The following is a 144,179-nucleotide window of genomic DNA, read 5'->3' on the forward strand; positions in this document are numbered from 1 at the left end:
AGGGCTTGTCAAAAGTTCTCAAAGGAAAGAGCACACCCATATCCATCCTTCTAGTGCTGGGAATACTAAAGCCTATGTTGAAGTGAGTGTTGTTGATTTTTTCCTTTGCATTTATTTTAATTATTTTTAGGCATGTCTACCCTTCAGGTGTAGAGGCTACTAAGGTCAATATTTAGGTGTGAGTGCTACAATTTTGTCAGTTGCATAAAAGGCAATGATTTTTATCAGTGAGTATAACAAGACCCACTATAGCACATAATGAGAGTTTCCAACAACATTACCCATTACCAGGGGGAAACTTTCTTTTGATTGACCATAACCTCATATCATCCTTTCATCACTAAGAATACCATTGGGATGTTCCAAACTAACTAAAATAGTTTTTTTAGAGACATTCTAAGGTTTCCTGATGTTGAGCTTCTCAGACTTGGGGTTTAAACAAAAATCTGCACTTATTAGATGGCTATTTTCTTTATGTTGCATGTAAGGTCTGCACTGGCCATAGAATGTAAAATGTGTTATTTTAGTGACCTGAGGCATGCTCAGCTCACAGACTCTAAAGCAGATGAATGGTAGAAGTCCATTAACTCACTTTTGCATGTCTTCAAGCCTCAGTTCCAAGATAGGGAGTCTATGTTGCAATTCTTAATCTACTTGAATCCTTGTTGCTATATATCTCCTTTCTCCACCAATCTAGGGCCTTCATGCCTCTTATTTCATATATTGTTGCTTCCTCCTTAATTCATACATTTTATCTCCTAATATTCAGTCTTGTGGGAAATGTTTGAACTTAATGCATCTTTTATATTAATTCTTAATTTAAATGGATGGACTAACAATATTCTTTCTATCTTTTAACAGATAGAGAAAGTAAAGCAAGATGACTATTTATCAGATCTAAGTAATATTTTGGACCAGCTGAAGGATATGGCTATTGACATGGGCTAGGAGATAGGAAGGTTTGTGCAAGTCTGTCTAATCTCTTTGCTTGTCAAAAAATCTAAGATGACTCGGTAGTTTGATTCTTCAGGAGTGTCCACATTAGAAGTCATATTGAAAACCAATGTTTCAAATCAGTAACAAGATTCATGTTCAGGACACCAAGTCAATGATAAGGAATGATGATCTGCACAACAAAAACTAAAGTTGTAGGATAAGGTTAATATTAAACATGTTGGCTGAATTTGAAACCCTATACAAATATGCCTTTCCTTTGTTTTTCATTTTTAGGGTTTCATATTTAGCCCTTTCCTCTTTGATACTTCATGAATTCTAACAATATTTTTTCATTGATCTCTCACTCCCTTTATATCATCTTGAAATATGTGCCCTCCTAGATTACAGATATAGCCTCAGAACCTAATTCAACCTTCTGTCATGATTTCTGATGCCTTTACATTAGAGCTCAGTTCCTGGGGAGTTTCTTGGAACCTTAACCTTCCTTGTTCCATCCTGGAAATATCATTTTCCTCGTATACTTCACATGCCTAAATCTATGTCCCCATAGCTTCATGGTGATGTTGCTACATCACATGTGCTTGAGATTCATAATGTTCATCATTGTAAGGTTGGTTGGCTTGTGTGGGTGGTTGGCTTGTGTTAGGTTGCATGGCAAATGGTAATTTTTGAATCATTTAAATATGTACTTTTGGTTGAATTTTCTTTTTTATTATCTTTTTTATTGTGTAGATGGTCATCTTAGTTATTATTCAACTACATGTTTCAAGTTTGACTTTACTGATGAAGTTGCAACTTTACATGTAAGTATATCTTTAAGTTTTTATCTCATGTTTCAGTTTAAAGGTGGAACTCTTTGGGATCAAGTATCACTTAGATTATTTATGCATATATCTTTCAAGATTGATACTGTAAACTAAAATTTGAAACATGGAGCTGGGTTTTCATTTGCAAGATACTTCAACATTAGGAGTTTTTATTCTTAAACATTGTGGCTACACAACAATGGGGAAAGTTTTTGGTCATACAAAAATTGAACTAGAATCTTCACCCCTCGACATTGACACTAAGGATCAGCCTTCCCCCTTGTGTATTGCGTTGGAAACTCAGTGCTACGTAGAGAATTTTGGCAGCATTATCCTGTTACAGAATGTTGTAGGGAAACTATTTATGTACAATAGTTACACTTACTGCTTCAAATTGTCTGTGCTGTGAAATAATATCCTAACAAATGCCTCCACCAGGTGATGTAATATACAACAAAATATAGAATGCACCCTCTTTCTTTGATTGAAACAGGAATTATATTAAAAATGTTGTCAAGAAAAAAATTTACAAGATCATACATGGAAGTGCAGGTCCACTTAGGGTGCACACCGCCCTATTGGAATCTATTGTCTAATCATCTAGACTTGAGAGACAACATGTTATTACATATGAATCTAACTGAAAATAGAGTAGCATATTTCTTAGGCTCTAGAGCTTTTAGAACTCTAATTGATTACAAAGGAAGATAAGGCGCCAAGAAAAGCAAAGGGGAATTTCAAGGCTCTAAAAATTTAGGACAATAATAGAAAACAAAAGGTTGGGAAAGCACCAAGAAAAGAAACATAGACTCACATCTTTTAAGTACATTCTTTCCCATCAGTGCCAGAATCAACCATCCAACACATAATTTATTGGTAGTGTATTAACATTGTTATTCACAATAAAATTTTTCATGAGTTCTGTCTTTGTTTTTATTTTGATTACGTAGGGTACACTGTTGATTAGAGATCCTTGATATTTAGTATGGTGTTTTCTATCAGGTTTTCTAAAATTGGATTTAGAACCAAGGTAGATGGACTTCTATTATGAGTGATTTTTTCCATTGAAGGATGACTCAATTGTTTTCCTTACGATGTCATTGCCTCATGGCCATATGATTCTTCTCATCTAATTAAGGTTTTCGTCTCACTAGCTAGGGGATGAGTCTAATCACCATATCCTATAGATGTGGAGGGTTTGTTAGTTGTATCATTTGTAAGAGGTGCGCTTCATCTTCATATTCATATATCCCATATATTATGAGATCTAAGGGAGATATGAACATCTATACTGGACTTATAGAGGGACCCTTGCAACCTTATTTAGGTATTCTATTCAGAATAATTTGGCTCTCTACACATATTAGGTGATTTCTCAGATCACAAATAGTATGGGGTATATCTAGTCCTTGCCTCACTAGGTTGATCACCTTGTTTTTATAGTCTAGTGTAGTAACTAGATGCACTAAGTGCCATGTGGATTTTGTAGCCTTGGATGTAGTTGATATGAGGTCAGTGAGATGATGTGCATTTGCATTCTAGCATGTTGCTAGACAACGCACTTTCATGAGGCCACAAAGATGTACCTTCTTCCAACATGAAGTTGACATTTAATCCAGATTGAGAAACTAGATACCCATCACTAGATTTCGGCCTCAAATATTAGGAGATTTACAAGTGACTGCTAGTGGAATCCTCCCATGATCCCCCAACCATGCCCTCTCAACATCAGACATTCATTAGAGGGAAATATCAGAGATTTCACTGACTTTCACAAAGATTGATGATGATGGAGATGTCCCTTTTCTACATCAACTTTTATATCTAATGATGAGTAGTGCTTCTCCAATTTATAGGTTTTACCCTATTGGATCACCCTTTATTACTCTCTTTCTTTTTCTTTTCAGTTGTATTTCCTTAGTTTGAAGCTTTCAGGAGCTGCTTACCACTCCTACATTATGTTTGTTGCTGTATTTTGTAATCTCATTGACCTTTTCTTTTGGTCATCTGTGGACATTAATAAAATCACATCTTAATTCAATAGTTATCAGTATGGCCTACATAAGGACTTATAACCTGCACTAAATTGAAGCCGACATTGATGCATTGAACATAAGGTAAACATGCATTTGATGCAACACTTGGCCTATTATAACTAAGCCAACCTAGAGGAGATGTGGATTCCAACACTATAAGTAGGGATGATCTAAAATGGATCCAGCTGCTAGATCTAGTTTCACCCCAAACAATAGGTTGAGTTTAACATGGAGAAGTACTAGGTTTCTGGATTTGTTGGCCTTAAAGCCTTCTTAAAAACCTTAGTAGATAGCTGATTTTGATCCCTTAATGAAAATATTACTATTAACTTTTGGAAAGCAGGAAAATGGCAGATTGGTTATGTGGAGGAAAGACTATGAGTTTGATTTAAATGTAGCTCTAGATTCCACATGCTATAGTTAATGAAAAAGAAAGGTATGTGGAGTTGTGAGTGAGCACAGGAAGGACTAGGAGTTGAAGGGGGCACATCATCCAATTCACACTCTGCATAGAGTTACACAAGCCACATGGAGGAGATTGCATCCAATGGAGAGGAGGAGTTGGAGAGGACCCTAACTCTTCACTTTGCATCCCTTACTTCGCACTAGTGAAGGAAAGCAAGGGCATAAGGAAACATGAAGCCTACGCTGTAGAAGCTATCTATGAATATCATAACAAGAGAAGGTTGTATGCTGCAGAAGAGAACAACAACTGCAAAGAGAATGAAAGCTCCAAAACACCATAAACTGTCAATGAGTGTATACTATTACAAATCACCTGCTATGGCATTTGCTAGCTAGATTTTTTTTACAACAATCATCAAGGATGATTTGGGAAATTGTTGAGTCTGGGAAACTCTTCCAAAGGCTAGGAGGAAGAAATTCATACACAAGATTGTCCCTACTAGAATGAAGATTGTTAGCGCATTAACAGATTACTTGAAGAATGAAAAAATAGAGTATAAACCGTCAGAAAGATTGTGGTTGCTATGATCCTATACTAATAAAGAGCTGAAGAAGGCATCAATTTGTTGTGTTTTCCATTCGGGTTTCCAAGGTAGAATCTGTGTTATTTGTGATTATGATTGATGTCATTAGTACTATTTTCTGCATTTTAGTTACAGTCCTCTGAGTTTTATAGAAATCAATTTCTAAGCATAGTGAATAAGCAAACAAAAATAAACAAAAGTTATTTTTGCATTACTTAAGGTCCATGTTGGTGAATTGACTCATCCATAGGCTAAGTGATTGTAGATCAAGGGATAGTGGAAACAACTTTCTCCATGTTGAATTAAACAATATTTATTATAATCAATGTACACTTCTAATCTCAATAATTTCCATTTTGAATAATAAATTTAATTTGGGAATTTGGTATTTTTGGCATCTAACCATATTAACTTCTCATCAACTGTAAATATTATATTTAGGATCTATGATACCAAAATCCCCATGGGATAGACGCATACACATGATATGTTTTTAACCCTTTTTATTTTCCTCTTTCACTTGTCACTGATTACAACATAAGCTAAGTTGGTGGAGCTATAACTTAGAGAGCCATGACTATGTGCATTTTATTTGAATGGAGGCTTTTGTGAGTAGAGTTATTCATAAATCTGCCTTCCGAATGTTGATTTATGGTAGCATCGGATGTGCTCTAAGCCTCAAAATTTGCAGGGAGGCTTGGAGACATGTATTCCACAATACCCAGAAATTTTTTTCGGAAATTCCAACCAGAGAAAATTTTATTAAAATAATTAATTATTTTTAAGGGAGGCTTAATTCTAAACTTAGGGAATTAAAATAATTAAAGGATATTAATCTAATTGTGGGTGAAAATTCTAGAAGAAGACGAGGATCGAGCCAATATGAGCTGAGCCATTAATTAGAATATAATCTAGGCCGTTGGTTCTCAACAAAAGGATTATAAGAGGAGGCTTGATGGGCATCTGGAAAACACATTGAGCGGGAGATCATAGATTGAATTTTTGAAGAGAGTTGTGCATCATTTGTTGGAGAGAAGTTTGAAGTCATTTCTTGCAATGAGGGGCAAGGATAGTTCCGGTCGGAGATTTTTCCTAATTCAGTAATACTCAACAAAGGAGGTAGAGAGAGATCGGGGAGAGGTAGCATAGAGGCTACGTTGGGCAGTGTAGGCTGACACAAAGCCTTGAGGAGATCCTTATTTTTGTTGGAGATGTCGATTTTTGAAGCCAAAAGCCAGGGTGTGAGACCAGGAGGACAAAATCAAAGTCTTAGAGGCAAATCGATCAACATAAGGGGTGACACTGGGCCTACATAGTGATTGCACAGAGGCAACAAGGGAGTAGCCATTCTGTGGCTGATCAGTAGGGATCGTTAGAGATAGTGTGAGGTATTTCTCACTAATCATCTATCAAACATATTCTCTATACTGGATAGCAAGAAACGCATCCAAAGATTGTATTTAGAAAACTACCGCTTAATAATACAAACCCTCAGCTGTTGCACCGGTTTTCCCACACTAGGTTTTTCCGGGGACATTTGTCCAAAAATAACTATGTGGATATTTGTGATGATTATTTATCTCCTGTGCTATATTTAGTTTTTGTAGTTTTTATTTTTGTGGGCTGCAGTGTATTTAATTTGATATTTTCCATAACACAGAACAAATAAATTGTTTAATTGAATTAACAATTAGAACAATTAACATCAGTTGCTACAGTAGGAATTAGGTAACTAATTTTGCACATGGTATCTGAGCATAGAGTGTGAGAAGAAGAGCTCAGAAGCAGAAAGGAAGAGGAGTTTGAAATTATTGCAGAGGCAACAATTCGAATCCCCAACAGGAAGTGTAATCCTTGGGCCAGAAGGTCAAAGTTTTGAGGAGAAATCGATTTCTCTAAGTTAGTCGACAAAGAGCTTCAATATCTAGATCGAAGCTTTTGAGAGGCATAAGGGAGCAACATGTTTTTCCTTTCAGAGAAGATATTCAGCTGGGACGTAGATATTTTGTAGCAGCTGCTGGCAGAATAATGTCAATGGGGGAGAAGAAGACACACTTGAGGGAATTTCTTCCTCAGAGAATTCGTTGCCAGAGAACTCGATTTCTCATTTGTTGAGAAACAGAAGGGAGAAGTAGATATACTAACTCTAGCTGGGGTGCGTAGGCTAGCCTGGTACTGTGCAGAGGAGAGAGGAGGTAGTTGTTGAAGAATCTAAGGCAATTAGATTAATAAGATTCTTCTTGCCATGATAACTATTTGAGAGGTGTTTTAATTTTTCTTATTAGCACAATATTTAATATTAGAGCATGTCTTCTTTAGTGCATCAAATAGCTACCAAAACAAAGAGACAAGAACACAATATGTTGGCTTTCTTCCAGGGCCAAAACACCTCAATCTTTGAGAGGAAAACCTGTACAAAATTATTCCTATATAGATTCCAATTTATGAATACCAAGACCATGACCCTTGACCTATTAGTCCAGTCCAAGACCAAGATCCCGCACATTACAGGTTTGCAGATTTGTCCTAACTAAAAAGGGAGAATTATGTAATGTCTCCATTACCACCATTCCAAAAGAAGCGCGTGATGATTTTCTCTAATTTGTTTAGAACCATACTAGGGGCAATATTTGAAAAGAAATGATAAATTGGCGAGGAGGGGAGGACATACTTGGAAAGAATCATATCATTATTTATCAAGAAGCAATTATACAATGAATCAGAGGTGTTAGAGAGCATACAAATTGATGGTAGAAAGTACACATAAAAGAAATGAGTACATAATGTTACCAAATTGTTCTGGTAATAAGATGAAAACTTTACATGAGTAAGGGACATGATCCAAAAAAATGATGGAAAAACTTGGATGCAAACATTCTGCAACAAACTACCTAACTACTTGTGATAATTAAATTTGCCTCCATATTCTATATCATGGCTTTGACATTATGTGTTTGTAACTTTGTTTTAGACGTTCAAGGCATCGGGACCTAAATTAATTTTTTACTCCTTTTATATATTCTTGCTATGTACCTTTCCTTAGGATTCTTTTCATTGATGCACGTTGCTTCTTGTGAAAGTACTTTAATGGTTAATTATGTTTCTTTTGTTTTCATAAGATTACAACAATATTGTAATGTAGATTTGGGAAATTGGAAAAATAAGAGCTTTATAGGTACTCTTACCAGGTAGGAGAATCTAATTGGTTTAGAAGATAAACATTTGCTCCACATTTATTTTCTTTAATATTGCCATAGTACTAAGATTGGTTGCAAAAATTCTTGCACTCTGTAGGTATGTTGTAGTTGGAAATGAGCCTTTCCTAAGGACATATAATGACACATCTGAATTTTACTCTTCGTATGCTTCAACATGTTCAGTAAGCTCTCAATAAGGCAAGTTTAGGATACCAAATAAAAGCAATTGTGCCCCTCAATGCAGATGTGTAAAAATCCTCAGAAACTAAGTCATTGCCATCAATTGGGGATTTCAGGCTAGAAGTTCGTGATCTCATGATACATATTATTCAGTTTCTAAATGGAAATGAAGCACATTTTACTGTCAATATCTACTCATTTCTGAGTTTATATGATACCGAATACTTCCCTTTAGACTTTTCCTTCTTTGATGGTACCAACCAACCAGTAATTGATGGGATAATGAAATATTACAATGTGTTTGATGCAAATCTTGATACTTTGATTTGGGCCCTGATGAAAGAAGGCTTCCCTAATATGCCCATTATTGTGGGAGAAGTGGGTTAGTCCATTGATGGTGATAAAAATGTGAATCTCATGTATGCACAAATGTTCAATCAGATCCTTCTAGAACAAGTGATGAGTGGAAAAGGAACTCCAATGTAGAGTGGAGCTATCTAAGTATATTTGTTTAGCCTTCTTGATGAAGGTGCTAAGAGCATAACACCCAATAACTTTGAAAGGCAACAAAATTTTTATCTGTTTCCATATTAGGAACTCCATAAATCATCAAACCTCCAATTCGATCAACACATTCATAAACAGTGACAGAGTGCCCAACTTTATTAAGTTGATCAGCAACAACCAAACCAGCTGGCCCACTACCCACTATAGAAACTTTCTTCCTGCACCCAATGACCAATCCATATCAAGATCTAGTTCACCACATCATAGACAACAGACAATTTATTTTCAAAATGATAAGCATCATAAGAATGGAATTAAGAATTATAAATGAAAGACACATACCCTGTCCTCTTCTCAGGTGGACATGGAACCATCCAACCTTCTTCAAAAGCTTTATCAATGATGGAACATTCAATAATTTTAATAGATACTAGATTTTCAATGATTCCTAGTACACATGCACCTTCACAAGGGGCAGTGCATACACATCCAATGAATTCAGGAAAAATTATTTGTTTCCAACAGCGAGTCAAATGGTTCTTGCTAATGCCCTTAGTGCACTAATTCATTCCACTCATGTATTTTGTTCCAAAGATGACATTTATTGTTATCTTGCATGGAGGAAAAGGTTTCACACGTTCATAATATAAACAAGTGTACAATCTAGCAAAACAAAAAAGACATAGGGTAAAATACGGGTGCCATGTCAAGAAAAAGGACTAGGAAACCACATTTGCACTCCAATGGCATGATTATGAATTTCAAACATCAACGCCATAGCCAATGTACATATGAAGAAAATGGGATATAAATGAAAAGGATGAAATGTCTCCTGGGACTAAAATGTATCATATTTACTCTTTTTCCATCACAAAGGCCTTGGACCAAGCAGTTGATGCTTCCAAAAGACCCTCCTTTTTAGTATTAATAAAAAGAAATGTGAGACACTCAAAGCATAACACTCACCCTTTGATTCCTTTCACAACTCCAATAACAAGGCATTTGAGTGGCATGTTTGGCATGTTGTTGCCATTTTTCCTAGGACTATGACTTTCTACAACAAGTTTCCCATGGGGCACTCTGGTGCAGTTAGAAGAGTCGGGGGGAATTTCAAAGAAAGGATGTGAGTGCTTTGGGGCCTTGATGTTGTTTTGAATTGTTTTTCTATTCTAAAAGTGAGTATGGATATCTTCCCTTGATAACAACCTTTGAGAAAAGCCAAGTAATTTGTCTTAGATTGTTGCATGTCTCATTTTATATGTTTTCTTGTCAATTTTGTAGTGCTTTAGAGCTCATTTATTTCTACTCCAATTTTCATCCATCCAAGCCTTATCACTTTATCTATTTGTTCATTTTTATTAAATTATTGTTTGCTGTATTGTACTTCAACTCATTGTATTTTTACAAAACTAAGCTATTTATCTCGGTGGCCTGGTGTTTACGTGTGACTTTTGTCTACTTGGTGAGATCCTTCAAGGAAAAATTTATGCATAGAATTCTCATTAATATGAAATAAAATGTAAGAATATTGTTTACAGATTCTATGTTTATTTAATAGCATTGGATTCTACATTACATGTTTTTGAACTAATGTTTAACTTTTTTCCTGGATACCATGATGGAGGTTTTTAATGGATAAGTTGAGATGATCAGGCGTATAAAACATTTTCAATTTATAAAATCCCTACCAATGTTTGTGTTCAAGAGGCTCTGGAGGACTGAGGCTCAAATGTTGTTCTCAAATCATCCATAACAACTAAAATGGCTGAGAGTGTGTAGTTTTTACTTAAGTGCATGAAGGTGATGGAAAATGCTACTTTCTTAAGTGAGAATAATTAGGTAATTTTTATTTATGAGTGTGGTGTAATGAGATTTTCTTGTTAAAATGGAGCCAATGTCTTTCATTGAAGTTAATAGCTTAAGTAAATATTCAAGAACTAGTGCAATTCAAGCTAATTTACTTATTCTATATGATAGTTTATGTTCTTTCTTATTAACATAAACACTTGTTGGAGATGAATTTAAAGTTAAAATGTGAAGGACTAGAACTCTCCTTTATTTCCCTTGTGATTAAGGTTATCAAGACTCTCGACTCTCTCTAGTAAGTGGGGATTTTCTCTGCATTGCTTTTGTGAATAGTGTCAATAAAATGTCCTGAAAAGTTCTGCTATATGAGTAATTCTTTTGTTTTGAAGACTTCAACCTTGTATTGAAATAGTTTCTTGTTTTAAAATTTTTGTTATGAAAACTTCTTAAGACCTTGAGAGTGATTGCTTTTGTCAGGAATTCTTTTGAGGCACAACTCAAATGGTTCAAATTATGGGAGACATGAAAAGGTTGCTTGAAGTTGGAGCCCTTGATGAACATCTACAACCTGTTACTAAAGAATTGTTAGAAGAGGAAGAAATAATAAATTCATAAGGGAAACATAGTACCAATGCAAGTATAGTTTTACTCAAGCATCAAATTAAGAATTTTTCCAGTTTACTTTCAATGTATCAGACACATGAAAATTCCATTACCAAATCATTGTAGATTAAAGCTAGTGTGAAATGAGATTCTTATTTACAACTAGTATGGTAAAGTAATTCCATTGCAATCAAATTTCAATGCCTCATGCAAAACTTCACAAGAATTTAATGACACTATATATATTCACACAAACTATCCAAACTAGAAAAATCCAAAACAAGAGTAACCAATGTTTTCATCATCCACATTTTCTTTCTCTGAGTCACTTATATCTATTAGTTTAGAATCCTTTTGAAGTTCAAAACAAATATGCTTGGAAGTATTTGTTGAAAGGGAGAGTCAAAACCTGACATATTTATTTGTTGAAAAGTTGAGGTTGATACTTGGATCTTCCACATCTCTATTTGTATCAGTCACACTATGGATGTAGGATGACACAAATTTTAATAAGCTCATGTGCCTTTTCTACTATGTAATGATTCCTCCCTATGGTATCTACTTTTTGATTACTTGCCCCAATGTACCCGTAGTATATATCCTCTCCATGGACCTTATCATCAACATGCCTGGAAACATTTTTTTCATCTTTGTATGGGCACTGACTTCCTATTGGTTTTCCTGTCCAACTAGAACTTGATCCTCCATAAGTGTAAGATTTTGTGTGTAAACACCAACAAAGTTATTTTTCATTGTTTAATTCAAACTACCAGCAACTGAGGAGCTACAAGAATCAACACCATCTTTGATTTGAACCTAAATAGTCTTATTATCTTCAAGTATTTCCCTAATCACAATGACCAGTAGATGCTACTCATGAATTATTTCTCTCATTCTATCTATTAGTAAAATTTTCATAATGTATCCATACATTTGAATCTTGGGAAAAAACATATGATTGTTATCATTTAAATTATCCACATCTCTTGGAACCCAAAATCCATTTGCTTTGGATAAGCTTTATCTATATCCTCAAAAGCAACCATACTATAAGTTGAAGGACCATTATGTCCTCTTGAGTCTTGAAAATGTATGATGGAATGAAATTGGATTAGGAGAAAATCCAGGTTTACCATGTCATAACCTAGGTTCATTAAGATGATGACATTGGTTTGAAGATATCCACCATACAAACTAGGACCACCCATACATATCGTTTCCATTTCTCTTTCATCATCAAGACTAAAATACTGCGGCCTGTAATCCATGGAGGCCCATGGTAGTCATTGCAATACAATTTATTAGAATACACACCATGTCCACAAGTTTTTATATTTAATCTCTGCATCTGATGTGGCCATTTCTTATTATGAGATTTACCACATCTGAAAATGGCATCATTCATATCATTTTGGAGAAGTTTACAAAGGCCAACATAATTTTTTTCACATTTACAACTTCCCTCACATTTGTTGGTTCCTGAAGCACGAGTACTTTCATAGCAAAAATACGCAAATTCAAGCAACAAAGATGGTCCATTGTTCTCTTTTCATCTGAGATATTAGAATGAAGTTTTATTAGAGGCACTATTTGTTTACTTTTTTGGTTATAGAAGGGTTTGCTCTTGGTTTTATGTAACTTTCAATTTATCATATGTAGCATGTTGAGTAATGGGAAAGAATAATGTGTGACATTTATCTTGCAAAAATTGATATTGAATGGAAGGATACAAAGCTTAACCAAGCTATAGTTCGCTTTGGTAAAGGTGGAGGAACATCTTAAAAAGTTGCCTAAGAATACACCATATACAAAGTTTGAACATAAGTAATATATGGATTTTTCTTTTGAAGATATGTTCTTTTTTCTACCCAAGATATAACAGCAAGAAAAATATTGATATTGTAGAAATTGTTTGAGGATCTCATTGAAGTTGATTTCTATGATTTCCTACTTGATTGCTACCTTCTCATATGTCAGGAAGGATTTAACTATGAATTAATATGTTCCTACAACAAATCAGATTCAAATTATATATATATATATATATATATATATATATATATATATATAGATATATATATATATAAGATAAAAACAAATGTCAATGCCTTCATTTGATCGTTACTTGAATCTGCTATGGGCAGGTTATAGGAAATGTGATTGGAAAAAGGACGGGGAGACAATGCAGAGCATGTCTTGGATATGATTCATTTGTTGTTAGATATCCTTCAAACACCTGAGCCATCGACTTTGGAAATGTTTCTAGTGGGGATTCCTATGGTTTTTAATGTTGTGATTTTTTCACCTCATAGTTATTTTGGGCAAGCAAATGTTTTAGGAATTCTAGACAAGACATCGGTCGACATGTAAACATATTTTTTATAATTGCAATGCTCATTCCATGATATCCTCTCTTTATTTTTTGATTGTATCTTGAACGTTTCTTTTGACATTGTTTTGTCTTTTAACTATGAAATTGAAAATACTTAGTATCATGTCCATTTAAACAACCAAATCTTGAAGATGAAATTAGTATTACACGATATTGATTGGAATCCTTATAACTATTTTGTGTTAAAATATTTTCATGACTATTAGAAAGTTTACTTTCATGTTGTTATTTGAGCACATGTTGTTTATATACTTGACCAAGTTCATGCATTAAAAAATGAAATGTTGTTGTGAATGAAACAAGGATTAAACATCACACCTCAGATTATTTGTTTTCACAAGTTATTTACAGCTTGATCTTTTTAGCATGTAATTTAGTTGGTATGATTATGCCTAAGCTTTCCCTAAAGATTGAATACTAAGTTACCAAGGTGTTATTTTCTATAGTGACATTTTATTTGATTTGTTTATAGAGGTCATCTGGCCACATAGTGGCCGCCATCATCCAACTGAAGAAAAATTGTCGAGTTTCTTTCTTTTATGGGGAAACATGGCTTTGACATTGTTGATGTTGAGGTATATGTCGTATACATTTTTATTTTTTTCTGAATCAGGCTAATCTATTATATTACAAAAAGTCAAAAATTACATCAGTATTACAACAGGGTCTTAGCCCTGTAATTCCTGTCGAGTGATTGACAGTTTGCCCAAGTTTAGACATATCCAAAATTGAACAGGTACAAAAATTGGGACGATAACAGATGAACAATACGACACATGACATTGCTTATGGCCGACACATAGAACATATGGATAGCTAACACATAGATTTTGAAATCTGGACTGAAACCACACACATATAGATAACGATGAGTGAAAACAGAGATAAGCTTTCCCTTCCCGGCCACTGAGAGCGAACTATTGGTGGAATTATTCATCGTCGGTGGTATATGGCTCGTCCTCCGCTTTGCCCCTGAAGTGCTTGGGGTCGTCCGAATCAGAGAGCCGGATCCTCTGAGCCAATTCGCTTGGGCCCGCAAGGGCAGCCTGAGAGTCTGGGGAAGAGCTTTCCTTAATTGGGCATTGCAGGTCGATAGTAGGCATCTGCATTTCAATTGTGGGAGCAATCCCTGGAACCGGAGGAGGGTTTCTCTGCGGAGCTTCCACTTGACCTCTAGAATTACCACAATGTTCAATAGAAACCGAGACGATGAATGTAGAATTTGCCAGAGTGCAGGGAATTCTATACCTGACAGCGGGATGCGCTGTGTGACCACATTCCATAATTTCGCCATACCCAGGTGCCCTGCCATGGCCTGCTGCCCGACCTGAGGAGCGGTGATGATCCGAAGTGACCTCAACTGATGAAGAGGGAGAAATTGCCGACCTCTGAGCAGAAACTCGACCCCTTGAGCTTCCACGACGGCTGCTCATTCTCAGACGCTCGCGTTGCATTATCAAATTTGCCAAAGAGCAGGAAAGTCCTTGCGCAGTCCCCCACAGAACCAGAGGATTTTCCAGAGCTGCCGCTGAGTGCCCAAACTCTATGAAAGAATGCGGGAAAATGACAAAGGTTTCTGGCCTTTGAAGCGCCATCTCACCAATTTGCAGGAGAACCATTAAGACTAAAAGGACTGGAATTAAATTTCGCTGAGGATCGACCGCCGTCACCCTTAAGAAACCGTCTGCCAGGTACTGCGTGGCTCGTCCGGGCTGACACTTGCCCATGTGACGAGCCATTGGGCTGCTACGCGTAAGAGGCACCCGCATCTGGGATATGTCGTATACATTATTTATAGTCTACTATAGTTTATATTATAATGTTCATTATCTTTCATGTCTTACACTATGTATTGTATCTTCTTTGGTTTTCAAAAAATGAACTCAGTATTGATGGTAAGAAGCAGGAATTGAAGAAAGATGAGAGCAATAACATTGGAGTGACAAATGAAAAAAAAAAGAGAGAGAAGAGAACTGGTTTAGTGATACCCTTGGATCTAGTATCCCACATAAGACACACACATAGAGACTGATGGTCAAGTATTCAGAGTTAGTGAATTCACCTACAATGCCTTGGCAACACAACAATAATGTTTTGAAGTGATGAAACATCATTTCATGTGTAAATTGTAGTCCAACAAATATTATGTTGGAAACTCATATTGTAATACTTTAACATTTCATATAATACAATTTATGTGGTTGAAATTATTTATAGTTGCACTTGATATTGTTTAGTATTGTAATTAACATATGCAAATTTGTGTTTTCATATTAGAAAAACATGCACATTGTATGACATTTTTTAAATTTAGTCAAAATCATACTAATTAATTTATGTTGATTAATAAAGAACCTATAAATCAATCTAAAACTACTAAATTATTAGTTTATATTGATTAATGATGAACACAACTAAAATGAATATACGACTATGTGCACTGCCCAAATTAGTCATTTATAATGATTATTAATGAAAGTAAATGAAATGAATATAAAATACTAATCTAGTCATTTATATAATGAATATGAAACTACCAAAAAAAGATAAATGACTATTGCAGATGATAAATTAGTGATTACAAATGACGACTAAATTTTGCATATATACGTCTATTAGTAGCTAATTTACAGTATCTTATAACACAACCAAAATTTAGTCATATTTCTTTGGTCATTAATTGGTTTCAAACAATGACTAAAATTCACATATATATGACTATTAGTAGCCAATTTACAATATTTTATAACATGACTAACATTTTGGTCATATTTCTTTGGTCATTAATTGGTTTTATTGGATGATCATATAGTAATATATTTTGTTCTATATTTGGTTATTAATTATGGCGATTAATGACTAAATCAATGACTAAATTAATAACCAAATTAATGACTAAATATACTAGTAGATGATAAAATTGAGACAACCAATTAATGACCAAGCTAAAAAGGACTAAAAGTTGGTCGCGTTATAAGATATTGTAAATTAGCTACCACTGGTCACCAACTAAAAAATGGTCATTTATATGCAAAGTTTAGTAACTTTTTTAGTAACTAATTAACCATTGTGTACTAGTGTAGACTTTCAAATTTCCACATGCCACATTCTCAATATAAACCAATCTCTTTATTTCTTTATCCTAGAAACCAAGACTACTTTAGTGTTAATTAACATGGACACTTGAATGAGACATTTTAGACTTGCAAAGGTTTTTTCATGAAAGTGTTCATAAATTTTTTCCACTAGGATTCGGGGCCTCCATTGGACATTCATAGTCAACACCCAACTTAAAAATATTTACAAAGACCAAAACTTATCCCAATAGTGCTTGATCAATACCTATCTATTCTAGTTTTGGAGTCAATGTTAGACCTTATGAAGCAGATATGAAATCTAAGGCTTCAATACGAAATTTACCATATTGATTCATGCAATATTCCACACAACTCTTAAACAACAACTTTAAGTCATACATAATAGTTTTATTCAAATTTTATTGTTTATATTCCTCTAAAATGACAAAAATAAAACCCCAAAGCAACAACATTATGAATGCCCACCATCCTACAAAGTCTATTAGACCTAGACAAGGATGAACATGTAATATTAGACTTTGGTGATTTTACATAATTTAAAGTATTATTAGATCTTCGAATATTTATTTTATGTAGGAAAGAGGCAAAGAGATATTTATATGCCAAGAAATACCCATTGATAAAAGAATACCTTAATTCTTGACAATTATTTTTTTATTCGTAGATACCAACTCAAAAAAGATTCTTAGTGTAGTTAGGAACATATTACTTTAACTTTTCCAAACATGCAGAAAACTATCTTATATATTCCATTGAAGGGTAAGGTTGAATTGTACTTTACTATCTAAACTTACATAGGCATTCAATTGATACTAATTTTAGTTTTAGGAACAAATTCATACAATGCTAAGAATTCGTTGGAGTTAGGGCCATTTCAGTAACTGACATAGGATATGATAGATAAAGAAATAACCAAGTGAAAGGTCGACAATATATACTTTGGGTATCTAACATAATAATGAAAAATCCATTTTGAAATGTGATCTTGTTGATGGTATACTTGTCAATGCCAATGTCCAAATTTCTTGAGGATATTTTTATGATTTTACATCATGTTCATACAATGGTTTCCATAATTAAAGACATGATTACCTATTTATTAAGCCAAGAGTAGACTATAAATGTGTTATGAAGCACAAAATAAACATCTTAGTCATATGCAAATTCATTATGAAATAACAATCACAATCCACTACTAGGAAAAATGAGTTGTTTTCCTTTCCCAAAAACTATCATCAACGTAAGGTCTTGGATGGCTAATTTGATGATTAAATTTACCTCAAACAATTTCCATAGTTCCACCTAATAAAGGTTTTCAAATAGTAATAACTGGGTTGATTTTATTTATTCTTCAATACACTATTTTCAAAGACAAAATGGGAGGAAAATATTTAAGACCTGTTATCTCTACAAAATAACTACAAGAAACTAGCCTAATATAACTAGTCTTCCCTTTGAACTGGTGCCTTCACAGTCACGAGGGTGTGTCCTTAGTGATGGTATGCTATCAAAAACTTAAGAAAATTTTGTAAAAACACAAATTGATTAGCACATGAAATATTTGTAATTGAGATGCATCCAAGGAACCAAGGGAACAGGAAAAACCAGTCAAATAATATGAGGGAGATTCAACTTCATTAATGAACTACAACTATGGATGATGAAAATGAAACCAAAATGCACCTTAAATGAATGTAGAATAAAAAAAGGAATTATGGGTGTTATCACTTGGATTGACCTCAGGCTGAAGGGAGGCAATGCTAGGGTAACCACAAACCAAGCTCAGCCAAGTAGCTAGCTCTACTAGGTCGGGAGAGGGCTCTCTTCGTAAGGATCTCAATGAAGATGACTGGATCAGGTAAATAATTTTAGGCTAGGTATAGTAGCTCGAAGGTTTTGATTGAATTTTGTTGGTTTTTTGCCGGATCAGCAGGAGCTGGGTAGTTTAGGTATGGAAAATTAGGTTAGAAATGCAAGGTGTTTTACGGGGCAAGGTAGGCATAGGCTTTAGCACTTTAGGCTTGATGATGTGAGGTGTTTAAGACTGATGAGGAGCTAATAAGGGCATCTGATAATCATGGATCCTTCTTAAACAATAGAAAACATGAAATGTTGAATGATTTCCCAAGGTAGAGCACTGATACAATGGATTCTACCTATCAAACTTGAAAACATTCAACTAGAAGCAATGAAATGAATGATGGCATACATAAAACATGTAAACAAATGATCACAAAAGAAGAAACTGTACTAAAACTCCATACCATAGGGATCCCATAAAAATAGCTACAAATCTTATTAATCTCCTTGCCAAACTGCTTACAATGATGTACAATCAAGCTCTTAGCATCCAACTGAGTCCAGCCTTTACAAATGACTAAGAAAACACATGATATAGGCATCAAAACAACTCATCCTAGCCTCAGGGGTCAAATCCATGAGAAGAGGAGTTGATCTAACTAATACTAAATAAGGAACAAGAATATAGGCATTATCAACAACTTTCCTCCAAAAGTGAAAAACTGATTCATTTGACTTCAAACTAACTCCTAAGCAATGAATCTACCCTCTATAACATTTTTGTTGGCATTATGATTCAGGTGTTGTCCTTGATGGCAAACTCATTCAGGTGATAAATCAAGAAGGACGCAGAAAATATGTTCATAAAGTGCGTCCCCGCAGGTAGACCATGCAGAACCCGCGTCCAGAGACGCAGGCCAGCCGTTCAGGAGGTGCGTCCGCCCAGCGCACACATTTCAAGGCAGAGAAAAGCACGTGGGGGTTTCTTGTGTGGTATCTAGCCGACGGTTTTGTGTTTCTATGGTGTCGGCTCGTGGTATTGTTCCACGCTTTGGGGAGAAGCTTGCCTATATAAAGCAAAGGAGTTCATTTGGATTGAGCATCATCTTGGTTGAACATCTCTTGGTGAGATCTAGTCCAAATCTATAAGGGCGAATCTTCTAATGGACTACGATCTATATGGCGCATGATCAGATCTGTGGATCTGAGTGTTTGGGTTGGTTCTGAAGTCCTCTTATCTTCTATATCTGAAGGGACGCAGATTCAGTGAAGGGAAAGTGCGCCGGGACGCAGTACAGTAAAGGCTCAGGTGCGTCTCTGAGGCAAAGGACGCGGCGCGACTGTGGTATTGGGTGCGTCTCTGAAGCGAAAGACGCGGCGCAATAGTGTTTCTGGGTGCGTCGGTCGCAGAAAAGCAAAGAGGAACAGTGCGTCTGCACGCAGAACAGCATAAGATATACTGCGTCCAGTCGCAGGCCACAGAAAGAAAATATGCGTCCCTGTCTTAAGATGATCTGTTGACTGTATATTTCTGTTCATAAGGTGTTCTGGGTTGTTTCTGTAATTACTAATCTGATATCTGTAGTAGACTGTATCTGTTGTATACTTGTTGATCATTTGATTCTTCATGAAAAGAAGTAGGGGGTTGTAGCTCCCTTCCAAGAGAGACTGGAAAACGAGAGAGAGTTGTAGCTCTCTGCAGGTTGCAGCCTGCGTGCTGGTAAAGGACTGCACCAGTACAAAATCATTGTAAAAAGAATTTCTTGAAAGAAGATAGAGACATATTGCAGCAGGTGGTTTTTCTCCCGCATTGGGTTTCCACCTTACATCTTGTGTTCTTTGGTGTGACTGTCTATTTTCTTTATTCATGCTCATTGTTTTATGGTACTGATATGCAAGAATATTTCAAAAAGATCAAATAAGGAAGATTTGGTAAATTGCTAGATAATACTGATTCACCCCCCCCTCTCAGTATTATTTCCAACAATTGGTATCAGAGCAGGTCCTTCAGAAAAGCTTGATCGCTTGAAGGTAGATCGTTCATCATGAGCAACTACGAGAGAGAAGCATCAATCAGGCCACCCGTCTTCGATGGGACAAACTTCAATTATTGGAAGGTAAGAGTTACTGCATATCTTCAATCTCTTGGTACAGAAGTTTGGAACATTGTAGAATTAGGCTATGCCTTTCCTTCAGCTACTCCTACAGATCCAGCTGAGAAAAAGCAGTATGAAACAAATGCAAAAGCAGTCAGTACTCTATTAGGAAGTATATCTCAAACAGAGTTCATGAAGGTCATGCACTTCAAATTAGCAAAAGAGATATGGGACAAAATGATCACTAGCTATGAAGGAGATGAACAAGTAAAAGAAGCTAAACTTCAAACTCTCAGGATTCAATATGAGACTCTCAAGATGTATAATGATGAAAGTGTGGCTAATTATTTTCTTCGGGTAGATGAGATTGTTAATTGTATGAAAAATTTGGGTGAAGAAATAAAAGAGACTATAGTAGTTCAAAAGATTCTAAGATCTTTATCCCCCAAGTTTGAATCTAAAGTATCTGCAGTAGAAGAAAAGGAAAATCTCCGTGTTCTCACTATGTCTCAGCTGCATGGAATTCTAACTGCTTATGAAATGAGAAAGGGAGGTCCATCAGATAGAAGGGAAGCTGCTTTTAAAGCATCAGGCAAAGAAGATCACTATGAAGCAAGTCATGTTCCAGAAGAAGAGGAAGAAGAATCAAATTTTGTCAGAAATCTTCAAAGGGGTTCTGGAAGGTTCAGAGGTAAGCTACCTTTCAAATGTTTTGCTTGTGGAAGAGTAGGTCATTATGCTGCAAAATGCTCTTATAAGGATAAAGGAAAGGAACCAGTTAGATGGAACAAGAAACAGAGTGCAAATAAGAAAAGCTACTACACCCATGAAGATAGTGATGGCTTATCAAACAGTGATGAAGATGAACAAGGTAACAAATATAGATTGTTAATGGCATTTGAAGATGATGATTATGAGGATGCTGTAGATGTGGATAACCTTTATGATGAAATTACTAGACTCAAGAGATGTATAGAAGAAAAGAACATGATTATTGATACTCTACAATTTCAAATTGATGAAAAGGAAAAACATCTTGAAAAATTAGAAGGTGAAATTGTTGGTCTTAGAAAAGAAATTGAGAAAACAAAAACTATTAATCTCAAGTTTGTCAAAGGATCTGAAACTTTGAATGAGATTATCAGTGTGCAGCAGTCTCCACTAAATAAAACAGGCCTGGGCTATAATGGAGAAACTTCTCAAGCATCCACTTCAAAAAGTTATCTTGATGCAGCAAGAAGAAATGAGCAAGAGCACAAGGAAGATCATCAGGTAAAGCAGGGACAAACGTCAAACAGAAACTATCAGGGGCAATCCAGCTTAAGGGTGAACAAAAGCCACAACCAGCCACAGGTAAAATCTTCCCAATTTGGTTCAAGAATAGATGAAAATAGAAATTATAATCAGTTGGCTGGTAGATTCAATAATCGCAGAAACTTCTTCAATGGACAATGCTTTTCTTGCCATAACTTTGGTCACAAAGCAGCTCAATGTGTTGCGTATAAAACAATCATGACTAGGGAAGCTCAAAAACAAAGAAGTATGACAGGGATTACAAAAAGGACCTATAACAACTTTTCAGCTCTTGAAAATGAAGTTGAATGCTCTATTTGCAATAATTTTGGACATGAAGATTTTGAATGCAGAAGCAGGTTTCCGGAAAGAAAGGTACAAGAACAAAAAAAGGAACAAGCCTCAGGCACCAAAACATGGAAAATAAAGGAACCTCAAACAGAAAGATGTGGGATAGCATTCTATGCAGAAGGACAAGAAAATCTATGGTACATTGACAGTGGATGTTCAAAGCATATGACAGGTGATAAAGAAAAACTTGAATCTTATTCTAATTTAGAAAAGGGAAAGAAAGTCTCTTTTGGAAATGATACTCCTGCAACTATAAAAGGAAAAGGTATTGCTCCTTTAAAAGAAGATGTTAAGGCTGGAAATGTTTTGTTTGTTGATGGACTAAAGCATAATCTTCTAAGTGTAAGCCAGATGTGTGATCAAAGAACCGAGGTTATATTCAGATCAAATGGATGTCTTGTTCGTGATCTTGATACAGGTAAAACAGTTCTCAAAGGAAAAAGAACTCCAAATAATCTATACATATTTGATGAAGGACAACAACAATGCTATCTAAGCAAGGATGAAGAGCACTGGTTATGGCATCGAAGGTTGGGACATCTAAGCTTCTCACAAATAAGGAAAGCTTGCAAATATCAGGCAGTTCGCGATCTTCCAGATATCAAAATTCCTGACAACACCATATGCAGATCATGTCAGTTTGGAAAACAGACCAGAACTAACTTTCCAGAGAAAGAAGGATCAGCCAGCATGCCTCTTGAGCTAGTACATACAGATGTATGTGGACCATTCAGAAAAAGAACACCTAGAGGAGAGGAATACTTGATATTATTTATTGACGATTTCTCCAGGTTTGTTTGGTTAGGACTTATGAAGCACAAAGATGAAGCTTTCGAAAAATTCAAATCCTTCAAAGCTTTGGTTGAAAATGAATCAGGTCACAAAATTAAATGCCTCAGATCCGACAGAGGTGGAGAATTTACTTCAAATGAATTTTTCGATTTCTGTGATGAACATGGGATAAGGAGAGAATTTTCTACAGCTAGAACTCCTCAGCAAAATGGAGTAGTGGAAAGAATGAACAGAACAATCCAGCAAATGGCTCGTGCTATGCTTGATGAATCAGGAACTCCTGCAACCTTCTGGGGTGAAGCTGCACATGCGGCAGTTATTATTCTCAACAAGACAAATGTCCGAGTGAACAGCACTCAAACTCCTCATGAGCTCTGGAGTGGTAAAACTCCTTCGGTAAAGCACTTCAAAATCTTTGGGAGCAAATGCTATATCAAGAATACTGAGGAGCAGCTTGGCAAACTTGATCCTAGAGCAGATGAAGGAATTCTTCTTGGTTACTCTCCACATAGCAAAGCATACAAATGCTACAATAAAAGACTTGGCAGAATTGTTGACAGCATTGATGTAGTGGTTGATGAGAAGGGATACCTTCCTAGGCAAATACATCGTGAAGACATTGAAGAAGATGAAAGCTACCCTCAAAGACAGAATGATGAAGAAGAAGAACCGCAAGAACAATCTCAAGAAGGACCTCACGAAGAAGCAGAAGAAAGAACAAGAATAGAAGAAAAGACTCCATCCAGATATGTTCAAAAGAACCATCCAGAATCTCAGATCATGGGACAAAAAGAAGCAGGTATACAAACTAGAAGAACAGTTGCAGAAGCTTCAAGTTATTTGGCATTACTCTCCTCTACTGAACCACAAAATGTGAAAGAGGCATGCAAAGATGAATGTTGGGTGAAAGCAATGGATGAAGAACTTGAGCAAATCGAAAAGAACAACACTTGGGAGCTGGTTCCTAGACCAAAGGATAAGAATGTTATCGGAACAAAATGGGTTTTCAAAAATAAATTGAATGAAAATGGAGAAGTAATTAGAAACAAAGCCAGACTTGTTTGTAAAGGGTATGCACAGCAAGAAGGAATAGACTTTGAAGAAACTTTTGCTCCTGTTGCAAGACTTGAGGCCATCCGAATGTTTCTTTCTCTCTCAAGTTGTCAGAACTTCAAAGTATTTCAAATGGATGTGAAATCAGCCTTTCTGAATGGAGACTTGGATGAAGAAGTGTACATTGAACAGCCAGATGGTTTCATTCTTGGAAACGATCCAAATCTTGTATGCCGATTAAAAAAGGCTCTCTATGGTCTCAAACAAGCTCCAAGGGCTTGGTACTACCGGTTGGACAAATATCTTCATCAACAAGGTTTTTCAAAAGGTTCAGCAGATAGCAATCTTTATATAAAAGTTGAAAATGACAAATTACTAATACTTGTTGTGTATGTAGATGACATTATTTTTGGCAGTAATGAAGAAGCTATGAGTCAAAGCTTTGCCTCGGTCATGCAGAAAGAATTTGAGATGTCCTTGCTAGGAGAACTGACATACTTCCTTGGTTTGCAAATCCAACAAAAGAAAGGAGGAATCTTTTTATCTCAAACCAAGTATCTCAAGCAGATTTTGAAGAAATATGGCATGGAAGATGCAAAACCAGTATGTACACCCATGGTCACAGGATGTAGTCTCAGTGCAAATGATGAATCTGCAGCAGTACATCAACCAACCTACAGATCTATGATTGGAAGTTTACTATATTTGACAGGTACCCGACCAGACATCATGCATGCAGTTGGAATAGTTGGAAGGTTTCAGGCAAATCCAAAGGAGACTCATCTTCAAGCAGTGAAGAGAATCTTCAAATATCTTCAAGGGACTCAAAATTATGGCCTATGGTATCCTAGAGATACAGATCTCACTCTTCATGCTTATACAGATGCAGATTGGGCCGGAAGCGTGGATGACAGGAAAAGCACAAGTGGTGGTGCATTCTTTATGGGTCCCAGACTGGTATCTTGGTTCAGCAAGAAACAGAGTTCAATTGCCTTGTCTACAGCTGAAGCGGAATATGTTGCTGCTGCATCTTGTTGCACCCAACTTCTTTGGATGATGCAGACTTTGCAGGATTATCAAATCACTTGTACACCTCCTATTCCTATCTTATGTGACAACACAAGTGCAATCAGCATCTCAAAGAATCCGGTTATGCATTCAAAAACCAAGCACATACCAATCAAGTACCATTTTCTCCGGGAACAAGTACTTGAACAGAAGGTCAAGTTGGAGTATGTTCCTTCTAAGGAACAAGTTGCTGATATTTTCACCAAACCGTTGCCCAGGGACACTTTTGAATACCTCAGGCAAAAGCTGGGGGTTGTTGATGCATCATCTCACTATTGATCCTCTTCCTATTGATGGTATAGGCTCAGGGGGAGCACATAATGCATTGTTGGCATTATGGAGAAGGAGATCTTGGAAATAGCTGCAATATGTCTCTGTCTCCTTCATGATGGATTTCTGGTTACAGATCTGAAGAAGCATGAGCATAGGGGGAGCATACCCTTTGCCCTTGATGTCAAAGGGGGAGAATGATGAAGCTGAAGATTATATGGTTGCCATCAAGTCCAAAGGGGGAGTTTGTTGGCATTATGATTCAGGTGTTGTCCTTGATGGCAAACTCATTCAGGTGATAAATCAAGAAGGACGCAGAAAATATGTTCATAAAGTGCGTCCCCGCAGGTAGACCATGCAGAACCCGCGTCCAGAGACGCAGGCCAGCCGTTCAGGAGGTGCGTCCGCCCAGCGCACACATTTCAAGGCAGAGAAAAGCACGTGGGGGTTTCTTGTGTGGTATCTAGCCGACGGTTTTGTGTTTCTATGGTGTCGGCTCGTGGTATTGTTCCACGCTTTGGGGAGAAGCTTGCCTATATAAAGCAAAGGAGTTCATTTGGATTGAGCATCATCTTGGTTGAACATCTCTTGGTGAGATCTAGTCCAAATCTATAAGGGCGAATCTTCTAATGGACTACGATCTATATGGCGCATGATCAGATCTGTGGATCTGAGTGTTTGGGTTGGTTCTGAAGTCCTCTTATCTTCTATATCTGAAGGGACGCAGATTCAGTGAAGGGAAAGTGCGCCGGGACGCAGTACAGTAAAGGCTCAGGTGCGTCTCTGAGGCAAAGGACGCGGCGCGACTGTGGTATTGGGTGCGTCTCTGAAGCGAAAGACGCGGCGCGATAGTGTTTCTGGGTGCGTCGGTCGCAGAAAAGCAAAGAGGAACAGTGCGTCTGCACGCAGAACAACATAAGATATACTGCGTCCAGTCGCAGGCCACAGAAAGAAAATATGCGTCCCTGTCTTAAGATGATCTGTTGACTGTATATTTCTGTTCATAAGGTGTTCTGGGTTGTTTCTGTAATTACTAATCTGATATCTGTAGTAGACTGTATCTGTTGTATACTTGTTGATCATTTGATTCTTCATGAAAAGAAGTAGGGGGTTGTAGCTCCCTTCCAGGAGAGACTGGAAAACGAGAGAGAGTTGTAGCTCTCTGCAGGTTGCAGCCTGCGTGCTGGTAAAGGACTGCACCAGTACAAAATCATTGTAAAAAGAATTTCTTGAAAGAAGATAGAGACATATTGCAGCAGGTGGTTTTTCTCCCGCATTGGGTTTCCACCTTACATCTTGTGTTCTTTGGTGTGACTGTCTATTTTCTTTATTCATGCTCATTGTTTTATGGTACTGATATGCAAGAATATTTCAAAAAGATCAAATAAGGAAGATTTGGTAAATTGCTAGATAATACTGATTCACCCCCCCCTCTCAGTATTATTTCCAACAATTTTAACCATCATATTTACAAGCCATAACATCATTTACAATAGTAAATCATCCACCATGAGAGAGAATCCATGATCATAGTCAAAAACTGGAGAAATAGGCATCCTGAGCAAAATTTGTTCTATGCGCAGTGCCATTGGCTCAACGCGTAGCACCACTTTCAGTTCCCTTTTGAAGACCTTCCTGGCATCCAAATTGAGCCCATGATAGCTCAGTGGAAAGGTATTTAAGTCTACTTTCTAGAACACCTAGAATTGCTGAATTTGGAGCTCATTTGACCCCCCAAAACTTGATTCTCCCAAGACTGTTTCTGTGTGTCCAAAAAGTGGCAGAAAGGTCATTTTTAGGGTGTTTTTGGACCTTTTGGTGGACCAGTTCTGCTATGTTAAAATTTGCTCAAAATTTCCCCAAAATGTGTGTGAAGCATCACCATCATATGCTTTGATGAGCCAAGGAAGCCTTGGCCAACATTCTAAGCCTATCCTCCTCCTTTTTGCTTCTAAAAGCCCGCCTTAGCCTAGCTTTATCTACTGAGGTGTCACTACCTGTGTTTTCCTCCTCCTCATATTCTCAGTCCTCTTGGTCCATGTTTGCAAAGTTGAGGTTATATGGAGGGAATGAATGAAAGTGTTTCTAAGAATGGGGGAAAGGGAGATGAGCTTGTGGCTAGAATATGAATGAAGGAGTAGGAGATGAGAGGGAGACTTGTCTTGAGAAATTTCCCTTGGAGAAGAGAGATAAACGGGAGGGAAAATATGAAATAGGGATAAAGGGACAAAGGGATAGGGGATAGGGAAATGGGGGTAGGTTTTAGAGTTGTAGTGAGTGATAGGAGGAACAATGATAGTCTAGGGTTTTTAGGCATACAAGGGGGATTTTAGGGTTTCATGTTTCCCAAATAAATTGATGCTTATGATATGGCTATGCAGACACAAACCAATGTTAGGGATGTCAACTTACTTGTAGGAAAGTGAGAGAAAGAAACTTTGGAGTTTGATGGAAGATTTGAGGCTTTTCTAGCCTTCTTTCTCAATGCACAATGTCAATGCCCAGGCATATAGCGCTACCCTCTACATGTAGCGGCAGTGTAAAATTACACTGGGGAAATTTTCCAGACGCACAGCGACGACCTCAACATGCAACGTCACTCCCTCAACACGTAGCACTTTTTTCATGAAACTTTTTGAGGCCTTCTCGGTGTCAAAATTTTGCATGGGATAGCTCATTCAAAATATTGTCAAGTCAACTTTCCAGAACATTTTGAATTTTTCAATTTGGATCTCATTTGCCCTGTCAAAAGCTCAATCTCCCAAGACTGGTCAAAAGTGTAAAATGAGGCTACCAAAATGCAAAGTTCTTTTTCAGTGAACGTTTTTAGGTCTTCCTCAACTCCAAATTGAGCTCATGATATCTCATTGGAAAGCTCTCTTTGTCTAGTTATCATTTAACTTATCAATAAAGTCATTTGGTCACTCCAGCTAGGAGAAAGCTTGATTTTACCAAGGTCACTCCAGAAGTGCAACAACTCTCTTGTAGCAATTGTATTTTTGACATTTCTCTAAAACCATGACACCTGTATAAAAACTGAAGGAGGTTTTTCTTTTTGAGTATATTATGGACAAAAAAATCTCTCACTTTTGTCAAATTCATATCTTCTTGCTCAGAAACATCATTTTAATAAAACCTATCCCGATGTGTGTGGAACAGGGGATTTGTAGAAATGAATGGAAATGAAGGGAATGAGTAGCTTATAATTTCTTGAGACAAATTCTGGAAGTAGGGAGGGATGTTAGGAAATAGGGAAAAGTGGAATTTCAAGGATTGAGTGAGGGAAAGGGGTCTAAAAGGGAAAAACACAGGCCTAACCTAGAAAAGTGTCAAATTGTAGCAATAGGCTGGCGTTTGTGGGAAAATGATGAATTTTAGGGATATCAATGGTAGGAAGTGTTTAAGAAGGTACTTTAAGGGTAGGGGAAGGTTTATGAGCACCAGGATACAAGTTTTGTTGATGATTTGACCATCCAAGGAAAATTACCTTCAAAACCCTAGGAAAGGGAAATGAGCCTTACCCAAGTACAACTGAAGCACGAAAAAGGTGTAAAATGACCCATTGGAACATGAAATAATGATGAAAACTCTTTGAATGATGGTACTCTCAGCCGAATGGTGGCATGGACCAATATTTGGAAAACTTTGGAAGGAGTAAAAACAATCCTAGACCTAATACCTAGTGACCAAATTTTACTTGAAGACTCACTGAAATGATAAAATTTGACTTTGACACCCTAAAACCACTTTGTAAGAGCATGTCGGATTGCTGGTGGAACGCTGCAAAGACTGGCACTAACAACGAGCACCCATATCACTGTAAAGAGCACAATTATTCAACAACAACACTAAAAGAGCTATAAAGACATGGCATAATCAAACCTTATATGTATATTAATAAAAAGATTGTTTGCATCATAGTGATGAATATGACATTGGCCGCATAAATAAAAATGTATGTAGTGAGGGAAGCAACGAAAATGGATGGAAAAGGATGAATAACAATTATGGGATCCGAGAGCACTGTAACAAGACACAAATATTCAACCACGAGACTCAAAGAGCTATAAAGACTAATGTCATCTCATTGTTTTGACCTCAATTTGGTGGAAATAATTCTTATTATTAGTTCCTTAACTCCAACATAGTTTTTTTTTTAGATGGTACACCTGCTATATAGGATGAAAATAGGATGCTAAAACACTTGATCACTAATGTTTTATTTCTCACTGATAGTTATGTACATAAGCTACTAATTAAAAGCCATTACAACACTTCTCCTCTCACCAGTTCAAGAATACACCCAAGTATATGTAATAAAATGCTCTAACAACCCTACAATTAGTTGTTGATTAGAATCCATGGAACTCACATCCAAGGGATGACAATAAACCAAGTTGACTTTTTGAGGTTAGAAAGGTTGAATGCATATTTCAAATGCTAGTTTCAGTCTCTAAAGTCATGCTTCCAAGAATAAAACAAGCCAGTGACCTCCCTTTAATGATTGTGCCTCATGCAAACTTTCAACCAAAATTTTAAATATAAATAAGGTTGACCTAAGTTTTTTAAAGATAGTACCAGTCAAACTATAGGTAGAGGTGGCAACATTTGCGTAGAAGGTAGTACAAATTGTGTGATATGAGACATAGAAGCAAGTCTCTATGATTGTTTCCTTTATAAGAAAGGAATGCCGCTTGATGATGGTGTCACAGGGGACATGAATTCAAAGCTCAAGGGATCATAGCAAAGGGAAGATCCAAAATTTTCCCAAGATTTTGGTACCAGTCCTAATGGTCTTTATGTACCTATTAAATTATAGTCATTCACTGAAGCCATAGGGTGACCAACATAATGAGTTAAATTGAATGAATATGCCAAGCCAAAACTATAATTATTGTGGCCAGGAACAAAAACTTGAAGTGTTCTTAGCCTTGATTGTGAATTTGTGTTATGCTTTTAATGTTTTAGGTGATGAGATTGACTTGTTACACGTCTATGTCCTAATGCACCTTGACTTATTTGCATAAAAGACTATGTCTTAGTGGAAGTATCTATCATATTTCAATAAAAAATAATTGATGGCTAGTGCTCTTCAAACTCCTACATTAAGAAAAATATCATTCTGCGAAACATCATTCATCCTTACATGCTAAGGAAATCACTAAAAACGAAGGAAGGAAAAAAGAAAATGGAGAATAATTTGTCATCAAACTAATTAGATCAAAAAGACAACTAGGAGAAAGGAAGGCTACCCTTCTAGGAGGTCATCTCTTCTTTTAACTCATCATATGTCTATACATATGAGAAAATGGTCCATGCAAGGGTACATGCATCTATTACTCACTATTAGGAAGATTAGGTTCTGGAATCATTGTTTTCTCTCTCTTTAACCCTAACCACTTCTTTATGTCACTAGGAAAATATTCATAGTTCCCTGACTTATCACTTCCTCTACCATGATTCTCCAATCTTGGTTGAATATCTTCCCACAAGTATTCTTCTTCCTATGAATTTCTCTAGTTTCTAGACACCATTCTACTACTTATTATATCAATTTCCTCAGGTAGATGTACATGTGAAAGTAGTCCACATGAGGATCTTTGGACCCTATAATTTCCATAGGCATAAATTGGAGCACCATGCATTAGTTGATGCCTCCAATCATATCCATTCCTCAAATCATATGCTACACTCATAGTAGTAGTGTCAAGTTTCCTGAGGTGATCTCCATCACCTTTCCCACCCCAAGGTGTTTCCCACCCATTATCCTACTCTACATTCCTATCATTCAACCTTTCAACAGTCCTTGATGGAGAAGGAGTCCTTCCAACTCTAATTCTTGATGACGCCAAAGGAGAACCCCTTCCTCCAACACTTGATGGAGAAGGATCCCTTCTAATTCCAACTCTTGGTGGAGAGGAAATGCTTCCATCTCTTAACCTAGAGAGCAAAGAGGAATGTTTTCTAACTCCCATCCTTGACAAGGGAGAGAGAGGCCTTCCAAGTCTAATCCTTAATGGAGGAACATTGAAATCGTTATCATTATAGATTGTAGCAGGCTTCTGTCCATATCAAGTTTCAAGAAAAACATCTGCACTTTCTGGTCTATGGGCCTTCTACCAATAAGAAATAATAATCAGTGGTAATGTAGAAAGATATGAAACCTACAAGCCAAAATTAGTCCTACATGCATAACATATAATATCCCACATGAGGTCACGATCTAATGGTGAGGATGGGGCATGTGGGGCTGCCAACCAAGATTTGACTATCCAAGAGCATGATTATAGACGTTGGGACCACATACAAAGGAAATAGTACCTAAAAGACTTTGACACAGTAGGAACCCCCTTGTTGTAGCAGCTTTGCCAAACATGCAGTTTAGAACAGTATGAGAATAAGACAAATTTTTTTGTAGGTTGGCTACATGGAACTTTGTGCTTTTCCATTCAAGGAATTGAACACACTTAGGGGAGAAAGTCAATTTAAGAAGTTATAATTTATAAAATAATATACAACACCAAACATCAATAAAAATACCAAGTAAATGTGAACAAGAATCACATCGAAATCCAAAGATGTTCATCAATCCAAATAACAATAATAAAAATTGTTATTTAAAAAAATTATGAAGTCTATTGTAATGAAAGAAGCTAACAAGACAGAATCCACAATGAATTTAAAAAAAAATGCACAAGCATCAATGGTTTCCAAATCAATGTTCTCACACTAAGACTCAAACTCACTAGACTTAAAAAAGACTCGTTTAGCATGGGACTCAGCAAGACTCGATAACCTGGGAAAGACTCAACTAAGACTCTGGACAGTGGCGAGTTTCAAGAGTAATTCTTAGGGAAGACTCACAAATCTAAGCCAACTCAAACTACACTATTCCAAATTACTGTAAGCATTAGTTGTGAAACCAAGGTCAGATTCAACAAGGTTAGAACTGTGAAAACAATTAAATGAACTTTGATGTGCCACATATAGAGAGGTAATTTTCTAAATACACATAAATTATCATGATCAAATTAACCTAGCAAAAATAATCTTACAACTATATACATCATTGGTCACCATTAGGTGTAAACTTCAATTTTCGCATTATCTCAACAGTTGGGCTACATACCATAGAAGAATATTGTATGTGCTTGAAATAAAATTTAAAAAGTTCCCGAGAAAATTATAAAGTACATGCTTAAACTAAAAGTATGTGTTAACTCTAAATCACCTATAGAGTAAAATTTTGCTAAGTGTTTTTTATCTCAGAAAAGGGTAGAAAAATAATATACATTTAGTCCTCAAGAATCTTTAGGCCACCTTTTTAGAATTTCATGTATACATATGCAAGATCTCTTTGGTTCTAGATTTGATGAATCCTCAATTATCTATGAATTTGAAACCTTTACCTACCATTTGGACAATTTCCACATTTAAAAACAAAATTAATTTGCTTCACATCCTTACATTATCTGAGATATTTTTTCTGAAGTCTGGCATAGTTCATTTTTACTTGTAAATTATCCAAATTTCAATGCCATGGATCTTGTATAGCCATCTACTAAGCCTCTTGATACATAATCTTAATTTGGATCCCCTGATGAGGGGAATAATGTCCCCTTGAAATGTTGGGACATTTCTACATTCTAACACAGTTCATATGCATAGAGTATAACACAATCATGACTAGCAACAAAAATCTACATACTAAAATCATACTACTTTATCATTGAATTTGATTGGAAAATCCCCATACAATGTGTATGAAAAGTCACATAGGATTGGAAGGGAATTGTTTGATGATTCCCCTGAGTTCTCATTTGGGTTTGATAAGGATGGCATGATGCCTACACAAGATACAATCCATTCATGTTTTCTTGATATGAATGTTTCAGATGAACCTTTGTTTGACACTAACATTTCAAATGAACTTGATGACCAAATGCCAATGTAAAATAACTAAGTTGCAACTACTATAGAGGCAAGGAGGTGAAGGATAGATCTCAAAAGGGAAAATATCCCTAGTTAAGGTGGGAGTATATCTTTTATAAAGGTTGCAACATTGCTGGTTACATGATCTAGCTATTGGCTTTTAAAGAATGAGGATTTTTGTTCTTTTTCCAGTGCCTAGAAAAGCATTCGAAAGTGTATAAATTTTGGGATCTATGTAAGCTCAATTTTGTATTATTTCTACATTAACTAATCTTAGTTTTGTTAAAGGATTCAATTTAGTTTTTTAAAGTTTCTATCATGATAGTACAAAGTTAATTCTACCATAAATACAAGAAACATGGCTAGTTTGTCCAAATATATTTGTTTAATTCCAAAGATAATGTTGAATCTTGATTTAAAATTTAAATGCTAAAGGAAAGGCAATGTGAAGATATCTAATAAGGAAGTTGGGTTGATAGTGAAAAGATAGATCTGGAATAACCATCATACAAAATTAATCCAAATATTTTGGTTTAAATGCCAAAGGTAGTGTAATGTCAAGGGATTTGTGTCTATATCTAATCTAATAAGGAAACTCGGTTGATAATGAAAAAAATATATATGAAATGAGAAACATTCAAAGACAACAATGGTGCTTTGCATCATAAGGAAACTAATAAAATTCTAGAATTAGTGCTTTGTATAGTAAGAAATATGGTAGAAATTCTAGGCTACAGTTATATGGATAGAGTCCAGATGGAAAGACTCACCAGATGTCTTTGACTATGTAATTACCAACTCTTTATATAACTGGGGATATCTAATTACCAATGTAGTTTAACTTGCCTGAAACTCAACAAAAGTTTGGAAACCAAATTATATTAGATATAATATATTCAAATTATTTCAAAATAGTGGGAGATATTAAATTTGGCAAGGTTTCGAGTTTTTTCAAGTGGTATACTTGTTGGCAAGTTTTCTATTTTTTTAAGTAGAAATAATTGAAAGATTTCAAGGGAGTTTTTAACTTTTCTTTAAGTTTCTAAATTAAAGGGGGAAGGACCAGCATCGTAAGTGGTCCAGTATAAATTCTAGGTTACTGTTATATGGACAGAATCTAGATAGAAAGACTCACCAGCTGTCTTTGACTATGTAATTACCAACTCTTTATATAGCTGAGGCTATCTAATTACCACTGTAGTTTGACAGTTCATATCTGTGTGTGTGAAAGGTTGCATTAAATTTTCTCTCAAGACAACAATCCCCATTTCCTTTTGTTACAATATATAGCATTGACATTACCCTCTGAAGTTGGAGTAGGGAAAGTTTCTCCACCTAATTTGTTATGTACTTCTTTGGAATCTCAAGAGTCAAGCATGTGTTGTTTTAACAATTCCTTACAAAATAATAAATGGAAACCTCTGGTTTCTCCCTTTGTAAAGTTTTTCAATGTGTTAGTATCACCTTACCATGGGGTTTTTTGAACTAATTACTTTAGCCTATGTAGCATTCTTTAGTCTATGTTTGATCATTATTTATTCATTCTTCGTTGGTATTTGAAATGTTCTTGATTGTATTTGAGGCTTCCCAAGACAAGAATTCCTCCATGGTTTTTTATAGATGCTTCAAAGAACTTCAATGAAAAATCTAAAATCTCAGACTATGAAGATGGAAATGTTATCAACTCAATGGTTGTCATCTTTGGTATGATTCAACTTCATCTACATTCTTATTTGAGCTTTCACATAAGATGGAGAGAGTCATTGACATCAAGCTGACTAGCATTTCTTGCTTTTATAGGGCATGGATGATCCTACACTTTTAAGGTAATATAACACTTTGTCTACTCCAACCATGGAGAAATTACTGATATTGATGGACTATCAGCCCCATGATAATTTTGAAATAGGGTGGATCCTTTCAGTCATTCAATCCCATGGAGAATATAAAAATTCCCTCAACATCACGCCCATAATATAATTCGGGTATCAGGTTTTCGAAAGTTCTAACAGGTTACGAGAGCCCTATGAAAATTCCAAAGGTTAATCATTGGGATTTAACTTCATCTCAATTGGCATTCTCCTCTATCTACTTTCAAAATTCTGTGTAGAACGTTCAAGTTCAACAACATCACTGCTTACCCCAGTAGCTTGAAAGTTATATTACGAGCCTCCCACAAGTGAAATGTGACATATATGAAATAGCGGCACTAAGAACACCGACTATCTAGGGAGAGATCATGGTTTCCAAGGGATATATTGGCCAGAAGTGTTGTATTTCTGATTCTTACATTAACCATGGTCTAGATGCATTAAATTTGTTTGCAGGAGGAGAATTGTTTTCAACAAAAAAAAAATCATGGGAAAGAATTTCTTTGATGTGAATATATCTCCTTCAATAATGAATCCTCTAGTGCGAGTGAAGACATCAGGTCATAGTCAGGATCACATTATGGATGAAAGAAAAAGACACGAGAGATTGAGCCAAATATTCATAGCTCTTTCAACTATTATCCCTAGGTTTAAGAAGGTAATCCTATTGATATGCACATTGAATAATTTTGTGTCTAAAATTAAAGAGCCCATATGCAATGACTATCATTTGGCACAAAACTAGAATTTTCCATTCTGCAATGAATATCATTCTACATAGAACTCAAAATTTCCATTCTACAATGACTAGATGAAAATATTAAGCACCATGCACTAGTCAATGATTGTCTCACTTCCTCTGTGTCTTTTCCATTGGATGAGAATAAAGTGATATTCAATGGACATGATGAAAAGGAAGTAATCCAATCATCAATCAGAGATTGAAAAATAAGAGCACTAAGAAAGCATTATAAGTTGGCTTTCCAATTTGGGTTTTCAGGGTAAACAATGTCTTTGTGTAAGGACTTCTTTGTGGTTGTGGGATAGTTTCTATGTGTGAAATGCTTCACTTATATTTGTTAATGGATTCAATAATTAATGTCTATATGTTCATGCTAAATACTATGTATGGCTTATTGGTGTTCTTAGCTATGGTTAGTGTGCTACTTGTAGTTGAATTCATGGTTAAAATTAAGAATTTCCTACTATATTTCTGATATCGTCACTCATAAATTCCTTTTCATATTAAGTGACTAAAATCCTACAACTATGTAATGATTTTTGTCCATTTTTTGTTGAACTGAGTTCAATGGAAATTAGAATCTTGTGGTTGCAATTTTCAGTTTAAGTTTCTAATTATACATATGAAGTACACAAATTTAGTGATTCTGAAGCCATTATTAGTTAAACCATTAATTAATCATGATTGAATAAGCTTGATATCATACATAGTACATAGATCCACAATTCAATTACAGTTCTTAGAAATCATTGGAGATCCTGGAGAAACTGACCAGGAGAAAAGCATTGGCTAAGGGTCAATTTTCTTGAAAGAGAAGTTGATATGAACAAGAAAATCAATTTAGCAAATGAAGTCTATATGCTTATAAGAAAATTTACTTAGCAAGTGTAGTCGATATGCTTATAAGAAAATAGACTCAACAAGTGAAGTCAAAATTCTTATGAGGAAATTGACTTAGCAAGTTGAACTCAATTTTATAAGGACATAAATGTACTCAGCAATATGAATTTCGAAAGTCTCTAAGAGAATTTGTAAGGGCTAAAATAACCATGATTTCACTAGCTACATATATATCAAAACTAGTTTGTCTCAACATTCCTTTCTCATATGGGCCTTGACGAACTATAATTTTCCTTAAGAAACAATCACTGACATCTATAACTCTTTTCCAAGTAATGGATTCTGAATCTATGTCAAACCTCGCAAATTTGTTTACATCTTCGGGGGTGAGAGCATCAAGATAATCCTTATGAATGTCCAATTTCTCTAGATATTTCTTCATGATTTTTGCAAAAGTTTGTTTTCCTTCTTTGTTTATGGGGCATGGTCTATTAAATAGTGTAGTGTCTGATTGGGTTGCCTCACAAAAAAGTCATGTATTGATAGCAGCTGCAAGAAGGTTGTTTACAACTATAATAACATGAATATCTCCTATCAAGTGCAAGTTGAATTCATCCATTGGAATTACTTGACTGTATCCCCTCGTAGCTCCTCCTTTTATTCCAAAGGTTGATCCTTGACTCAATTGATGGAGGCATGTCACAACCTGCATCAGATAAGGTCAATGTTTTCATTGCATACCATATCAAAGAGACAAACTAAGTAGAGGAGAAAGACTCAAATGTAACCAAGAGATTACCCAAACAATGCTTGGAAGTTGGTGCACATCTAGTGGTAGTAACGTTGTCCAAGAAGATGGGGAGTCTGTGCCATTGAATGTGCACCTAGTCCAATCCTGTCAAGTCTAGGTTTTCTCTTTCAATGGATTACACATGAACATGAAATTGAATTTTGATAATGACCATTGACCAACCTACATAATTGGCCCTGGAAACAAGATATGAAAACGTTGTCCTCTTTAGTGCTCCTTGGACTAAGGAATGCAATGCAATGATCAAATGCATCGAGAACATTTCTCAAAAGCAAGGAAATTAATACAATAGCTAGAACTTATAAAAATATGACTCCATGCTGTTCTAAATTCCAATTCGCTGTTCTCAGTGATTGGCTGAAAGATCTCAATACTTGAAGTCTTGAAGAAATTAAATCATTCATCAATTAACATTGAGATCTAATAATTTATAATTTTCTATTTATGTTCTTCCAAACAATTAATCATTGAACCATTGAAAAAATTATTAATTTTGATGCCCTTTAGATTACCCCTTTCAATTCAGTATACTACTGGGTTTTACATATCGATAAAATAAATATAACCACTCAGTAATGCGCAATGTTCATAGATCAACCAACCAAAAGCATTCCATTCAATCGATTTGTTCAGCCAAAGACTTTTCTTGTATGAGATAAAATGATAAGTTCAGAAAGGTGGCCTTTTGGCCCAAGTGGGTGTCAAGTGCTTGCATAGGCCAACAATTGTGGTGGACTTTCCTTCCCCTAAAGGAGTGGGAGTAATTCCTCCAACCATCACATAGAATCCATTTTGGGAATGTTGTAGCTCCTCTACCACACTCAAAACAACCTGTAAATCTAATACAATAAGATAATATAGAATCATATTCAGCTGATTATATGCATAATAGGCTATGGATCTACATATAGAATGAAAATTAATGGCATCAAGCCATTTATATGGTTGATCATGATGAGATGAGATAGGGGTGTTTCAGGGAGGAAATGAAAACAAAAAAAATGATTTAAAAATAAAGCAAGTGATTAGATTGTTTCCTTGTGTCTTCCATACAAATCGTAATGGTGTGATTGAAGGCTAGGATCGTGTGCAATGGCCGATACATGATGGGGTTAAGTTTCCAGGGAGAAATTGAACTACACATGGAATCGACTAGCTCAGTTGAAAAAATAAACTAGCTAAGGAAATCATATCAGCTAAAAGGAGAATCAATCATTTTTTCGGTTGAAGGAATCCACCCACTCCAAAAAAAAATTCGAAATTTTGAGTGAGAATTTAGGCTAGGAAAAAAGGCACTCCAAGAAATTGACTTGGAGATAGTAAAATCAACCAGAGAAGGAGCTAAATCAACGTTCTAAAAGAAAATCAATTGATTTCTAAACAGGACTGGTTTTTAATATCAATCCAGTCAAAAACATTCAATTCAACAATATTATCATGTTGTTAGTAGTTACACACTTATACAAGAATAGACAAGAGAAAATTGAAAAACTCACCCAAACCAAGATCTACCAGAAATAGATTTTTCTCATTAGAAGTTCTAGGATGACCAAGTAAAACATTTCAGGCTTGGAATCTCAATGAACAAATCTAAAACAGACAAAATTGGTAGCCATTTCAGAACATACCATCCATGACAAATATTCATCGTGAAGACAAGCCACTACCAAACAAAACAAGCATACCCTTTTAAATGCAGTTTCTCTAAGTATTGATATTACCTCCACAGCATTGTATGCAACCATCTCTGTAGACATTCTGTTCCACATAGTGTTATATAATAGAATTTAGCTCAAATTGTATTAATAAAAAAAGTTTGGTCCAAAATCATAAAAATAAAACCCCAACATAATTTATAACTCACGCTTGGCCATATGAATTCCATGCATCCTAAAGGTTGGGCCCCAACATATCCATTACCTAAAAAAATGAGTTTGCAATAATTAGATACTAGAGAGATATCGACAATGAGAACATGGCTACATCCAAATATTCCATCATCATACCACAATGAATATTTCACTGTGTCAAACTCCACTGACTTCATACCATGTATCTAGTAATCTACATGTGCATTTAGTAAAATAAGTGCAATATCCAAAATTGTTGCATACCAGAATATAGTAATCTCCTTGACACCTTTTATAATGTACCGAAGGCAATTCATAACTACCATTAAGTGTACTAAAACAATATGATGGTAAATTAAGCATGAAACTAAATATATATAATTTACAACTTAACGAATCATGCCATGATAATTGCAAGGACTAATGATACATACTTCTAAGATTTTCACTTATATTTAGGACTAATATTAAAACCATTACAAGTAGAATAGCTAATTAAAAAAAGTTTGTGATGATGGATTTAGATACATACTTGTAAGTTGTCCACTCATAAGGAGGACTGTAATTACATCCTTTACTAGTGTGATGCTCAAACTTCAAAGCAACCTAATAAAAACACACTTTATTTGAGATCCATAAATGCAATCTCTATGATCTCATTAATTCAACAAATAACCCCTTGTCTAGAACACATTGGAGATAAAATCATATGTAAGAAACATAATAGTGGCCACATGACTTTCTTCAAGAAAACATTAAGTAAGTACCTCCATAGCATATGGAACAATGCACTCCATGCTGCCACTTACGCTTTAGCTAACATACACCTGCCCAGAGCTGCCTTTTCCCAACTTCCTCTCAATCTTATACATTGGAGAATTTCCCAACTAAACTTTAATGTTAAAATACCATAGAATTAAGTTTGAACCAATCATTGAGGCTAGAAGTAGTTTGGAATTTCTAGCCATGCCATCTTGATTTAAAACATGGTCAAATTTGGCATGTATTTAATGAAAGGAATTTTCAGTAACTTTAAGTATTCTTATAATAAGAACATTTTAGATGTATATGATTGAGATAAATGCACATATACCCTCTCAGGAAGAGGTGTAATGATTCCTTTCTCTTGCCCTCATTTTCAGGGTTTTGGGAGCAACTTCATCCCTTATAAACAAATCCAAATCAGTCTCAGCCTAAACCTTGGGATCAACATCAACTTGGATAATAGGATGCAAAATCTCAACATGTGGTGGCTCTAGCCTCTTTGCAGATCTAACTCCTATGCCCTTACCACCAGTAGTCCTCTATCTTGCACCAGAAATAGCAGGAGTAGTAGGCTTTACAACACCAACTTTTGGAAGAGGGAGAGAATTAGTAATAGGATTAATATTAGCAATCCTTCCTCTTCCTGCACCTCTCTTAATGTCTTTTCTCGGAACTTGTTCCACTGAAGCCTGTCTAGAAGGTTCCAAATTGTGTGCTTGAACTTGGACTTGTTGTTTTGATTTCACACGAGGTTGGTAAACACTACTATGTAGTTTTGACATCCATTCACCATGCATTTCACCCTTATATAAAAAAATCCCATCACGACCTGGCCCCAACTACAATATGATCAAATCCCTCTCCTACCTTACTTCACAACCTTCTTGACGTTTCCTTGGAATTTCTTGTTTAAATAAAAACATGCCCCTTTATGCTATAATCCACCCAACACAAAATTCTAAAAATCCTCAAACCTTTACCTGAACAAAATAAAATCCCTAACTTTATTTATTAAATTCATAACATGTAAAGAAAAATGAGTTTCCAAAGAGGGGATAAAACGAAAAAAAGAAAATCACATCTCTTCAAAACTCAAACAAAATTTAGTCACAAACAAATAACTTTGCTTACAATGTAGCACCAACCAAACCCTCTCATTTCCTAAAAGTTGTATAGATATCAACTAGGGGTGAATGATAGAAAGACCATTGAAAATTCAAGTCCAAAGATCATTATAACCTAATTAAGCACCCAAAAAAATCCATGTTCACAATAACCCATCCATGGCAGTAGAGAAAGAATTATGAGATAAAATGATAAAATAATAAAATAACATACATGTGGGAACAAATTAAATGGCTTTAGAGGTGTGAAGGTATTAAACCTAGAGAGGTTGCAAGAAGAGAGAAATTCAATATCAGTTACAGTTGAATGATCACAAATATGTAAACTTCACACTATTTGGATGGGCAAGGATGGATCCTTCATCAATAAATTGTTTGGTTCCTCCTCCACACTCCACCCCTTCCTCCCTCCACAAACACAAATATTTGATAATCATGAGAGCCGCTTGTCTATGTGTATGCAATTGGAATTATTTACTAACGCATATCTTGGATTAATTTTTATTTTCTCTACTTATGTACATGTCATTCAATTTATTACACTTGTTAATTCATTATGTATTTTTTTAAGGAAGATAATTATATTTTATTATTATTTAAATGGGTTAGTTTAAGTGGTCAAAGTCTTTTATCATTGACAATCAATTTCAATGAGAATTTTCTTCAAAATTGTGGAGTTACTCCTGAGGTAGTGGTTAAATGTGTAGTTACACCCATAAAGATTATATTAAATGGTTTTGTGACCTATGCAAGCGTAAGTGGATTAAATCTCACCATGTTTCCTTTAAATTAAAAAATCTATAACGGTTAGCTTAAGTGTTCCTGAGCTAGGTGTGAGGCCTATAATCTTTCCCTTAAAATTAGGGACATCATAGATTCAACTCTTTTGATCCCTTCAAGATTAGGCTATGTAATTAAGATTAACAGTTTACCCCATTTAACATTCATGGATCATGGAGAAGTTCCCTTTTGATCCCCTCAAGGTTAGGCTATGTAATTAAGACTAACAATTTACCCCATTTAATATCCATGGATCATGGAGAAGTTCCCTTTTGATCCCTTGAAGATTAGGCTATGTAATTAAGACTAACATTTTACCCCATTTAACATCCATGGATTATGGAGAAGTTTCTAGAAGGTTTTCTCTAAATCTACATGGAAAAATAAGTTATAATTTTTATCATAAAAAATAATAAACAATACTATCTTTGAGGTTTGGTATTTTTCCCCAATTGGATCTAGTTTGGTGGTTATGGAGGAGAAATATGTCATCCACTATAGATTCAAATCCCAATGGTTTTCTCTATTTAACATACATGAATTATGGTGACATACTCAAAAGGTTTGGTGTTGTCTAAAGATTCTATGCTTTGGAGTTTTTGGCTGGAATATGACAAAATGATTTCTTTTTAGATCATATTTTTGGTTGTTTAAAATTAATTTTTGAATGCATAAATAGATTCTACACCTTGAAAAATGATTGGCGCATTGAGACTATGTAGAGTTAATAAATTGAACTTGAGATTCCAACAAATTCTTATTGTATTTCAAGCAAATTTGACAGAAAATATCACTGTAAAGCCTCCAAAATGTAAAACAATTAGACTTAGGAAAACAGTATTCCACTAAGATTTCTTTGGAAAAAATATTTATATTTTATCCTAAAAAATAATAAACAATACAATCATAAGGTTTGAGGTATTTTTGTCACATGGATTAGTATTGATGGTTATGGAGGATAAATGTTATGCTTCCCATGTGGATTCAAATCCCCACAATTTACCCTATTTCACATTCGTGGATCATGGAGAAATACACAAGAGGTTTTCTACAAGGGTTTCTTCAAGGAAAATATATTATTATATATTTTATTATTTAAAATAATATACAATATAGCTTTTAAGGTTTGAGGATATTTTTTCAATTAACTCTATGTAATTAAGACTAATAACTTGCCTCATTTAACATCCATGGATCATGGAGAAATTTCTGGAAAGTTTTCCACTAGGATTTACACGGGAGAAATTTTTTTACATTGTTTATCATAAAAAAATAAAAAATAATGTATTATCTTGAGGTTTACACGCTTTTTCTAATTGGATCTAGTTTAGTGGTTAGGGAGGAGAAGTGTGTCATTCCCATGTGGATTCAAATTCCAATGGTTTACTCTATTTAACATCCATGAATTATGGGGACATACTCAAAATATTTGGCATTGAAATATATTATAGATTTTATTATCTAAAAGAATAGGCAATATAATGTTTAAGGTTTGAGGTGCCTTTGTCATATAACTCTAGGTAATTAAGACTAATAACTTACCCCATTGAGCATCCATGGATCGTGGAGAAATTCTTGGAAGTTTTTCCACTAGGATTTACATGAAAAAAAGGTTATATTTTTATCATCAAAATAATAAGCAATGTATCATCTTGAGGTTTAGGCGTTTTTTCCAAATGGATCTAGTTTAATGGATAGGGAGGAGAAATGTGTCATTCCCATGTGGATTCAAATATCAATGGTTTACTCTATTTAACATCCATGGATTATGGGGACATATTCAAAAAGAAAAAATTCTTATTAACCCTTAAAACCCTTCTATATCAGTTTCAAACTCTCTTTGTTGTCCCTCCTTCCAAAGGGTGTATAAAACTATTATATATTGTAAACTTATACTCTATAATATTGTATAAAATTGTTATAATTTTAGCATTATGTATGGATTCATATACTCCTTTAAAGGGGTCTATGAATCCATCTACCTAAATTTTAACATTGCAGATGGATTTAGAGACCCCTTTAGGGGTCTTTAAATTTTAAAATTGCATATGCAGTGTTAAAATTTAGTGCAATGTAACACTTCAGTATAAAAATTGCAATTTTCCATATATGGAGTGACAAAATTAAAAATGACTAATTCATATACTTCTTGTACTTATTAGTTGGTCATATTTTCATTCTTGTACTATAAAAGTCATTTATGTCAATCATTCTAAATTTTGTCACTTATTATTTAGTCATATATTTTAGTCTTAGACTAAATTAGTATTTTAAGTTAGTCACTTTTAGTTGGGTCACTTATTATATAGTCATATATTTTATCCCTAGAATAAAATAGTCATTAAAGTTAGTCATTTTTAGTTGGATCACTTACAATTCCTCAAATTTAGTAGTAATTCACCTGAAATAATTGTGGTGGCTAAATGTTTAGTCATGTGGTCACTAATCTCTCATTTTGTACTAGTGAGAGATTGAGATGCAAGCTCCGCGGGTTTAAAGTGAGATCTAGCCCACAAGTTCAAAGATATTTTAACCAGTCGAAGCTTTGACTCTTAGGTGTAATATGACAACCGCCACACCTTAATGGACCATGCTTGTGTGATCGAATCCATAAATCCTTCCTTTTGTAGCTAGAGGGGATTGAAACAGAATGGAAGAGGGACTAAACCCTCTAGAGAGTCTATTTCCAAGATGATTGGTTGACGATCAGAGGCCCCATGTAGAAAAATGTATGAAATATAGTCAACTCTCTTAAGAAACCAAGAGTTGTTCAAGAAAAATTGGTCTAGATATGCTACAATATAGTCCTTCCCACTCCTTTTTCTTATCTAAGTGAATTTCTCTTTCTTTGAAATGATGTCAATTATATCCCAATCTGAAATTAGATCTTCTGTTCTTTCATGGAATGGGTCTCTCACCATAGTACCTCTTCTTTTTTCTCTATTGAAGAGTATGGTGTTAAAGTCCCCGCCGATGATGCATTCAACATTCCACAAATATTCTTCCAGATTGTTTAGAGTGTCCTAGAAATCTTTCTTTTCCTCATATGTTTTTGGACCATAAACATTAATTACAGATAATTTTTCCTTCATATCCATTTTCTCCAGCAATACTACTATCCAAAATCATGATTTAGTGCTTGATATTAGTGAAAAATACATTGAAGCCCAAAAACATCCTAGTCCTCCAAAGGCCCCGACTGATCCCTACACTACACTAGATCCATTTCTCCAAAATTGATTTGAAAACCCCAATATCTCATCTTCTCCTAATTTAGTTTATTTTAGAAATAAAAGGTGTGGCTTTCCCTACTTGATCAAATATTTTACATCATGGTATTTTATGGGGTGTTGTTACACATCATTTTGTCACTTTAGGAAAATGACCATTGACTTGGATCTTTCACTATCCACCAATGTGTTCCAAAGCATCCCATTACAAAGCTAAAATCCAAACTATCTCAAAGAGAATGCAATTCCTGGATCCCTAGGCTCAAAAACCTATTTTTGGCTTCCTGTCCAGTTCCCTAGTCAATTTCTGTGCATACACATAAGAGGCCATTAGAAACTACACATAAGTGCACTCTGTCTTACACTATGGCATGCTCACATGACTTAATGCATGTAAAAATAAAAAATAAAGTCTAGAAACATTGTTAGTTGGATCTTTCTCAACTAATGAGCTTCGAATGGATACCTATCCAACCCCGATCCCTCCCATCATGGAGCTACATCCCTCTCTTTGTGGAACCCCTATCCCACCATTGTTGGATCTCATCTCCCGGGAAATGGATCCCAAACTTCCCCCTCTTGGCCTATAAATGTAGCACAAGCCTGAGGATTGAGGAGGAATATTGGAAGTAGGCTTATGCTGCAAAAATAAGGTTAGGAGACTATTCATTCAAGGAGAGGGTTGGAGATTATTGAGAAGAGACTTGTAACATCAAGGATTTGAGGTTGTAAGTTTATTCTCCATTTTATTAATATTAAATCAACTACTCTTTCCCAATTATGTCTTCTTTGATATCATTTTTGGAATTCCTTTATCACTCACATAGGTTATGATTACATATTGATAAATTTATGATATATGATTGAGTTAATTAGTTCATTTATATTTTATGCTATATACTGGATGTTTTGATCTTGTGTATGTTTCTGTTTATCTAGATCTCCTTCAAGACATCATGTTATGAAACTAGCTCAAGAAAAGATAGAAAAGATAGATCAACGCCTTAGAATTCAGCCTCTTCGAGGGGGCAACCTCCTTTACATTACATAAATGAACAATTCTTGTATGATACAAATGAAAAGACCTCCTTTCTATATATAGGAGTCTAAGGGGTCATAATATAATCAGAGCCGACATAACAATAATAATGTAAGGGCACAATAATAATAATAGTGGGCTTCTATGGGGCACAACAGTAACAATATGGGCACTACATGGGTACATCAATATAATAAGGGGGTTGTACTAATAACAATAAGGGGTTACATTAGTAGTACAGGGGCCTAACATGCCCCTCTCCTTCAAAAAGCGTTGTCCTCAACGCTTGAGTAGTTCTTGATGCTTCTGTATAAGATTTTTGTCCTCCCATGTGGAATCTTCAGCAGGCAAGTTCTTCCACTTGATGAGATACTCTGAAATTGTTCGATTTCGTAGCTGTCGGGTTCTTGTTTCTGTGACTACTCCAGGTTCCAATATGATTTTTCCTTCCTCTTCAATTTCTGGCAATATTGTTTGAATTGGGATATTTTGCAACTTTTGAAAAAGTGGCCATACTTCTTCGTCCTTCTTCCATTCATCCCTTGCTTCATTTATCCAATCTGATTGGATAATAGAAATAGCACAAAACAATGCTTTCACATCCTCATCCTTGAAGAGTCTTCCCATTCGGTAAGGTCGCCATTTTTTAAGTGCATGTAGTATTGCCAACATTTCCTTCTCATAAATAGCTTGCTTGAGATGTAGCAGTAAAAATACCCAATCACCTACATCAAAACATTTTTCACTACGATGTTGATCTACTTGTTGTTTCGTTTGATTTTGCACCGAAGTGGTGTTATCCTTTAAAATTTGGAGAACTTATTGTTGATGCTCAATGTGATCTTTCACTGCTTGAACCTTTTTCTTCTTGATATGTCCTTCTATCTCTGGAGTTTGAGGAGTGGTAATTTCTTCCAATCATTTACAAGATATGGTCAGATTCATTTCTTGATGCTCGATGTGATCTTTCACTTCTTGAACATTTTTCTTCTTGATATGTCCTTCTATCTTGATAGTTTGAGGAGTGGTAATTTCGACCAATGAATTACAAGATATGGTTGGATTCATTTCTTCTTTATTGATGTGATCTTTCACTTCTTTCACCTTTTTCTTCTTGATATGTCCTTCTATCTTGAGAGTTTGATGAGAGGTAATTCTTGCCAATGCTTTACAAGATATGGTCTGATTCATTTCTTCTTTCTCTGGGGTGGGGTCCTGGCGTATATCTTCTTCTTTTGATGTTTCTTGATCCTTTTCTTCCTCCTCTTCATATTCTATGTAAAATAATTTCTTCTCAGCACACTTATGACCTTTAGTGCATTTTCTATCACAATTGTAACAAAGCCCTTTTTCTCTTTTTTCTTCCAATTGTTGTGGTGTAACCTTTGTAGGTTGTGGAAGGCTAGGAGAAAAAACACTTCCATCTTTATAGTTGTGAGGGGCATGCTTCCTAGTTTCCATAATTTTTCTTTCCAATATGTCATAAAGCCCTTTTACTCTTTCCAATTGTTGTGGTGTTTCTCTAAAGAAGGCGTTGCTCTTTGTATCCTTGTAATGTGCTATCATTTCCTCTGTGAAAATTGACCACGTAACAAGTTGTTTACGAGAACAAAGCCCTTCATACCATAAAAATTGATCTGGTTCTAAATATGAAGATGCAATACATACCTTTTGTAACAATGTTACACCATGTAGATCAAAATATTGCTCCATCTGAAGTATCCAATTTACCGGATCCTTGCCATCAAACTTCCTCATCTTGTTTTTTTCTTGATTTTAGGAGCTCGATATTGAAATGACTCTAACTCTGTACTTTTGGGATATTTAAGTTTTGAAATTGTGATCTGTAGTAGCCCTCTGTGTCCTCTTTCCAATGCCACAAGTCTGACCCAAATTGGATTCTCCAAGGAAGAGTTATGCGAAATCTCCCACAGTGACTTGATTATAGACTAGTTCAGTAGAGCGAACTTGTACAATGTGCCACTAGTCACTGTTTCGACCTTTGGATTTGAAAAATGCATACAAGAAACTACAGTCCGTCCTCTTTCTATACCTTCTTACAAAATTTCAATCTGATCCCTAGAGAGAAAGTTATGACGATTTTCCCCAGGCCACCTGTTTGGAATGTAATTCAGGAGTCTGCAAAAATACTAAATTCCTCAGATCATATCTCCGCAAATATAGCGCGAAAAGCTCTGAAATTCAGACCTGAGGTTCAACACAATTTCTTCTCAAATGGGTTTTTTTTTCAACTTCTGAAATGTCGCAGAAAAAAAGTTATAGCGAAAATTCCATGATGACCTGTTTGGAGCAGCGAAACCCTAGAATCCAAAGCTCTGATTCCAAATGTTATGAAACCAGCTCAAGAAAAGATAGACAAGATAGATCAACGCTTTAGAATTCAGCCTCTTCGAGGGGGCAACCTCCTTTACATTACATAAATGAAAAATTCTTTGATGATACAAATGAAAAGACCTCCTTTCTATATATAGGAGTCTAAGGGGTCATAATATAATGAGAGCCAACATAACAATAATAATATAAGGGCACAATAATAATAATAGTGGGCTTCTATGGGGCACAACAGTAACAATATGGGCACTACATGGGTACATCAATATAATAAGGGGGTTGTACTAATAACAATAAGGGGTTACATTAGTAGTACAGGGGCCTAACACATCATGGAGAAGTTGTGGGAAGCGATGGAATGATCTCTAAAATCGAGAAGAAGCAAACAATCGAAGACATTGAAAGGGACTTCATGAGGCATTTCGATTAAACAGTAATTGACCTATGTCATATTGTTTGTTTCAGTCAATCTTAAATGAGGGAAAGGTAGCAATTATTTGTTGTTTGTTACTAGGTTTCTTTGAGGTCTAGGGAGATTTCTCTTGTCTGCAAGAGGGATTAGTTTGACTAACAAATTGGAAACTCCATTGGGTAACCTCCCACTCTCCATTATTTTCATTGTTTGACATTTTGATCCTTCTGTATAAGCAATCTTTGAGTTTTTAGAAATGTTGAAAATCTAGATTTTGTGTTTTATTTGACTTTCTTTTTAACTTTTATAAAATTTCCCACTGTGCACACTTTAGTTTTAGGAAAAGAGTGCATATCTACACACTTTTCGCTTTTCAACAATGCATATGTGCACTGGTTTGTTCTATGACTTGCGCACATACCTGGAATTTTTTAAAATTTTGGTTTATCCTCATCAAGTCTAGAGGTTTTTTATTTTTTATGTTTAATTACACTTGTTTACTTTCAGGAAATCTCCTCCTTATTTTGATTTAACCGTCTGGGTTTCTTTTTGAAGAATTCTCTACTTTTGAAAATTAGGGTTTGAAGTGTAATATGGTGAATTGCTAATTAATCAATGGAAGGAATAGTCATTGCTGATAGTTTGAGTCTGTCATTTTTTATGTTAAAGCATCATATTAAGTACTTTGTCCTATGAATTGAAAAGTATCATTAGTATTAAGAAAAATTAGGGTTTTACAAGAGAGCACTTGTGGTTGGAAGTTTATTGTTTTTCCAAAGTGATTACTGATTATTTATTTCTTTAAGACAACATAATATTCTTATTTATAGTGATTTGCAACTCATTACATCAAATTGAAATTATAACTTGTGTATGTTGAAGGAAGAGTTTATTGATTGTTTGTTTGGGTATGCTAGAAGTTGATAAGATCAAATTTTTTCTTATTGTAACTTAGATTTTGAAGAACTTAGGTTGCATTTCTCGAAGAAGAGCTAAGAATAATGTATTTTTCATTCTCTTTGATATGGATTTTGAAATGATTCATTGATTCTTGTATTTTTCAAAAAGTTAATGAAACTTTTTCCTTTATTTTAGTTATAATTCATCGAAAAGAAAAAAGTACAATTTCATGTTCGTTTGCATAGGTTTTGAGTCAAGTCATAACACCATCAGTTTCACGTCCATTTACCTGATGAGTAAATAACGACTCTTAAAATCAATGCTAATAAAATAAATTAAGAAATTTTTATTATTTTAGAGCTATTTTCCACCTAAATTAGATCAGGCGTAGGGATTTTGAATAGGGAAGTGAGTTAACTTTCCAAAGTTGCAAACAAACATTAACATCTTGCAATAGGGAGAAAAATCCATTTATTGCAATTTTTCTCTAAGAAGATCCCCTTACAAAAGAGTCAAGCATGAGATCATATCAGACTTAATGGAGTGATTGACCCCAATTCATTGGTTATAGTAGAGTGATTTACACATATTAAAAATGGTTATGAAAGGTACATGGGAGTAAACCTCAAATTAACCATGTTGAGGAGATTTCAAGGGGATTAAGCTTTGTTACTCTGTCCTTGTGTGTACACCTGATCTGCGGTTGTCCCCCTAGGTTAAATTGTTTTACGTGGTAACCTTAGAGACTATAATATTAGGGATTTTACCCGAGGTGAAAACAGAGGGGAATTCTCTGTTGTACCTGGAACAAAAGTTGGTTAGACTCACTTGGATCATTTTGGAGGGTATTATTCAATTGAGATGGCATAAATGAAGTTTACTTGCACTAGATTGTGTACATTAAGAAGGTTGTCATTGTAACTAGTTCCACCTGCACTATCTTTAGCCACTTTTCACTTTGATCTCTGTGAAGTTGGATTTCATCACGAACTAATGATTTCACTAAGGAAATATTTTTTGCATGGTTTTCTTCCTTAGATTTACTAGCACATGTTATTTGCTTATTTTTAATTTTTACAGACCAAAGGTGTGGATTGTTATTTTTCAATTGTTAATACTAATAGTAAATTTGTCTAAGTTGAATCTAATGGAAACAATACCAGAAGTTACTGATAACGACCTTCATTTTAGCAAGAACCCTAATCCTCTCTTTGATTTTGCAAATGTCAGTCCTCCTTATATGGCTACATTTTTACTTCATGGATTCACAATAGGTTTACCGATAGGGTTTTTTTCAACTTCTTTGATACAAAATACCTAAACTATTCCACCTCTACCGAGTTTTTCACCTCAACTGAGTTCATCATCTCAACGTCACTAGCCTCTTGTTGACCCTTTACCTTCTTCACCCAACATGTCCTCTTCTCCTTCTTCTTCTTCGCTTGGTAAAAGCCTCGATGCTAGAAACCAGGTGACTAAGAAGAAGAAGAAAGGGAATAATAAGAAGAAGAGAGATAAAAAAGACTTCAACCAACCAACCATGGCTATAGGTAATGGTAATGTTAAGGAAACCTCTAGCATGCATCGCAAGCCCATATACCCTTGCAAGCTTTATAAGGGTGACCACTTCCTTATTGATTTTCCTAGTATTCCTAAGGTCTTGGAAGTATGGTCAAAAAATTCTTATCAACCTATCGTTAATCCATAAACCAGTGATTGTGAGGCTCCTGGGAGAAAGGGTAAAGTTAGGTTTCCTTGTTGGTTATGCAAAGGGATTCATCATAGTCACCTTTCCCCTCATATGGATGAAGCCTCAAAATTTTTGGAAAACATTACTATTTCATAGAAACAACTTCCAACTGGTTACGTAAACTTTCTCCCAACCTACCACCAATTGACAAAGTTATTGATCTAATTCCATGTACAATCAATCCCACTCTTCCATTAGAGAGTGAAACACACATCACCTAGGTTGATGAGCCATTGGTTGATCAATTGGTCAGCTTGATATCATTTTTAGTTGATCCCACTCTCCCTTTAGAGAGTGAAAATAATATTGTCGCTTAGGTTCTTCTTATTACTTCAGATTCCTCTACACATGGGGGCATTTCACCTATTCCCATTGATCCCCCTCCAAGTCACAAGGCTATTTCATTTGATTGGAGTAGGTTAACATGAGCTTGTCTTCCTTCTTCCACCCCTTTCCAAATCAAGCGTATGGTAAGAATGTGCAATGCAAAAATGTAGATGAAGGTGCTTATAGTAGTATTTTATCCTCTTCTACTTGGAAATCTTTGGGTTCCCCTCAACTTGGGCCTATTATAGATAATCTTTCAGCATTTAAAAAAACTATTAGCGAACCTTCAGGGATCCTTCCTAAGTCACCTATTACTTTGGAAGGTAAAATTTTATGTATTTATCTTATGGTAGTCCAAGGCCCCTTGGATTTAAATTTTATCCTTGGGCGAGACTATGTCTATGCCATGAAAGCTGCCATATGGACACTCTTTTGAGTGATGTATTTTCCTCACAATGGAAACATTGTGACAATTGACTAACTTTCGTTCATTGATCTTGATTCGACTACAAGCCATCCGACATCCATGAATGTTCCTTATATGCAAGTGGTATCTACTCGACCACATGTTACTTATGTGGAAATGAGTCCCATGTTTTCAATTACCAATGCAAGTAAGCCTCTCATTGTTTGCTTGAATTCTTATGACTTAGATCCGGTAATTGACATAGGGAACCTTACAGGGGAATTTGAAATGGATTTTCTTACCCCTTTTGATTCTCTTAACATGTATTCCTTCCAGAGATCTATTATTCCTTTTGATGAAGATATCTTGGAGGCCATGGTAGGGAAACATCCCTTCGCATGTGTTTCTTCCAAAAGGAAGCCATGATCCTGTACCCAAGATGATAGTTCTTCTATTGTGTCAACCTCACTAAAAAACAAAACAGATTCTTATGAGCATACTTATTTTTGTTTCAATCTCACATAAACATGAAACAACCTATGAGGTTGGTTCTTTTATTGTGTCAACCTCATTAAAAAATGAAACAAATACTTATGAGGATGGTTCTTTTACTATGTCAACGTTGTTAAAAAATGAAACAAATACTTATGAGGATTGTTCTTTTACTGTGTCAACCTCGTTAAAAAACAAAACAAATACTTGTGAGGATGGTTCTTCCATCGTGTTAACCTCATTAAAAAATTAAACAAGTGCTTGAGAGGATGCTTCTTTTATTATGTGAACCTCGTTAAAAAATGAAGCAAATTGACTATGAGGATGGTTCTTCTTTTATGACAACCTCGCTAAAAAATGAGACAAACTTTGAGCATAGTTATTTTCATTTCTAGCTCGCATAAAAATGAAACCACTTTATGAAATTCATGAGCATAGTTCTATTTCAAGCTCTTTAAAAAATGAAACAAGTCCACTTTTAAACTGAGTATTTTATGTGATTTTATCAATAAACCTTTATTTCATCTGTCTATATCGATTACTTAAGAATATCAAACAAATATCGGGGGGAATGTTCTTCTTCATGGGTACATTGTAATTATGTTTTGTATGCAACAATTTTTCAGTATCTTTTTACGATTTTCTATTATTTGTCATGTTTATCTTGCGTTACATATGATTACTGATGCATTGACATTGGTAAACATACGTAAGAAAGTGAAAACAATATTCATCCATATATTGTACAAGATAAAATGAAATAGAAGTAGAAGTTTTCATTAAGTAAAATGTCTGTAAAAAGTATGTTTTTACAAAAATTTCATCCAAAGACATGAGTCCCTATGGCCTTTAATATCCAGACATGCCAATACGTCATCAAAAACCAAAAAATTAGCCCTAATATTAGCATCTATGCATTATGATCATAGTAGAAGACACCAATGTGAGCTACTGATTGTAGCAAGAGACTAATAGGTCCAAGAACCCCCACAGTGTGCCTCTAATAATAGAGAGGCAAGTCATCAATCTCGACATCCAGCATGTCCAAGGTCAAACTGTCAAGGTTTTGCTCCAGCTCAATCAATGCCTCTATTGCGTCCAGGTTCTACACTACGGGAGATATTGGTTGCTCACCACGTCTGTCATATCTATGTAACCCTGTCAGTCTCACTGGGACCACATCTGCATGATCATTTCAGAAAATTAGTTTTGGATGCCAAAAAACAACAAAAAAATGAAAAATTCACAAAACAACCAAAGTGTGAAGTTTTTACCTAGATCGCCCCATTGCATTCCAGTTGGTAGTGGCATATTGATATCACCTGTGTAATCCATGCCTGCATATCGAAAATATTCAATAATGATGATTTTATTTTCCATCCACCCAAAGAAATCAGGAGTATATCAAATATTTGGTCCTTGACCACCTCCGTAGCAAGTTATCAGTGTGAACCATTTAACCATGCGAGGGTCTCGAGGTCCTCCTATCTCTATAGCTATCGATGGAGTGAGAAGAGGGATCTACTCTAGAGGAAACGAGATGAAAATGGCATTGTACCCAAAATTCTTGAGTTTGTTAGTTTTAACTCTAGTTAGTTTCCCTTTCAGATTGGCAACTACTGCCTCACACCAGTTGAATATTGTAGGTTGCAAACACTCTATGGCGGTTTGCATGTGAGCCTTTTTAAGCAAGTGAAGAGTGCACTTACGCATAGTCATGCACTAATGAACCCAATAACTCTCAAAGGATTCCTCTCTATGGTTTTCATATCAATTCTTCCATCCTTGAGAATAACTCTTCGGAAACAATGTTGCACTAGATAGGTAGCAATTGTTTCACCACCTCACCTATGTCCATACATAGAAATTTCCACCCCATGACGTGGGAGCCCATATAATAAGTAAATGTCATCAATAGTGATAATGAGCCTATGATCTCCAATTATGAAAAATTATTCTTGCGCATTCCACTTGCTCACCATCCACACTAGCAAGTCTAATTGGGCCTTCATGTCCGGAATAGTGAAAACCTTATACAAGCCATAGTTTGTCAATGTCTGTATGGTCTCTAGATGGTTTAGAGAATCTATGTCTTGTTCTTCATATTCATGCTCTCTCCACTCCATATTTGCAGCTGAAAACCCTGCAAACAAACATGGAGGATCACTAGAAAGAACTATGGTAAAATTTTGCAAGAAATTTGGGTGTTTTTATTAAATGTTTTATGCACTCAGTGCTGTGCACAACCATTTAAGAAAAACAATGTGGATGTGTGTAGTTCTAGCCCTAAAAACTACACATATCTTGATTTTTAATGTAAAGAACTTAGTCGATGTGCGAGGCTCGATAAGGGTGAACTACCTACATTGAGGGCGATTTTATACTTGAAAACCCTCCCCAAAAAAACTAAATACATGGTGAAATGAAAAATAAAAACCATGAAAATGAAGATATAAGAGTGATGATTTACCTGGAGAAGACAGCTCACGATTGCATCCAATGGTTTTCCAAGAATCTGCCTCTGAAGTTCTTGGTGAAAAATGCACTCTATCACTCTCAAAGGGTAAAAAACACATATGGTAATTTTTTTCTTACTTTTTGGGGGTTTTATAAGTTTTTTGGCTATTAAAATATTATTTTTTGCCTACTAGCCTTTGAAATCCAAATTTATAATGTTTTTGACTATATTGTTGAGCAGTGATGATGATTTTTGAGTTTTAAGTGTGTAGATCATAGGTTATTTACGAAAATAAATCATTTTGACGTTGAGTGTATTTTTATCAATTTTTCTAACTCGTTAAAAAATTACAAAAAAGAGAAACAAGGAGTTCTCTTTATGCCCTTTTCAGACTCCCTAAACATGAAAAGATCACCGAGTACTCGAATTTTTGAACTCGTAAAAGTAAATGGACAACTGTTTATTAAGTATAAGTTTACCCCTTTTACAGACTGGACTAGATAATTTATGAAAAAGGTATATGTTGACTAATCATGGTCAATAGAGTTCTTCCTACATTATTTTACCCTTTTCAGGCTTGACGGACTCATTTGCTGAAAATGGACACTGTGGAGTTTACTTATTTTTTTCTCATGACTCCCTAAAAATGAAAAACACTTAGCTTCACTTTCTCGAGGTTTCTTAAAATTTATGTTGAAAGAACTAAACAAGTTTTATTTTTGTGTCTTTTCAAACTCTTTAAAGATGAAAACTACATTGAGGTACCCCTTCACTAGACTCGTAAAACATAAACATTGAAAGATTCACTAAGCATGACGAGGTCGAACCACTCCTTCTTAGGGTTCATTAAAAATACTTCGAAGGACTCATCTAAAGGATGAGCTTACATGACAAGTATATGTTATCCTCCTTAAGCTTGTAAAAGATAAAGACGTACTTGCTAGTAATGGTGGGGGAAAAGTGGGAAATAACCCTTGTTTTTGTATTTTAAAAGGCAATATGTCACTCTTGAACATGACACTCCATGACTTTTGTGCCTGTGTTGGGAGATCCATTTACCTCTCAGTTTACCATACCTAATTTAAAAGTCTTCAGGTGGTTTGGGTATTATTTTTGAGTCAAATTCTACCAAGTCAGAATGTCTTGTCTCTGATATGTTCAAGAGAAGTCCAACCTCAATCAAAATTACTTTGCCATTCATAGTCTTCAATCACATCGACCATCCTTGAGTTAGTCTTGGATTACTCCAAACTATTTTTCTTCATAACTTGAAATGAGTTTCATATCATAGGGCCCCTTGCGATGAGTCTCTTCCTATCGACTTCAACTCATTATCTAGGAAGTTGATCTAGAAGCCTTCAGTACACTGGAGCCTGCATGCCTTAATGGCAGGTTTCTTGCCTTCAATGACATCTTCTCATCATTGACCTTCGATCGAATGATTCTATGAGTGTTCAACATCAACAAATTTATTCACACTTCATACATTGTACTAGAAGTACCTTGAGAGCCATTGTCATTATTGGTGGTTTGTCTCACGCTTGTTAACATTTCACATCATTGACCGATAATCAAGTGGTTTCTACCATGTTTGACTATGAGACATTCACTCGCATGGCTAGATTTGTACTATGGATTGAGAGATGGAGATCAAGAACCTGGATCTAGTTTAATCCATCCAGGCTACGTGAAGTTACTAAATATTCATGATTGTAAACATAGATCCATTGATGGCTGCGTCCATACTATGTCTTCTATTGACATGGATCTTCAGATGTATTTCCATATTGGTTCCTTGAGACATTTATGTTATGAGTATGGGAATTTCTACCTCAACGATGATTATATATTGCATTGTAACATTTTATTGATTGTTTCAGGTCTCTGACTGCAGTCTCTAACCCAAACCTGAGCATGATAAAGTGCTTTAGTCATCAAAAAACTCTTCCGACTTTTTACTTTAGCGGGCAATTTGTTACACATCATTTTTTCTCATGAGGCAAATGAACATCGATTTGTATCTTTCACTATCCATCAATGTGTTCCAAAACATCCCCTTGAAAAGCTAGAATCCAAACTATCCCAAAGAGAATGAAATTATTGGATCCCTAGGCTCAAAAAAATCTTTTTGGCTTCTTGCATAGTTCCCTAGTCAATTTTTGTCCATATGCAGAAGAGACTATTAGAAACTGCGCATAAGTGTGCTCTACCTTACATTATGGCCCACACACATGAATTAACACATTTAAAAATAAAAGGTAAAGTCTAGAAGGATTGTTAGTCAAATCTTTCCCAACTAACAAACTTCGAATGAATGCTTATTCAGCCCTGATCCCTCCCATTATGGAGCTACCTCCCTCTCTTTGTGGAACTCGTATTTTTGGGAATCATGATTTTCATTAGATGAAAACCCGTAGGTGTTAGTTAATGATCACATCTCAAGAGAAAGGATCCATAAGATGCGGTTAGTCCATGTCACGAAACACATAGGGAGTGTTGGTTTATCCAATTTCCAACAATCTCCCCCCAACACGAGCTAGGTGTGTATCAAACTCGTGACCTATGCTCTGATACCACTTGTTTGGAATCACGCTTTCCATTAGACCAAATCCTGAAGGTGTTAGTCAATGACCATATCGCCAGAGATAAGGATCCACAAGAGGCGGTTAGTCCATGCTAGGAAACACACGGGGAGCGTTGGTTTATCTAATGTCCAACACCTATCCCACTATTATTGGATCTCGTCCCTTGGGAAATGGATCCCAAAATTCCCACTCTTGGCCTATAAAGCTAACACAGGCTTAAGGATTGGGGAGGACTATTGGAAGTAGGCTTATGTTGCAGAAATAAGGCTGGGAGGCTATTCATTCAAGGAGAGGGTTGGAGATTGTGAGAAGAGACATGTAACATCAAGGCTTTGAGGTTGTAAGTTTATTCTCCATTTTATTAATATTAAAGTAATTGTTCTTTCCCACTTATATCTTCTTTTATATAAATTGTGGGATTCCTTGATCACCCACATAGGTTATAATTTCATATTGATTAATTTATGATATATGATTGAGTTAATTTGTTTATTTATCTTTTATGCTATATATTGGATGCTTTGATCTTATGTATGTTTTTGTCTATGTAGATTTCCTTCAAGACATCATGGAGAATCTGTGGGAAGTGATGGAATGATCTCTATAGCATCAAGGAGAATTAAATGGTCAAAGTCACTAAAAGGGACTTCATCGCAAATTTTGATTAAACGGTAGGTGACCTCTATCATATTGTTTGTTTTAGTCAATCATAAACTATAGAAAGGTATCAATTCTTTGTTGTTTGTTACCAAGTTTCTCTGAGGTATAGGGATATCACTCTCTTCCACAAGAGGGATTAGTTTGCCTAATAGGTGTCGCATACCTCTTATATTCCATGAAATCAATTTCATCAAGTTTTTGGGGTTTGAAGATGTTAGCTAGTTTTCCACTACCCTTGTCACCCTACAGATTGTTTTGAAGTATTTTTGAGATCTGAGGTTGCATGCCAAGTTTTGTGTTTTTCTCTGCCTCAACTTCTTCATTCTCTCTATTAGTCTTGTCAGGATCTCAACCTCATGGCTTGTAAAATCACCTTTTGAGACCCCTTTTTCGAAACAATCCTTATTACAATCTTACCACTCTCCTAGCCACCCTACCCACAATGTGTACGAGAGTTTTATGAATGGAATTGGACTGAAGGATGTTCCTTTACCATCAACGTCTCCTAATCGTCCAAACTAAAGTTACCGATAGTCATTCCCTTGGGTGTTGCCATTTTTTTGTTCAAGGAATCTTCGACATGTTGCAAAATATCTAGATCCTCCTCATCCTTTTTCTCATTATCTGTAGCTTTATCATCATTGTTTTGGAGGGCCTCGTACTAATTTTTGGAGGTTGAGGCAATGTTGGGGTTTGGGCTAGGAGAGGTAGAATTGGGATTGTTCCTGCCCTCGATAGATACTTCCTTGTGCTTCTACATTTGCCAATTTTCTCTCTGCTCAGAGGCCTTATTTTCTTCTTTTCCATCTACTATTTTTTTACAGTCCCTAGAAAAGTGACTATATTCACCGCATACCCGACACTTGTAAGGGATCTGCTCATAATCAAGTATCTAATAGTATTTCCATCCTTCTTGTGTCAGGGTGATCTCCGAAGGAAGACCTTGATCTAGATCTACCTCAACACAAATCCTTGCACAGATGAATTATCAATTGCATTCTTGATTTCTCTCAGACAATCATCACTCGAACAAGCCAAAGGTAATCTAGGTAATTTAACCCATACAAGAACTGCATTAGGTACATATTCATTTGGATCAAAATCCAGTGACCAAGGATTAAGATACATTCCTCCGGATCCCAGAAAATACGACCCATTTTTGAAGATGACATCTCTATCCTCCTTAATATAGAAGAGAAAATAACAGTAGCCATTCCCATAAAATTTCCTATTAGGGCTCACTTTGTGTAAGTCAATTTTTTTCTTTGAAATTCAGACAAGAGCGTCACTAATGGAATTTATTCGACTTTTTTGACAAATCGAGAGTTCTGATCTTTGGATTGAGGTTTTCCTTTGAATGATTCCACCATGGGGAGGGCATGAAGCCCCCTTAGAGTAACAACCAATCATTCCCAATCAAGATTCACATTACAGAGGCTAGGGTCTCAGAGCTCCAACCAATTGTTGGTGGTAAAGTTTCAATTTAGTTAGAATTCATGTTATTTTGAAAATGGTTCTATATTGAGTTACTTTTTATCAAATTTTTGTTTACTTATTAGTAGCTTGAAAATGTCAAGGTTATCATTTCATTAGAGTTATCATTCAGATGTTATGTTTCTCTTGAAAATATTTTTATAGAATTTTTAAAAGTTTTCAATCTATTCATTGAAGTCTAGTATATTATACATTGGAATTTCTATATATGTTTAAAACAATTTTATTATTATTTATTTTATATTAGTTTTTGTTGTTGTGATGTTGTTTTCATAATACTAAATATATACTAGTTCATTAGAGATCTTATATCTAAAATTTTATTTCCATCATCTATTCGCTTAAGAAGACACACTGAGCAATTAAAAAGTAAGGATACAAATGGTTTTTTTGGAGGAGACTCCATTTATTGAAGTATTTATGGACCAAATCAATGGAGAATATTTAAAAGTTCAAGATGGTGATTTTTATATAAAATTTATGATTTGAAGGAGAGAAACATGTGATAAATGGACCATTTAGGAAATATTTAAGAGTTCATTATGCTTTATTGGAGGATTTCACGTTAGAAAATTATATATTATAGAGCAATGGAACACATAAAAATATTGTAGAAATATAAACACAGAAAACACATAAAACAAGAGAGACACACATATACGTGGTTCACCCAATTTGGGCTACATCCACGGAGAAACAACCAGTACTTCATCAAATATAATCCAATAAAATGAAGAGATACAACCTACAACAGATCTGTTGTAATTCCCTCTTCACTCTCAAACAATATCCTCTCTCTCTCTCTCACATTCAGAATACAGATCTACATACCTGCAATACAATTCCCTCATATATAGTGAGTGGTTGTCTTCTAGGGGAAGAAAACCCTAAATTAAACATAACTTCTACCATCAGATTTCTGCCCAATGAACAACCTAGATTGACTCGAAATTACAACATTTTACAATTGCAATTTTACATCTATATTTTTCTTTGGGGGCATTGCCCCCGATCCCTTACTAGGGGGGGCTCCAAATAATCATCGTTTCCCCCCCTTGGACCCCCCTAGTGGCACACATTTACCGGTGGCGTTGCTGCCACATTATGAACTAGGGTGCAATGCGACAATACCTCTGAATACTTGAAGACCAATTGAAACCGAGAAAAATCTTAGTTTCTCCATGGTTACAACTTTTGTTAACATATCTATAGGATTCTGGCTAGTTTGTATTTTTTTAAGCTTCAACTATCCATCTTCCAACATTGATCGTATGAAATGGTACTTGAGCTGTATATGTTAGGCTTGGAATGAAATGCAGAGTTCTTTTCAAGATGTATGGCACTCTAGCTGTCACTGTATAACCTGGCCAACTCCTACTTCTTACCCAATTCATCCAAAAACTTTTGTAACCAAATAATTTCTTTAGTAGCCTCTATAGAAACACCATAATATTCTTCCATCATTGAGAGTACAACAACACTTTGTAGTTTTGAAACCCAACTAACAGTTGTTCCACCTATAGTAAAAACATACCCTGTGGTGCTCCTCCTATTATCTCTATCACCCACCATATCTACATCGACATATCCCTGTAGAGAAACGTTTGAACCACCAAAGCATAATTCTTGATTTGTGGTACCTCTCAAATACCTGAGAATCCACTTCACCTCCATCCAATTTTCTTTTCTTGGATTGTTCATGTACCTGCTTACAACTCCCATTGCATGTGCAATATCAAGCCTTGCACATACCATTACATACATTAAGCTTCCAATTGTTGATGTATATGGAAATTTAGATATATAAGCCATTTCTTCTTGACTCTTGGGACACACCTCCTTACTTAGTTTGAAATGCCTAGTCAAAGGTATACTAACTAGTTTTTCATTCCACATATTAAATCTTTTCAACACCTTTTCTATGTACACGCTCTGAGACAATGTTAATTTTCGATTCTTCCTATCTCTAGTTATTCTCATACCAAGGATTTGTTTTGCAGCGCCCAAATCCTTCATTGCAAATGAGTTTTCCAATTTTCTTTTGAGCACATTTATTTCCTGCATGTTAGAACCTACAACAACCATGTCATCTACATACAATAACAATATAATATAGCTTCCATAATTTTTCCTTTTGAGATAAACACAATGATCAGAGTGACATCTAGTATAACCTTGTTCAGACATAAACCTGTCAAATTTTAGATACTACTGCCTTGGAGCCTATTCTAAAGAATACAAGCTCTTCTTCAGCCTGCACACTAGTTTCTCCTTCCCTTTTACCTCATATCCTTGTGGTTGTTGCATATATATATCTTCCTCCAAATCCCTATGGAGAAAGGTTGTCTTTACATCTAACGACTCAAGATGCAAATTTTCAGTTGCTACTAGACTTAAAATAGTTTTGATTGAAGTCATTCTAACAACAAGAGAAAATATCTCATCAAATTCTATAGCCTTTTTCTGTGAAAACCCCTTCACCACAAGTCTAGCTTTATACCTTTTTCTACCTCCATGTTCTTCCTTCAACCTGTAAACCCATTTATTCTGCAATCCTATTTTACCTGCAGGCAACCTGACTAAGTCCCAAGTCCAGTTATGTACTAAGGAGTCCATCTATTCTTTCATGCATTGCTCCCACTTCTTCCTGGTTTCTACCTACACTGCTTCTTCATAACATTCTAGTTCACTATAATCAATCAAAAATACATAATATAATGAAGGAGAGTATTGTTCAAGGGGTCTACTTACCTTGGTAGATCTTCTAGCACCACTTTTAGGTGTTTGAGGTGCTTGTTGCTCTTGTGGTTGTTTTTTTGTTCTAGTTGTTGATCATTATGATTTTAAGGAACCTTCACTTTTTATGTGATCTCATCAAGCACTGTGTATTCTATGTTTTCTTTTTCCTATTTCTTTTCCTGGATCTGATCCTTATAGAAAGCCTTTTCATTGAATTTGACATCTTTGCTTCTAATGATTTTGTGTTTTTCATAATCATAAAAGAGATAACCAAAATCATTAACACCATATCCAATAAAGGTACATTTCTTTGATTTTGCCTCAATCTTTGCTCTACTTTATTTATTAATGTGGACAAAGGCTTCACAACCAAAAGTCTTTAAAAAGGAGTAGTTTACCTTTTTACTTGTCCATGCCTCCTTTGGAACACCATCCTAGCAAATTGAAGGCCCTCTGTTTATTAGATAAACAACAGTATCTACACCATCTGCCCAAATTTGTAAAGGCAATCCTGCATGCAATTTCATGCACCTTACACGCTCCATGACTGTCCTGTTCATCCTTTCTAACACACCATTTTCTTGTGGTGTTCCTGCAACTGTCTTCTCTCTGTTAATTCCATTTTCTGAACAATACCTATCAAACTCTTTCCTACAATATTCACCTCAATTATCTGATCTAAGACACTTCAACATTTTTCCTGTCTCATTTTCAACCAAAGCTTTCCATTTCTTATAAGTATAAAACACATCATATTTATTTTGAATACAATAAATCCAGGTTTTTTTGGTTGCATCATCAATAAAAGTAACATAATAACAAGAGACACTGAGAGATGATACCTGATTAGTTCCTCATACATCTGTATGCAAAGATCTAATTTTTCGCTCTTTTTTTCTTTCGCAACTATTAGGAATCTCACTCTCTTCTGTTTTCCATAAACACAATTCTCACAGAATTCCAAATCAACATGCTTCAAACCTGGCAACAAATTTCTTGAGTGAAGAATCTGCATCCCCTTCTCACTCATGTGCCCAAGCCTATAATGCCACAATCTTGTATCTAATCCTGTAGAGGTTAAAGTAGTAACAAAATTAGAAATACCATTGCATAAACAAAATGTACCAACCTTTTCTCCTTTTACTATTAATAGGGCTCCTTTAGTGACCTACTAGGTTTTATCTGTAAAAGTAGTCACACAACCTTCACTGCCCAACTACCCTGTTGAAATTATATTTTTCTTTAGATATGGAACATGTCTTACCTCCTTCAATAGCCATTGATCTCCATTCTGCTATTTTATGAAAACTGTACCCATTCGAATGATTTTACAGGGTTTATCATCACCCAATCGAACCTGTCCAAAATCTCCTTGAAAATAATCATGAAAATGTTTCCTATTAGGTGTGGCATGGAATGAGGCCCTTAAATCTACCACCCAGGCATCAATAATATTTTTTAATGAAAGAATCAAAGCATCTTGCAACACATCACCTGTCACATTCACTTCATGATTGTTTTCTTGTTGGGCATCTCCTTCTTTTCCCTTTCAAGGCTTGCAGTCTTTCTTCAGGTGTCCTTTCCTCCCGCATTTCTCGCACACTATACCCGATCTAGACCTGGATCTTCCTTTCCATGACTTACTGTGACATCTTGGGCTCTTTCCTCTTTCCATTTTTCTTCCCCTAGTCTCTATAGTCAAAGCATTACCTGATGTCTCACCGAAGCTTTTCCATCGCATTTCCTAACTAAGGATTGCACCGACAACATCATCAAACTTTAAAGTACTAGATCCAGAGACTGAGTTACTAATGGCCATAACTAAACCATTCTAACTTTCTAGCAATAAGCATAGAAATAAAAAATCCCTAACTTCATCATCAAAAGTTACACCTACAGAACTTAACTAGCTAGTAATTGTATTAAATTCATTTAAATGATTAGCAATAGATCCACCTTCTGACATCTTCATAATAAATAAACACTTCATAAGAAATACCTTATTTGGGGCTGAGGGTTTTTCATATAATTTGGCCAATGCCGACATTAAACCCACTATTGTCATTTCCTTTGAAATATTAAAGGCTACTGATGCCACTAAGCACAACTGTATTTTTCCTAGTGCCTTTCTATTGAGAATATCCCATTATGTGTCTGTCATACTCATTGGCTTCTTTGTCTTTCCGCTCAATGGTAGGTACAGATCTTTTTGATACACGTAATCTTCCATCTGCATCTTCCATAGCTGGTAGTTTTGGTCGTTAATTTTTTTGGCCCTAAGCCTACCATCTTCCACCATTTCTCCCATTTGAACCAAGAACCCTTCTCTCCTGCGATTTTATTAGACAAATAGACCTTTGGCTCCAGTTGTTAGAAAATTATATATTTCAGAGCAGTGGAACACAAAAAAATATTGTAGAGATATAAACACAGAAGACACATAAAACAAGAGAGACATAGATATACATGGTTCACCTAATTTTGGCTACATCCACAGAGAAACAACCAGTGCTTCCTTTCATATTATCCAGCAAAATGAAGATATACAACCTAGAGCAGATCCACTGTAATTCTGTCTTCGCTCTCACATAATTTCCTCTCTCTCTCACACTCAAAATACAGATCTACATAGCCACAATACAATTCCCTCATATATAGTGAGGGGTTTCCTTCTAGGGAAAAAAATCCTAAATTAAACATAACTTCTACCGTCAGATTTCCACTCAATGAATGACCCAGATTGACTACGAAATTACAACATTTTACAAGACAATTTTACATCTATTTTTTTGCTTTAGGGGTGTTGTCCCTGATCCCCTGCCAGGGGGGGGGGAGGGGGCTCCAAATAATTGTTTTCGCCCCTCCTTGGACCCCCCTGGTGGCCCACATTTACAGGCGGTGTTGCCGCCATATTACGAACTGGGGTCCAATGCAAAATATCTCTGAACAAAGAAGATAATTAGGCTCCACACCCAACATTTCAAGGGTGGAGGATTGAAGAGCCACATGTAATAAATGTACCATTTAGGAAATATTTATGAGTTCATTATGCTTTATTAGAGGAATTGAAAGGTGGATGATTTCACAATTGGTTATAAGGTTGCATGGGTGAAGGGTTTTAAGGTTAGATGGAGGGATGATTTGTATTTAAATAAAACTTACCACACTCATCCATAATAATGTGGGTGAAGGGTTTTAGGGTTAGTTGGAGGGATAATTTGTATTTATGTAAAACTTATTAAAATCATCCATAGTAAAATGATTCAATCCTAATTTCATTGGTAGAAAAACCATCATTGGAACCCATTTCTTCCATGGAATCAACTACACATTCTTGATATATAATTTGATAATATCAAAGTACGTTTGTGCTAGTAATTATAGGGTCTTAATCTCTAATTGGATATGTTATGGCTACATCGATTTCATATTCTAGGGACTCCACCACCTATTCATTTGGAACCCAGTAAGATAACCATGAAATGGGTGTTAACCTAAATTTCCATATAATGAAGCTTAGTTGTCTCGCATATGCCAAACTCTCAATGAGAAATTTACAACCTCACAATATTATTAAGGAAATAGATACATGAAAGTATAGAAAGAAATAGACATACTATCAGGTTGAAGAAGAATGTAGGGTTCATTCATGTGTAGAATTTAAAGTTACATGTCTAGGTATTATTGTGCCCAAGAATATTCTCATTTAACTTCTTGTTAATGAAAAGGGATGTAAAATTTATCTTTGTTGGAGATTTTGTTTCTCAAATAATAATGGACCACAACATTAGAGATTATAAAGAATATCAAGATGGTAATTCATATATATATATATATATATATGAGAATTTCCAAATAAAAATGGACTATTTGAAGAATATTTAAAAGTTCAAGATGGTGATGTTTCTATGAAATTTATGCCTAGTTGGTAGACTAGGCTAAATGACATACTTTATTTGTCGTAACTTAGAGGAGAATGCTCAAGTAATAGCAAAAAAAATGGAGAATATGAATATTTACAATATCAATATTGTACTTTATATATAAAACATTTGCTTCAATAAGGGGTTTCACTTAATGATATACTTTTTTGTTGTTGTTATAGTTATACCCGTTCATTATGGAACACATTGATCAACATGAGATAATGGCTTGTTAAAGTGCTTATATACACAATTTATTACACATATATTTTCCTGAGAAGAGAACACCTTGTTAAAGTGCAAGGATATAAATTTTATCCTTGGAGGAGGATATTTTATTTGTTCTAAGTAAAGAGTAGACCACGACAATGGGGACTATTTAAAAGCTGGTGATGGAAATTTTTGTATAAAATTTAGGGTTTAGAGGATGTCTAGTTAGGGTTTAGAGGATGTTTAAATTTTTTGAATGATGTCGATTTAATGTAATTGATTTAATTAATTCTGAAAATAGGATTTATAAAGAATAAAACTTCATTATGTAATTGCCAAAATTGGTTCTCGAAATTGTTAAATTAGATTTTGAAAGTGCCATTATATACTTTCAAAAGCATAAATTTATATTTTGAAAGTGTCAATGATATTTTTCAAATGTGAAAAGTTAGATTTTGAAAGTTTTAATATTAACTTCAAAAAGTGAAAAATCTAGTTCCAAAAGTGTGAACAATGAATAAAGAAATGTAGACTTTGAACTCATTATTGACACTTTTTCAGTCAGGTTTTACTCTTTAGAAACCCCAGATTTCAAGTTTAGAAAGAATATTTTTGATATATCCTTGAAGTGACTTAGAAAAATTTTGGTTATTTGCAAGTCAAAAAAAGGTTAAAGATTGTTAGTATTATCCCATTAAAGGAGATCAAGTGTGTTCAAGTAATAGTGGAATACAAGATATAAAGAGTAGTTGAGCATCAAAAAAAATTACCATATTGAACATTCTATTCCTCAATTTAAAAAATTATGAGCATAATGGTACATTCACAAGATTTTTATTAGAGAATATTTAAAAGTTTGAGATGGTGACTTTATAGCACTCGTTTATTATCTAGGAGAAAAGTTATTATTGAAATCATCTATTCTTTGTGATAAAAGTTCAAGATGGAAATTTTATTAGCTTTGATTTTAAAATCCCTTGGATTTTCTTTCTACAATAAAAAAAATCATAGAAGAACATATTGTTGGGAGAAGCAAGTGACTTCTCAAATTTTGAGTGCTTTTAGAGATAGAATATCAAGAATAGTTCTTGAATACCAACAAAGTTAGAGACATATATAGAAAAGAAGAATTCCAACATTCCAAAACCCATGTAGAACCAATATTTATTTATAGCATTATAAGTTGAGGTTTCAAAACCAAAATTTCCTTTTAACACTCAATGTTAGAATTCTCTTAATTAAAATTTCAAAATGGTAAAAATGCCAACATTAGTTTCCAAAAGTGCAAAATAAAATTCTAGAAGTGCCAATATTAATTTTCAAAAGTGCAAAATTAGGTTTTGAAACTACCATTATCAACATTCAAAAGTGAAAAATCATGTATCTAAAGTCCTAATATTGATTTAAAATGTGAAAAATCCAATTTCAAAAGTGCCAATATCAAATAGAAATGTGTAGGGTTGGAACATAATATTGACATTGTTGGAACTAGGTTTTTCACTTTAAAAACCCCAATTTTGGATTTTAGAAAGGTTTCTTTTGGCTTGTAATCAAAAGGGCTTAGATCAGAAATAATCCAAGTCTAATGAAATAGGGGTTCAAGTTCTTTACCATCTACAACATTTAATAATATATGCTTCATTAAGACATTCTATATTTGAAAATTTCAAATGACGTACTTATTTCCATCCAATTTAATGTCTTGTAATGGAATGATTAAGGACTGATTTACTCTTATATGTATCTACAACTTTCTAGGATCATATCAAGCTATGTTCATACCATGTTGGAAAAGTGGAGGAATTGCTCTACATGGTTGAACACCTAGGAAATGTCGATTCCTTTTGAGACATGCTTATCAATGTGTTGGCCACTTTGATAAAGACTCCAAACATTAATGAACATTTATAATATTTGGCACTAATGTATTTTTAGGTAACAAAATATATATAGCTAAGTATAACATAACAAGTTGTTCACATAATTTCATAATTTCATTTCATATTTCACAATTTCATAGTTTTCTATGTCATTTCTATGTGCAATAATATGTATCAAATTATTATTTCGATTAAATGCATATTTATATGACTTATTTCATATATTTAAGAGTAATTGATTAAATTTGTTCTTTTCATTATATTTTTTTGTTTGACATTATATTACTTTAATTACAAGGGGTGATCAACTCATTCTTGTTACAATCAAACTATCTCTCTTCATTTAAAGTATGCTCATAATATAAATTTAAGAAACATTTTAGATGAAAAACCAAGTCCCACACAAACAAGCTCATCCAAAAATAAGAACATTGACCTTAAAACATCCCAACAATACTTATACTCAGCCAATATAAATCGATGCAAATAACATGGAATTCATTTAAGTAAAACATCCATAATACACAAGTATAAGTGGCACTTATGGTGAATTTTTTAACTTTATGTATATAAATATTTTTGTAATGTAAAACATAGGAGGATGAAAAATTATCTATGAATCATTTACAAACTACAACTACATAAGGCACAACTGATTAGAATACTTATCAATCCAACCTACAAGAATTTGTAAGCTTACCACCTATAGGTCCTATTTTCTTCTTCCTTTCACTCAATTAGATAAATTCACCCTATTATGGCAACTCACAAAATAATAATTATCATATACCTCTTTTACACTTGTGCGTATAGGAAACGTTTCTTAAATTATGCCTTAGCACCTTTGAGGAATTCTCCTTTTCATATGAGACTTTCCTTACACTTGCAAGCCCCTTCAACTCCAAGGTGGATCTAGGTGATATCCATCAATGTTGTCTCCTTTGGTGCTTCATCTATCGACCTTTCACATATAAAAGTTCATCCAAGTGCATCTAGTGTGCCAAATTGTACTTGAATGCACATATAGTGACTAATGGATGCTCAAACCATTGGGTATGCATGTTTAACTCATGTAGCTAAGGTATCCAAACTCATATTAATGGGAATATGAAATGGTTAACCATTCTAATCCATTGAACATGTAAGCATATTTTCTCGTCAAAACATTTATAGCAACCCTTCACACCCAATTATACAATGTGCCTACTACCATTTATAGACAAAGGTCTTACATCCTTTCCCACTAATTTTGTTTCCATCCCAATGACATCCAACTAGTGCTTTTATGAGTGCCTTAGTATTTATTTTCTTGAGCTCTTAGATCTTGTCTCCATATTTCAACATCACCTATTTCCTTTCTCAATTGTTCTCCCCTCTAAGTATGTAGAAAAAAAAGTATTCATGCCTTGAATTATTACTAAAATGGAGGAAACGATTTACATGGTTGAAATACTAGGCAGTGTCGACTCCTTTTGAGATATTCTTATCAATGTGTTGGCCACTTTGATAAAGAATCCAAACATTAATGAACATTTATATTCTTTGGTACTAGTGTATTTTTAGGTTACAAAATATATTTAGATAACATACCATGTTGTTCACATAATTTCATAGTTTTCTATATCATTGCTATGTGCAACAATATATATAAAATTATTATTTTGATTAAATTCTTATTTATATGACTTATTGTCATATATTTAAGAGTAATTGATTAAATTTTTTCTTTTCATTATATTTGTTTGTTTGACATTATATTACTTTCATTAAAATGGGTGTTCAACTTGTGCTTGTTACAATTAGACTATATCTCTTCATTTAAAGTATTATCATAATAGAAATTTAAGCTACAATATGTTAGATGCAGAACTAAGTTACGCACAACCAAAGAGGCTTCACACAATGAACCTTTGACATATCATGTGTGTTAATGGAATTCTAAATAATACCCTCAATTTGACTACATATTGGAAAATACCTCTAAAAATCACATTATTTAACCCCCTACCAATACAAGCCCATTACACCTTCCCAATTAAAAAACACCTACTTTCACTAGATGTTGTAGGTATCCATTTCATTAACAATTTTTATACCCCTTTATATTTTTTCATAACTTTGAGCTCCATTTCTTATACCTACCAATACAAAAACCCTTTACCCCACTTTATATGCTCAATATATTATGTCATTTTTTCCTCAATATATATCCCCCAACATGAATGCACGTGGTATGGTATTTCTCCCCTAGTGAAGCCGCCTTGCACACAACCAAGTTAATCCAACAATAATAACACTGACCTTAAAACATCCCAACAATACTTATACATAGACAATATAAAGCAAAGCAAAGAACATGGAATTCATTGAAGTAAAACATTCATAATACACAAGTATAAGTGGCACTTAACGTGGATGTTTTAACTTTATTTATATGTATAATTTTATAATGTACAATAGAGGAGGGTGTCAACCAATTATCTATGAATCATTTACAAACTATAACTACATAAGGCACACCTGATTAAAAGAACTGTCAATCCAACATATGGGAATTTGTAGGCTTACCACCTATAGGTCCTATTTTCTTCTTCCTTTCACTCAGTTAGAGAAATTCAACCTACTATGAAAAATTACAAAATTATCATTATCATATACCTCTTTTATGCTTGTGTGAATGAGAAATGTTTCTTAAATTATGCCCTAGCACCTTTGAGTAATTCTTCTTTTTATATGAGACTTGCCTTACACTTGCAAGCCCCTTCAACTCCAAGGTGGATCTAGGTGCTCGCCATTAATGTTGTCTCATTTGATGCTTCATTTTTCGACCTTTCACATATAACTAGCTTACCCAAGTGCATCTAGTGTTCCAAAGTGCACTTTAATGCACATACATTGGCTAATGGATGCTCAAACCCTTGGGTCCGCATGTTTAGCTCATGCATCTAAGGTATCCCAACTCATATTAATGGGAATATGAAATGATTAACCATTCTAATCCATTGATTAGGTAAAAATATTTTCTCATCACGACCTTTATAAAAACCCTCTACACCCACTTAAGCAATGAGCCTACTACCATTTATAGACAAAGGTCTTACATCCTTTTCCACTAAAAATTTTTCCCACCCCAACGACATCCAACTAGAACTTTTATGAGTGCCCTAGTGTTCATATTCTTGAAATCTTAGATCTTGTATCCATATTTCCACATCACCTATTTCCTTTCCCATCTATTGTCCCCTCTAGGTATATCGAAAAAAAGTACTCATGCCTTGAATTATTACTAAAATGGAGGAATTGTTCTACATGGTTGAACTCCTAGGCAATGCCAAATCCTTTTGAGACATGCTTATCAATGTGTTGGCCACTTTGATAAAGACTCCAAACATTAATGAAAATTTATAATCTTTGGTGCTAGTGTATTTTTAGGTTACAAATTCTATTTAGCTAAGTATAATATACCAAGTTTTTCACTTAATTTCATATACTACAACATTTCATAATTTCATAGTTTTTCAATATCATTGCTCTATGCAACAATATGTATCAAATTATTATTTCGATTAAATTGTTATGTATATGACTTATTGGAATATATTTAAGAGTAATTGATTACATTTTTTCTTTTCATTATATTTTTTTATTTGACATTATATTACTTTCACTACAAGGGGTGGTCAACTTATTCATGTTACAATAAGTCTAGATCTATTCATTTAAAGCATGCTGCTAATATAAATTTAAGCTACAATATTTTAGATGCGCAACTAAGTCCCACACAACCAACTTCATCCAACAATAAGAACATTGACCTTAAAGCATACCAACAATACTTATACTTAGCCAATATAAAGCAAAGCAAAGAACATGGAATTCGTTGAAGTAGAGCATCCATAATACACAAATATAGGTTGCACAAAAGGTGGATGTTTTAAATTTATTTATATGATTATTTTTACAATGTATAACAAAGGAGGATGATCAATTATCTATGAATCATTTACAAAATACAACCAAAATAAAGAACAATTGATTAGAAGAATTACCAATCCAACCTATGGGCATTTGTAGGCTTACCACCTATAGGTCCGATTTTCTTCTTCATTTCTTTCAATTAGAAAAATTCATCCTACTATGAAAACTTACAAAATTATCATTATCATATACCTCTTTTACACTTGTGTGAATGAGAAACATTTCTTAAATTATGCCTTAGTACCTTGGACACATTATCCTTTTTATACAAGACTTGCCTTACACTTGCAAGCATCTTCAACTCCAAGATTGATCTAGGTGCTAGCCATAAATGTTGTCTCCTTTTGTGCTTCATCTATCAACCTTTTACACATAACAAGTGCACCCAAGTGCATCGAGTGTGTCGAAGTGCACTTGAATGCACATAAATTGACTAATGGATACTCAAACCCTTGGGTACACATGTTTAGCTCATGCATCTAAGGTATCCCAACTCATATTAATGGGAATATTAAATGGTTAACCATCCTATTCCATTGATCAGGTAAGCATATTTTCTCATCAAAATTTTTTATAGAAACCCTCCACACCCACTTAGGAAATGTTCCTACTACCATTTATAGACAAAGGTATTATATCCTTTCCCACTAATTCCTTTTCCATCCCAATGACATCCAACTAGCACTTTTATGAGTTCCTTCTCAAGTACCTTGAATCTTTTTTAAAATGACCACAAAAGAAACAAATATGCCACTTACTGGATTGGACTACTCTCTACCCAATTTAAGTATCACCAAATCACCGACTTGAAACTATGTCCCACTCCTATCATGATATGCCCACTTCTTCATCCTTTCTACTTTAGGTTAGGAGAATATTTCTAAATAGAAGGGCCAAAAATATACTTTTACATGGTTTGTTATGTATCTGACTAAAAAAAGAAAAAGGTAGACAAAGATGCTAAATCCCTACAATATTCAACTTTAACCCTTTATATTTGCAAGAACTATTAAAAACTCACAAAAAATACTAAAGAGATCCAAATATATATATGTGAAAATTATAGATATAACACCCAATGGAAAATGAATAATTTTTATTATTAAAAATCACCTAAGGAGAAGAACGTAGACACAGGTCCCTAACGTCCTCCTCCATGGGAGGGTTCTTTTGATATCCCTATGCTTTAGTTAGTTATTTCTCTCTCTCCTCGTTGAAGAAGAAAATAATGGAAACTAAAGTCACAGTGGGGAGCTCGAGAGTAAGAAGATCAAAGTGATGATGATGATAATGATCATATGTGAGTAGTGACGGAAATACCCCTTTATTTTAATCAAAATGCTAGGATAGATCTAGACATAGTCAAAAAACAAAATATTATTAGACCAAATCAAGATCTAACGGTTATGAGTATTTTGTTATTTTTCCCTGGTATGAGTATTTTATTATATTTAGGAGAGGAAAAGATTAATGAAATGGTAAAAAATATTTATTTAGTGAACTAACTAAAAAATAATGATTAATTGAGTTAATTAAGAAAAGTGGTTAAAGTAATTAATAAATAAAAATGATTTATTAATTACTTTAAGAAGATATGGTTAAGGTAAGTTAGAAATAATTATTAGATAAAAATTCAATAATTATTTCATAGGAGAAATGTGTAAAGATTAAGGAATATTAAATAAGTAATGGTTTTTTTAATTATTCCTCGGTAATATGGTTAAAATGGGTTAGAAATAATTAACAAATAATGATTTAATTATTATTTCAAGGGATAAAGGTTAAATGATTAAGGAATAATAAACAGGTAATGAATTATTTAATTATTCCTATGGATGGGTGAAAATATTTTTAGTTATTTTCACAAAATGGGTAAATATGAAAATAACATGAATTAATTAAATGGGTTTCCAGGTTATTTTCAAGTGGGTAAAAAAAAATTAGGAAAATTGGTTCTCTAAATTATTTCCTAAGTTGAAAGTGGGTTTTAATGTGTAAAACCCATATTACATAGTGTATTTTTTTCATACTAGTGGAAAATGGCTAGGTGATAACTTTTTGGGTGATAACACTTTACGTACATTAGCTGAATATAGGTCGTCTCCAATACGTGTAGCCATCCTTTCATGAACCCTAAGGCTAATGGTTTGCACCCATATTAGCCTTCAAAAGCAACGTAGGGTGCCAATGGTTGCTATTTATTTGCCAATTCAACAATTGACAAGATAATCCCAATTTTCCTAATCACTCTATCTCTTGTAATAATCCTTAGAATACAATTGTCAAGTCTACTAATACTTCATCCAATTCTGTGTTTAATTACTCGTCTATCTTATCTCATGTTTCTTCTAATTATGATACTAATTCTCCATTATTTGATGCTTCTTCTAATTCTAATTCTAATTCTAATTCTATTTTATCAAATGATTCCTCTATTTTCACTTTTAGTTCTTCATCTATATTATTTAATTCTTCTTTTAATTCTGATTTCATTTTTCCTCTAATATTGTTTCTTCTTCTAATTCTGTCCATAATATTGAATCTTCCTCTAATTATGTCCTTAATTCTCATAATTTAATTTCTTCTTCCAATTCTAACAAAGATCTTAATTCTCTTATATATAATCTATCTTTCAAGTCTAATTCTAACCCTAATCCTCCTAACAATAGTTTATCCCCTATTTCTAGTTCTTGTAATAATTTGTCTTCCATCCCCCCTCCTAAAATTAAAACCCAATCCCCCAAAATAAGAGTGGTCAATCTTTTTAGCTTTACTATTGATCACCATACTCAATGTCTTCTAGAGAAAGGTTTGAATTTTTCCATTTCTCCTTGCAAAATTCCTATTGAGGATATTTTGTGCAATATTGAGTATGGTCTCAAGGACATTCCTGATCAACTCAAGGAGGTTATTAGACAGGATTTTTCTATTATTCTTCGAAAATCGAAAGCACCTAGATGCAATATCTCTAGGCAAGAGTTCATTTCCCCTAAATCCCTTAACAATAACCAGGATATTGTTGTTCTTAAAGCTAACAAACAAGGTGCAATTGTCATCCTTGATAAAAAGGATTACAATGATAAAATGTTGGACCACCTCTCCAACAATGGTAGTTATAAAAAGCTTAGCAAAAATCCTCTTTCTAAAATTTATAAGGAGGTCTCCAACGCTATTATGTTTGATAGTGTTTGTTGCACTATTAGTAAAAGGCTCATTGAGAGCAACCCCTCACTCCTCAGATCTATGGCCTTCCAAAAATCCATAAAGAAGGTGCTCCTTTGAGACCTATTATTAACACAATTGGTGGTCCTACTTATCTTCTTGCTAAGCATTTAGCCTTGAGGCTTAAGCCTCTTGTTGGTAATACTCACTCTTTCGTCAAGGATTCTTATTCTTTCATTAATGAAATTAAATATTTTAAGCTGGAGCCTAATGATATTTTGGTCAGTTTTGATGTTGTTTCTCTTTTTACTAAGATCCCCATTAATGAAGCTATTGACATCATTAACAACATTACTGATCCTAATACAACCAAATTGGTCAGCATTTTCTTAAAATCTACTTTCTTCAGCTTTCAAGATGAAATTTATGAGCAGACTTGTGGAGTTTCTATGGGATCCCCTCTCTCACCAATTGTAGCAAATCTGTTCATGGAAGATTTTGAGGCTAAAGCCTTAGCTTCTGCTCCCTTCCGACCTAAACTTTGGAAAAGGTATGTGGATGATACCTTCATCATTTGGCCCCATGGTTGGGAAAATCTTGAAATCTTTAAGCAACATCTTAACAACCTTTCCGAATTTATTAAATTTACTATAGAGATTGAATTTAAGTACAACATTCCCATCTTGATGTCCTCATCACCATGAAAGATGATGGATCTATCTCCCATCAAGTCTTTCACAAGAAAATTCATACTGAGCAATATCCTCATGCTAGTTTCCATCACCACCCGGATAAAAAATTTGGAGTTTTAAACAACCTTGCTACCAGAGCCCTGAGGATCTCTGATGATTCTGACATCAGTGATGAAAAGGCTCATCTTTTAGAGGTCTTTATGAAAAATGATTATAGTAAAAATCAAGGCATGAAATCCTTCCAAAAAGAAGCCAAAGGGCCTAGATCTAAGGTTAATCCTAATTATTCTATGGCCACTATTCACCTTCCTTTTATTCAAGGAACTACACGCAAGTTGGCTCTCATTCTTAAGAAAAATAATATCTCTACAACCTTTAAGCCACTTTGTGATATACCTAGGGGGGGTAATATGGGGTACCAAGGGAGGTACCCAAGGTAATAATGTAATAATGGGATGGGCCATAGTAATAAATAAGGTGGTTAACCCATATCATGTAAGGGACCACAAGTAGTTAATAATAATGTAATGGGCCCATGGTATTAGTTGATGGTATGAGGGAACCATGGTAATGACCCATGGTATTGTATGTATGAGGCCTATATAGAGGCTAGAGACTCCACATGGAGAGATAGTGAAGGATTATTGTATGAATAGGCATATGGCTTGTGGAGTGTTCTCCTTCCTTAAGGAGTGAATGTATGGTGTTGCCCTACCTTAAGGGTTTTGATATCAATAAAGAAGCATTTCTATCTATTTCTCTCTTATTATTCTTGGGTTTATTTCTATTGTCATATATTTCCGGGTTAGATCTACAACAAGTTGTATCAGAGCTATAACAAGTGGTATCAGAGCACTTTCTTGGGCATAAAAGTGGAGAATGTTTTTTGCAAGGCTTCGGGGGCGGCGAGTTTGCAGATCAGATCTGTAAGTTTTAGTGCAATATCTGCTAAATCTAATTGCAGATCTGGATTATTTGTGAAAAAATAGCCGATTTCAAAAAAAAAAATCGGTTGAATCGGAGTCCGGATGAAGGAGATATCGCTGATCTAAAAATCAGTGGGGTTGCAGACAATTTTCAGGGCAGCGATTTTGCGGCGCAGATCTAGACGTCTTGGTACAAGATCTGAAAAATATAATTGCAGATCTGGATTCTATGTGAAAAAATACCCAATTTCAAAAAAAAAATCGGTCGAATCGGAGTCCGGATGAGGGAGATATCGCTGATTTAAAATCAGCTATTTTTGCAGAAATTTTGGTGACGGCGGAAGAGTTGCAGCGCAGATATGGAATTCTAGTGCCTGGATCAGGATTTCTATCACAAGGGAAGATGCAGAATGATTGTTCCATTTCAGAAAACAGGTCATAATAAGGATTCTGAGCAATATTGACAAAACTGTGACAATTTCAAATTTTTGCCAAGTAAGTGATTTTTTTTCAAAACTCTCTTCATGGCTTCTAGAGAGGTTCTTTATTTTACAGGAAAAGATAGTGGTCCTACTATTGAAGAATACATAAAACAAAAGAAGTGGGTATGGAAAAACATTTGGAAATGGTGGGCAGTGGAGGATTTTAGAGATGAGGCGGCCACATGGTGGGGATTACTTAACAAAACGAAGTGTTACAACCTGCCCGATGAAGAATTTGAAAAATTACTTTTAGACAGATGGTCTCATGCCAGAAAACAAGATAAGGAGAAACATGTGGGGCTATTTCATACTGGTATATCTTTATTGCAGGTTCATGGATTGATTCAGAAAGAGAAGATCATTGTTTCTATCAATCCTAGTGGTAAACATAATTTTATCAATGTTAATTTGGCAAAAAAATTGCAAGTCCCAGCAAAACATATTGAAAATACACAAATTGATGATAAGGATGTTCAAATTTATAAGGATTTGAAACTTTCTATGGATAAGTATGTGTTTCATGGTGATTTTTATGCTTCAGATATGGATAACATGGATGTTGTTTTGGGATACCCTTGGATGGAATTAGTGGGTACTATAAATATTAATGTGCAGAAGAAATTCCTGAAGCTCTGGTATAAAAAGAAGAAAATTACATTACAGGATATTTCCATTAATAAGCAGGTAGAGTCCAAGGAGGTTGAAGCAGAAGATGTTACAGGGACTGACATATCAGATGATGAGCAGTTGTTGGTAGACAATCAAACACAAACAGAGGCTGAAGTCGAAAAGGTAACAGGAGTTGACACATCTTATGAGGGTTCAGTGGTTGAAGTCATATTGGAAAAGAAGACACCACAATGGGCACCACAGCAGGGTGAATTAAAGAAAAAGACATCGTGGGTTAAAACTTCAACATATCATCACCCACATCACCCCGCAAGACAACCATCAAGATGGAAACCAAGTAGTCACATGACGGATAGTGAGGAGAGAAGATCCACCCACTACACATCAACACAGAAGAGCTGCCACGGTCAACTTCCATCTCAAGCAAGCGAGGCACCAGCGAGATCGAGGGTTCACCTTTCTCTTGGATGGCTAGATGCACGTGCATGGTATCAGTGGACTACTCTTTTGAGTAGATCTTATTATTTGTGTTCTTCCCATGTTTCGGGGATGAAACATGCTTAGGGGGGTGGAATGTTATATACCTAGGGGGGATAATATGGGGTACCAAGGGAGGTACCCAAGGTAATAATGTAATAATGGGATGGGCCATAGTAATAAATAAGGTGGTTAACCCATATCATGTAAGGGACCACAAGTAGTTAATAATAATGTAATGGGCCCATGGTATTAGTTGATGGTATGAGGGAACCATGGTAATGACCCATGGTATTGTATGTATGAGGCCTATATAGAGGCTAGAGACTCCACATGGAGAGATAGTGAAGGATTATTGTATGAACAGGCATATGGCTTGTGGAGTGTTCTCCTTCCTTAAGGAGTGAATGTATGGTGTTGCCCTACCTTAAGGGTTTTGATATCAATAAAGAAGCATTTCTATCTATTTCTCTCTTATTATTCTTGGGTTTATTTCTATTCTCATATATTTCCGAGTTAGATCTACAACAAGTGGTATCAGAGCTATAACACACTTAATACTATAAGATCCTTCGTTAGGTCTGTCAAAGATCGAATTGACCCCTCTAACACTAATGGGGACTACATGATCCCTTGTTCTTGCAAGAAACCTTATATAGGTGAAACTAGTTAGTCTATGAAGCGTAGAATTCAGGATCACATTGCAGACATTAGACATAATTGATCTCACGCTTCGGCTCTTGTTGAAAGTTATGTTAAAACAAAGCATCACATTTTCATTGAGGATGCTTCTTTCCTTGCTAAAATATCTCACTTTCATCACATAAATTTCAGTGAGGTGATCGAGATTGAAAAGTGAGCCACCAATAATCTGAACAGGGATGACGGATGGAAAATAAATAGAAATTGGATCCCCATTTTCTCGAATTCTCTCCCTCTTAGGTTTTGTCTTCTTTATTATTATTATATTCATTATTTTTAATTTAATTTAATTATTTAATTAATCAATTATTTACTTTTTTCTTAATTAAATTTATTAATTTATTTTATTTTCTTTATCCTTTGCTCTTAATTTATATTTTACCGTACCCCTTAATTCTATTATCTTAATCTTTTCCCCTTATTTATATTTTATTATCATAATTTTCTAAGACATTGATATTTATCCAAAAATATTAATACAATATCCTTAATGCCCGCAATATTATATCCTTAATGTTTACCCTAAAGTATTATATAGTATATTTTTATATTTATTTATAAATTTTCCTTATTTTTCATCTAATTTATCCTTAAACATTAGCTTTTCATTATTTTTAGCCTTATTCTATATATAAAAAAAACCCCTTAAAGATTTATTCCATCGTATTAATATATTATTATTTATCTTTCCTTAATTTTATCCTAATTATCCTTAATACTATATTATTATTCCCCTATTAACATCTTATCCTCATTTTAATAAAAAATATCCCCCTTAATTTATTATTATTATTATTATTATTATTTCCTAACATTTAATGTGCTTTATATTAATAATTTTCTAACGGTCATTTTGTGACTTTTTGCTCTTTATATAGCCTTTCCTGATCATATTTTCTCCATCGTATAGTCTCGATGATGAACCACATTAGTTGGTTCAAAATGCATCGACAAATAATACTCTGATGTGATGGATCCTGAAAACATTTCTAAGAAAAAAAGAATTGCAACTTATTATATAACTCTTTCACATGAAATTAAATTGGATTGCATCCAACAACTTTGACCGATTCAAGCAGTTTGCATGAACAAATTATCATGGGTAATCCTTGAAAAGGCCATTGATACACTTTTTTTTGCCCATATTTTAGTGCAGGATAACTTGCACCCATCAATGACTTGGTTCCAACAAGCTTCAATTTTTATTTTCGAAAACTTCCCTATGAACCTTGTATATCTATTTGACATAATACTCAATGGGAGAGGTTAGTACTACAAAACATTTTTAAATAAAAGTATTTGCAATATCTTATGTTGTAAAGGAACCTTTGTTAGAATGAAGTTTTCATACTTAGAAAATGGGTCAACAATAACCAACATCTAATTTTAGCATTACAAAATTAGAATTTGGGTGATTAAGTCCAAAGAGACACATGCCCAAGATATATTTGGAACTAATAAATTTGGAATGGACTAGCTTGCCTTTTGGTTTATTCATTGTCTTCCTTCTAAATTCCCATTAGTAACCTCATTCCAATGATGTCATTGTCATTCACTATCTAGGGTGGCCGAGCCAAAGTAAATCATGGAACTTTGGTTGGGTGGAAAAGTAACTTGTTGCCATATTGCTTTTCTTGACAATGAATGACTTACATAATATATAGTGCCTCCATGCTTGTAGGTAATGTAAAACTATGATTGTCTCTTTCCCTTTGACTGGGTATCTTCATTCATGAAGGCTTGAGCTTTTTTCTCTCATAGGCCATTATAATGACCTCCATGTGAAAAAACAATCTAATGGAAAAACATGATATGTTTGTATGCTTTAAATGATTCTTCAAATTGACAGAAGTCTACACTTTAGTTCACATAGTGTTTCTTGTCACTACTTTTTTCAATTCCACATTTTAACCTTTTTAATAAAATCAGTAAGTGGTGTTGAAATCTTAGAGCAACCTTTAACAAATCCCTGGTAGTAGTTAACCAAAGAAAGGATACTCCTCACCTCATGAACTCTTCTTTGTTCCTCTTAATCGTCATTCACCTTTATCTTCACAATATCTACATGGATACATCCTTGTCTAATTTGATGGCATAATAATTGCAAAGCTACCTTGAACTAGTTAGATCACCTTCCAAACCTACTATTCCTTATAGAACAGAATGAAGAGTGCCTAAGAAATTTTTGAAACCAACTTCATGGAGAACTTGACATTTGATATAGCATACTAGATACCTAATATTCTTACCCAATTTTTTTCTTTCTGACATTTTTAATTATGTGACACTGCTTGGCAGATTGTTGCTTACTACAATTACACTACACCTCTTCACTTAAGGTCTGTCCATAACTTCATCGTAAGCAATAGTATGTTATATGCAGAAGTAAGTCCAACACAACAAAGTTCATCCAACATTACACATATGTCCAATCATGGTTGTAAAACATCCTAGCAATAATTAGTAAATATTTTAATACCTAGCCAACACAAAATAGAGCAAGGAACATAGTTCATTTATTTAAGTAAAGCAACCATAATACACAAGTATAAAGGGCACCCAAAGAAAATGCCTTCTTTCATTTATATGAAGAATGCTACAATGTACAATAGAGTAGGGCGAACTATCTATGACTAATTTATAGATTATAATTATAAAAAACATAACTACCTACAAGCATTTCTAATCCAACCTTTGAAGTAACCATAGAACTATCTATAATAGATTCTATCTTCTTCTCCCTTTCACTTAGCTAGTGCAATATTATACCAACTCTAAAATTTAGCTCTATTTAAAAACACTTTTACACTTGTGTAAACAAAACTTACATTTTTGTAAGTAAACAATGTTTTTTTTGACCCTTTAAAACATCCTATTTTTTATATGAAAATTTCGTTATACTTAAAAGTCCCTTCCACCCTAAAATTCACTTAAATACCGTTCACTAATTTTATATCCTTTAATGCCTTGTTTTCCAACCATCCACATGAATATCATGTGAATGCACCCAACAAATACCTCGAAAAATATATGTCTCAACCGAGAAACATTAAAACTATAAATCTACATATAAAGTTAATACATACAATGCATCCGAACTCATATATAAACAATATAAAATAATTCACCGCTCTATTTCACTATTTGCGGATCAATAGACAACATTTAACCTTGTAACTTTCTACAATCTAGATGGGGAAGCATTACACTTACCATCAAAACTTATTCGTAGAGAATATCTTTGAGAAGAAATTTATCACAAATAATTTTGAAAAGAACACCAAACTTTGAATGGATGGTAGTTAAAATTAAAACTTCATCACAAATAATTTTGAAAAGAACACCAACCTTTGAATGGATGGTAGTTAAAATGTAAAACTTCAGTATCAAAAATAATTTAAAAAATATAAATATTACTTAATAGCCTTCCATTGGGAAATTTATGCAACCACCACCATTTCCTTACACCATGTGACGCAGGCCCATGCGGGGATTCCATGGCATGTGAAATGGCCCTTTTTTGTCGTTTGGTGGCATTGCAGCGAGGATATCCACTGAGAATTGGATGCCTATGAAAGAAAGAAATTATCGTTTGGTGGCATTGCAGCGAGGATATCCACTGAGAATTGGATGCCTATGAAAGAAAGAAATTCTGAGCTACAGACGATCTTTGCATATCTTCGTATATTGATATATGTGACCCCACAATTCCCATAAATGGGAACTGAAAACGACATTACTAGGCTGCCATTGTGTTGGGATCACCAAAGAAGCTTTATTTGGAACTTGATTATTTTGGAAAGTACAACCAGGAACTTCACCACTTTTGCTAGATACATTTAATAATCACAGCAATTACAAAGGGTTTCATGTTCACCTTCACACGCCTTAAAGAAGTAGCACTCATGATTTCACAAATATTTATGACAGAGCCATAGAAACTTTCGAGTTTTTTACTGTATTGTTTTGGTTTGCGTGGAGTTATTGAGCAGAGCAGGTTAGGTTTCAGGACCATTCTAATTTGCTACTTAAACAGGCTTCCAGATCGTTAATGATTTAGGATGCGGAAAATTACGGTTATTGTGATTGAGCGCTGATCTGAAATCGTTTCATTTAAGGGCAAAGGAAGAGATTTTGAATACAACATTAGAGATGGCGAACCGGCTTATATGGGTTAATGCAATTGTCAGCCCCGCGTTGCTGGTAAGTCTGCCATTGTTTCTGCCCTCAGTGTCGCCTGGCCGTTGCAGAAACTTGATGACGCTTACTAGAAAAATGAAGGCACGATGCCTTAATTTTTCCAGTAATGGTCATCAAGCTCTACAATGGCGGGGCGATACTGCGGACTTAAAAATGCACGCTCACAAACAACGCCTGACTGATAATTGGGACTCATCTTTATAAACAATGTCGAAGACTTTCAGAGGGCAGGATTGGTAATGAAATTTCTTCGATTGTAATAGGGAGTTTAGTTGGTTGAATTGATAGCAAGAACACACATTTTCATTGGTACAGGATGATAAGGTTCATTGGTTTTCAAATATTAGGGTTGTATATGATTAAAGTTTCCTTTTCGCCGAGAACCGGGTTCCATGGATTTTTGTTGTGCATAGTTCCTTGTAAAATATTCAATTATAGTAGCACACCTAGTAATTAAATTAAGTGGTCAACGCGGATAAGTATTCATGGTAAGAGCACTTATAATCCTTTCAATTAAATCGAATTCTCCCTGTATTCCCTATCTATATCATTTTACAGTGAAAGTACCCACTATTATCGGAATATGATCGAACGCCCATGGATTCATCATTTATATTACTTTCTATTTTGATAAAATATTTATATACATCTTATTTATTATTAATAATAAATAATGGAAAGAAAACTCTATTGGGAAATGATAAACATATAGATTTGAAAATAATCAGTTGAATTGAATTTAAGTCTCTGTATATTCCTTATCTATATCATTTTACAGTGAGAGTTTGAGTAATAATCTAAATTTGATCCAACTTTTCATACATACTAAATATTTCATTTATTATTTGATTTAGACCTGATAAATATGTAAATTTAAAAGTGTAAAATAATTGATATTAAATTTGATAATAATATTATTAGATATAGATAAATTTAGAAATAATAAATATGAAATTTGGAAATGTAAAGAAATTAATATTAAAATTTCATGAACTAATTTCTTTTAATCAACATCTTTAATCCCTCATTACCAAACTGAATTTGATTTCAAACAATAAAATTGAAATTTTAAAATTATTATATCCCTTACTTAAAAAAATAATTATTACCGCCTTTTAATAATACTCTTATGACATAGATATATTATTTCCAAGGGAGATATATATATATAGTCAGTCGATTCCTCCACCCATCTTATTTACGAGTCATTTGTTAACATAAAATTACATACTAAAAACACAAGGCCTCAATGCTTCCACTCACGACCAGTCTGCACTCTACTGAGGGAAAATCTTAATGATAGCTCTGTAGTCTCCATGATTTTCCGAAAACCTATGGAGAAAATTTGTTGGAAAAACCGGCAATGGCCAAAACAAAGAACAGCTATCCTACAGGGCATTAAACGGAGTAGAAGGCTACTATAAATAGGAGAATTCATTTGCCAGCTTCTCACAGTGCAGTTTTTTATTAAAAGAACTAGCAAGAGAATTTCTGTGCCAGCATATTCCAGTGTAATTTATGTATGTTAATATGACTTTAATTTGTTTTCTATACCACTTTACTTTTGACATTGATAGAATCTTATTCGAGAAAAATGTTCCAATACCACTCACTTTACTTTTAGATTATAAAACTAATCTGAACATACAACACTGTCACCAACGCTATTCAAGTAATCGAGGTCAGCCTTTTTTCTTCTATACTGTGTATGTTTGTGCGATCTCTTCTTTGTTCTGTCCTTCCTTTGTGCGATATATATTTCGATAAAATGATTATGGTCGTGGAATTTTGGAAAAACGATTATGGTTGTAGAGTTTATCGTTGCCCTTCAATTTCCAAGATAGGAGGATGGATGACAATGAATCGCGGAGTGTATCTGGCGTATGCATTTGCAATCAATGGGTACTTGAATCTGATATAAAGGTTAGGAAGCGTTTGACGGTGGAAATTCAAAGCTGTCGAGTTGAAAATGAGAGGCTAATCAAAGCATAAGAAGAGAAACACAGAACTTGCTTATTGTAACTATGTTTCAAATTGTAACATGGACAATTTTATAACAATATTTGGAATATACAAAATCTCTCATGTATGGAGCATATTATAATAAGTCATTTATAACTGAGGACTTTCTGCGCAGTTTATAATCTTCTCCCGTGAGGCTGAGGCAGAGGCAGAGAAGGCATACCACTCCCTGGAAATTTTGCCTCAGCATGATGCACAGTTTTCTCTTTTTTGCTTTCTCGTCCTCATCTCCGGCTTCGTCCTCCCATTTCAGGCCTTCGCGGGTGAAGCGAGGCTCGGTTATGTGCAGGTATGTGAGGGGACCCTTTTGTGTTCTTGTTTCCTGGCCTCGAGGCCTCGATATTTATTCATCGGATTTTTCAGCGGCCTGATCACTATCCTCCTCTATTTTAGTTCTGCAACATGAAGGCAATCGATATCTTCTGCGTGTGTCCTACATCGAGTGCTATTGCCCAGAACCTCTCCTGGTCTTCTTCTAAATTTCATCTCATTTTTTTTTCGATTATAAATTTATATGGTTGGTTAAGTGTAGCTTGAAATTAGTTTCCATAACCTTGTTTTGTTTACATTAGAACTGAATAGAGGAATTCAATATCCTTGTTAAATCCCCCTCTACTCATGAAGGTGCCCTGGAAATTTTTCCTCAGCATGCTGCACAGTTTTCTCTTCTTCGCTTTCTCGTCCTCGTCTTCGGCTTCGTCCTCCCCTTTCAGGCCTTCGCGGGTGAAGCAAGGCTCAGTTATGTGCAGGTAGGCGAGGGGCTCCTTCAGTTTGTTGAGTTGTTCCACCATGTAGAGCCCGAGGGCCATAGGGTTTGAATCTGTGGTGCCCATGTGGTCTATGATGGGGGAAAGCCTTATTGTTGTCCTGCCTCCACCTATTTATGCAGTCACGGCTTCCAGGATTTCGAGGGCGAATCGGCATCTATTTTCGATGGAGCCTCCATATTCGTCTGTTCGGTCATTGATTCCGTCTTTCAGAAACTGGTCTATTAGGTATCCATGAGCCGAGTGGATTTCTACTCCGTCGAACCCTGCACAACAAATAATCAAACACTCCTGTAAAATGGTCGTAGCATAAATCTTGAACTCAGATTTGAGGTCCATTGAAAATTTCATGCAATATTTTCCCGAGGTTTCCACTTCAATTATTGCAAGATGGCTACGGAATTGATGATAAAAGTTCAACTAATTGGCACAGACTCAACTTCATTTGTATGGGAAAGATATACGCCTTTTGTGTTCTTGTTTCTTGACCTCCATATTTATTCATCGGATTTCTCAGCGGCCTGATCACTTTCCTCCTCTGTTTCAGTTCTGCAACATGAATGCAATTGATATCTTTTGCGTCCCTGCATCGAGTGCTATTGCCCAAAACCTCTTTTAATTTTTTTCTAAATTTCATCTCATTTCTATTTCGATTATAAATTTATATGGTTGGTTAGGTGTAGCTTGAAATTAGTTTCCATAACCCTGTTTTGTTTACATTAGAACTGAACAGAGGAATTCAATATGCCACCTCCTTTAAATTTGATCTCATTTCTGTTTCAAATGGTGGATTGGTTAGGTCTAGCTTCAACTTAGTTTTCGTAACTCTGTTTTGTTTACATTGGAACTGAACAAATGAATTCAATATGGCATATATTCAGTATGCAGCATGGTTTCTACTATACAAAACTGATCTACATTACTGTCTTCTTTAACCTTCCCCCTTCAGTTCATATGGTTCACTGAAATGACATGGTGTATCATGATAGATTTAAATATAAATATGAAGCTCAATACCATATAATATCACGGGTTATGTTGTTTTTACATTCTTCTATTTAATAATTTGTGTATAGCAACAACCTTAGAAATTGATTGGTTGTCTGTAAAAGAGTCCAGCCTTGTTTCTGAAATGACATGGTGTATCATGATAGATTTAAATATAAATATAAAGCTAAATACCATATAATATCATGGGTTATGTTGTTTTTACATTCTTATGTTTAATAATTTGTGTTTAATAATTTGTGTGTAGAAACAACTTTATAAATTGATTGGCTGTCTGTAAAATGAATGCTATGCCGAACAAGAACTAAGATTCAAAACTTGAAGGCTAGATAGAGTGCAAATAATCTCCAGAAAACCAACAAGTTTGGTGCACCTGGCCGAGTTAAGAAACTTAAGTTGTTGCACTGTGAATGGCTATGTTCCAATGGATGTGCATGATAAATCCAAAACCTTCAGAAACTTGGAGAAAAATCCTTTTGAAATCTCTTCCAAATTAGTATTAGAGGCCAATACCAAGCTTTCAAACTTCGAACATTTCAAATAAGTTAGAATCTCCTTAATAGCATTATGGCCAATTGATATCCAGCTACAATCCCTTGTATATCTTTCACCTGGAAAGTTTTACAACTTTTGATCTGCTAAAAAGGCATTTCTCCTAGCTGTCTATGTAAATTGCCATGTCACAGAGAGCTTCATGAATCTTTAAATACTCCACAGTGTGCTATTCATCATCAACAATATATTCCACACACTCCAACAGGCACCTACTTACTTACCAGTTATTTTATGCGATGTCACCCAACATCCACCAAATAAATAAGGCATCCCTACCCTATTGAGCAATGCTTCAGTGTCCCACATTTGCACCAACGTATCCACAAGAATTTATTTATCTCCAAGAAATTCTGCACAATTTAGAAAACATTTCTCTGGGTGGGGATCAGACATATTATTAAAACTCCATCTTAACACCACCCCGAAGCTGTAAACATCACTCTTATCAGTGATTCAAATGTTTTATCAACGTAAAATGCATGGCTTAGCTACTGTTTCAATTGTAATTGTAGGAAAAACAAAAGGAAAAAATAATTAATGATTATGAATTCCATAGATTCTATAGCTTTGGGGCAAAATGAAAGTATTCTTTAATGAAAGAGGTAAGTAAAGGTGGACTAAAAATGTAATAAAAAGTAGTAAGAACATCTGTAGAACATACAATGAGCATAGAACAAGTAGAATTACCACAATGATTACCTACTTTTGAGCTTACCAATTGACTTTGAGAAGTTTTGGAACGCGCAGTCATGGGTATATAGACACCCTAAAACACTGATTTAGAATTGGTAAAAGGGGAAAAAGTGGACTGTTGTTCTTGATAGAAAACGAATTAGGGGAAGCATTAACCATGTTTGAAAGTAGTGAAACATTTGTGACTGTAGAGTAAGTCGCACTGATAAATCTGAGATGATGTTGTTGAGCGAACATTATATTAAAAGAAAAGGTTTAAAGTTTGACTGAAAAATGCTTAAAGGGAATTATCACAACGTTCCATACAATTCCTTTCTAAAATTAAATTTCCTATGACCTTCTATATAATATTCAAGTTGTATGGAATGCATATATTAAACAATAATGTTGATCACTTCATAAACAATAATTATATTGGTTAGTACGATGATGCTAATCAGCCGATGGATGTTTTTGCTACGCTGTCCCCATCCAAAATTGAACAGGAATATGACTCCAGGTTTAATAAAAAAGCATTGGCTGCCATATCTGTGTCACAAGAATGATATTTACACAATAAGCATCTATCATATAGTACAAAGTGGGTAGATGCAGCTAGTCTGCAACAATACTATAAAATTACAGCGTGCAATAGATATTGAACTTCGACCACCACCGTAGATGTCCCATGAGGATATTAAGTGTATATGCATACTGAGTGACCTTAGATTGACCCGGTTTCTCATACGGATTGCAACTTAAAGGCTATATAGAGTGCAAAGAATATCCGGCAAATCAACAAGTTTGGTGCACCTGACCGAGTTAAGAAACTTAAGCGGTTGAAGTTGTTGCACTGTGATTGCCTATGTTCCTATGGATGTGCATGATAAATCCAAAACCTTGAGAGACTTGATATCTTAGAAATATCCTTTTGAAATCTCTATCTCTTCCAAGTTAGTATTAGAGGCCAATACCAAGCTCTCAAACTTTGAACATTTCAAATAAGTTAGAAATCCCTTCTAGTGTCCTAGTAATGGAATCGTTCAATCTCAAAGCTCCTAGAAAAGTTCTTTGCATTTCGCAGCTGAAGGGAACTGGTCATGACCGTGCGACGCAATAAAGACTATTGTTCAGGATGATGTATGTAGTTTGCCCTAACTATGTAAAGTAATTGTTTTCCTTTCCTAACAATTAATACAAGGGAAGAAAAAAATTCAAATAAGTTAGAAGATCCTTAATAGAATTATGGCCCACTGATATCCGGCTGCAATCCCTTGTATCTCTTTCACCAGGAAAGTTATGCAACTTTTGTCCTGCTAAAAAAATCATTTCCCCTAGCTGCCTATGTAAATTGCCATGTCACAGAGACCTTCATGAATGTTTAAATACTCCACAGTATGGTATTCATCATCAACAATATATTCCACACACTCTAGCAGGCACCTACTTACCACCTACTTACCAGTTCTTTTATGTGACGTCGCTTAGCATCCACCAAATAAGGTATCCCTTCCCCATTGAGAAACTCTTCAGTGTCTCACATTTGCACCAACATCTCCACAAGAATTTATTTATCTCCAAGAAATAATGCCAATTTAGAAAACATTTCTCTAGGTGGGGATCAGACAGATTATTAAAAATTCATCTTTAAGGTTGATAAAGCTTTGTGTCAATGTTCGTCTGGCTCCTTTGGAACGAACTATCGGTGCTTTCCATGAACTTCAAAGCTCTTTCCCAATCATTCTAACTCTTCTAATGAAACTCATTGTTGTAGCAACTACATTTATCGCCAAAGGAAAGACGTTTTGTAGACCAAGCCAATTTTCTGACTATAGTGTCTATATTAATCTCCAAAACAACTACATTTGCAAAATCTCTTCTAAATAATTCCCATCCTTCCTCTAAGGACAAGGGTTTTATTTCTACGGTATCTTTTGCCACATTTTTTCAACAACTTCTCTATTGTGACTAGAAATTAAGAGTTTTCTTCCATTATCATCCCTAATATTGATGCCCACGTCATTAAGATCCATTTCATTTGACATGTTTTCTACTATCATAAATTGAAAATTTCATGCAATCTTTTCCTGAGGTTTCCACTTCAATTATTCCAAGATGGCTATGGAATTGGTAATAAAAGTTCAACTAATTAGCACAGACTCAACTTCATTTGGATGGGAAAGATATACACCTTTTGTGTTCTTTCTTCTTGGCCTCCATATCTATTCATTAGATTTTTCAGCGACTTGATCACTGTCCTCCTCTGTTTCAATTTTGCAACATGAAGGCAATTGATATCTTCTGCGCGTCCCCTGCATCGAGTGCTATTGTCTAGAACCTCTCCTAATGTTCTTCTAAATTTCATCTCATTTTTGTTTCGATTATAAATGTATAAGGTCAAGGTTAGGTGTAGCTTGAAATTAGTTTCCATAACCTTGTTTTGTTTACATTATAACTGAACAGAAGAATTCAATATCCTTGTTAAATCCCTCGCTACTCATGAAGGCGCCTTGGAAATTTTTCCTTAGCATGCTGCACAGTTTTCTATTCTTCGCTTTCTCATCCTTGTCTTCAGCTTTGTCCTACCCTTTTATGCCTTCACGGGTGAAATGAGGCTCGGTTATGTGTAGGTAGGCGAGGGGCTCCCTCAATTTGTTCAGTTGTTCCACCATGTACAGCCTGAGGGCCACAGGATTTGAATCTGTGGCGCCCATGCCATCTATGATGGGGGAAAGCCTTATTGATATCCTGCCTCCACCTATTTTTGTAGTCACGACTTCTAAGATTTCGAGGGAAAATCCGCATCTATTTTCGATGGAGCCTCCATATTCGTCTATTCAGTCATTGATTTCGTCTTTCAGAAATTGGTCTATTAGGTGTCCATGAGCTGAGTGGATTTCTACTTCATCGAACCCTACACAACAAATAATCAAAAACATCTATAAAAAGGTCGTAGCATAAATCTTGAACTCAAATTTGAGGTCCATTGAAAATTTCATGCAATCTTTCCCGAGGTTTCCACTTCAATTATTCCAATATGGATATGGAATTGATGATAAAAGTTCATCTGATTAGCACATACTCAACTTCATTTGGATGGGAAAGATATACGCCTTTTGTGTTCTTATTTCTTAGCCTCCATATTTATTCATCAGATTTTTCAGCGGCCTGATCACTCCTCCTCTTTTTCAGTTCTGCAACATGAAAGCAATTGACATCTTCTATGTGTCCCCTATATCGAGTGCTATTGCCCAGAACTTCTCCTGATCTTGTTTTAAATTTCATCTCATTTCTCTTTCGATTGTAAATTTATGTGGTTGATTAGGTGTAGCTTGAAGTGAGTTTCCCTAACCCTGTTTTGTTTACATTAGAATTGAACAAAGGAATTCAATATTCCACCTACTTTAAATTTGATCTCATTTCTATTTAAAATGGTGGATTGGTTAAGTCTAGCTTTAACTTAGTTTTCGTAAGTTTGTTTTGTTTACAATGGAACTGAACAAATGAATTCAATATGGCATATATTCAATATGTAGCATGGTTTCTATTGTACAAAACTGATCTACATTACCTTCTTTAACCTTCCCCCTTCAGTTCATACGGTTCACTGAAATGACATGGTGTATCTTGATAGATTTAAATATAAATATTAAGCTCAATACCATATAATATCACAGGTTGTGTTGTTTTTACATTCTTCTTTTTAATAATTTGTGTATAGAAACAACCTTAAAAATTGATTGGTTGTTTGTAAAAGAGTCCAACCTTGTTTCCAATATGACATGGTGTATCATGATAGAATTAAATATAAATATGAAGCTCAATCCCATATAATATCACGGGCTATGTTGTTTTTACATTCTTCTGTTTAATAATTTGTTTATAGCAACAACCTTAGAAATTGATTAGTTGTCTGTAAAAGAGTCCAGCCTTGTTTGTGTGATAGGTAGGGTTTAGGGTTTAATATCTAGTTTTATGTTGTTTTACATTCTTCTGTTTAAGAAATTATTTCTCACAGCAACCTATTAGAATGTGATTGGTTGACTCTAAAGGGAGTCAAGTGTTGTCTCTTTAATAGGCAGGGTTTAACGTTTAAGGTTTGGTTTATGTTGTTTTTACATTTTTCTAAGAGTTTGTCAATAGCAGTAGCAGGTCAGAATTTCCCCCTTCAGTTCATATGGTTCACTAAAATGACATGGTGTATCATGATAGATTTAAATATAAATATGAAGCTCAATACTATATAAAATCATGGGTTATGTTGTTTTTACATTCTTATGTTTGATAATTTGTGTATAGCTACAACCTTAGAAATTGATTGGTTGTCTGTAAAAGATTCCAGCCTTGTTTCTTGTCATAGGTAGGGGTTAGGGTTTAATATATGGTTTTATGTTGTTTTACATTCCTCCGTTTAAGAATTTGTTTCTTGCAGCAACCTGTTAGAATGTGATTGCTTGACTGTAAAGGGAGTCAAATGTTGTCTCTTTAATAGACAGGGTTTAAGTTTTAAGGTTTATTTTGTTTTTACATTTTTCTAAGAGTTTGTTAATAGCAGTGGCCTTCAGAATTTGATTCGCTTGCAAGAGAAAGAGTCCAGTGTTTCTTTTTTAACACGGAAGTTTTAGGGTTTAGAATTAGATTTTCTTCTCGTTCTTACAATTATTTACTCATTATGTTATATGGCAAAGGAAAATAATGAGAACAGATAGAAGACCATCATGTTGGATGTTGGGAATGGTGTGCATAACGTTGGCTAGCACTTGCATCTTCTTACTCATTTACCCAACTCGTTTCCCTCCAAATTGGTACATACGTTTTTCCCTTCAATATGTTAGCTCTATAATATTGCTTGCTGGCTGGTTTGTAGTGCAATGCATGGCATGAATATGAGTATGATGAAACCGAGAATAATATGATGTTCAACGAACATATGATGGCCCTTTGAGTGTTTTGGTCATTACATTATTCTCCCGAAACATTCTTCAATATTATTCTTTCTTTTAAATGTGCTTTGATAGTTGGGTACGTGAGACTGCAAATTTTACCATCGTTACCATAGTAAATCCTATGATTCTATAAACAAGAATTTATCCTTCATTGAATGAACATAGTGCTTACCCATATCCACAAGAAGAGAGGAAGCTTGAAAGCATTCTACAGAACATAAGTTAACCATCAATTGGTATTCCGATAAGTACTCAGTGAATAGGATTTAGCAATACAATTTGTTAACTGAAATTTAGAATGCAAATCATTTTGATACCTAGAAAAGAGTGAAATAGATCAAGAAAAGGATAAGTTGAGGGCGATTGAACCAAAACAATTTATTTGTTGGCTGCACAATTGGGGTTCCTTTAACTACATCATGCCTCCCTTGAATTTCTAAGGCCAACTCTGTTATTATAACTTGTAGCTTTGTTCCAGCCAGCAAAATTATCTGTATATTTTAGAGATAAAATGACATAAAAACCAAAGAATTCAATCAAAAAAATTATCATGATTATTAACTCCCATTATTAATAATTCAGTTTCATATTAGTCCAAGATTTCTCAGCACTTACAACTGAGGGAACTAAAGACAGCCAAAAGAACGAATACCACCCCGCTCACATAAATAAATCCAACCAAAAAGAGGATGTTAGCTTAAACAACCGCATAAACTCCTTTTAGAATATGCCAATTGAAGTCATTGGAAGCAGAGATAAGAGTGTTGAAGACTTACCATACACATTGAGAAGCAAAAAGATTACAACAAAAGCCCACAATGGAGGACTCTAGATAACCCTTTTTAACCCTTCTTAGTTGCTCTTTTCTTGTTGCCCTTATTCATCTTACTAATGAATACAAGATTTTGTTCCTGCTCAATACCTGCAATAGTATAGAGTATTGTCTCCTTCTAGTTGAAGTCATTCCATAGCCTACTAAAAATGGGAAGTTTTTTTTGGTCAGATGTCATAGCCAAAAAGTTTCCAAAAACAACAAGAGCTATTTAATGCAATGGGCATTGAGTACTAGCTCTTTACCCTTCCCCTACTAATTCTCATCTTAATAATTCTTTATATGTCACAATGCTTCTAGAATTTATGCCTTACTTTCCTCTGCAACATCTCATACAAATGTTAATTAAAAATCATTACATTAATAAATATGTCATAAAAAAATATGGACATGTTAAAAATATTCATAACACGAATCTCATAATTATAAATCTTCAACAAATATACAGATTGATATTGGCTTGATTTTGAGAATAATGCTCTGGATGATCATACTCTGCCTACCTTTCCTTACAACATTCCAAACAGAGAGCATATTAGAGAAAGAAAGAGCGCTGTAAAACTTGAGTTTGTAAAAAACACTCTTCCTACCTTACATCACAACCTTCAAATCAGAGAGCATACTATAGAAAGAAAGAGTGCTGTAAAACACGATTCCATGGAGGTGTGTGCACCTGTTTCACTTGAGGTTATCCATGCTTTTCAAAAGTTAATTTGAAAATTATGCAACATAAAATCACACTTAGTATGTGAATAAATGATACTTCTAATTTATTGGGATATTTTTTTGGTATTTTAGAAAAAATCTAATAGCGAACTTTTTATTTAACATATAATTATTAGTAAATCTTCGAGATTTATTATCTATTTTTCTAAACCAGGTTACAACAAGCAGATTTGAATCTTGAATTTCTCAGTTTCACAAATTTCACATTATTCAAATTTCACGTTATTTTGATCACCAATTTAACTACCTATTAAAACTAATTTACTAGAACTATTATTCTTATTTTTTTTTTCCCTAAAAATTTTAGATAATAAGTTTAGAAATTATTATTAAACAAAATTCACAACTATTACATATAAAAACTATTTATTATTTATAACATTTTACATTGTTGAAAAACATAATTTTAATATTTTGACAAACAAAAATCCACAAGATTAAAATAAAGGAACAAAAGTTCAAATGGTTTAGAAGAGTGGAACATTTTTAAAGCGGGTAAAGATAATAAAAAATTTAAAAGAATTGAATGTTAAGTTAAGAAAGACATTTATATAGTGGTGAACCATTTTGTATCACTGAAAATTACAATCTAGACAACCTCTAACTAATTTGTGTTGGGGATTTTTCTTGTTAAAATCCCAAAAACAAAATAAACTGAACACAGAGACAAAGCTCTGTTTTGCTCCAGGATCTTAGCACAGGGAAGCTTTAATTTATTTCTGAGAACAGAGTATTACACACCCATAAAAGGATTTGTATTCATTAAAATAAAATTCCTGATACAAAATTCATCCTCTTTCACTCAGAGGGATTCACCAAAGAAACACATACGTTGTGCTAGTCTATTCATTCCTTTCCCATTACATTGTGCATACTACGCTGCTGCGTATTACATTTCATGTTCAATAATGAAATTTCATTCACATGCGCTACTACGCTTCTACCTTCTCTCTCTGGACAGACAACCACACACACACACTACATACAAATCTGAATGATTTAATGAACAAAAATGGAGTCCCATGCTGTGAACTACTCGAGGCTGTCCTTCTCGTCCTTGGCTGAGCTGAAATTTAACTGTGGTAGCTGAGAATTCAATGTGCAATAGTTGGATCACAACCTACTTCCTTCTCGGCCATACTGTGAATTGATAGCAGCTGCCTGCTGCGCTGTACTGCTCCATGCTTGCTTTAATCAGTTCCGCGCCATTGTAAAATATTGCCTGCTTTAACACTTTTAAATATCAAAGGTCCATTGATGCAATATTTTCTCTATCGGGTTCGGGATTCATCGCATAGCGCACACATATGAAAAAGTTGTGCACCCTTGGTTTCCCTGATTGCGATATGCCGATCGCGATCTGAGCCGATACCACCGATCCTTTGTTTTTCTTTATATTTCGTTATATAATGAAAATGCATAAAGTACATTGAAAATGGCCTGAACGCGGACCAGAAAATTTATCAGAAACTATTTATAATGCTATCGGGTCCTATCCATCGGGTCGCATGCATGCCTTATACAAAAGCCCTGCTCCTTTGATTTCGCCGATAGCGAAATGCCGATGCGATATCCGCTGATGCGATATATTATAACTTATGCTTGAAAAAACATTAAAACACACGAAAAAGAGCCGCTGGCGGAACTGAAAATATTATTCGACAGAATGCTATATTCCCATCGGGTCCAGCTTATCGGATCGCGACTATATATGTGAAAAGGCTCCGCCACATTATGAACGCCAATAGCGATACGCCGATGCGATATCGGCAATCGCTCATCGCAACATATAAATGCCTCTTTGTAAGTCCTCCACTGCGACTTTGCCGATGCGATATCGGCGATCGCTCGTCGGCGATGTTTCCATGCTGCTGCACGACTCAATTGTTGCGCAGTTGAAATTACATTTTCAACAATTTGTGTGATAATCGTGAAATAATTATTTGTAATTTATGAACACGACCAATAAAGAGAATCTCAACCATGGGTTATTTTGAAAACTTCAACGGGTTTTTGACATAATTATTTAAATAGTACCGTGTTAAATTAATTTATAGTAAAATATTTTTATTTATCCATAATAAATATCAAAATATTTATTTTATTATATATTTTAAGTTATTAAAATTAAAAAAAATATGTAGAAGTAAATTATATTATAACTTTATTTATTTTTGTTATTATTAATTATAAAAAAATACATTAATATATTTTAAAATATATGAAATGAAATTTTTAATAAAGAAATAGAGAATTTTTCTTTGTTACAGTTTTATGAGTTAGTACCACAATATTATCGCTCATCAATACCACATATCTCAAAAACCATAAATCAATCATATAATAATTTCTTTTTATTTTAAATAATCAATTTAATTAAATGAATAAAAAGGAGATAACTACTTTGAAAATAAATCTCAATCTTCTATTTGTATATATTATTATGAGTTATTCATCTAGTAATTATTGATAATTAAATTAAAATCCTAAAAATTCTATTCCAAAATAAACTTTATGATTATTTTGAAAGTACCATTTCATAGCTCAATGATTTTTTTTTCCAAAGAATTTTTTTATTATAGCCCTATCTATATATATATATATATATATATATATATATATATATATATATATATATATATATATATATATATATCCTTAGAAAAAAATGATCCACATTTCTATTAAAAAAACATTGGTTACATAAAACCATATGATTTAATAAACTAAAAAACCTAAGTCTCTTAAATTACATAATCCATATACCATAATTATTGTAAATGTCACAATAATTATTGTAATGATCCATCTAGAAAATTCACATAGGAGTGTCACAATGTTGGGCCAAAAAACTAGCTATATAAAATCTACAAATATTGTAAAAACAAAAACCACTATGTAGGTCAAAATTAGTAAGAGTAATGGTAAGGTGCTCGAACTATGGACGACATCGAAAACAACAACTTTGAAATGCATAACACCCACATCCAAAACAAAAACATTGAAATGCATAATGCCAGTGTGGCTGCGGAGCCCCTCTTTAGATAGATTGTCTGCCACGGAATTTTGAGCCCATGAGAAAATTAGATCTCTTTGACACTGAACTTCAATTCTTAGCTACCTACAAATACTGGCTTCACCCATATAATTGGCTTCACGGAATTTTGAGCCCATGAGAAAATTAGATCTCTTTGACACTGGACTTCAATTCTTAGCTATGTACAAATATTGGCTTGAAGGTGAAGGCATATTCTTAGCTACATGCAAATAAACAAATTCAAGATGCTTTTTAGCTACGTGCAAATATGGAAACACACAGAATATGCCTTCACCTGTGCAAATAAACAAATTCGAAGATTTTTTTATATGTATTAATTCTCATTCTGTTTCTTGAATGCATAAATTGGGGCTGGTTTAAACCCTATGTAACTGCCTGCAACTGCAACCATTACATACCAAATGGCACGAAGTTGGATCTTATTTAAGATTTTTTAAATCTTGTAGGTGAACTTGTTGATTCCTCTGAAATCTTAGCACCAACATTGGGGATAACCACCCGGTCCAGACCTTAGTACAACTCCTTTTCCATTTGGTGTGGTGGCTTTGACTGGATATTATGGGACTAGTTTCCCATATAATGAATGGTTTGATGGATGATTTTTTTATAATGTATAATAAGGATGATAAGTGCTTTAACCTATAAATCAAAAATATAAAAATATACTTATCTAACTCGGGTAATGTATTAACAATGCGATTTCTGATTATTTCTAACAGACAAATAGTCATATAGATGAATTACTGATCGATAGAAAGATTAATTCATAGATAATGATTACTTTGTTTAAGAAATTAAACAAAGTAATTATAAATAAAACCTATCACATTTATAACAATGTATATCGCTGACATATATCTTTAAAGTATAACAATTCTAAATCTTCATAAATGACATGATAAAGAATTATTTTAAAGAGCATACATACATCAACAATAACAACTTTTAAAATGAATGCTTCATCACATCAAGTTTTTTATGCAAATTGAGGACCCTTTCTTCAAAGATATGAAAGGGTTTCAATAATACAAATAAAAACTAACTGTCAATAAAAATCGCTTTGAGTTGTTGAAACTGCAAACATGAAAATCTGGGATTTGGTTTATGAAAATAATAGTGTGATATCCTTTTAACTAATTCATTGTATCTACTTCTTCTTTTGTGCTTCCAACTAACAAATTGAGAGCATTTGCTGAATTTCCGAAGGATGACTCAGCCTGGAATGTAGTTGAGTTGTGTACATAGCATCTGAAAGTTTGGGAACCATGAGATTGACAGCATCGACAAAGGCATTTGGCGGCCATCTACTAGCTGTGCGGCTTGACTAGGAAAAACCAAAATGCATCGCAAGTCGATTTTTGCACTTTGTCGATTTGTTCTTCTTTGCTGACAAGATCCTGTCTCCTTTAATCTTCTAATGTTTTTGCTTTCGAGAGCTTTCCTCGAGAGCAATCGGAGATCAAGTTAGTTCCATATAAACTATCATTTACCAATTTAATCACACTGTTCATTGTAGCCCTGCCTCTAGAAGTAGCTCTTTTGGCTTTTATTAACTGTGATTCCCACTCCGAAAATAATATTTCTTTGTGCGATTCTTGGATTTTTGGTAGATTAGCAGCCATGCCTTCTTCTGAACTTTGCCAAGAGAGAAATTTTGTTACCTTATCATCTACGTTTTCAAATTCTAGCCTGGTGTCAACTGCCTATTCAATGAGTGATGCAGTGATAGTGCACAATGGGTCAACCAATGATATTTTATGGCAAAGGATATTTAGTTGCCGAGATAAGGCTTTGGTCACTTCCAGGGCTTCTTTCTTGAATTCACCAATCTTTGGATAACCTTTGAATTTCTCTACTTGTAATTGCAATTGTGCAACTTGTTCTTCTTTAGCCTTCTTTTCCTATTGAATTTGCACTTGAAGCTTGTTGAGTTCTTGAGACAACTTTTGTTGTTTCTGGAGAGCCTGCTGATCGATCTTTTGTTTCTCCAAATTTAACTGTTCTTTTAGTTGCTCATTCTGTTGTTTTTGCTATGTTAGTTGTTGCTCAAGCTGTCTGATTTTCAAGCTATTCCATTGCCATTTTCTCTTCAAGTTGGGTGATCCTTAGTTCCTTTTCCTTGATCAGTTGGCTAACTTCAGAAGCCTTGTCCATTGTTGCAGCTATATAGGCACCTGCATATTGAGATAATTTGGTTAAATCCTCAAAAGGATTGACTTCTGAGTCTTTCCATACCACATTCATCAGTTCAGCTTGAGGAGTTGAGAATGGTCCTTGGTCAATTTTTCTCTTTTTCCTCTGTATTTTGACCACAACCCTATGCTTTGGACTGTAAAATACATCCAGGGGTGGTATTTCCTCTACCTTCAATACAATCTCTTCGGAAGGGTTTTTTGGAATTATTTCAATATCATGTTGAGTGTTAACTGTGCCGACTACCCCTTCAATTGGAATATTAGTAACAATAGGCTCCTGTGTTGTGGGCAATTTTGGCATAATGATGTTTTGGGAGTCATTCTGGTTCTTGATCATTTGATCGAATTGCTCCCATTCCTTGATTAAGCTGGAATCAATATGCACATAGGTATCTAGGAGCTTGTCGGTCTTTTAATTTATCTTCTCCTTTTTAGGACTTTTCTCCTTTTCAAGACTCTTCTCCTTTTTAGGACTCTTCTCAGTAGTTTGTTCTTCACTATGGTCTTCTAGCTGCACCATAGGGGTAGTGTTCAATAAATCTAGAGGCAGTGTTTGTAACCTCTGTGTCTTGAACTGCATAAATTTATCTATCCCCCCTGCTCCTAATTTGATCTTTGTTAGATGTTTTACCCATGAAAATGACTCAGCCAAGGAGAACAAGTCATCATAGTCATCTTTCTCATGTTCAAATTTGGCAAGTTTTACCTGAGTGGTAAAGTCGTAAGCCACTGCTTTTGGATCATACTATCTCTTAGGAATGACTGCTAACTTTAGAATTTGTATCTTCCCTGCTTCTTTCTCTGCATGTTTGATATCATGCAGTGAATAAGTACCACAGCGGAGTGGAAATGAAGGGAACATTTGTTTCTTGGACTCTTTGAGGTTCCTGGACATTCATGTTTCTATTATTTGGTAAGCTATTTCTCTGGCCAATAGCTTATCAGGAATGTAGAAGGGGAGAACATGTGGATTTGTGGTGCTGCCAAAAAGTCTGACATAGGTGAACTTTTCTTCACCAAACCAACTATTGATTGATGTTAGGTCAATGCTGGCCTCATCAGATAAGTGAGGAGTAGGTTTGTTGAATATGCCCTGATGGATGAGTAAAACAAGACCATGGCAAATTCTATATATATGATCTTTATAATGGGCCTTCCACAAATACTTATGATAAATGTGAATAGGAGTTGAGTATTGAGGAGTCCATTTCCAACCTAGAATGGGGTAGTCAGAATTGAAACAGATGGTATCCATGATGTAGGCGCTCATATAGAATGGGGGTATTATCTGGGTAGTTACAAACCTATCTCTTCTATAATCAAAGATTTGGTAGGCCATTTTATCTGATAAAATGTTTTCCCAATCAATGATATAAGGGTGGATTGTTGCTTCCATTAAAGGCACCATTTCTATGGAAAACCTAGTTGAATCAGAGACTCCAAAGAGTCTACATATCATAGCACCAGCATAGCAATAAGGAGATGCTAAGGTGTCTACAGAGTACATACCAGAGGACTCATGCTTATGCTTGTTTGGGAAATGTCTCCATTACTTGATAAGGTCCGACTCTACATCATTATCCTCAACGAAAGCTTTTAAAAATGCTTTGTTGTAATGTTTCTGGGGTTCGGCAAATGATACATCTTCTTGATATCTTCTGCCTTGAATGTCTCGAAAATACTTCCATTAGCTGTATAGAATGCTCTGTCGGTTATGTTGATACTCTCTATTACCCATCTCACCTGGTCATTGTATGGTAACACTTTCACATGGGTTGCTATTTTATGGAGGAATGAGCTGGCTAAATTGTTAAGAGTATTTTTTGATTTATGAGTTGAACCAGTCGTTGCTCATTCTTCTTCCATTTCGGTTGGATCCTCAGCTTCAAGTAGATTATATAGGCCCTCCCATGAAGTCTTTTCTAGTTGTGAACAGGTAGTATCTGCTATCAGTACCAATTTTGCTGGTTCATCTTTCACTATGACAGGGACTTTTTCTTTCCGAGATTTCTTAGACATTTTTGCTGGAGTGATGATTTCATATTCACTCTGAAAAATGAAATAGAAGGACGTGAAAGTGGAAAAACTTATTCAAAGCTAATACACAGCGCACAGGACTAACATCAATTAAGCGTAATAGATGCTACAGATGTGTGATATGTTAAGACACCATGGATGAATTTCTTGAAGGATTCAACCATAACTACTTATTAATGATTTCCTCGTAACTTCCAACTTGAAAGTTTAATGTCATCATGATATGTCACATCACAAATTTATAACAGTCCTTTTTAGAATGGGTATCATGACTTCTCAATCGGTAAATAGCAATAATCGCATATCGTAGATCGAAAGTTACAAGTGCCATGCTTAAATGGTTCCTTTGCGTGGTTGCGATTGTGATCAGTGGTGAGCTAGCATGGGGAGGCGACATGCTTTAAAATTGATAAATTGTTTAAATTTTCTTTATAATTGACTTATAAATTTTTAAATCGCACATGTTTGTAATACTTCATGTTTTGCCTTTATCGAAAGCGCGCTACAGGATAATGAAATCGCATCGGAAGATTTCAAATGGGCTTTTGGGATGTCTTCTATGATTTTATTAATGCGTGATTGCAATTGGCTTATTGAAATGGAGGTTTTCTATGGAACACTAGGGACAACTTCTTGATGAGTAGTGATATGCGATTTTCGATAGAGTTATCGCATCGACGGATCTCAATGGAACACTTTAAGTTCACTATTGAAATAAAGGATGTGCGTGATGTGACATATTCCTTTTATAATTGTTTTCCCTCAATAAAGCTTTATGATAAGGTTTTATTATAATTCAAATCGGATCAGTTCTTATCAAGAGGAATTTCATGGGTTCGATAGATTTGTGAATAGCAATTGCGATTTAACAAATCCTAAAAGCAAATTTTATATAACCTACTATAAAAATTTATTTTCAAACGTTTTATTGATTTTATTTATATTCTAAAAGGGGACCCATTTCTTATTAAAGTTTTATATAAAAAATTTTGAAATGGGGAGGGTTGCTGTATAGCACAACAATTGGCGATTCATTGGAAGAAACAGTTATCTTTGAAAAATAATGCAATGTCTAAAACTTTCTTAGGCTGGAAACAATTGAGGATAAATAAAACCATCTAAGAATAGATAAATAAAAATTAACACTGAATAAAATAACAATTTCTTTGTAATTTCTTTTACAATCTTTTAAAAATAAAAACATTTTGGGTTTCTCCAAGCTTTGATTGGTTGAAAGAGATAAAGTAGGGGGCTCTTCCAGCTTAGCTTTTTAAATTTGCTCTTTTGTCATAGGTAGTGCCTATGCTACTAGCAAACATCTACAGTCTCGGCAAGGTTTCCTTTTGACCATCAATCATTCACTGTCCCATTCATCTAAGAGTATAACTTTTGAAAGATAAATTCAAAAGGATATGTTTACATATATTTTTTGATTTTATATTCTTTTATTATTATTATTATTTTATTTTTTTTAAGATAAAAAGCCATTGTCTTGGTTTGGGAGCCAACTGATGACAATGCCATTCACTGGTTATAATTGAATTGAACAAGCTGGCTCATAATGAGACCCCTTGTCTTATGATTATAAGCCATTACCTTGTTTTGATATGTAGTATTGGTAATGTCAGTTTAATTAGTTCCCTATGATCATGGTAAGCAGGTTCATTATGAGACCTCTTATCTTTTATATCAGACATATTTTAGAATTACACTCTAAAAAATCATAAACTTAGTGGATGGGGTGAATGACTTTCTCCTTAAGAGTTTATGGATGACAATTTTTAGAGTTATAGATGCTAAGTTTGGAAAAGCCTTTACTTTTTACAAATAACCTCTCTTAACTTTATAAAACTTAGAATGATTTACAATATTTTCAAGGTTTTGGAAGGTTTTACAAATTTCAAAGAAGTTCTCAGAGTTTCATGTTTTATTTAACTTTCCAAAACTATAACCATTTCCTTAAAAGTTTCCACCTATTAAAAACAAGTATTCAGAATATTCTCTTAAAGAGATTTTCAATAGTAAAAGGGAAATGGAATACTATTTACAACATTATTTTCTAAAATAAACAAACTTGCATAAAGAATATTTATAGGTAAGAAGGGGTTACCTCCTTAAGAAAAGAATTTCTTTAAGATAAGCCCATTCATAGGAAGAGAATCCGTCTTTCCAGATAGATCTTGCATTATGAACGTTGATGAGCCTATCTTTTCAATGATTTGAAATCGTTCAAGCCACATCTTTTGAAATTTGGTATGTTTACCTTTGTCTTCATGTGCTTTGTCCCATTTCAACACAAGATCACCAATTTGTAATGTTTTTGAGCCAATAGAACTTGCATCAAAAGAAGATTTAATGAATTATTGATGTTTAGCATGAGTGATTTTGGCTTTCTCCATTTCTTCCTCCAATTTGAGGATTTGATCAAATCTTAATTGAATAGAGGAAGAAGGATTTTCTTCAATAAATTGTACTAGGGCTAGAGATGGCAGTTCTAAGTTGGAAGGTATTACAACCTCTTTCCCATCTACTAAGTTAAAAGGAGAAGTACCTATTAAGGCCTTCTGAGTTATGCGATCTGCCCATAATGCAAATATGAAAGATTTATGCCAATTCTTTTGATTTTGATCAACAGTTCTTTTAATAATCTTACTGAGATTCTTATTAGTTGACTCTGCCAAACCATTACCTTGAGGATAGTAATTTGCAGAATATTTTAATTTAAAACCTCTCTTAAGAGAAAATTAAACTATACTACTCCCAGAAAAATAAGATGAATTATCAAAATAAGGGCATTAGGTACACCAAACCTGGTAATGATGAATTGATCAATGAATTCAATGATTGCATCAGAATTGGCTACCTTTAATTGAATTGATTCTACCCACTTTGTGAAGTAATCCATGGCTATAAGGATGTATATGTGTTGCTTCGAAGAATGTGGAACAATCTCTCCTATGATATCAAGCCCCCACTATTCAAATGGTTTCTCAATGTTTACTCGTTGTAAAGGAATGGCTAGTTTCCTTTGTCTCCCACTAGCAATTTGGCATATCTTGCATTTCCTGACATAATCATGGGCATATTTAAACAAAGTGGGCCAATAATATCCAACATGTGTTATCTTGCGGGCTATAGTATCTCCTCCAAAATGTCCACCTACTAGACCATCATGTAATTCTTGCAAAACCTTTTATGCTTCAGTTTTTGCAAGGCATCTTAATAAAATTGAATCATAATTTCTTCTAAATAACACATCATCAATGATTTCAAAGTGTTTTTCTTTTAACCTTAAGGCTCGTTTGTTTTTGTAACTGAAATTAGGGGGAACATATCCATTTTTTAAATAAAATATCAGATCAGCATACTGAGATTCAGAATTTATGATACTTATCTCAATCACTTGAAGAGTATTATCTGAATCTTCATATTCTGAAATATTAGAAGCTCCTACTAATAACCTGCAAAAACCTTGTCCTCTCACAATTTTCACTGGTTTAATATCAATATCATACTCTTGTAAGGCTGTTACCCAATTAGCTCTCTTCTCTCCTACTTCCCTTTGAACTAGCAATTGCCTCACTGCAGAGAATGGGACTATTACTTTTGTGTGTGTTTTTAGGAGGAATGGTCTAAAGTGTTTGATAGATTTAAACACAGCAAAAGCTTGTTTTTCAACTTCAGAATAGTTGAGTTCAACACCTTGTAAATTAGAACTGAAGAAGGATATAGGTGCTTCTACTTGTTGGTCATTGATCTGTGTTAAGATAGTAGCATAAGATGTTTAAGTGGCCAAAGTATAAAAAATAAAATGACTAGGAAAATTCGGAGTATTAAATGCAAGAGCATTAATGATCACTTGTTTGATTGATTCAAAAGCCTCTTTTTCATTATGTCCCCATTTGAAAACTGAATTTTTCTTAATCATAGTTTGTAAATACTTTTACAAAATTTATTTATCCCAAAAATGATTGCATGGATTCCTTGTTATGTGGCAAAGGAATATCAAAAATCTCTTTTATCCTTTCAGGATCAATATCTATGCCATCATTGGATACAATAAACCCTAAGAGTTTTCCTTCATTAAGAGTGAAGAATGATTTCTTGGGATTTAGAGAAATCCCATGCCTTTTACATCGTTCAAAGATATGTTTTAAATCATGGAGATGATTGGCCCTTTTCTTGGAAAAGATAGTTATGTCATCTAAGTAAACAACAACTGACTTGTTGATCAAACCTTTGAAGGCTATATCCATGGCTCGTTGGAAGGTAGCTCCAACATTTATCAAACCAAAAGGCATTTTCTGATAAGCATAAGTTCCCCAATTTAGCTCTGAATGTAGTTTTTAGTCTATCATCTGGATGCACCAATATTTGATTGTATCCTAAAAAACTGTCAAGAAAGGAAAATAACTTTGAACTGGCTACTGATTGAAGTATCTGCTCCATTGTTGGTAATGGGAAATTATCTTTTTGACATGCCTTATTGAGATTTCTAAAATCTATGCAAATCCTAATATCACCATTCTTTTTCCTTACAGGTAACAAGTTTGAAACCCATTTAGAATGTATGACCAGGAAAATTATTTTAGCTTTCAGAAGTTTATTCAACTCTTATTTGATTTGACTTTCCAGATTTGGGTGAATTTTCCTTAACTTTTGTTGCATAGGTTTCTCATCAAAAATCATTGGAATTGTGTGTTGAATGATAGAAGTATCAGAATTTTTTAGATCTTTGTAATTCCAAGCAAAAACATTTTTGTATTTCTTTAATAATCTGATGAAAGAAAATCTTTCTTCTGATGGGAGTTCAAGTCCTAGATTGACATTTTGTGGTTTTGCCTCAGTGCCAAGGTTTACTAATTCAAACCTTAAAGTAGAACTTTGAAGTTTTACATTAGTGACCTTTTTGAAACTATCTTTGATATCACAGAGATCTTCTAGCTTGACAATAGATTTAGGAATAGAATTCTGATTTATTCTTTGTTTTAGCTAAAGATCATGATCATTTTCATCAATAATTTGATCATCATAAGATTTTTCAGAAGTCAAGAAATTTAAGATGTCTTCATCATGATTAAATACCCTCCAGTTGGTGAAATTATCTGGGACAAATGGTTGAATTATTAATTCAATTGAAAACCTATCTGGACTATAATCCTCAAATGGAAGGATCTTAGAAGCAACATTAGCCAATAAATTAGCTACTACATTCTGAGATCTAAGAATAGGAGAAATGTTAAATTCCAGGAAATGAGTTATGAGATCTTGAACAAGGGATTGATAATGTTTAAGATGTCCTAAAAGACAATGGATAGTGTTCCTTACTTGTTAGATGAGAATTTCGGAATCACCAAATACTTTCAGATATTGAATATTCAGGCCTATTCCTTTATAAAGCCCTTGAATCAATGCCTCATATTCCGCAGTGTTATTGGTACACTCAAATTCTAGCCTGCATGATAGCATAGTTTTTTCCCCTTCTGGACTAACTAAAATACACCCTACTCCTACACTGTCATTGGATTTTGATCCATCAAAATATAAAGACCAAAATAAAGGCGTATCTAAAGATTTATTTACAAGTTCATCAACAATACTAGCACATCTTGAGGTATCAGTATGAGAGAAATTTTTAATTTGTGATGTGAAACTATTAACAAGAAAAGGAGAATGTTGAGCATTAAAATTTCCAAAAAATGACTCAGCTAAGTAATTTCCGAGAATATTGTTATTGAAAGCTACAGGTTGGTTTTCTTGTTCAAACTCTATCACTGTATGATTCATGTTTTTTTCCTGATCTATTTTGATTTGATTTGGTTTCCCTTTATAGGGAAGCCACATGTGAGACCAATCAGTGGAAACGTAACCATGGAGTTTCTCAGACCAATCCCTACTTAGAATTAAACCATAAAACTCAGGGATGTCAGCAATCAATAAGTCAAGAGAAAAGGAGAAGTATGAGAATTAGACTTATCTCTGATCAAAACAGCATTAGTAGCATCTACCTTATCTGATGGTGGCTTACTTGATCCTTTAGCTGCCTTGGATAATACATTGGTTGGAAGAGGAGAAGAAGGTACCACATTCAATTATTTTAGTAACAACTTCTGTTGATTTTTTAGCTTGCTAAGTTCGTGTAAAGAAATATTTGCTCGAGTCTTCTTCATGTATTCCACAATGTTGTAATCCATAGAGTTAGAAACTACTAACATTTTAGACAACGAGGGAGGATTAGAGGATGATGGTTGATTTTGGGTAGGCACAACTGGAGCTTTTCTTTAGTAACGGGCTTGAATTTTTCTTCTTTGGATTTATTTGAATATGCTCTGCTGCATTTTCACTTTTGGTATTTACTGGGAGATCTTCTTGTTCACTTTTAGTATCAGAGTTAGGTAAGATAAAGTCCCACATTTCATGACATTCAATTGTTTCATCTTCTTTCGTTTCCTTCGATGACAAAACAGTGTATTCATCTTCATCATCATCTAGATCTGATTTTGCATTGGATATAGCATTAGGTGGTTTAGATTCAGTTAACTGATTTCTTCTGAAATTTCTAAATGGTTTTTTAGTAGAAGTTTCAGCTACCTGCTTTTTTATTTCCACCATTTCATTGGATATAGTTTTCAAAACCTTTTGTAAAGCTTCCATGTCATATGGGTCTTTAACTGCTTTCTTTTTTTAATCATCTTTGAAAGTAACCTTTTTGGATTTTCTTTCTTCAAGAGCATTTTTCTTTTCCAAAGCAAGGATACATTTTTCAATAATGATTGCTTCCTTCATATTTTCTGCTAATGTCGGTTTGGCAGCACTATCAACAAAGATGGCTATGTTTGAAGGTAAAGTAGAGATATACCATTCACTTCAGACTTCTTCACTAGGCTTGGATGTTGCAGGAATTTTATTCAACAGTTTATTAAATCAGGAGTTGAAGTCTTTGATGGGTTCCTTTGATTCAGATTTCAGATTGGAGAGATCATTAATCAAAGTTGTTGTGGACCTATTGTCTCCAAACTTAGTTAAAAGTTTCTCCTAAAAAGCATCCCAACTATTGATGGATCCTGGTGGTAATGAAAAATACCACGATCCAGCTGCTCCTTATAGAGTGTATGGAAATAGCCTAACAACAACATCTTCTTCTATTACCCCATTCAAGTTTATTGACAACATGAAATTGTTTATATGTTCTTCTACTAATATAGCAATGTCAGGATTAAATTTTGGTAACTGTTTTTCACAATGGGCTGGTAATTGACTAGAAGGTGTAGGCATTGTGACTGCTCCTGGATTTGTCTATGGCCTTGGTTGAGGTTGATTATGTGCCATTTTCGAACTAACAACAAAAGAGGGTGAGGAGGTAGTTGAAAGTGATTGTTAGAGGATGTTGGAGTACTTGTACCCTTTTGGACTATGATTTGGAGTTGTGAAACAGATGGATGACTTTACAATGGTTTAGATGGAATGGATGATGATGAGGAAAAAATCTCACTATCAGACTCTACAGGTGTCTTCCTAGCTCTTTTTCGACTTGGCAGAGGAAATTTAGTTGGTGGAATACCAAGCTTTTCACTTTGTGCTCTAGAAAGAGGCTGAGATGGAATATATTGCGAAGTCACATTGCCTTGGGATAACTCAGATTGTTCTTGGGATATCAAAAACCCTTGGAGTTTATGAATCAAGCTCTGTAATTCAGGGGGTTCAAGAGAAGAATTGTTAGGTGTGTTTAAGTTTTCAGCAGTGGGTGTTGTATTTTCCTTTTCAACTTCTCACTTAAAATAGTAGATTGAGAATACAAAGGAGAAGTTGGAGGAGATGGTGAGGGTGTTTTACTCTTAGAATGGCATATGGATTTGGATTCGCTCGCCATTCACAGTTCATGCCCTCCTTCTAGCACCAGAAATGTTGATGCCTGTGAAATATTAGCACCAACATTAGGGATAACCACCCAGTCTAGACATTAGTACAACTCCTTTTCCATTTGGTGTGGTGGCTCTCACTGGATATTATGGGACCAGTTTCCCATATAATGAATGGTTTGATGGATGATTGTTTTATAATGTATAATAAGGATGATAAGTGCTTTAACCTATAACTCAAAAATATAAAAATATACTTATCTATGCTGGGTAATGTATTAATAATGCGATTTCTGTTATGAAACCAGCTCACAAAAAGATAGATCAACGCCTTAGAATTCAGCCTCTTCAAGGCGGCAACCTCCTTTACATTACACAAATGAATGATTCTTTGATGATTCAAATGACAAAACCTCCTTTCTATATATAGGAGTCTAAGGAGTTACAATATAACCCATCCGACCTAACAATAATAATATAAAGGCACAAAAATAACAATAAAGGGATTCTATGGGGCATAGTAATAACAATATGGGGACAATAGGGGCACAACAATATTAATAAGGGATATAACCACAATAGTAATGGGGTAATCACTAGTATTATAGGGACCTAACATGCCCCTCTCCTTCAAAAAAGTGTTTTCCTCAATGCTTGAGTAGTTTTGGATGCTTCTTTATAAAATTCTCATCCTCCCATGTGGAATCTTCAGTGGATAAGTTCTTCCACTTGATGAGAAACTCCGATATTGATTGATTTCGTAGCTGTCGAGTTCTTGTTTCTGTGAATTCTTCTGGTTCCAATATAAATTTTTCTTCCTCATGAAGTTCTAGCAATATTGTTTGAACTAGGAGCTTGTCCCCTATAACCTTCTTTAAACATGAAACATGGAAAACTGGGTGCACTCGAGAAGCTGCAGGAAGCTCCAATTTGTATGCCATAGTACCAATCTTTTGCAACACCTTGTACGGACCGTAATACTTTGGTGATAATTTATTATCCTTCTTAGCTTGCTTGAGGGACATTTGTTTATATGGTTGTAGCCGTAGGAATACCCAATCACCTACATCAAAACTTCTTTCGCTGCAATGTTGATCTGCCTGTTGTTTCATTCTATTCTGCGCCAACACAAGGTTATCCTTTAAGAGTTGGAGGACTTGTTGTTGATGCTCAATGTGATGTTCCACTGCTTGAACCTTAGAATTTTCTCTTAAATATGATGTGATGGATGGTGGCTCATATCTATAAAGTGCCATAAATGGGGTCATTTTTGTTGCTGTATGGAAGGAAGTGTTATACCACCATTTAGCTAGAGGCAACCATTTGACCCATTGTTTCTATTTATCAGATATAAAGCAATGAAGATATCCTTCCAAACATTTGTTTACTATCTCAGTTTGTCCATCAGATTGAGGATGATAAGATGAGCTATGAGCTAACTGAGTACCGAGATAAGAAAGTAATTCTGTCCAAAAATTTCCATTGAAAGTGGGATCTCTGTCACTTACAATAATCTTTGGGTTTCCATGTAGCTTTTGAATTGTTTCCATAAATGCAGTAGAAACTATACTGGCTTTAAATGGATGTGATAATGCACAAAAGTGTGCATACTTGGTAATTTTGTCAATTACCACCATGATGACACTCTTTCCCTCAGACTTGGGTAAACCTGTGATAAAATCCATTAAAACCTCCTCCCAACGTTAGCGTGGAATGGATAAAGGTTGTAATAGACCCGAGGTCTTAATTGTTTCAACTTTATTTTGTTGGCAAACCAAACATTCTGCCACAAAATTTTGAATATCTGATTTAATGCCATCCCAAAAAAATTCCTTCTTAACCCTGTGGTAAGTTTTAAAAAATCCCGAGTGCCCTCCTAAGGGAGAAGTGTGCAATTCCATAAGAATCTTTTGTTTGAGTTGGGAATTCTTATAGAGGTATAAGCGATCTTTGTACCATAACTAATCATTTTTCCAGCTAAATGTATCAGATGTACTGGAATCTTGTTGTAACTTTTGAATAAGTGCCCACACTTCTTCATCATTCGTCCATTCCTCCCTTGCTTTGTTTATCTAATCTGGTTGGATAATAGAAATGGCGCACAACAATGCTTCCACATCCTCATCCTTTCTTGAGAGTGCATCTGCCACCACATTTTGCTTCTCTTTTTTGTAGATGATTTCAAAGTCATAACCCAACATCTTTGTGACCCACTTTTGTTGCTCTTCAGAGGATAATCTTTGTTCTAAAAAGTATTTAAGGCTATCATGATCCGTTTTTACCTTGAAGTGTCTTCCCATTAAGTAGGGTCACCATTTCTTAAGTGCATGTAGTATTGCCAACGTTTTCTTCTCATAAATGGCTGTGTAAAAACTTTCCCTTGATTGGACGACTTTCAAAAGAAATGGGTCTTTCATCTTGCATTAAAACAACACCAATTCCATTTCCTGAAGCATCACATTCCACAATAAAGGTTTTTGTGAAGTCTGGTGTAGCTAAGACCGGTGCTTGGCACATTGCCTCTTTAAGATGTTCGAATGCCTTTGTTGCTTCTGGAGTCCATGAAAATGCATCTTTGTTCAATAATGTTGTTAGATGTGCTGCTATTCTCCCATAAGTTTTAACAAACATGCAATAATACCCTGTCAACCCGAGAAATCCTCGCAGATGCTTTATGGATGTGGGGATTTTCCATTCCTTAATGGCTTTAAGGGTCTACCTTAACTCCTTCATGAGATACAATATGACCCAGATATTCCACCTCTTGTACTCCAAAGAAACATTTGGATCTTTTTACATATAATTGTTTCTCCTCCAATAGTTGTAGCACCTTGTCAACATGTTCAACATGATCCTTCCAACACTTACTGTAGATTAGTATATCATCAAAAAATACTAACGCAAATTTTCTAAGGAAGGGTTTGAAAATGGAATTCATCAAACCTTGAAATGTAGAAGGTGCATTGGTAAGGCCAAAAGGCATGACCAAAAATTCATAATGACCCTCATGAGTTCTAAATGTTGTTTTCGGAATGTCTTTAATTTTCATTCTGATTTGATGATACCGTGAATGAAGATCCAACTTGGTGAAGTAAATTGATCCATGCAATTCATCCAGTAATTCATCAATGACATGAATGCGGAACTTATCTTTAATAGTGAGCTTGTTGAGCTCCATATAATCTGGACACATGTGCCATGATCCATCCTTCTTGTGCACCAATACTACTGGAGCAGAGAAAGAACTTTGACTAGGTTGAATTATACTAGCCTCTAGCATTTATGTAACCATACATTCAATTTCACTCTTTTGGGCATAGGGATATCTGTACGACCTGATGTTTGGAGGAACACCTCCTGGAATCAGATGAATAGCATGATCATGATCATGAATAGGTGGGAGACCTTTGGGAGTCTAAAATAGGAATGATTGTCCAAGACTTTTTGGAGATTTGGAAAAATAGATGATTTCGATTTGGAAACATCTAGTGAACATAATTTTGCAATTACACCTCTTTGTTCCTTTTTTAGAAGCTTTGTCATACCATTAGAGCTAATTATCTTTCCCGGTTTCCCTGTAATACCCCTTAATTCAACTTCCTTTCCTTCTGCAGAAAATTTCATGAAAAGTTCTTGAAAATTAAAAGCTATTATACCCAATGATTGTAGCCATTGGACTCCTAGTACAACATCAGCACCTCCCGTTGGAATGGAAAGCATTGGGCTAGTCAATACATATTCTCCCATGGATAGCTTGATATTATGGCACTTTCCAGAGCAATTTATTGTTCCTCCATTTGCAACCATGACTTGACACTCTGGTGCTGGATATAGGAAGCAATTCAATTCTTTTGCTACCTTACAATGAATAAAATTGTGGGTACTTCCTGAATCAATCAACACTATTACCTTTTTCTTCTTGATTTGTCCTTCTATCATGATGGTTTGAGGAGTGGTAATTCCCGCCAATTATAAGATATGGTTAGATTCATTTCTTCTTTATCTAGGCTTTGTTCCTAGAGTATATCCTCTTCCTTTTACCTTTCTTGCTCCTTTTCTTCTTCCTCTTCACATTCTATGTAGAATATTGTCTTCTTAGCACACTTATGACCTTTAGTGTATTTGCTATCACAACTGTAACAAAGACCTTTTGCTCTTTTTTCTTCCAATTGTTGTGGTGTCAACCTTATAGGTTGTGGAGGACTAGGGGCAAGAAGACCTCCATCTTTATAGTTGTGAGTGGTATGCTTCTTGGTTGCCATAATTTTGCTTTCCATTTTTCTTGCTAACCTGAATGCCTTCTCTAATGAATCAAGTTCCCAAAGGCGAACATCATGTTGGATACTATCCTTTAAAGTCCCTATGAACACATCAATCTTATGCTCCTGTGGAATATTTTTTACCCTTATGTTCAATTTTTGGAACTGTTCAATGTGCTCCAGTATTGAACCTTTTTGTTTGAGACTTATCAATTGGCTAAAAAAGGTGTTGCTTTTTGTATCCTCATAATGTGCTGTCAATTCTTTTGTAAAAATTGCCCAAGTGATAATTTGTTTACAAGAGAAAATCCATTGATACCATACAAACTTATTTGGTTCCAAATATAAAGTTGCAATAGGTACCTTTTGTTTGTTTTGCACATTATTGAGATTGGAAAATTGCTCCATCTGTAATATCCATGTTGCAGGATCCTTGCCATCAAACTTCCTCATATCGATTTTTGGAATATGGTGGGTCTTCAATCCAACATTATAGTCTATGAAATCATGATTAACATTTCTTTTGTTCGCATCATGAGTTTCCTTTACTACCTTTTCACCATTTGTAAGTATTTCTTGTAGAAAATTTGTCAAATCTGTCTTCAAATCTGCCATGTCTCTCTCCAAATCTATCTTCAAATCATCCATCTTGGCTTCCACGCCATTCATCTTAGCTTCCATGCCTTTTATCTTAGATTCCATGCCATTTATCTTAGCTTCTATTAGCTTTTGTGAGAGTGACATTTGTTGCACTTGGTCTTGTAATTTTGATATATCATGTAGCATTTCTTCCTCTTCTTCATGAGTCATGCTAGAGCTCTCAGGTTGCTTACTAGGTGTTTGCATTTTCTTTCCTCGGGCCATCAGTTACCGATAATAATTCTCTGCTATGCCCTTTGATTCCTTCAAAATAATTCTTCAAACCAAGCTTAAGCAAAAATTTAAAAAAATCTACATACCTTTTTTCACTTTGTAGGAGCTCGATATTGCCTCTGATGTATCTATGTAATTTCAGATCATCCAGTTTTGAAATTGTGATCCACAGTATCCCTTTATGTCCTCTTTACAATGCCACTAGTCTAATCCAAATTGGATTCTCCAAGGAAGATTTATGCCAAATCTCCCACAGTAACCTGATTATAGACTAGTTCAGTAGAGCGAACTTGTATGACATGCCACGTGTCCCTGTTTCGACCTTTGGCTCTAAAAAATATATACAAGAAACTACAATCCGTCCTCTTTCTGTACCTTCTTATGAAACTTCAATCCGATGCTCAGAGAGAAAGCTAGGATGATTTTCCCCAAGTCACCTATTTGGAATGTAATTCAAGAGTCTACAAAAAGACCAACTTCCTCAGATCATATGTCCGCAAATATAGCACGAAATTATCCAAAATTCAGACCCAAGGTTTAGTGCGATTTCATCTCAAACGGGTTTTTTTTCACTTTTGAAATATCACAGAAAAAAACTTATAGTGAAAATGCTACAATGACCTATTTGGAGCAGCGAAACCCTAGAATCCAAAGCTCTGATACCAAATGTTATGAAACCAACTCACAAAAAGATAGAAAAGATAGTTCAATGCCTTAGAATTCAGCCTCTTCGAGGGGGCAACCTCATTTACATTACACAAATGAATGATTCTTTGATGATTCAAATGACAAAACCTTTTTTCTATATATAAGAGTCTAAGGAGTCACAATATATCCTAGTCGACCTAACAATAATAATATAAAGGCATAAAAATAACAATAGAGGGATTCTATGGGGCATAGTAATAACAATATGGGGACAATAGGGGCACAACAATATTAATAAGGGATATAACTACAATAGTAATGGGGTAATCACCAGTATTATAGGGACCTAACAATTTCTGATTATTTCCAATAGATAAATAATCATGTAGATGAATTACTGATCGATAGAAAGATGCATTCATAGATAATGATTACTTTGTTTAATAAATTAAACAAAGTAGTTATAAATAAAACCTATCGCATTCATAACAATGTATATCGCTGAAATATATCTTTAAAGTATAACAATTCCAAATCTTCAGAAATGACATGATAAAGAATTATTTTGAAAAGCATACATACATTAACAATAGCAACTTTTAAAAGGAATGCTTCATCACATAAGGAAACAAGACAAAAGAACAGTGATACAAATACCGCATGCATTTGAGTCTTTTCAATGCAAATAACACTCTAATTCCACTTTGTTATTTGAGATAACCTCCAGGAGATACAAAAGTGCAGGTCTTGAAAAAGTTTCTTCACAAAAATGTAGAACCTTGATCCACTACTGATAAAAAATATATTCAGAAGTACAAAAGTGTAACTTCTCAAATCAAGTTTTTTATGCAAATTGAGGACCCTTTCTTCAAAGATGCGAAAGGGTTTAAATAATAAAATAAAAACTAACTGTCAATAAAAATCGCTTTGAGCTGTTGAAATTGCAAACATGAAAATATGGGATTTAGTTTGTGAAAATAACAATGCAATAGCCTTTTAACTGATTCATTGTATCCACTTCTTCTTTTGTACTTACAACTGACAAATTGAGAGCATTTGTTGAATTTCCATAGGATGACTCAACTGGATTGTAGTTGAGTTGTGTATGTAGTATCTGAAAATTCGGGAACCATGAGATTGACAGCATCGGCAAGGCATTTGGTGGCCATCTACTTGCTGTGTAGTTTGACTAGGAAAAACCAAAATGCATCCCAAGTCAAGTTTTGCACTTTGCCGATTTGTTCTTCTCTGCTAGCTAGATCCTATCTCCATTGATCTTTTAGCGTTTTTGCTTTCGGGAGCTTTCCTGGAGAGAAATCGGAGGTCAAGTTAGTTCCATATAAACTATCATTTACCAACTCGGTCACACTTTTCATTGTATCCCTGGCTCTAGAAGTAGCTCTTTCGACTTTTATTAACAGTGATTCCCACTCCGAAAACAAGATTTCTTTGTGCAATTCTTGGATTTTTGGTAGATTACTAGCCATGCCATCTTCTAAACTTTGCCAAGAGAGAAATTTTGTTACCTCATCATCTACGTTTTCAAATTCTAGCCTAGTGTCAACTACCTATTGAATGAGTGATGTAGTGATAGTGCACAATGGGTCAACCAATGATATTTTATGGCAAAGGATATTTAGTTACCGAGATAAGGCTTTGGTCACTTCCAGGGCTTCTTTCTTGAATTCACCAATCTTCAAATAACCTTTGAATTTCTCTACCTGTAATTGCAGCTTTGCAACTTGTTCTTCTTTTGCCTTATTTTCCTACTGAATTGCCACTTGAAGATTGCTGAGTTCTTGAGACAACTTTTGTTGTTTCTGGAGAGCCTGCTGATCGATCTTTTGTTTCTCTAGATTTAACTGTTCTTTTAGTTGCTCATTCTACTATTTTTGCTCTATTAGTTGTTGCTCAAGTTGTTCGGTCTTCTGCTGTTCCACTATCATTTTCTCTTCAAGTTGGGTGAAGCTTAAAGCCTTTTCCTTGATCAGTTGGCTAACTTTGGAATCCTTGTCCATTGTAGCAACTGTATAGGCACCTGCATATTGAGATAATTTGGTTAAATCCTCAGAAGGATTGACTTCTGAGTCTTTCCATACCATATTCATCAGTTCAGCTTGGGGAGTTGAGAATGGTCCCTAGTCAATTTTTCTCTTTTTTCTCTAGCTTTTGACCACAACCCTATGCTTTGGATTGTAAAATACATCCAGGGGTGGTATTTCCTCTACCTTCAATGCAATCTCTTCGGAAGGGTTTTCTAGAATTATTTTAATATCATGTTGAGTGTTAATTGTGTCGACTGCCCCTTCAATTGGAATATTAGTAACAATAGGCTCCTGTGTTGTGGGCGATTTTGGCATAATGATGTTTTGGGAGTCATTCTAGTTCTTGATCATTTGATCGAACTTCTCCCATTCCTTGATTAAGCTAGAATCAATATGCACATCGATATCTAGGAGCTTGCTGGTCTTTTCATTTGTCTACTCCTTTTCGAGACTTTTCTCCTTTTCGGGACTCTTCTCCTTTTCAGGACTCTTCTCAGTAGTTTCTTCTTCACTGTGGCCTTCTAGCTGCACCACAGGGGTAGTGTTCAATAAATCTAGAAGCATTGTTTGTAACCAAGGTGTCCTAAACCGCATAAACTTATCAATCCCCCCTGCTCCTAATTTGATCTTTGCTAGATGTTTTACCTGTGAAAATGACTCAGCCGAAGAGAACAAGTCATCATAGTCATCTTTCTCATGTTCAAATTTGGCAAGTTTCACCTAAGTGGTAAAGTTGTAAGCCACTGCTTTTGGATCATACTGTCTCTTAGGAATGACTGCTAACTTTAGAATTTTTATCTTCCCTGCTTCTTTCTCTGCATGTTTGAAATCATGCAGTGAATAAGTACCACAGTGGAGGGGAAATGAAGGCCACATTTGTTTCTTGGACTCTTTGAGGTTCCTGGACATTCCTGTTTCTATTATCTGGTAAGCTATTTCTCTAGCTAATATCTTATCAGGAATGTACAAGGGGAGAACATGTGGATATGTGGTGCTGCCAAAAAGTCTGACATAGGTGAAATTTTCTTCACCGAACCAACTGCCAATTGATGTTAGGTCAATGCTAGCCTCATTGGATAACCGAAGAGCAAGTTTGTTGAATATGCCCTGATGGACGGGTAAAACAAAACCATGGCAAATTCTATATATATGATCTTTATAATGGGCCTTCCACAAATACTTATGATAAATGTGAATAGGAGTTGGGTCTTGAGGAGTCCATTTCGAACCTATAATGGGGTAGTCAGAATTGAAACAGATGGTATCCATGATGTAGGCACTCATATAGAATGGGGGTATTGTCTGGGTAGTTACAAACCTATTTCTTCTATAATCAAGGATTTGGTTGGCCATTTTATTTGATAAAACGTTTTCCCAATCCATGATATAAGAGTGGATTCCTGCTTCCATTAAAGGCACCACATCTATGGAAAACCTAGTTGAATCAGAGACTCCAAAGAGTCTACATATCATAGCACCAACATAGCAATAAGGAGATGCTAATGAGTGTACGGAGTACATACCAGAGGATTCATGCTTATGCTTGTTTCGGAAATGTCTCCATTGCCTGATAGGGTCCGACTCTACATCGTTCTCCTTGGCAAAAGCTTCTAAAAATACTTTGTTGTAATGTTTCTGGGGGTCCGACAAATGATACATCTTCTCGATATCTTCTACCTTGAATGTCCTGAACATCCTTCCATTTGCTGTATAGAATGCTCTGTCAGTTATGTTGACACTCTCTATTACCCATCTCACCAAGTCATTGTATGGTAACACTTTCCCACGGGCTGCTATTTTATGGAGGAGGGAGCTGGCTAAATCGTTAAGAGTATTTTTTGATTTGTTAGTTGAACCAACCGTTGCTCCTTCTTCTTCAATTTTGGTTGGATCCTCGGCTTTGAGTAGATTATATATGCCCTCCCATGAAGTCTTGCCAAGGCCTAAACAGGTGGTATCAGCTATCAGTACCAACTTTGCTGGTTTATCTTTGGCTATGATGGGGACTTTTGTTTTCCGAGATTTTTTAGCCATTTTTGTTGGACTGATGATTTCAGATTCACTCTGCAAAATGAAATAGAAGGACATAACAGTGGAAAAACTTGTTCAAATCTAATACACAGTGCACAGGACTAACAACAATTAAGCGTAACAGATGCTACATATGTATGATATGTTAAGCCACCACACATGAATTTCTTGAAGGATTCAACCATAAATACTTATTAATGATTTCCCCATAACTTCCAATGTGAAACTTTAATGTCGTGATGATATGTCGCATCACAAATTTATAACGGTCATTTTTAGAATGGGTATCGTGACTTCCTGATTGGCGATTAGCAATAATCGCATATCGCAGATTGGGAATTACAAGTGCCATGCTTAAATGGTTCCTTTGCATGGTTGCGATTGCGATCAGTGGTGAGCTGGCATGGGGAAGCGACATGCGTTAAAATTGATAAATCGTTTAAGTTTTCTTTATAATTGAGTTATAACTTTAAACCGCACATGTTCGTAATACTTCATGTTTAATGAAATCGCATCAGAAGATTTCAAATGGGCTTTTGGGATGTGTTTTATGATTTTAGAGATGTATGATTGCAATCAGCTTATCGCATCGGAGGTTTTCTATGGAACACTTGGTACGGCTTCTTAATGAGTAGCGATATGTGATTTCCAATAGAGTTATCGCATCGGTGGATCACAATGGAACACTTTAAGTTCACTATTGAAATAAAGGATGTGTGCGATGCGACATATTCCTTTTATAATTGTTTTCCTTGGATAAAGATTTATGCTAACGTTTTATTATAATTCAAATCGGATCGGTCCTTATCAAGAAAACTTTCATGGGTTCGACAGATTTTCAAATTGCGATTGCGATTTAACCTATCCTAAAAGCAAATTTTATATAACCTAATATAAAAATTTATTTTCAATCATTTTATTGATTTTATTTATATTCTAAAAAGAGACCCATTTCTTATTAAAGTTTTATATAAAAAATTTTGAAATGGGGAGGGTTGTTGTATAGCACAACAGAACCCTGATAGGCGTGAAAATTCAATAGCTTAAGTGAACAGCACACGCTTAGCACTGGGCATATAATGTGATCCATGAAGTTGGTATAAAATAGAATCAACGGTAGGAAGTGGAATATCGTAATTAACAAAATTGCAGAGCTAAATCTAGATGTGTATAAGTGATGAAATATCACCAGCCGAAGCCATGGTTTTTCATCATTTATATGTCAATTAATTTTACAGACATAATTTAATATTAATATCAATAAAAATTACAACTAATAATATTAATATTATTTATTAAATATTAACAATTTCTATATATTAAAAAGAATTTTTTCATATATAATATTAATATTATTTATTAAATATTAATGACTTTTATATATTAAGAAGAGTCTTTTGCTATAGAAATTATATAAGCAAAAAAATTTAAGAGGTTTTTGGAAAATTTCTATATGCATAAATCTAATGTTAAAGTAATGTTATTGAAATTAATATTAAATTAAAATATCAAATCTAAAAAATATCATTATTATATTTAAAAAATATTATTATTATTATTATTATTATTATTATTATTTTAACAAATTAACCTATTTCCGAAATCATAATCATAATGAGAATTAATAATATGTGATAAATCGATTTCTTCGCGTTGATGACGATAACAATTTTCACGAAGCTTAAACCTAACATAACAAAAAAGCATTGGAATCTGCTCTAAACAATTAATCACTGAAGAAAGCCGGAAAGAATATTAAAAATAAACCACGTCGATGGGTAGGGATTATTGACCTTAAATGGCATTGACAGGGTTTGTGGCCACCTGGTTCATCGCAGGAGATATTTCTGATCATACGCTTGTGTCAACAAAAGTGGCGGGAGGACTAGTTCAATTTCTCTTATCATTATTAATGGTGGAAAGTAATGGTTTCCCAGTTCAATATCATATCTACAATATAGCAATTGATCTTCTCTGTCTATATTCTGCTGCAAAATAAAAGCAAGCACCTAAACTATGTAGATAAAAACCAGAAAGGATAATAAAAAAAAAATCAACCAGGAAATGGAGAGAAAGCTAATACAAACTAGAGGAAATAGAAAAACAAACCAAGAAACCAACGCAGATTATAGAAGATGAGATGAAACGCCTGCAGAATGGAATGGATGTATGTAGCCGTTTAAAGCAACAAAAAAAAATAGTTAATTTTTCATATTTAATTTGTTGAAATATTATACAAATATATAAGTCGTATGGAGATTCAATAGATTTTAAAGATGAATAAAGAAGTTGAAATATTCTCTAATTCGAAATTGGTTCTAAATTTATCATATAAGCACCTGTTAAAGTGTACATATCAATATTAAACACAAATTACAATATAGAAAATACATATTACAACAAGAAATTGATCTCTTGTTGGTCTTTCCATTCTGAAATCGTCCTTCAACTCCATTTACTCATTTTCTAGTTGTCACTTCAATTCTATTTACTCAACTTTTAGTTGTCACTTCAACTCTATTTAAAACATAAATGCCTCTAACCATCTTTAATGAACTTTGTATAATTGACGCTTCTTGATCTCCCGAAGGACAATCTCGATACATCAGGTTAATTATGCAACTTATCTTTCTACACATAGATCTCATAACATAATTTGTAACTGATGCTCTTGAAGCCCAAAGCACAACAAAATCTACAAGTGAATAACAAATTCAAACAATCAAATTAGTTATACATTCTCTGACAGCAAAAAACATGAAAACTACTAATTTAATTATATTTCACTATTAAATTCATTTTGCACTTTATATTTACAATCCTCAAAAAAAAAAAATGCAATTTTAAAATCGCACATGATTCTTTAATGAAAACAAGGGAGGTTGGCAGCTAGTCCCTGCCTTGAACAAGAAGTATGGGAAGTATCTAGAGTCTCCCAGCACATGTAAAATAACATTATATGCTACAGTTTATACAGATACATTTCATAAACTAGTCTACTTTGGGAGCCAACTGGATCTTAATATCATGCAATTGGAACCAGTAAAGAAGTGCCTAACTCAAAAACAAATTTTTTCTGGATTTTCACGATGCTTAATCCCACTCATAGAACATATTCGAGTCGTTGAAAATGATATCTAGAATTGACACTTACAGTGGATATGTTCTTGACTTGATATGCAAAGCTGTGGAAATTAGATGTTTCAACATCTTCCAGTAGGAACTGAGATTTCTCCGGACCTCCCAATTTTTTCATGCTTTTTTTTGAGACCTTCTGCACCCCAGGGATAATCAATATGAGAATCATAGTCTGGATCTCGATATATTGGTGAATTTGGATTGTCACTAGCTATATATAAAAGTTGGCTCCCATTGTGCAAATTAGAGCATCAAACGCAGACACTTTGATTCCAATAGACTGAAGCATAGGAATTTTTTCTGCAACTGTTAATGCAGTAGATAAAATGAATCCAGCAGATGAAAAGTTGCTAGCAAAACTCATTTTGTTTTACGGTAACATAAGAGAAGCCTTTTCTCCCTGGGTTTTGTCTAAGTCGATTAGCTGGGAGTTGCAGTAATAAGAACCCTTCAAATGGAAGCAACGCTACCACAAATGTGGTGGCTGCAAGGTCAATCCCTTGACCCACCAATCTCACTGTCCAATATGCATAAAATACACTTAATATATGCTATGTATTTGATAAATTCTATGATATATGCTATGTATCTGATGAGTGCTATGTATGCCTTGTAGGGTCACTGACTATGACTGGTGCTTTGTACTATTGAGAATTTAATTATCGAATTCCCTAAGTTGAATGTTATTAGGAAAGAAATACCTTGAAAGCTTCATCTTGCATAATTCAACTCTGTAAAGACACAAAGAACATGACCATTCGAAGCGAGCTCTTCAAATGATATGAACTTAAAATGAATTTGATGGCAATGTGCTTGCCTTTCTCTGCGAATTATGAAGAATGCTCTTCAAAGACATAAAGAACATGACCAATGGGAGCGAGCTCTTCAAACGATATGAAAGATTACTCTGTGGCCACAGTCAAAGCGAGCTCTTCAAATGATATGAAACAAAAAGATTAGTTAGTGTGAGGCTCATTTGTTTCCAAGAAGGAAAACAGAATGACCATACCATGACGTATTGCCTGTCCGAGTTACTGGAAGCGAAATACCATACCTTGACTGGTATTCCTATCTGAGTTGCTAGAAGCGAAAGACTAGAAGCGAAAGACCATACCATGATTGGTATTGCCTGTTCAAGCTGCTAGAAGAGGGTCGGATGTATGACTTAAGCGGCTCATATAAACCATGTACGCACTTGGATAACCCAATTAGCAGGGAAAAGAACGAATTTATTAAGTATATGATATTATTTCGTTTAGCAAGTTTACCATGTGTGACAGGTCGTTCGTGAAGGATGCAGGAAACTAGACAAAGGAGCACCTCACATGTGTTTTAAACTGGTGAAGTTGGGAAGATATGTAGTATGATAGTGTACACATCGGCAAGTGTGTTGCATGCAAGCACTACATGAGTACCGATAGTCAATTGTTTCATATTCAAGCACATGGGCAACATGCACCATCAACCATTGATTATCATGAGTGGACAACACAGTCTATATGGACTTGTATATCCTGGAGTTGGATGGGTGGTTTGGAAAACCAAGAAATACTTGCCCGAGGAACTCATTTTCCACATCAATTAGTTCGGAGCTTATTAGCCCACATTTACCCTCAATTTTTCTAAAGGTAATTCTCTGAACACTAGTATTTTATTTGGCCCAAATCTAACTTAGCCCTCTCCGTTCCCAACCAGAGATTTAACCATTTTATTTTTCTTGGTGGTAGGTGCGAGTCAAATTATTGGGCAGTACTACCAACTCATTCAATTTGGTTTGGAGATCGACCCTCACTCCATCCATAAATTATCATTATATTCTTGAGATTTACTCAAAACAATTATCATATTCCTGGGCTTTATTGACATAAAATTGTTGTGGATGCTACAGAGATACAAATTCATCATGGAGAATTGCAGAGCGAATGCAAAATACTTGATAGAAATCCTTGAAGAGACTAGATGTCTTAGCCTACTTTCCAAAGATGTGGGCATGCCTGTTGTTGCATTCTCGTTGAAGGACAAGTGCTTTGAACACGATGAATATGAGATCTGTGATAATTTGAGAAAGTTTAGATGGGTTGTTCCTGCTTATACAATGGCTCCCAATGCTTAGAGTATCACACTTTTACATGTTGTTAGGGAGGACTTCAACAGAACTTAGGCTGAGTAGTTGGCTCAGAATATTGAGATGGTTTTGGAGGAATTGGAGGCTCATCATCCTAAAATCATGGAGGTTCTTTGAAATGACTGTAGTTTTAGTTTTAGATGAGTGTAAGTTCCAGGTGATGCAGATCTTGTGAACCTGTTGTAACCTGCCTGGCTACCCCACGCCACGCCATGGCACAAACATGCACTCACAGATGGTGGAAATTCGACTATAGATGTGATGTGCAACTACCATGTGGTGTAGCCAGCGACTCGCTATGTCCTGCTGCTTATATGTTGGAATATACAAGCATGTTCCTGAGCTAAGCTAGCATTTAATGCCCTCAACTAATGCCAACATTAGTTTAGGTAGTATTTACAAGTTTGAAAATATCAAACAAACAAAAAATTATAACTTATTCTTTTAGCTTCAATTAGCTTTGGACTTCAGGAAAAGGCCAAATAACATGATAAATCAATTTCTCTAAAAACTTTGTTTATAGTTGATGAGCCAAGACTAACAAACCGATCAAATAATACTACGTTTCTGACTGCTATAGTCCCATGCCATGATGGCAAGGACTAATAATATAACTACATCAACACTCTCGTTCTATTGCTAGCGAGCCAAATTCTTTGACGTGCAATTTATTGATTGGACACGTGGCTATTTGTTCAATTTTGCATGGCATTTAATCACCAGTGATCAAGACAACTCAAATTGTTTAGAAAATCTTCGGCAAAATCACATAATCAATCTTTTGTCGACGCGTTTCGAACCAACCAGTGTGGTTCATCGTCAGGACAAGTTGAAGAACAGATCCAGCTTCGCCTGTTCTTCAACTTGTCCTGACGATGAACCACACTGGTTGGTTCGAAACGCGTCGACAAAAGATTGATTATGTGATTTTGCGAAGATTTTCTAAACAATGTTATGGATCACAGAAGTCTAAACTCCTTTACAACTCAAATTGTTGTTTACTTTTCACTGAATGGCCTATCGATTAAGGCATTGAAAAATGGGAATTTGTCTGCGTAACCAGATCCAAAAGCAAACCATTGAGATACATTCCTCTTCTGAATTTAATCTTTGGGGTCAAACCGTCAATAACAAATCACCACTGGTATGAGATGGATATCTAGAGTGCTGGAGTAGTGTTATATATTCTTCTGTGTGGTAGGTTACTTTTCAAGCGGGCCGAGAATGAGGCCACCACGTATGAACAAATACTAATGTAGGATATAATGTCATATTTTACCCTCGATCAACGGAGCTCTGTATCTGATTCTGCAAAGGATCTTGTTCATGGAATGTTACAGAATTGGAAGTGGTTGTTAGAGGTCGTTTCTCCATCTACTAGATCCAAGATGATGGCTTCCGAGAAGACTTTTACATCCAAGATCCATACAACAACGAATACAAGTTCTACGAGCAGTAAAGAGGTGTTGGGTTTTAGAGAGGCAACCTCTGTTTCAGAAAATGTTACCGATACAGTGGTCACTTCTGAAATCGTAATTTCTGAAGTAGCGGTTGATTCCAACCCCCCAGCAATACTTTATGTGGTTCTGCATCCATCTCGCTGAGTCAAACTTCACGTTTGACAAAACATGATATCCACGATATCTTGTGACGGAATCCCAGGCCCCCACCAATCCATGTGGAAGTCATTGTCGGCGTCTTGACCATTTGCGAAGAAACATGCACTTCCATGCCAATGAAGGTATTTAAATTTTGAGAAATAGGAGAAGAGACAATTTCTTTCAATGGTTCTCTCCTCACAGCAACAAATGCCCTCGGTTCCTCCATGTGCCGTAACACCCAGCAGAGTTCCTCTTTTAAATTTGTCGATAATTGGAACCAGAAGATATGTCAAAATAAGTTAACTACTTTAGTTTAGAAAGTCAATCAAGTTAATTTATGGTTGAGTATTGGAGTGTTGAGTTAAATTATTTTTAGTGTATAGTTGTATGTTAAGATATTTAAGGTGAGTTGTTAGTTGAAAAAGTTAAATATTTTTCATTGTTTCATTGTAATAATCAAGTTTTGTGTGATCAGTAGAAGCACAACAGCATGTGTGTTTTTGGTGAATTTGTATTTTAGCTTCTCCATTTTTCTAACAAATTGATATCAGAACTAAGGAAGAATCACAAGATCCATGGTACCGAGTCAGTGAAAAAAGAACCCACAATTAAAAAATAATAATATTATGTTATTAAATTTGTCAAATAATTAAAAACCCACAAATTTCACAAGGAAAAATCACAAGATCCATGATGCCGAGTCAGTGAAAAAAGAACCCACAATTAAAAAATAATAATATTATGTTATTAAATTTGTCAAATAATTAAAAACCCCGCAAATTTCACACTTTGTTAGTACATAAAACCGCACAGTTTTCGTTTAACTACAATTCCGTGAATTCGTGTTAATTGCGTTGGTTTTATGGTTCGGAAGGAGCGCAGGCCTTAAATAACATACTCAACATTTGAACGAGTTAACAAAGGCATGCGGGCTCAATGTTTGAACGAGTTAATGAAGGCATGCCGGTTGTCCTTTTCTATTATTATTTAAAGTTGACGGAAATCAAAGTAAAGTGGGTTTTTATTTTTATAAAGATTTTTTATATTAAAAGAATAATAAAAGTTTTTTTATATTAAAAGCTTTTTTTATATATAAATTGAAAAAAAAAAAAATTATGTATATAAAAAAAAGAATAAAATGATTTTTAGAGAGTTTTGTAAATTTATTAAAAAGAGAAATTTAAGGTGTCTTAAAAGAAGTTTTGAAGAAAGATGGTCTTAGTTCCTATCATTTACAGGGAGAGATTATGATGTGTGGATTATTAAGATGGCGACCACTTTGCAAGTTCATGATGCTTGGGATTATGTCCAGCTTGGGTTTTCATAACTTAAGGATGAAGCAATAGAACAAGCTCTCAATAATACAAAGAGGGAACAATGGAAGAAAGACAAGAAGAAGAATGCACAAGCGTTGCAGCTTATCCAGCAGGGAGTGGACCGAGAAGTGTTCCAGAAGATTATGATCACATCTTCAGCAAATGAAGCATGGGATACTTTGGCGACAAACTATAAATGCATGGCCAAATTCAATATTGTTAAGTTGCAGAATACTAGGAGAGATTTTGAAAGTTTGCAGATGAAGGAGACAAAGGACATCGATTCTTTCATGAATCAGGTCATAACTGTCGTAAATCAGTTAAAGATTTATGGTGAAGAAATTAAAGATCAAACAGTGTTTGAGAAGGTCCTCAAATCTTTGTCTATCAAATTTGATGTTGTGGTAGCAGCCATAGAAGAAGCCAAAGATTTGGTATCATTAACAGTTGATGAGTTGATGGGATCACTTCTATCGCATGAGGCAAGGATAGACAGAAAGAAGGATTCCACTTAAGAGATCGCTTTCAAAAGTCAAGTTTGTATATAAAGAGACAGAGGCTGAAGTAGAAGTGGATCAAGAGGTATAGGATGAGGCGAAAGATATGGTGGTTAGAGAGATGGCCAAGAAGAGCATGAACATGAAAGTGTAAGCAACTACAAAAGATTCAACAATAATCAAAGAGTTGACAAATCAAAGGTGATATGTTATTATTGCAATAAATTTGGTTAATATGCTTGTGATTCAAGAAGAAGATAGCTTATCAGGGGAACCAGAGAGCTAATGTCACTACAGATAGTAGTAAGTACATGTTCCTCTTATTATGAATTACAGTGATTAGGTAAGTTCTTTTATAGTTGCATGTTATGATGAGTATTGGTTATGGCACTTTCGATTTGGACACTTTCACTTTTCTGGTTTAAGATTATTGTAGCAGAAACAGATGGTCAGAGGATTACCTCCCATCAAAGAACCTGCTAGTACTTGTAAGTGTTGCATCTTGGGAAAGCAACATCGTGAAAGTTTTCCAGAAGGAGTTGCATACAGAGCAAAGAAATCTCTTGAGTTAGTGGATACAGACTTGTGTGGATCTATGAGGACATAGAAAATTGGTGGAAGTTGTTACATCCTCACTTTCATTGATGATTATAGTAGAAAGACTTGGGTTTACTTCTTGAAGCAGAAGTTTGAAACTTTGCAAAGTTAAAGGAATTCAAAGCCTTAGCATAAAACCAAAAAGCTATTGAGTTCAGATCGTGGTGGAGAATATGACTCAAAGGCATTCCATGATTACTACAAACAACATGGAATCAGAAGATAGTTTACAAAAAGGTACACACCACAACAGAATGGTGTAGTAGAGAGAAAGAATGATGCAAGAGAATCTAACCTGGGTCCATCGTTTACTAGAGGAGTTGGTTTCTAAAGTGAGGATTTAATTAATTATTTTATTTTTATATAGTTTTTAAGAGAGAATGATAATTCTTGTAAATAGGAGAATATTCAAGAGTATTGTGGAAGGTTTGAGAGGATTATGGATTGGTTAGCTCTTATCTACGGATAAGGATTTGGATGAGAGATTTTAGGGATCAAGAGAGATATTGTTGGAGTTTGTTGAGGGATCTAGAACCTACCTTGGGTTCTAATCAATTTGTATAAATTGAGGTGAGACCATGAGGCATGTATGTATGTAGAGGTGAGTGAGTGAGTGACAGGATTGAAAGGCCAAGCATGAGGCCAATACTTCTCCTATAATTATTTTTATTTATTAATGAATCATTTCTGAGTTTTTTGTGTCCATGCCTATTACATTTTGTTTTCGGTTTTGGTGAGTTTTGATGGTGCTGGACCCGCCAACATGTCAATGGGTCTCCCTAGTAAGAAGTCCCAATTAGGCCTCAGACCATTTGGTGTAGGAGTCCCAGTGGTAGGTCATATAGTAATGCCTTGACCGCAATTTCATATAGAGGCAAGTAAGATAACTCTGTTGTTATCAAGGGTGTGACCACTACAATGAGTCGAGGAAGGTGCATGAGAGGTTCTAACACAGGTGGGTTGAGATGAGTGTGCCCCTTGGAAACTGATAATAGTACTCGGATGGAAATGGAACACACGAGCGAAGATACATCACAAAATGGAAAGAAAGTCAGTTGGCAATCCAAAGTGATGGTTAAACCAATCAACACATTTAAGAAATATTCATACATACTCATATGGAACAGTCCATACATGCATGCGTAAGAAAGAAAATACATATGCCATTTAGAGTAAACAAGACAGCTGGAATTCAATACAACATATGCATGAAATGTGCTGGCTCGTATTATGTAAAGAAGTGTAAGTTCTAGTCATACAATACATCCATGTACACCTGCTAGCCCCAATAGTGGAATGTTACAGCCACATCTACCTGCTCCTCCAAAGAGATGAACTAGCTCCGTGAAGTGGAGAAGCCAAGGCACGTTACAATACTATCCAATCTCTCTCCAAGATAGTCTTATCAGAAGCTTGGTTGACCAAAAGCCTATACAACGAGTTATGAGGTTCTATTTATAGCAAAGGGTGGGGTGACCATTGACATTTCCCTTTGTGACAGTTCATCTACCCTCATGACTCTTCATCTACTCTATGACTATTACATACAACTATTGACACTTGAACTTGCACTTGACACAACATTACATTATAATGCACTTGTGCTCATGTGAGATGAACTGGTTTGAGAAAGCCATGCAAGGCATCACTGACACTCTGTCCATTGTGATGAGACCAACTCTTTGAGACGCTTATGATAGCAAAGGTGGTGAGATGATGCCAAGCTTGGTCATCTTTGATGGTGTGCATGCACCCCACGATGACATCTTGCTTAAGCGAACTTTTGCCTCCATTGCAACCGGTGCATTGGTTCGGCTCCTTCATCCAACTCGTCTGCTAACATGCCCATGGTCTTCTTTGGATGCGGCTGAATCGACAACACACTGATTCATAGTGTCCATGTAATCTTCAAGTGTCTACTCATGGTCATGCACATCACCTTGCGGAAGTACATGTTCAGCTGCAGTTGGACTTGCTTATTGTCTTCACCTTGGTGAGTGTGCTTAATGGGTTGGATCACATGCATGTGCACAATGACATGCATGGTACTGAATCTCTTGCATGCGATCAACAACAGTGCTCACCATGTCTACTCTGTGCTAGTTGCTAGGATGGATCTTTAACTTGTATGGGCACAGTTTCATCCGTAAGTGCTTGTTGCACCCGCTGCTGTTCCTATTCCTACTACAACTCATTCGTCTGCCTGTGCAGCTTCATGTTCTTTCTTGAGTCGCTGCTTTAGCACATGCAACTCCTTTTTTGTTCCATTCTCTATCTTCTCATGATCTTAATGTCGTGTCGTCACCTCATAGCCTGAGTCTCGAAAGTTGCTTTCATCACTAGTGGATCTTCTTGAGCTTGCAACTTTGTTTTGCCTCCGTGTTGTCAACAACCTTCCTATTGCATTCACTGCATACAGTATGCTTCCTTAACTGTCGTTCATGATTATGCTCATTTTGATGTTGTTGATGTCATATCTTAGTGTCCTTGTCTATGAACAACTTGATGTATTTGTGGGTAGGCAAGTCCATAAACACTTTATCGACTGCATCCCCAAGTGTGCTCTGAATGGTGTCTTAGACTCTGCTGTCTTGAAAACCATTGTACCTATACTGCTGAGAAGCAGCTGAACACCTACGACACTTGGAGACATGGAAACACTCATGGAAAGAAATATATCAGTCGAAAACAAAAATGAACTTGAAAACTGACTTGCAACAATCCTGTGTGACTAATCATGAAGGCTGCACAATTTCTGCCGGGAGGTTGGGAGACTGACTGCCAAGAATGTGCAAGGAATAGTTTGGGCAGCTGGGAGGTTGAATAACTGTTAGAAATACGCAATGCACAATCCAGTCTGGCTGTTGACTGCTGGAATTACCCAATGCGCAATTCCAGCTGGCAATTACTGTAGGCTCAGTGATTGCATTACACAATTTTCTAGGCCAGTAGTCACTGTCCCTTAGGATTGCATGAAGCAGGCCTAGGGAATAGCTGCTGAATAGAAATGCACATTTATGGAGAGGAAGGCAGAGCCTTCCCTCTCAGGAATGGGCAATACTGTCTTAGTGCGGCTCTTGGTGAGGTAGAGTCTGAGCCAAGGCTGCCTAGACTTGCCGACGAGAACTGAAAGTGAATGTGGAAATGAATGCATGGCGACACTGGGTGATAGAAGAAGTGATTGATCATGCATGAAAACATTGAATGAAATATTTAGTAAACAGATCAACATGTATGTGGGTGAGGCGAGTCACCGAATCGTCGACCATTCATGAAAAACAGTTTCATGCATGCGACAGTAATGAGATAGCAACGAAAACTGAAACAATGCTAGGACAAGCTAGTATACATGTAAACAACAGAAAAAGTTCAAAGAAATCAAGAAAAAATTACTCACACAAGAAAAAACACAAAAAGTGACCGAAATTCAACACAAGGCATGGAAAGCGAGCTTACCCCAAAACAGCTAAGATGATTGTGCCAACTACTCCTAGATGTGATGTGGGATGTCAGAGCTACAAGGTTGATGTGAGGAATGAGCTCTGTAGCATTCGATTGATGAGTTTTGATCAAATAGAGGTTGTGACGTGCATGCCACAAATCTAGGGAAAGCAACACTTGGTGGGAGGTTTCTGAAATGATCCTTACATGCAATCTCCAACTGCTAAACATAGATCCCTGAAACAAGGGATGCCTTTGCATGCTACCTTGGGAGAAGTAGTCCATGCATGCAAGTATTTTTTGCTCGGTCCCGGAGGGAACTGATCAACCTAGCTACACATGCAAGGGACTACTCGACTGCTAGGAGAAAATGTGCATTTCTGGCTGGGAGCTGGGCTGGGTGCCTAAGAGATTTGCATAATTTTTGGGTAGAGAAGATGACTACTTCCCAGATTTGCATAAATTATGGGTTGAGTAGCCATGTTGGGGAAAATTACGCAATTTTCACTATGAGTGTTGACTGTAAGAATTGTGCAATTCTGGAGCTCAACAAGCTACCAGTCAGGATTGCACAATTTCTAGAGGGAAGGCTAGTTTCCCTCCAGAATTGCACAATTTCTTGGGGGAGCTTCTCAGCCTGCAGCTGGACCAAGTTTGAGTGATCAACCTATGAGGGAAGTGCATCAAGCTATGATCGACACACTGCCTTTGTGCAAGAAAAACACTGAAGCTTGTGTACTTGACAAAGCAAGACAAGGTGCTGTGAAAATTTGGTAGGGAGGTTCCAAAACGAAGCTAAGGCAAAATTTTAAGGGTGGTTATAGCCACTACAACAGTGTGTTAATTTTATTAATGTACAGACCTATGGTTAGAGACTTGCATCAAATTTTGGTATTAGAGCTGGAGCATCAAAGTATGCAAGCTTGCTATGCAAAGTCATGGGTATCCATTGTGTGAGAAGCATTTGTAGAAAATTTATGGTGAGTTGCATTGAACTTGCGCTAGAAACGTGTTATTGAGCTTGAAATTTAAGTTGCATCATTTGATGTATGTGAATCACCAATGAAAAGTGTTGGAATATTTGCACGATTGTAGACGTACAAGCTTGAAGGTATAATTTCTCATGAGAAGATGTGTAGTGTAAGAACGTTTTTTATGTTTGAGGAAGTTTCTACGTAGCCAGCTATGAAAGAACCATGTGAGAAGTTTGGAAATTTGACTGTTTATCGGGTTTTTTTCTACATCAACTCAAGAACCACTCACTTACATTAACCAATGTTGAATTTGGCTTCAACAATCTAGAGTTAAAAATAGATATTGTGGGCCAATCCTTGACCGCCCCTACGAATCCTGTTTGAAATCCATGCGTGGAAGAGTGCAAATATTTGTGTAAGCCAAAACTATAGAACATTCACCATTTTTTTTTTTTTTTTTTTAATAAAATTTAGGTGATGCTCATAGTGATCATTTTAAGAAAGTGGAGAAGGTATATATTTAAAAGTTGAATGGTGAAGTGTGTCTTCATATGGTATGACATAATACATACTCTTTATGAATCAAATTAAGCTAATGTATGAATGAGCGAGGATTAGTGGAAGGTGAGAGAATAAGTGTTCATTAAATTACATTATATTTGAGGTTCTTTGAAGTGGATTTTTATCATATAAGAAGTGGGATAATTGATGTCCCAGTGTCAAGGTTGAAGTAAAGAGCTATATGTAATGAAGTGAAAAGAGTCTAGTCCATTATTTTAAGGTCAACTACAAATGTTTTACTTTCTCTTTGAGAAGATTTTTAATCAAGTCAAAATTTAAGAAATAAGTCAATTAAGTATGTTTGTCAAGTCAAAACAAGCCCTCAAATAAACAAAAGTCCTTGAGAGTGTCTTAATGTAAAATTCAAGTCAAGATCCATTGATGTAAAAGTTAAGGTTAAATTAAGAGTCTCGGGTCAAAAGGAAATTAAGGGTCATAAAGTCAAGTCAAAAAGTTTGAGTCTTTTATTGTAATGGGTGCATGATCGAAGGAGCCCAACACCCAAAAAGTATGGTCATTGTGAAGACAATTTAAAGAGTTATTGTAGTTGTTGTTTGTAGCAAAAAGGAGCAAGAAGTGATCAAGAGTAAGTTTCAAGTGAAATGAACCATTCGTCAAGTTTAGAGGAGACAACTTGGTAAAGTGATTCAATTGTAGGTTACCGTGAACAAGGTGAAGTTCAAAAAAGGAGAAGAAAATAAAGATATAGATTCGAGAGAAAGGGCATGATGATGCCATAGCAATTGGCATTGGTGATGACGAGAAAGAGATTGTTGAATTAAATTCATGACTTGACATATTAATGGATTACTTAAAAAGACAAAGACATGGATGGGTAATAAATAAAGTAGTTAAATGACCAATTAAACAATTGATGGAAAGACAACAGAAGCATAACCTAAAAATTTTGGAAGCAGAAAACTCCATACAAACATATATGTTTGTGAACAAGAGCAAGGATCGTTGCTTGGTGATGAAGATGATGATGTAAGCATGGCTTCAATTCCCACAGATGACGCTACATATTGTTTAGAATACCAACATGAATACTTGAAGACAGATTCATTTGTCAAACCTCATGTTTTTAAATCTAACCATTGGTGTGCGGATACAAGATATGTTGCTGAACAAGAAATGAAGAAAGTTGCTGATGAACTGGAAAATGATGGGACAAATGTCAACATGAGAGATATTGTAGCAGAACTAAAGTTCTTAGAAGAATGGCTGGACAATCCAAAGTCAGACTGTGACAACAGACTTTAAAATCAAGAAATTTGGCACAACAAAATTGTAGAGATCGACAACAAATTTCAGCAAACAAACAATAATGTACACAAACCATAAAATAAGTTATATATTGAAATTGAAGAAATGAAGAAGATGATGTTGAAAGAATCTCAAAAGATGTTGATTGAACAATGAAAAAGAAAGGATAAGAATATGATACATCTGACTACAAAAATATACATCAGCAAAAAGGGAGGAAAACTATAGTATAAAGTCTGGAAATCTAGAAGATAGGAAAAGAAATTCACAGAACATCAACAATATGAAAAAATAAGTGATCAAAAATAGAAAAAACTTTGGGATACAGGGAGAGTTTGATTATCTTTTAAAGATTAATGGTCGAGAGACCATGGGTTTTTTTCACCTGGGGAGTCTGATGGAGGAGCATCTAACCTAGGTCAATCATTTACTAGAGGAGTTAGTTTGTAAAGTGAGGATTTGATTAATTATAGTATTTGTCTGTAGTTTTTAAGAGAGAATGATAATCCTTGTAAATATGAGAAGATTCGAAAGTATTGTGGAAAGTTTGAGAGGATTATGGATTAGTTAGCTCTTATCTAGGGATAAGGATTTGGATGAAAGATTTTAGGGATCAAAAGAGATATTATTGGAGTTTGTTGAGGGATCTAGAACCTACCTTGGGTTCTAATCCATTTGTATAAATTGAGGTGAGCCCATGAGGCATGTATTGTATTTAGAGGTGTGTGAGTGAGTGAGAGGATTGAAATGCCAAGCATGAGGCCAATACTCCTCCTGTAATTATTTTGATTTATTAATGAATCATTTCTGAGTTTTTTGTGTCCATGCGTATTGCATTTTATTTTCATTTTTGGCGTGTTAATTTTATTAATGTAAAGACCTATGGTTAGAGACCTGCATCAAAGAACATGAAAATTATGAACATGGTAAGAAGCATGTTGAAAGGAAGAAACTTGTTTAATGAGTATTGGGATGAAGTAGTTGCATGTGCTATTTATGTGATCAACATATCTACTACAAAGGGTGTGATGAACAGAGTACCAGAACAAACATGGTCAAGTATGTCTTGCAACGTATCTCATCTCAGAGTATTTGGATGTGTAGCTTATGCAGATGTGCCTAAAGAGCGAAGAGGCAAATTGGATGATAAAAGTGAAAAAATCATATTTACTGGTTATAGTAAGCAATCAAAAGCTCACAAATTGTATAACCTAGTCACCAAGAAGGCCATAATTAGCAAAGATGTTGTGTTCAAAGAACAAGAGGCGTGGAATGGTAGTATAAACAAAACATTTGATGCACAAGTGTCACTGATGGAAGAAGATGATGTAGCACAAAAGGAGCAGCAAGAATCACATGTGAAGACACCAAACAGAGACACACTAACAAGGACTCCAAGATTTTTAGAGGAGCATGGATGTTCAAGTAGATCAACAGATCGAGATTCTCCCAACAATCAATCAGATGATGAATCAAGCAATGGTAAGAGAAAGATGAGAAGTATGAAATATATTTATGATGATTTGGATGTTATTTCAAATTTTACGTTGTTGTCATTCCAACCTTCTTCGTTTGAAGAAGAAATTAGAGATCAAAATTAGGTGCAAGCCATGGATGAAGAAATTGAAGCTATTGAAAAGAATGATACATGGGATTTTATTGATTTACCAAAGGACAAAAATCTCATTGGTGTGAAGTGGGTGTACAAGACAAAGTTGAATGAGAAAGGTGAAATTGACAGATTTAAAGAAAGACTTGTAGCAAAAGGATTCTCACAGCAACCAGGAATATATTTTGGAAAAATGTTTGCTCTAGTAGCCAGATTGGATACTGTAAGAGAACGTCTAGCCACAATATCTTAGAAAAAGTGGAAAGTATATCAAATGGATGTGAAATCAGCCTTCATGAAGTCATTCTAGAAGAAGAAATTTATGTGTAGCAACCTCCAAGTTATGAAATTGAAGGTAACGAAGATAAAGTTTACAAGTTGAAGAAAGCACTCTATGGACTGAAGCAAGCGCCTAGATCTTGTTATAGAAAAATTGATAGCTACATGATTAAGAATGGATTTTACATAAGTAACATTGAACCTACCTTATATAAAAAGGTAAATGAGCATGGAAAAACTTTGATTGTTTTCTTATATGTTGATGACATGATTTTTACAGGTGATTCTAAGTTAGATGAATTTAAGGTAGCCATGATGAAAGAATTTGAGATGACAAATCTTGGTTTCATGAAATATTTTCTTTTCATAGAAGTTGAGCTATTTGAAAAGGGAATTTTTATTTGTCAAAATAAATATGCCAAATATTTGTTGAAAAGATTCAAGATGGAAAATTGCAAACCTGTCCCTACACCAGTTGCAATAGGTACAAAGTAAAGCAAGGATGATGTAGGGTCATACGTCAATCCAACTCTATTCAAAAGCTTAGTTGGCAGCCTCATGTATCTCACAACTACAAGACCGAATACCATGCAAGGAGTGATATTTGTCAAAATAAATATGCCAAAGATTTGTTGAAAAGATTCAGGATGGAAAATTGCAAACTTGTCCCTACACTAGTTGCAACAGGTACAAAGTTAAGCAAGGATGATGTAGGGTCATATGTCAATCCAACTCTATTCAAAATCTTAGTTGGCAGCCTCATGTATCTCACAACTACAAGACCAAATATCATGCAAGGAGTGAGTTTTATTTCCATACTTATGGAGAATCCAAAAGACACACATTGGAGTGTAGGAAAAAGAATTCTAAGATACATAGAAGGAACTAGAGATTTTGGCATAATGTATGCAAGAAAATAAAATAAGGATTTGATTGGGTACACAAAAAATGATTTTGTAGGAATTTTGGATGATAGGAAGAGCACTTCTGGTCTTCTGTTCCATCTTGGTTCAGGTGTGATTTCATGGGAATCTAAGAAGCAACGCATTGTGACACTTTCGTCAGCAGAAGTAGAATATGTAGCAGCAATATTAGCAGCATGTCAAGCAGTTTGGTTAAGAAGAGTATTTGATGGACTCAAGCAGAAACAACAAGGATGAAAAACAATATATTGTGATAACATCTCAGCGATTGCACTATCCAAGAATAGTGTGTTTCATCAAAAGAGCAAGCATATTGATACTAGATATGACTTTATTAGAGAACTTGTGAGCAATGGAGAAGTTCACTAGAAGCCTTGTAAATCTAGTGATCAATTAGATGATATATTTACTAAGTCATTATAAAAAGATGTTTTTGAGTTTCATAGAAGAGACCTGGGTGTTGTAAGACTAGATGAGACATAGACCAACAAACATGTTTGAGTTGTCATGACCCATGCCTTAGTTTAGCGGTCATAATTAAGGGGGAGTGTTAAAATAAGCTAATTACTCTTGCGTGAGGAGTTGGCTAAACTTAGAGAGTCAGTTAACAGAGTGTTGAGTGTTGAGTCAAGTTGATTTAAGTGATAGACGAATTTTAGTATGTGGTTGCATGTCAAGATATTTTAGGCGAGTCACTAGTGGAAAAGGTTAAATACCCTTCACCGGGTTCATTGTAACTGTCAAGTTTTGTGAGATCAATAGAAGAGACTCAACTCGTGTGTTTTGGGTGAATTTGTGTTTTAGCTTCTCTGCTTTTCCAACAAGATCATTAAGATCGCAATACTCCATCCAGTCTTCGTCGTAGCCTATCAATTGACAACATCTTAGATGAGCATGTCAAAATAGAAACCTTGTGCGTTGTGTGTGGTTATGGATAGGTGCTGTGGATGATATTATGCTTGCCGCTGGACAAAACAAGAATTGCTATCGCCATCAATAGAAGATATTTCAGAAAAGTTCAATAAGCAATCCTTTACTTTCACAATGGGATTGACCATTAGCTAACAGGTCCACAATAGAGTATGAAGTGTTATTTGTCTCCTCTCTCACACAACAGAAATGTCCTTGATTCAATGCTATTTAATAGCAAGGAACCCACACAACACACATAAATATATCACACAAACTATACAAAAAAATTAATATTCATTCCACATTACACATGATTCAGGGCCCTCGGGTGAGGAGTTAGTCTAGATGGGATTTGATACCAACCAAGAAACCAATATACACACCAAAATTTATTTTTACACCCTCAATTCATTCACAAGTATTATACAAATATATAGTTGGATTGAGATCCAATAGATTCCAAAGATGATTAAGGAAGTTGAGATATTCTCTCAACATAATCCCAAACCAACTCGATTTACCATGTGAGAATTATCTCCAAGGTTTTGTTAAAATAAGCTAATTACTCCTGAGGAGTTGGCTAAACTGAGAGAGTCGGTTAACTCAGCATTGAGTCAAGTTGAGTTAAGTCATAGTCAAATTTAGTGTGTGGTTGAATGTCAAGTTATCATAGGTGAGTTGCTAGTCGAAAAGGTTTAAATACTTTTCACCAGGTTCATTGTAATAATCAAGTTTTGTGTTATTAATAGAAGAGCCACAACTCATGTTTTTTATGTGTGTTAATTTGTGTTTAAGCTCCTCTGCCTTTCCAACAAATCGATGTTACAAAGAGTCACGGAGAAAAGATTAGTAGCCATCTATGAGAGAGAAGAGAGAAATATTACAGTGGTATTCAATGCTTGTGGGCTTAGCAGAAAGTCATTTTAAGAGACACAAACTTACACTACTTTTCATGCATGCATGTAAAGCTTCTGTTGGTGGCATTAGAGCACTAACATGGGAATTCATCTTCGTGAAGAGAGTTAGTACGGAGGCCTCAAGCAGTCACAACCACGTTAACCTAGTGGTACTTCATCTTTGTGAAGGGCGTTAGTATGCAGGCCTCAAGCAATCACAGCCACGTTAACCTAGTCACAAGCAATTTTCATGGAATTTTGCTTAAAAAGAGTCATGTAAGTTTGTTAAGGAATTGGCTCATAAAAGTTCATTAAGGAGTCACGTAATTTTTAAAAGGAGTCCTATTAAAGTGGTTTTTGCATTCCTAAAGGATTGACTTTATAAAAGGGCTTCATAATATTTTTTTTTTCAAAAGGGTTTTGAAAAGTAGTTTTTGGAAAAAGTTTTTTTTAATAAAAGAAACAAATTTGTATATATTAGAAAGGAGAAACTTTAGGTTTTTTATTGAAAGGGTTTCAAAGAGAAATTTTTGGAGAAAGATGGCTTTCTCAAATTTCTAGCCCTAGTTCCCACCATTTACATCGAAGGATTATAATGCGTGGGCCATTAAGATGGTGACCACGTTGCATGCACATGATGTTTGGGATTATGTCTAGTTTGGGTTTTCAGAACCTAAAAATGAAGAAGAAGAACGAGCTCTCACTAATGTAGAGAAGGATCTATCAAAGAAAGACAAGAAGAAGAATGCACAAGCATTGCAACTTATCCAACAAGGAGTGGACCAAGCAATGTTACAGAGGATTATGATCACATCTTCAACAAATGAAGCATGGGATACCTAGTGACAAGCTATAAAGGTATTTCCAAAGTCAATATTGTTAAGTCACAGAATACTGGGAGAGATTTTGAAAGTTTGCAGATGAAGGAGACAAAGGACATCAATTCTTTTATGAATCAGGTCATGATTATCATAAATCAATTAAAAATTTATGGTGAGGAAATTAAAGATAAAACAGTGGTTGAGAAAGTCCTCAGATCTTTGTCTACCAAATTTGATGTTGTGGTAGCAGCCAAGAAGAAGCCAAGGATTTGACATCACATACATTTGATGAGTTGATGCGATCACTTCTATCACATGAGGCAAGGATAGACAAATAATGATTTCACTTTAGAAATCAGTTTCAAATGTCAGGTTTCTATTTCAAGAGACAAAGGTCGAGGCAGAAAACATGGTGGTCAAAGAGATGGATGGGAAGAGCATGAACATGAAAGTAGAAGCAATTATAGAAGCTTAAGAAATAATCAAAGAGTTGACAAATCAAAGGTGAGATGTTATTATTGCAATAAATTTGGTCACTATGACCGTAATTGCAGGAAGAGGGTAGTTGATCAAAGGAACTAGAGAGATAATGTCCCTACAGAGAGTACTAATTCCATGTTCCTAGCTTTCCATACCATTCATGAACCTTTTGATAATGTGTGGTTATTATACAGTGGTTGCAGTAACCACATGAGAGGAAACAAGAATTTGGTTGCAAATTTGAATCAATCTGTAAAGACAGAGGTAAATTTTGGGACTCACAAGACTGTGGATGTAGATGGAAAATGAGTGGTCAACATTATGACCAAACAGGGGGAGCCGAAGACAAAATCAAATGTATATTATGTCCTTGGTCTCAAACATAATTTGATAAGTGTTGGTCAATTGACACAGAAAGGATAGAAAGTTATCTTCCAAGGATAAGAGTGTGTTATATATGACAAGCCCCCAAGCAAGCAACTGATAGCAAATGTGCATACGACGAGGAAAAAACTCTTTGCTCTAGTTCTGAATTACAGTGATCAGGTCAGTTCTTTTACAGTTGCATGTTCTAATGATTATTGGTTATGGCACTTTTGGTTTGGACACTTGAATTTTTATGGTTTAAGATTATTGCAACAGAAATAGATGGTCAGAGGATTACCTCCCATCAAAGAACTTGTAGCAAAAGGGCTTTCGTAGTAACTAGGAATTTTTTTTGGAGAAACGTTTGCTCTGGTAGCTAAATTGGATACTGTAAGAGTGGTTCTAGCCACAACAACTTAGAACAAGTGGAAAATATATAAGATGGTTTTGAAGTCTGCCTTCTCGAATGGAATACTAAAAGAAGAAATTTATGTGCAACAACCTCTAGGTTATGAAGTTCAAGGTAAAGAAGATAAAGTTTACAGGTTGAATAAAGCGCTCTATGGACTCAAGCAAACACGTAGAGCTTGGTATAGCAAAATTGACAGCTACATGATCAAGAATGGATTTTACAGAAGCAACATTGAGCCTACCTTGTACACAAAGGTAAATGAGCATGGACAAATTTTGATTCTTTGGTTATATGTTGATGACATGATTTATACAAGTGAACTAGATGAATTTAAAGCAGCCATAATGAAAGAGTATGAGATTACAGATCTTGGTCTCATCAAATATTTTCTTAGCATAGAAGTTGAGCAATATGAAGAAGGATTTTTTATTTGCCAAAATAAATCTGCCAAAGATTTGTTGAAAATATTCAGGATGGAAAATTGCAAAACTGTCCCTACACTAGTTGCAATAAGTACAGAGTTAAGCAAGGATGATGAAGGACCATATGTCAATCCAACTCTATTCAAAAGATTGGTTGGCAGCCTCATATATCTCACAGCTACAAGATCAGATATTATCGAAGGAGTGAGTTTGATTTCCAGATTTATGGAGACTCCAAAAGACACACATTGGAGTGCAAGAAAAATAATTTTGAGATAAATAGTAGGAACTAAAGATTGTGGAATAATGTATGAAACCATAGAGAAGAAAGGTTTGATTGGGTACATAGACATTGATTTTCTAGACAATTTAGATGATAGGAAGAGCACTTCTGGTTATGTGTTCCATCTTGGTTCAACAACATGTAAAGTGGTATGGTTAAGAAGAATATTTTATGGACTCATGCAGAAACAACAAGGATCAACAACAATATATTGTGACAACACCTCAGTGATTGTACTATCCAAGAATAGTGTGTTTCATCAAAAGAGCAAGTATATTGATATTAGATATCACTTTATTAGAGAACTTGTGAGCAATGGAGAAGTTCATTTGAAGCCTTGTAAATCTAGTGATCAATTGACTCATATATTTATTTACTAAGTCATTAGCAAAAGATGTGTTTGAGTTTCATAGAAGAAACTTGGGTGTTGTAAGCCTAGTTGAGACATAGACTAGCAGGTATGTTTTGAGTAAGTCTTAGTTTAGCGGTCATAATTGGAGGGGATGTTAAAATAAACTAAGTACTCCCACAGGAGGAGTTGGTTAAAATTAGAGAGTTAGTTAACTGAATATTGAGTCAAGTCGAGTTAAGTCATAGTCGAATTTTGGTGTT

At 34.9% G+C, this 144,179-nt stretch overlaps 1 pseudogene; it reads left to right on the top strand.

Moving 5' to 3' along the window:
• Positions 1–34,846: 34,846 nt before the first annotated feature.
• LOC149179992 (uncharacterized) lies at positions 34,847–86,543 on the top strand (annotated as a pseudogene).
• Positions 86,544–144,179: the final 57,636 nt, after the last annotated feature.

The sequence above is a fragment of the Pinus tabuliformis genome, chromosome 3_2, assembly GCF_031772625.1.
Source record: "Pinus tabuliformis cultivar Carrire ecotype Pingquan chromosome 3_2, CPIR1, whole genome shotgun sequence".
In the NCBI taxonomy this organism is placed as follows: Eukaryota; Viridiplantae; Streptophyta; class Pinopsida; order Pinales; family Pinaceae; genus Pinus; species Pinus tabuliformis.